This window comes from Colletotrichum costaricense (assembly GCF_030867565.1).
Source record: "Colletotrichum costaricense strain IMI 309622 chromosome Unknown Scaffold_29.1, whole genome shotgun sequence".
Classification (NCBI taxonomy): domain Eukaryota; kingdom Fungi; phylum Ascomycota; class Sordariomycetes; order Glomerellales; family Glomerellaceae; genus Colletotrichum; species Colletotrichum costaricense.
The window spans coordinates 301564-419697 of NW_026848258.1; the positions used below are offsets into that span (position 1 = coordinate 301564).

Below are 118134 nucleotides of genomic sequence, written 5' to 3' on the forward strand. Positions count from 1 at the left end.
GGAAAACATATCCTCGAGCTCCATACCCGTCACATCGGTCCAGCACTAGCCTGGTTCTGTCGAGCTGCCGACGCGAGGAGCTACGGCCGGCAAGTGAGGCGCGAAGTTGGAAATGCTTCTTGATCCTTGGAGAATGGGTCGGGGAGCTGTTTGGCTCGTTCGTCATGCAAACCAGGGATACTACATAGGTTGTGCGGGGTTTCCTGTTTGTTTCTCTCCTACCTACCGACATGGACATCCGACATTGCCGTAATTCAAGAAAAAAAAAAGCTGGCTTGGAATTGGACCAGACCCGTGGTGTTGGCGTGCTCGTCTGTATTCAGGCTGAATGCAGGCGATGGCAGTTGACCCGCGACCCCGGGCCAGGAGCGGGGCATAAGTCCGGGTTGGTCAGTGGTAAGATCAAGATGCATGCTCAATCTAGTGACATTGGCCCCCAAAGACGAATTGGATCGAAATGCTAAGACTCGGCTGTGTAAGTCTGGTGAAGATCACAGAATGCCGCCCGTTGAAAACGAGGATGAAGCTGACTTGGGAATCCGAATAAGCTTTTGAGTTAGCCTGAGAGCATACTTGAGCATGCATTCATTCAACTGCATAATTGCGTGGGGAGGGGAACCTAAGTGCTTATTCTCTATGCAGTCCATTTGATATCAGAATTGCGGCTCTATGGAAAGCCTGGAACGATAAGAAGCAGAACGAATCAGTACTCACTTAAGGTCGTCTGCGAACATTGACTTGCGGCTTGAAATCATCAATCGGCTTCATCACTTCAGACTTTGCTCCATGTGCCGCGTTGGAATCGAGCCGATGCCGAGCTAGACGGCTTCGGAGTGCCTGTTTTAAGCCGAGATTACAACGGATCACGATCAGGATTCCTACAGTTTCTACGCGCAAGTGTTGCCCCGATCTGCGCTGAGCCCTGTGGGCATCTCAGAAATCGATTTTTTTCGGATGAATGACAGAGGCAACATATCGAACCTCATTGGCCAATTGCCATTCCCTGATGACCCGCTTTGGCCCGGGCAGGTGCCGACGTATGGCTCCGGGGTCGGCGGGCCCAGCTGTCGGAACCCAGTTACAGTAGCCGAGAGTTGACTCAACCCGACGTCGATTATCGTACTCAAGTGAGAGCGAAACTGGTGATATAAGGATTCACTCCGCTTCAGTATCCTCACAGCATCTGACCAGAATAGACTCTCCAGATACCCAAGCCACAATGTCGCCTTTTAACCTCGAAACGTGTGCGCGCCCGAATATTCTAGCCCTCGAGCCTTATCGCTGCGCAAGAGAGTAAGTTTCTCTCACTCGCCAAAAAAGCTCACTCACAAGACTCTCATAAACATTGCCCATCTCTGACATCACTCTCCAGCGACTACAAAGATGACGGCACAAACGTCCTCCTCGACGCAAACGAAAACGCCTACGGGCCCTCGCTGCAGTCCGACTTCGAGGCCGGCAACCTAGGCATCGACTTCAAAGGCCTGAACCGCTACCCGGACCCTCACCAACCGGAACTCAAGCAGCTCCTCTGCCGCCTGCGCAACACCCACACCCACACGGCAAAGGACCTCGCCCCCGCGAACCTCTTTGTCGGCGTCGGCAGCGACGAGGCCATCGACGCCCTGCTGCGCTGCTTCTGCGCCCCCGGCAAGGACCGCATCCTGACGTGCCCGCCCACCTACGGCATGTACTCCGTCTCGGCGCAGATCAACGACGTGAGCATCGTCAAGGTCCCGCTGAAGGCCGCCCCCGAATTCGGCATGGACACGGACGGCATCCTCGCCGCGCTGAGCGAGCCGGACAACAACATCAAGCTCGTGTACCTCTGCACCCCCGGGAACCCGACGGGATCCGTGCTAGCGAAGGAGGACGTCCAGCGCGTGCTGGAGCACCCGACGTGGAACGGCATCGTCGTCCTCGACGAGGCCTACATCGACTTCGCGCCCGAGGGCAGCTCCATGGCCGAGTGGGTGCTCGAGTGGCCCAACCTCGTCGTGATGCAGACCCTCTCCAAGGCGTTCGGCATGGCGGGCATCCGCCTCGGCGCCGCGTTCGCTTCCCCGCCCGTCGCGCGCCTGCTCAACGCCATGAAAGCGCCGTATAACATCTCCACGCCGACCAGCGCGCTCGCGCAGTACGCCGTCTCCGACAAGGGGTTGGCCGTCATGCGGGATAACCGCGCCAAGATCCTGACGCAGCGGGACCGTATTATTGCCGAGCTTCCCCGGGTACCTGGCGTCGGCAGGTTGCGCGGCGGCACGGAGAGTAACTTTTTGTTGTACGAGATGCTGGACGCGGCGGGCCAGCCGGACAACGTCACGGCGTTGGCCGTGTACGAGCGCCTCGCGGAGAACAAGGGCGTCGTGGTGCGGTTCCGCGGTAAGGAGCACGGCTGTCTTGGGTGTTTGAGAATCACGATTGGTACCGAGGACGAGGTCACGAGGTTCCTTGCCTCCATTGCCAAGGTTCTGGCCGAGGTGCGCGGAGCTGCGCGGCAGCCGGACGAGGAGAAGAAGGAGGCGGCGGCGAACGGGGTGGTCGCATAGATGGGACTGGTTTATAACGAGGCATTGATAGATGATGGGACGACGGCCAAATAAAAGTGTTTTATATAGCATTGAACGTATTCGGTCGGGGCGATGGGACGGTGGGAAATCATATGGAGGCATAAAGATTAGACATTTATGCCTTAACCCAAGTTTTCTCTCTCTGATGAATTCGTAATCAAACGCCTAGGGCTGGCGTCTGTTTCTGTATCTTGAGCACATGATCGAGAATCTCCTCGGCTGCCTCTTCCGGCGTCTTCCTCGAGACATCAACGTCCACTACTACAACCTCATCACCTGCCTTAAAGCGATGACGAATCAGTAGGTGGGCGTGTGGAAGTTGCCTCTTAGTTGAGGATGGCTGTTTTATCTTAATGACTATCATGTATCTATATTGTCAGTTGACATAAAGGATCAATGAGTCGCTGATAGAGACCGGAGTGAGTCACCATGAGATACATGTAGAAAGGAATCACCACCACCAGGATCGGTATCCCTGACTGCGCAAGCTTTCTTTGCTTCAGGTTGAAGATGACTGCACTCTAATTTGGGCTGTTTCATATCATGAGCAGCAAAGATTAAAGTGCTATTCGGACGTATGTATCAGTCTTGTGTGCCCCATGACAATCTTGTTGAAGATGGGTTCGCAGCATATTCCCAGAGTAAACACGGAGAATCAATGCCCCAGACGTTTCCTATGTATCTCCAGCTAATTCTTACCATGTGCGTACGAAATGTCTCGTAAGTGGGAGAAGTCAGGTCTCGTTCACTAGGGGTGGTGGGAAACTCACCCCTACTCCTTGCCGTACAAGAAGTACTAAACTATTATTTCGGGGAAAATGCCTGTAGGTAGGCATTGATGAGGTCTCTTTAGTGTCAAGATAATAGGGAATTTGCTAGTGTTTAGCTGGGCACCCTGCATGTATGTGAGCGGCATCAATCTGCAACCTCAGACGACAGGCCGAAGGGGGGATATAGAGAACCATTCTTGTTACTAGCCCAACAAAAGGGGCGGCCGCCTACGTGGCCGAGGGGAGAAGGTCGTGAAGTCTTAATTAGTCCGTGATGCGCCGGCTTTGGAACCTCCATTGACCATTCTTTTTTGTTTTACGTTTTGTTTGATTACTCTTCAATTTGAAATGTATAGTGCTCGTCATTATAGATTTCCAATAGCAGAGTGATGGCTTCCTTATCTTAGAAATAATTATGTACTACTGCGTACGGCCCCCAGCTCTCATATCTTAAACGCCTGTGAGATGATCGTGATGGCTTCAAACATTCGGCCCCACCATGATCACGTGATTTTGAGCAACTGCGCCGGGCAAGACAATCAATCAATCGCAACCGTTGGACAAGAGCTATATGCTATCACACCGGGTTTCTTCGAAATGTCGACAGCCATGAGGACTTGATAATCTGCCTTATTGGTTCTGATCCAGTTGAGTCGTCGCCTTTGCCCATTGACCCTGCCAGTGCTTGCCTGGCTTTCAGTCGACCTAAGTAGATTTGAGAAATGAACCGCCAGCAACGCGCCATCGAGAACCAATCCATTACCTTTTCCATATTGTTTACGAGACCCGGCATTCGGCACGGCGCCACCACAGAAGAGGGAAAAAAACAACCGCCGTTTTGTCAACCATTTCCAGAAATCATGGTTGCCGATAGGCACCCCCAGGCCCCCGCCATTCTCCATTAGGCAAGGGCTAAAATTGGATGCCGTCGCTGTTTCATGTGTCGAGCTGGAGGTAACGGTAACCCGAGCTAGCGGCTCTCAAGTAGATCATCCCGTCCAAGGGTTTCTCACCACTCCTCCAAACAAGCGCCCAATCACTGACCCAATCGTCGACATCCTGCCTGGTTATTGCTGGCCTTGCAACATGTCTGGACAGCAGTACTCCAAAAGAGCCAGAGGTCTTCTATGATCCCATCCTCTTTCGATCTGCCATGGGTTGTCCCGGTACAACGCTGGCCCGTCAATCACAATTCGAAATACCCTTTCTTCATGCAAGTTTGTCCATTGTAAGCTTGCATTGAGAACCACACAAACCGCCCACACCCCGCTCTCCCGCATCCCCCTCCCCCCCTTTTCGGCGGCTCTGGTCCCGTTGGAACTTCCCCTTTCGACCAGTCAACCACCCCTCCTCCTCAGCTCTTCAGCCCAGTAACAGCGAAGCGTCTCCAGACTACAAGTATATACATCCGTATGTGCGTACCTGACTAAAGGCCGCCGCCGCGCTTCTCAAAACATGGGGAGATGACCCAGTCGAAGCCCCTGTCTACACCCAAGCTGACAACCGCCCGCCCCAAGAGTCAGGGGGGAGACCGGCGGGATTCATGTGGGCAAGGAGACTTTTTTGTACGAGCAGCTGTCAAGAAGTCTAAAAGAGATGGAACATGGGATGAAAGGTGGGCTGAGTCGAACCAAAAGTTCAGCGAGTGGCCTCCCCCCCCCCCCCCATTGGCCGGAGCTGCCGTCTATTCCTTGAACTTCACCCCTCAACGCTCCTAGTGCCACCTCACGAACCGCGCGCCGGGACCTGAATAGCGAACTGCCCTCTTCGCCCCCCTGGTTGCGACGTTCCTTTTCACTCATTCAGAGGAACGCCTCGGTTGCCCTGTATGTAGATCGGATACTTTCTTGCCTGTTTATTACCTAAACTATGCGCTGCCACTTTCGCTTCTCAACCTCCTCTCGTTTCTCGTGAACTGTTTCGCTGCTTGTTTCTCGCCCTCTTTCACCCAAAAAAGCCATTCCTTTAGGAGATACTGTTTTCTCTCACCCTACGTCCCTCTTTGACGGAGTATTCCCTACTTTGCTATATCCGAAATATTCCTTTGTGAAAGGCGCTGGATAAGTAGTTGGTCTCTTGAAGACACTGTCCTATCGTCAGAACGGTGACAACCCACCGCGCCCAAAGTCTGTAGACCAGCTCCTGGTATCACCACCATGGTCCTCATTAAGCCCGCTCTCATCGCCTCCGTGGCTATTACGGCGGTCTCCGCCTTCACATCGCCCAAGACGCTCGATGTAAATAACGCAGGTTGGTGCCGCCCAAATTCCCAACCATGTAAAGCTTTTGCTAACAGAGCCCCAAGACTCCGTCAAGGCTATTGCCGGCAGTCTGGCTTTCGGTGCCATGTCTTACTACAACGGAAACGTCTCCAGCGATCCCAAGGTATGTCAACCTAGAACAGACAATTCAGGTCTCCACGAACGAGAAGGATAGTCTCAACATTGAGTACAAGAACTGACAAGACAATCTCCATAGATGGTTGGCGACCTCCCGGAACCATACTACTGGTGGCAAGCCGGCGCCCTCTGGGGCATAATGATGGACTACTTCCACTACACAGGCGACGCAACCTACAACGCAGTCCTGACCCAAGCCCTGACCGCAAAAGTAAACACGGGGCCCAACTATGACTTCATGCCCCCCGAGCACGAACTCGAAGAAGGAAACGACGACCTCGGCTTCTGGGGCTTCGCCGTCATGTCCGCCGCCGAGCGCAACTTCCCCGACCCCGATCCCTCGACGGGGGCCCCCGCCTGGCTCCAAATGGGCCGCAACATCTTCAACTCCCTCGCGGGCCGCTGGAACATGACGCACTGCGGCGGCGGGCTCCTCTGGCAAATCTACGAGTCCAACCCCAACGGCCTCAACTACAAAAACAGCGTCAGCAACGGCGGCTTCTTCCAGCTCGGCGCCCGCCTCGCCGCCGCGACGAACGACTCCCGCTACGCAGACTGGGCCTCGTACGTCTGGGACTGGTCCGCCGCCGTCGGCTTCCTCGACGCCGACCTCAAAGTCTACGACGGCGCCGACGCGCGCGACAACTGCACAAAGACGAACTACGTCTCCTTCACCTACTCCACGGGCATCTACCTCTACGGCGCGGCCGTCATGGCCAACCACACGGGCGACGTCCTCTGGGCGGACCGCGCGACGAAGATGCTCGCCACGGCGCGCAAGAGCTTCTTCTCCCTCAACGAGAACAGCACAAACATCATGTACGAGCCCGCGTGCGAGACGGTCGGCACCTGCAACACGGACATGAAGACGTTCAAGGGCTACCTCTCGCGCTTCATGTGGCAGTCCGCCGTCGTCATGCCCGCCCTGCTGCCCGAGGTCAAGGAGATCCTGATCCCGAGCGCGCTCGCGGCGGCCAAAGCCTGCGAGGCCACGGCGGGCAACGTGACGTGCGGGCAAAAGTGGTACGTCGACGGCGACGACGGCAGCTACGGCCTGGGCCAGACCATGAGCGCGCTCGAGATCATCCAGGGTCTCGTCGTCAGCCAGTAGGTTTTTTTGCGACAACCTCCGTTGCGGAAACCAACCCTCTTTGCGTCCTTCCGTGTCCTGCGCTGTGCATTCAGTGGACAATGAGCCAACGGGGGATCAACCGCTGACGGGCATTGCGCCAGCCTCACGAATGCAACCGACAACTCGACGAGTAATTCGACGACTGACCCGCCTCCCGCCACCGTCCCGAGCCAAAGTGGCGCAGTAAACATCTTATTCAAATGTACATACACAAGCGTCTTGGGCGCCATGTTGCTATTTTGGCATTTGCCTCTTGTGTAGAAAGGAATCTAGGGAAAATAGGCGTAACTGGCGTTGGGTAAACGCATTATTTCTGAACATATGAAAGACTATACATACCCCTGAAAGTTTCTAATGTTCAAGACCTCAAATTAACACATCATGCTTGTCGCCCTGCTGCTTAGTGAAGAATCGATCGTCCAAGAGGCGAGTATAATAGCTGTCCGCGTTCCACGCACATGTTGTCTTGCGTGGAGCGTAACGCAGGACTGCCGACCAACCTGGCGGGGATCCTGTCAAATGTGTGACTGCTCGAAGGATCCGTTCATTCTAAGATGATGAGATGAGTGACAGATTGTTTTGACGGGCATGTTCTCGGTGGATAAACGACACGAATTTTCGATGAAACTGGTTGCACAAAGAATCATAGGACTAGGAATCATCTCCTCCTGTCCTTTCCATGTTTATATTTGCCGTTGATCCCTTGATCGTAAATAAATTCAACGCCGATACGGGGTATAACTCCAAAAAGGAGCACATTGCGAGAAATGACAAAGCTCTGTGGGTAGAAAAGACAATGGGCTCGCCAACGACACTCCACTTGCTTCCCCCTTTATGCTGACACGTGGGCAAAACTCCAATAATGTGTCACCCTCTCCAAATCGTTGTCCCGAGATCCAGTTTCCTAGTTTTGATCTGCTTCGTATGCTGCCTTTCCATGATGATGATGCCGCTCTCTATTTCGTTTTCTTTCGGATTCCGAGTAGCAGATCATTTGTGATCGCCATTGTGGGTATAGTGTGCCGTAGGTAGGTAGTCTGAGAGCGTAGAAACGTCGCCGGTCATGCCACCAACGCGACAACTGCCATGCTGCATACTGATGCAATGAGAGCCCAGCCGCGACCAAGACGAGGGGCAGCGCTCGGGTTGGTTTCGGCAGGTAATGAAGGCGACAGGCTATCCGTGTACAAGAAGTCGTCAAAGTTCGAGTTGTCGGCAGTCGTTGTCGTCGCTGGGGTTGCTGTAGCCGCGGGCTCCTCGGCCATAGTGAGAATACCCCATTCCACCTCAGAGCCGGTCATGGTCGATGTCCATGACACCTCGGTCGGGCCCGTCAATTTGCCGTTAATGTATCCGCTCTTTAGACTCGAGTATCCTGAACATGTCGCAGCTGTCGTCCCGCTCAATGTGCAGCCCAGATCGGCGATGCTGTCCGCCCACGTCAAAATTAGCTGTCCCACTCCTTCCCAAGCGACGCACGTGTTGCGGGAGGCGAGAACCTACAGAGTTGATGTCTTGGTGCCGTGGAACTGAAGCGTGCTCTCGCCCTCGGAGAAGACGAAGGGGAACTCGATGGCTAGGTCGCAGTTGGGGCTTGTTTGTGGCGGGCAGAAGACGGTATATGTTGTTTCTTTGGCATTCTACGATGGCGCAAATAGTTAGATCACAGCAATCGCATTCGATAGGAAGCTCTGGCAGCATTGGGAGTCTCATACACTTGAAATTACACTCCCCCGCAGCTGCGACCAGCTATTCGCATCATAGTGCGGCAGGTAGATCGGAACAGTGGTCGTATCATCGGCGAGGACGGCATTCGAGAAAAGGAAACACAGTGACAGCAGAGCGGCGGAAGGCTGGGAGCACCTCATCGTGGCGACGTAGAATGTGGATTGGTCGAGTCTCGAGCCGGTCGAAAGGTGCAGCAGTGCTTGACGTCAACGAGCTAGCCACCGGAGGCGGTTCATGGGTCGGACAGCTACCGATACTGGCAAGGCAAGGTTATGCAATGCAGCGGACCAGGTTGACAGGGCGGGTGTTGAAGCTGGGGGAGCCAGACAGATACTCGGTGACACGCCGTTGATTTCCCTATCAAAGTAGGAGAAAGGTCGGAGGAAAGGCCGTTGGCCGTTCTTTGGGGCGGAGAGTGGGTTTGTTCGTATGCGGCGGTGGTGAGCGACCCTGGTTATAGCATGGGACGGTCGTAGCGGGTGTTTCGCGGTTGTAGCGATGGCATAAGGTACGACGAATACAGCAAAGCGGAAGCTGTCAGCAAGCAGGGAAAGGTTGCGTCTTGGTCGGAGGAGTCCGTTTCCTTAAAAGAGCAAGCTAGGAACGGAGCCGAGAGAATGAGGAGGGGTTTCCGGTGAAGGAGATTTACTGTCGTGACAGCAGTATTGCGAGCAAAGGGGAGCGGCTCAACTTTCAGGTGAGTAGAAAGACGTGTCGGAGAGAGATTGAGGACTTTGCAGCCTTTGCCAATGCGCCGTCCTTGCCGGCCAAGGCTGGGCGGGAGAGTAGGTGAGCGATTGGCATTCTTTTGGCAAAATGGGACGAAAGCCAAGACTTTTGGACAAGATGGTACGGCGCCCTTTGGAGACTCGGCGAATGTGTGAGAGGGTCAAAGGTCCACGACCCACGGGAGACGAAGGTGGCTTGCCCTTGTCTCGGCAGACCTCATGCTCACTGTATGCGTAAGGTGTGCTCCGTAGGCTGGCTTCCTCGTAACAACGGCGCTTCCCGTCAGTTCAGTCAGGTTGAGACTTCAACCGTCAACGGCCTTCCCAAAAGGCAACCCAGCAGCAGACCTGCTGCTGCATTGCAGGCAGTGGGTGTAATGCGAGCTGAGCACCTCCATCTTGGGGGCGATTCAATGCGTGCGATAATAGCTGGGTAACCGTAGCGTGCGTACGGAGTAGGTATCTGCAGTGTGTGCGTGTACCACTGTATCCGTAGCATCCACCACAGCTCGCCTGATGGCCAAGGGCCGACGGCTGCTGGATCATCCAATGCTAGTGGTGAACATTGGCAGCTGGGCGAGGGAAACAAAACGGGCGACGATGAGAGGATGGAAGGGAAGAAGGCCAAGAAATGCCAAGACCGCGAATTTCGAAAAAAATAATAATATGAGCTGGGTGGGCACGGGCGCCCGGACTGGAGACGGTCCTCTTGTCACTGGCCATCTGACTGGCCGGACGTTGCCAGCCAGGCAGGAACCGGCAGGGGTTGGCTGTCCCCCCCGTGGCCCCCCCGTGCCCCCGTCATGCCCGTTCGTCCCCGCTCCGCTGCGCTACTGAGGAAGTCGCAACTCACAACAGTGACTCTTGCGGTCTTGCCTTTCCAGAGGAGGCTTAGGTAACTTGCATCCCATGAGGAAACCTCGACCAAAACACCAGCACCTTCCCATCCCGTCGTTAATGCTGGGCATCACTCCGGGACTTCATGCCCACAACCCGGCCTGACCAGAAAATCCCTCTTCAGAAACATCACGGTCTCGGTCTCACCTCCCCGCCACCCAACGGTTCCTTTTGTCGGATCTTTCTTGGATACCTTTCGATCGCAGCTGATCAGAATGGACCATGCCCTCGTCAACGTGGAACATACGATATCTGGACCCCGAGTGGAAGTGAAGTCCAAGTGGGAGCCGATTCCGCCTCGATTTGCTGTTTGATAGGCTCCGACTGCGAGTCTCGGGGCCCTCTTTCCGCTCGCTGCAACTCCCTCATCCGTGTTAGGCAGGACCCAATGTGTGGTCATTATCCACCGCTGCAGATGCATCTACTTTCTACCCACGCGCGATAGACGATTATCTCGGCTCTCGCCGGTGACCACGCCTTCGTCTTTGTGACCATCTCAACGTTGGAGTCAGTCGCACTGCTAAAGTCAGTCTCGATCTGTACTGTGAGCGTCTCTGTGCACTGGCCACAAGATTATTCTGAGCGACTGTTCCAACGAGTTCGTTCCATCTTTCATCCCATCACTCACGCCGAGCTCAACCAGCAAGGGCTTTCGATGTTGCCATTTCATCCGACCCGTCCTGCTCCCAGCCGGGGCATCCTGCAATTGAAGCGTCCTAGTAAACTCACCGCTACAGTTCGGCGAATCTAGGCCCGCAGAGTCGCAGACCGGAAGATGTCAAAATAAACTCAGCTCCAACTTGCACAACTACCACGCCCATGCCATAGTGCCCAATCGCTAACGTCTGTCTACAGCATGCCGATGCTAGACGAGTTTTAACCTGCGTATTAGTTAACAGCAATAAATGCCTTTTTCCAATGCAGGATACACGATGCACTCCACCAAAACGAGCATCTCTAGGGGACGAGTATATCATATTGCTAGCTACCTCACATTTCGTACAAACAATTGCGTGGTGCACAGAGGTCACAGTCCGATTTTTCAGAAATCATATTGTGCGAAGCTATTCAAGTGTGCCAGCGAGCCTCAATCATTCGGGTTCGCAATAAGTCGTTTTATGGCATCACTTGCATAACACAAAACGTTTGATTTTCTTCATCAGAATGACAGCCAACGTTGTTGCGCGGCGTCCAATCGGAGTATTGCTTGCCAACAGCAGCCTGGACTGACGTTTTGGAGCTTTGGTTTATTCCTTCTTTTTTTCTCGCTACCAACACACGATGACACGAGCGCTTGACCAGAAATGGCCATGGACTCTCGGGCCCAGTTCCTCCAGTAAGCCTGCGGCACAGCTTTGCCGGGAAATTAACCACCATGGCCAGCCAAGAAAAACATTGCCTCGCCGCGATATTCACGAGGGCAACTTTCTTTGCCCTCTTAATCACATACTGACCACAAGATGAAGCACTGCACGACAGCCTTGTTAGCCTTCGTGGGCATCGCCGCGGCGCAAACCACGTCCGTGATCAGCGTCCTCAACCCCTATTTCGGGGACAACCCCTACGACGCGTCCATCAAGGACGCTAATCCCACCGCGACAACGTACATCGTGAGCTGCCAGACCAACAGCACGAATTATCAATGTCGCGCCGACCCCTCCGCCTTGATGACCCTCGTGGGAGGGCCGTCGACCATGGAACTTCACATTGACCATACCGCCAGCGGAGTGTAAGTCGTCCCCACACTCTAATCTACTCGTCATTCCATCACCCAGGCGCATCCGATAGTGGGCGGTTGAAAATCTTGACCATGGTCGCTGAATCTTCTTTTTTCCAGATCAATCGAGTACATTGGTACCGTTTCAGGTGATGGCCTGGACTACCAGCAGATTGTCACAAAGAGCGGAAACACCGCCATGATGGCCAACATGAGACTTTCGCCTCTGACGGCTACAAGCCTCTACGTTCCCCTCACCGTCACCGCTGGCCTGGAGAAATTGCAGCAAGCTCAGACCGGCGCTACTGCGACTGCGACTGCAACGGCCACGGCGTCCTCCTCGGGATCGGCGCAGAGCGGGTCCGGGTCCGGGTCCGGGTCCGCTGCATCGGCCACGAGTGCGCAGGCCTCTTCGACGTCAACGCCTAACGCCGCTGCACCCCGTGTCGCCCGGGACGGTCTTCTTGCTGGCGCAATTGCTGCAGTTGGGTTCATGATGTTCTAAGTATGCTGGTGGCAGAGCCAGGTCTTTGAAGATGTTGTTTCGGTCGAGGCATCGAGCATTGGGTATATTATGGGAACAGCAACAGGCAGCCTCGCGAATAATTTTGCGGCCTTTCTTGACGCATAATGACTGTCAAAACTGTAACAACATGCTTGTTTCTCATTCATTGTCAAGAATGACCTTTTGTTGCCTGTTGTGGCGATGATTTCCCTTCACCTCGTTGACTTTGTGTGAGTCAAAGGCGAGGTGTTTTCTTCTTCTTTGGCTGTCATACCGACGACAACCAAAGCATTGTTTGTTGAACCAGTCTCAGCACAGCTGGGCAACGAATCGCGATAGTTCTTGTACATGAGGAGCAGCATGTTGTATAGATACAATCCTATTGAAGCATAATTTATTTCCCACCTCTTACTTCCCCAGCGTCCACCACTTAGCCAGATGAAAGATTGCAAACTGCCCGCGTCTCGCCTTTCCCACAGTCTCAAACCAGGAATTGAATTCATACTTGCAAGCCAAGGGACAACAATCTCTTTCTTTTTCGGCCCCTGCTCTCTCTCTCTCTCTCTCTCTCTCACCTCGCAGAATTACAGAAGCAAGTTAAGCAATGGAACCCAGCGTGCAGGCCGGTATCGCGTTAGCGTGCGTTGGTGGCGTCTTCGTCCTCTGTTGTGCGGCGTTTATAACATTCCGCCACATCATGTCGCCGCGCGCGCAAAAGGAGTATTTCAGGCGGAACGGGGGCGTTGCAGAAGAAACGATGCCTGGTGTTTGATGAAGCGGTAAAGGGAAAAAAAAAAAAAGCGTGCGTATAACGGTGCGAGATGGGATCCTTGGGAAAGTACAGTGTTGGTAAGTAGAGTGAAGGGGCATTGTAGAACGTGATGTAGCCGCATCTCATCAAGTAGTGAGAGCGTTTGGATTAACACGGATATGAATACGTGGTAAAGTAGATTCAGTCACTTCATTGAAGAAAGAATATGGACTTGGGTTTCAATGATGATGCTGTGAATACTTTATAAATCACGAAACGGCACTGAACTCTGTCAACTCCAGACCCTGCTATGCTGGAATAATACTCATGGACACACCGACACCCAACACCCGACTTTCATGATGCTGCCCTGCCAAACCCACTCCTGACATGCTTGAATACCAGTTTGAGAAAGAAAAGCAAAACCCCTCGAGCACGATCCCATCAACATTATAAAGAAGAACTGGAGGAGGGCCTCATTACTGATGAGCCCGGTCCTCACGTCCGTCCTGCCAGCTGGTGCAGTTGACGCAGCGTTGTGCCTACGCTCGATACATTAGCTTCAACGGGCTCTCTTCTCCCGTCATCTCAGGGGTGCCTGAGACCCGAGGAAAGGGGGAATGGAAGAAAGGGCTTACCTTATTGCTGATCCGCTTGCGGCAATACTTGCACTTAACGGTATGCTTAATAATCGGCTCCCGGGAGAAGAACTGGAAAACGTGTGCCAGTCCGTAGAGCGAGATGCCGACGCAGAGGAAGGAGACGAGTTGGTTGAGGAATGAGCTATGTGGGGGTTAGAGACGGTTGAGCGAGTTTCTTTGGGTGTGTAATCCCTCAGAGTCACAAAGGCGAATGTTTCCGGACGAGGGCGAACCCGATACCACATGAAGTCTTTCCGTGGTGATGATCAAGCAGAATTAAGGTGCGTGAACTAAAGGAGAATCTTACCCGTAAGCTAAGACGACGGCGCCATCATCCTTGGCGCGCTCGAGGGTCGTGTACTTGTTGTCGTGGGTGTAGTTCGGGCCGCCCTTTAGGACGGCGAACTTTTCTTCCATGTTGCGGTTGAGTGGGAAGATGACGGAGATGGGCGGCATGATGATGTTCTGCACAAAGTTGTTGACGAGGGTCGTGAAGGCGGCCGCGATGCTATCAAGCAGTATGTGTCAATCTACCAGGATCCCCGTTCATATTGGCAAAAGTCCAACATGAAGCTGGCTGACACTCTCAAACAACATTATTGCATGTAAGCGTTGTTGATATAAGAGGGACCTGCTCTTGAGTCGTCTCCTCATACTTAAGGATGGCATGCTTGTCGAGCATAATTAGGGGAATGGGTGCTTACATCAAACCAAAGGCGATCTCGAGAATGTTACCCTGCAGGGCAAAGTCGATGAAGCCATCCCAGAAACGCCGCACCTTTTGCTGGCCCCGTCCAAGGAGGGATTCCTCTTCGCCGTTGTCGTTGCGGCCTTGCATGTTCGCCGCGGAGGAGATGCGGTCTGAGAACGGGAGGGAGGGCATCTTGACGGTGCTCTACCGACAGGGGGGAGGAGACGCACTATACTTGGAGGTAAAAAGGAGAACGAGGAGATACGGAACTTCACAGCCGTGAAAGCGTAGTATGCAACGGTGCGACGGCGGTGAAGTATGAGAGTTGAAGAGCCCTTGAGGTGAGGTGTAGTTGAAGTGTGGCGCGCCTAAGGCGACGGTCAAGGTTGGGTCCGTTTGACCAAGGTTGAGACATGGTGGTTGTTGCCTGTTTGGGGAGGAATGACGTACCCCACATTCCGGGGTGCGTGACGCCGGAGCCGGGGTGGGTCTCCTCCGAAGGCAGATTCCGATGTTGAAGAGCGTGAACAAAGTTCGACAGCTCATCATACCTCATTCGTGGGTTCTCATATTGAAGTTGAACTTGACTCATATTCACTTATACAGAGGAAGTTACAATCACAGCTATAGTCTCACCAACGATGGACTGAGAGTGTCAACAGCCGGGACTGGGTTTCCTTGAATGATGGCATCTTTATTCATGTGGTTCTAGAAGTAATGCTATGAAATGGTGTACTTTGGCTTTATATATCGCGACAATGGTATCTTGAACAAGGTTTAAAAAAGGATCGTGACGTCGGGAATAGCCATGATATGCCAGCTATCGGGGCAAACACGACAAGGGTATCGTTTCAAATACATCGCTTCCGTACTGCGGTTTCTCAATCTGAGAGAAGTGAAGGCGCACTTATGGTTTGACGACTCTTAACGAGTCAAACCGGCGAGAATCCTGCTTCGAATTTTAGAAGCTGCCCTTCTTATGGCGCTTCTCGGTATAACCGCGCGGCGCTCTGCGCGACCGCCTCTCAGCGCAGAACTGTGTGACCCAGTATACGGACGCCGCAAACATGACGGCGAAGGCCACCCAGGAGATAATCATAAACTTCTGCCCGACCTTTGCCGAGATGCCGACGTCCTCGCCAATGTCGGTGATCTGCTTCGCGCCCTCCTTCGCGCCGATAGTCGTGACGAGACTGCCGGCAAAGAGCACGAGAGCCGCCAGAAAGGCGAAGGCAAAGTTGGTGAGCGTCATGCGCTTCTTGAAGCCGAGGAAGAAAGCGGCCAGCGAGCCGAGGATGGCGAGCCCAGAGAAGCCGATGCCCATGACGTAGAGGACAAAGATGGCGAGGAGGGCCTTGTTGACTTTGTCCATGGCGTCCTCGATGGTGTCGGGCCAGTTGAGGTCAGACAGGCTCAGGCTGAGAGGGCCTATTTCGAGTTCTTGGTCCAGCATCTTGGTGAGGTTCACGTTTGCTAGTGTTTCCATGTTAGCTTCCATGACAGACGATAGGGCAAGGTACTAGCGGGAGTTTACTTACGACCAGGGGACGGCTGGGTGCAGTTCGTGACGTTCAGCCAGACGTTGGGCGCCGTGACGTTGGGCGAAAATTGGCCGTGGCACACGTCCATCAGGTGCAGGGAGTACCACTCGGAGATTCCCAACTCGTCGGCGAGGCGGTCAGCGACATCATTGCCGATATCGTTGAGGACGTCGGACACCTTGTCGCCTACGCCGTCGATGAATTTGTCGAGGAAGCTGCCGGTGGTAGCAGCGGGATCAGCCTCCGAGGTTGCGGAGGGGATGAGGTTGTGGCCCAGGGTCGAGGTATTGAGGCGGACGACGTCGTAGTCCTCCATGAATCCCTCCTTGTGCCCGGCGAAGAGGGCGAGGAAGGAGAGGACGAATGCCACGATGGACAGTACCAACGGTACTATCACGGTGAAATGCATGTTGTCGGTATTGGCTGATTTTTCTCGCGTTGAACAAATGAAAGAATGGTTGAATGGAGACGGGGTTTGGTTGTAGATTGTTTGGGTACACAGCGGGACTTTGTGACCGCGGACCAGAGGTTTGTCGAGAGACTTATGGTAGGTGCCTGTCACTTGGAAACGTGGTGTTTAAAATCGAAAGACCCCACGACTGAAAGACTTTAAAGGTAGCAAAGGGGTCCAGGCCTTTTTGAGGAAGACCAAGTAGCCTAGGATCAATGGGTGAATCATATCGAACCAGCCATCCAAGACCCTGGACCGGCAATGATGCAACCGAGGGGACCCTGACTGGAGGTGAAAGAATGCTGTGATGGAGACGATGGACAGGAACAAGGCCCGCGGCCCCATCAGCGTCACTCGCCTGTACTGGGGGCAAAACCATGATTAGAGTAGGCGCATATGCTACGGGGGGTGGAAGGTAGGGCGGGTAGTTGGAACTTGGGCGTCTTAGCACAACGTGGGTGCCACGAACAAGTGCAAGAATCCACAGGCAGGGAGACATCATCTTTTGCTTGGTGAGGCGTTGAACAACACAGCAGGTCTAAGTCGAGCCTGACGTGGCCAAGATCTTTAGTCATGGAAGAAGGGTGTGTGGTTGGTTTGACTTGTTGTTCGGGTTGTGGATGTGCAGGTACTGTGTAGGACAATATCCAAGTTTACGTCATCGGTCTTTCTACGGCTACTGAGCCACAGCATTTCTTTCCCGATTGGTGGCTACGCTTAGACCTACCTACACTATTGGGTGTATACGTACCCTTTCAACAAGGGTGGCAGGGCCCCGTCACCAGCTGGCCATCGGATGACACCCGTGAAACCTGTTTGGACGAGAACAACAAGAACAGGAGACCAACAAGGATGCGACAGCAAGTTTTGAAGCCTCCATGACCAGTCAAGACTCTTCAGGGTCTTGCTTCTGAGGTCGTTTGCCGCCTGTGGAGGCTCAAGGTATGTTCTATTCTTTGTCTCCTGGTGCAGTCACCGTACCCGTAGCCCCAGGGGACCATGAGTCCCCCAGCTTGGCCAGCGCTAAACTCTGATTTGACCCTTGACTCTCTGGAAGCATTCGTTCCAGGCTAGATCGTCACTCCACCGGGAGCAAAGAGGAACTGACTCTGTCCATTTTTGGCACCGTTATCCAAAGCAGAAGACCACAGTCGAGATAGCTGCAGTATGTGGTGTTGCGGATAGCTTCACTATTCTGTCCAACTCTTGCGTGCTGTTAGTTTCATTCATCTCTTCTGCTGTCACCTGATGAATACCGCTAGCCAACTTAGTCTTCCTGCTTATCTACCTTCCTCAAACAGACTTGTCTCAGGGGAACACTCTTTGGCTGACTGTGCCGCAACGTGTAGCTTAATTTCCCGTTCCTTAAAACGAGCCATTCCCCTCATGCCCTTTCAATTTCTTTCGTTTGCTTCTCCAAAACTACTCCTGACTATTTCTACCATCATTGAATACCACACTCATCATGGCCAACTCAACCTCTGACGGCTGTTCCCTCACTGCCGACGATGCTTTTGGACCAATCGTCCAGCACTGTCGCGACGGTTTCGACTTTACTCTGACGTTTGAACAATGTCTCTTCACCATACTTCCCGCCTCGCTCCTCATTCTCATCGCGCCCCTCCGGTTCCGCCACCTCGGCAAACTCCCCTACGCCGTCAACGGCACCACGCTCTGTCTAACCAAACAGGCCGCCATCGCCCTCCTCGCCATCCTGCAACTGGTTCTCATAGGTTTGTGGGTAACGCACCACCGCGGCGACATCGTCGTCGTCGGGGGCGGGGAAGGGGCCAGCAGCAGCAGCGGAAGCCGCCTGCGCGCCGTCTCCATCGCCGCCTCGTGCGCGTCTTTCGCGGCCACCGTCATGTTTGCCGGACTCTCGTACATAGAACACGCGAAGAGCCTTAAGCCTTCGTCCATCCTGAATACATATATCCTCGTGTCCCTGGTGCTGGACGGAGCCATCCTCCGCACCATGTGGCTGTCGCACCTAAGCGTCGCCATCAGCGCCGTCTTCGCCGCGTCCTTCGCGTGCAAGGCGGTCATCGTGATCCTCGAAGCCCAGGAGAAGACGCGATATCTCGTGCCGTCGCCATCGTCGTCGTACAGCCCCGAGGAGACCAGCGGCATCTACAGCCGCGGTCTCTTTTGGTGGCTTACGCCGCTGCTGCTGACGGGATTCCGTCGTCTCCTGAAGCCGCTGGACCTGTTCGTCCTGGACGGGTCCATGTCGGCTGTCGCGCTGAATGAGAGGTTCTGGCTTCACTGGAACAAGTCGCCCCCGTCGAGCGTCTCGACGGCCGATGACGACCAGCCTAGTGAAGCATCACGATCGTCGTCAAGGTACCGTCTCATCAGGACGTGCATCGTCACGCTGAGATGGCAGTTGCTGGCAGTGGTCCTCCCCAGGCTCTTTCTGCTCGGCTTCACCATTTGCCAGCCCCTGATCCTGAATCGGTTCCTCGACTTTTTGCAGAACCCGTCCGAGACGGCCAACTACGGCTACGGCCTCGTTGGTGCCTATGGGCTCGTGTACCTGGGCATTTCCATCTCGTCGAGCTTCTACTGGCACGCCGCTTTCCGGTGCCTGACCATGCTCCGGGGCGTCTTGGTCGCTGCCATTTATACCAAGACGACGGAGCTGCGTGTCGCTCCGGGAGACGACTCTGCGGCTGTGACTCTCATGTCGACCGATGTAAGTCATGGCAGTTTCTTTCACCTCCCATCACCGACATCAGTACTGACTTTCGTCACCAAGGTTGAAGCTATCATTCGTGCTTGGCGCGAAATTCACGAGTTCTGGGCCAACACCATTCAAATCGCCCTCGCCACATGGATTCTCAGCACTCACCTCGGCTATGCGGCCTCTGGTCCGATCATCGTGTCGGTCTTCGCGCTGGGTGCCACCGTATTCCTCGCCCCCTCTGCTCAAAAGTACCAGATCATCTGGGTTGAAAAGGTTCAGAAGCGCATCGGTCTGTATCATCCTCTCTCCTGAGGAAGACAAAAGCCAAGCTGACCACCTTCAAAGGCATCACCTCGGCCATGATAGGCCACATCAAAAGCATCAAAATGTCGGGCCTGACTCAGAAACTCTCCCAGACTCTGGCCGATCTCCGGCTCGCCGAGATGCGAGCGGCGACTCCCTTCCGCGTGATCGGCGCCGTCACGTCCGCCGTCGCCCAAGTGCCCCTGATGATCGCCCCCGTCGTGGCCTTTGCCATGTACACGACGATTGCCTCCAAAAATGGGCAAGGTCTCGACGCCACGAAGCTCTTCGCCGCGTTGTCGTTGATCATCCTGCTGGCCCAGCCGCTTTTTTGGATGTTCGAGGTTGTGCTCGACATGAGTGCAGCTCTGGGGTGCTTCAACCGGATCGAAAAGTACTTGTGTGAACCGCCGCGGACAGAGTATCGAGATTTTCCGTCGAACTCACCCGCTAGATACTTCGAAGGTACGAGCTCCGACGCTCAAGATGTGCAACTCCAGAATCTGGAGAGCCGCAAAGGGCAGGTATCAACAAATACCAAGTCCGCAGGCACGATTGCTATTCGCGTGAAAGACGTGACGTTGGCGTGGAAGCCCGAAACAGTTCCCCCCGTTGAATTAATGGATTTCGACATATCAAAGGGCCAACTCGTCATGCTCGTGGGACCTGTTGCATCCGGGAAAAGTACACTTCTCAAAGGTCTCCTCGGTGAGCTACCACACGTTACTGGAACAGTTGCCCTGTCCAGCGATCGCATCTCTTGGTGTGAGCAGAGCCCCTGGCTCATTGTGAGTGAACTTCCGGTCTAGGATATAACAGCATCACTAACTGGATATTTAGAACGACACCATTAGAAAGAACATCATCTGCTTCTCTGACTTTGATCAGAAACTTTATCAGCAAGTTCTCCAGGCGTGTGATCTTGAGAAGGACCTCGCTCAGCTCCCGGATGGAGACGAGACATTGATCGGAAGCAAGGGGATTGCTTTAAGTGGTGGTCAAAAGCAGCGTGTCGTATGTAAATTCATTAGCTGGATTCACCTCCTTCGACTAACTAGGCATAGGCACTTGCCAGAGCCATCTATTCACGCCCTCGAATCGCTCTATTTGACGACATCTTCAGCGGGCTTGATAACCATACGGCCAGAGCAGTGTTCCAGCGCGTCTTCAGTGCCAAGAATGGAATTCTCCGATGTTGGGGAACCACGATTGTGCTTGCGACTCAGTCAGGTATCAACTTCTCAATACTCATCACCCTTTATGATACATAATGCTGATAAGCAGGTGTAGTGAGCTTTCTATCCCAGTCAGATATGATCATCGCCCTCGAGAGCGGCAAAGTAGTAGAGAAAGGAAATTTTGAGGATTGTCGAAAGGCTGGGGGCTACGTCTCAAGTCTCATCTCCACCAATACCGAGGAACAGGACGAGAGCATCCCCGAGTCAGAAGAGCTTGCAGACGGGACTGTTCGTGACGCCCCGGTAGAGAAGAGCGCCAAGGTATTGAAAGACCAGGATGACAAGAGACGACAGCTAGGCGACTGGAGTGTCTACGGCTATTACTTTGGTAGCGTTGGCGCCGCTCTCGTGGCCGTCCTGATGGTCTTGGAGGTGACGTGGGCATTCTTTTCTACGTTTCCGAGTAAGTCTCAACAACCCATTAATAGGACCTCCTCGACAAAAGCATGTCTAATATATGAGACCAGCCGTATGGTTGAAGTTCTGGACGGACTCTCAAGCAGAAAGTCCAGCGAGCCATAATGCCTACTACCTCGGGGTGTATGCCGCTTTCCAAATCAGTGGTGTGTTGTGTTTTGCCGTACTCATCTGGTAAGATAGAGGCTTTCTCTCTTTGAGTTGAGAGGCACCCCAAGTTGACGACTTCGTTCTTTCAGGTTTGTTCTTGTTCCTGTCGCTTCAAAGTCGGGCATCAGTCTACACCAGCGTCTACTCAAAGCCGTCATGCAGTGAGTACCGTCCGTAAACCTCTCCTACGATAGAGCATGAATTCTAATGTTTCGTCAAGCGCGCCCCTATCTCTGTTCACGAAAACAGATACTGGATCCATCACCACCCGGTAAGCTTGCGTTCACGCCGCCCTCATTCCCATGGTATTAACACATCCTAGATTTTCACAAGACGTAGGTCTGATAGACAGGAGCCTTCCCCTGGCTCTTGTGATTTCGCTCGCAAGTAAGCCATACTCACCCTTTTCTCTGGTCTGAAAAACATGGCGGCAGCATCTAACCCGAGCATCATCAACAGGCTTCTTCACCTGCATCGGCAAAGCATTTCTCATAGCTTCCGCCTCATGGTACATCGCCATCAGCTTCCCCTTCCTAATCCTCATCTTCTACTACATCCAACGCGCATACCTCCGCACCTCCCGCCAACTCCGCCTCTTAGACCTCGAAGAAAAAGCCCCCGTCTAGTAAGTCTCCATTTCCCTCTCTCTCCTCCCCAACACCAAACCCCTAGATCCTCATCTTCCAAGTCTAGGCAATGAAATAGAAAAAGCTAACCAGAGCCTCTCCAAAAGCACCCACTTCCTCGAAACCCTCTCAGGCCTACCCACAATCCGCGCCCAAGCCCTCACACACCCCTCCGTAACCCGCGCCCACGCCCTCATAGACCGCTCCCAACGCCCCTTTTACATCCTCCTCCTCACCCAGCAGTGGCTCACCCTCGTCCTCGACCTCACCACCACGGCGCTCGCCCTCCTCGTCGTCGGCCTCGCCGTCCACCTCCGCGACACCGTCTCGGTCGCCCTCACGGGCGTCTCCCTCGTCCAGCTCATCTCCTTCACGGAAACGCTCAAGCTGCTCATCCAGTTCTGGACCTCGCTCGAGACCTCCATCGGCGCGGTCGCCCGTATTAAGAACTTTGCCGAGGAGACGCCGGACGAGACCGAGGCGGATGCGCTCAGGAGGGAGGCACTGATGATTCGGTCTGCCGCCGGAGGGCAGCAGAGCCCAGAGGCCACAATCGTCCACGGCTGGCCCTCCCGCGGCGCCATCGAGATAAACAACATCGTAGCTTCGTACGAGCCGCAGCAGTTACACCCAGAGCCCAAACCTAACAATGAAGACACCCACCCCGGGAGAACCACCACAAAAGCCCTGGACGGCATATCCCTCTCCATCCCCGCCGGCTCCAAAGTCGGCATCGTAGGCCGCACAGGAAGCGGCAAATCCTCCCTCCTCCTCGCCCTCCTGCGCCTCCTCCCCCTCTCCTCCGGCAACATCTCCATCGACGGGGTCCCCCTCGACGCCCTGCCCCTCCTGCCCTTACGATCGGCCCTCGTCGCCATCACCCAGGACCAATTCGTCTTGCCGGGCACGGTCCGCCAGAACCTCGATCCGCTGGGTTTCGTATCCGATGCTGATGCCGATGCCGCCGCCGCCGCCGAAAACATCCTCGTCTCCGCCCTGACCCGCGTCGGTCTGTGGGACACCATCCGCGAAAACGGCGGACTCGAGGCCCAGTTCGCGGAAGAGGCGCTGAGTTACGGACAGAGACAGCTCTTCTTCCTCGCGCGGGCGGTGCTCAGAAAAGACGTCGGACGGGTCCTCCTCTTAGATGAGGCGACGAGCGGGTAAAGCACATTTCCGTTTCCTTTTCCTTTCCCCTTCATGCTAACCCCCTCCTCCCGTATACTATTACTCATCGTTACCCATCCGCCCCTATTCTATTCCAACTCTGAGAGCCGGAAAACTGACAACTACCTACCTACGCAGCGTCGACGCTCACACGGAGCGCATGGTCAAGGACCTCATCCGCGACGAATTCAAACACCACACAATCATCGCCATCGCCCACAGGCTAGACACGGTCGTCGACTTTGACCGCGTCGTGGTCCTCGACAAGGGCCGCGTCGTCGAGGTCGGGAACCCCCGGGACCTGTTGAGCCAGGGACGGGGCAAGTTCAGGGAGCTGTGGGATGCAAGTCGGCGGCAGGCTGGTGGACAAGATGAATGAGGAAACCTATGGTACACGGTGTTGAATGCACTTTGAATTGGGAGAGGACTGAATACTCGAGAATTTGTGTTGGGAATAATTTGTAACTTGATTTCCTATCTCTTCAAAATATAAACGGCATCAACGGCGTTTGCGCATCCTCTATCGGATCACTATCCACGTTGATAAATCTCCCCTTTCCAGCTCTTTGCGCTACAATGTACTTCTCAATCGCCTTTGCCATGTGCGCCGCCTCACGGAACCTCTCGTGGTCCGCAATCGGTGTGTCTACGCCGATCTCATACCCATACCTCAACTTCAGCTTTGTTACTTTGCCCCATGGCCCGGTCCAGTCGATGTGATCCCCGTCAACGTTGGCCATGAGCGCCTTGAACCATGCCCCACAGCCTGTGAGGTCGAGATACTCGAGCCCGTAGAGGGACTTGCTCAGCTTCCTCAGCAGAATGACGGCTTCGGACCAGTCATCGTCCAGGGTATGCGCGTACGCACCCGTGCCTGAATAACTCTCGGCGCGGCCGTCAGATGAGACAATCTTGGAGAACTTTGCGTTGGGCGTCAGCGACGGCTCGGGCCAGTACGCTAGGCTCAAGTGCGTGAGCGTGGGCAGCTTCGCCGCGAGCGAGAGGAGCTGCTTCCACGATACGCCGGGCATCCCGCCGCCTTGCTGTGCGCTAGGGGCGACGGTGAGGCAGAGATGCGTGATATTGGGGAGAAGCTTCGGCGGGAGCGAGGGCGCCTCTGCTGTGTCCCAGGAATCCTGCACGGCCTCGGCGGCGCTCGCCAGCTGCTGTGGGAACAGCACGTCGGCCAACTCCCTGACGGACATGGAGTGGCCCACCGAGCCAGTCAGGTCGAGGGAGTAGACGTCGTTGTTCAGGGACACCAGGCCATCGACGTCAAGTGGCTGCTGGCCGTCGTGCGTCGCAGGAGGAATCAGAATGTTGTGCAGGTCTGTAGCGGATGCGCCGCCCTCGTACCATACGCCAACATACTTTGCCAACGAGGCCCTGACGCGGCTGGGCAGTGTGTGCAAGTAGTACTGATCGTAATCCTTATGGAGCTCCCAGTTCAGGGCCATCCTTCGGAGGACGAGATCCATCAGGCTGCCCTTGTCCGGCTCGTATGTGCCAGGCAGGCCCTCCATGGCCTGGGCGCCGCGGTGGGCGGCGGTCGCGTGTGCGCGCTGGACATGGCTGGATGGTGATAACCAGCTGCGTGGAGGTGGCGGGCCTGGTGGTACTCGTCTGCCTGTGGCGTCGAATCTTGGGACACGCCTGGGGGCCGGCGGAGGGGTCTCTGGGATCTGGAGGATCTGTCGGAGAGCGGGCGGGACGGTGGGCGTGGTCGCTGCCGATGCTGCTGCTGATGCTGTCGGGGTAGCACGGGAGGATGATCGGCGAAGATCAGCCAAAAGTTCGTTGACGCCCCTACGTTGGGTCTCTGTGTTGCAACATTGTCAGTGGCCGAAGCGACGTCACGGAAAGGAGCTCGGTGAGAGAGGAAAGGTAAGGATGGGATAGAGAGAAGAGAGGAGAGGAGGAAGAGGAGGGGCCGCGGCCCGGGGGGTGTGCGCGATGGGCGTGGGGTTGTAGTTGGACTTACGAGTAGAAGAAGAGGCTGAAGCTGAGGCACCCAATGAAGACGGTGCAGTTGACTGCGGCTTCGAGTATAACGCTTGATGCCTTTTCTTAGTCATGCCCGGGTGAGAGATGAATGTAAGGTAAGGAAGGGGGAAGCTGTGTGAGGAGGCTTCCGGATGGGAGGTGTAGGCGGGGGTGGAGAAGCCAGGTACGGTAGGTTTCTCTTCGTTGTCGTCGATGGTGGTTGTTGTTGCAGAGCAGAGCAGAGCAAACAAGCTTCTAGCGGGCGCGGCTTTGTCTGCTATGTACTCCCTGTACTCTGGAATGTTGTTTCCGCCTTTTGCATCCGCCTTGGGGCAAGCGTCAGCAACAACGAGATGAGTCGCCAGTTGCTCAGGTCTTGTTTTCTGCTGTGAGTCACAAGGCAATCTGGTCAGTCAGTCAGTCAGTCAGTCAGCAAGCATACACAGTAAGCTGCAGAGCGAGGTGAGAACGGCAGAGTCATTGCATCGCTTTCCCCGGTGCCAGGTGTTGCTCACCAAAGAATTAATTGATGCCCTAATTAGGTAGTAGCTTTTTTAGGATCGAATAAGGGCCGTAGCGTGGCTTGGAAGGGGGGGAAACGTTACAAACGTCATGCTGCAAATGGGAGAGAAGCAGCACCTAAGCACCCCTCATGCGCCTCGTTTTCGTTGTTTGTCAGCTTCCGCCAGTTGCCAACTGGATCCGCCCACGAGCGCTAATACGCTGCTTTCCCCTCCACTCCAGGCGTCCAGCGACTCTCAGCCTGAGGTGAGTCCCGGTTTTACACGGACTTCCAAATCCCAGACTCCCAAGTGCCCTTGCTCAGTGCGCGCTGAATCACTGAATGAGTCGGGCGGCAAGGGCAGAGCACGCCAGAGCAGGACCTTTCCCCCTTGGGGCAAACGCATGGTCTGAGCGTTCGGATGTGCGAAGAAGGTGCCCCGGCCCGGACACGGGCATGACCCGCTCTGCCGGTCGACGGCTCGGCAGGTCCTGAACAATTGACAATCCACGACCTTGTGGTTTGACCCACTTCCAATACCTCAGACCTAAAGTAAGGTACTACCTTGACTTAGAGGAATGAAATTGACTCGGGCCCCCTTCCACAAAACAACAACAACCTCTACGGCCCGACTGACGGGCTTCTGGGCCCCCCCTTCGTCTCCCAATCAACTTTTATTGTCTCTGTCCATCACTTTTTACTATAGAGTAATGTGAGGAAAAGGTCCTCTCCTGGCAAACTCGACTGCCGCTAGACCTAACAGCACCTTAGAGTTTAAGACTGCGTCCGCCAGCTTTGTGTCACCCCTATTTCGTGTAATGTTTCAACAGAGAATTCCAAGAGGAGAGATTATTGCCTAGCATCTGTCCATGGAGCATTCACTCTAATGCGGGGCGTGACTGGTGAGCAATGCATGTCATGGACGCCACCAGCACCGACGGATGGATGGCGATACCTAGAACCATTGAACCTCGAACCATCCTCTTATCTGGGACTGGCTCGTTATGGCAGTCTCGATGCAAGAAGCCGCCATATCACAACTCATCATATTCGCCAAATCCGCCCTCGTGGCTAGATAGTGTTTGTGTGACCTTCTTGGGCCTATCCAGGGCTTGAAATAGGCTGCCTGTCTTGTCTTTTCAGCTGTTGCTGTCAACGACTGTCTCGAATCAGTGATGGGTCCCTATTAGGAACATCGTGGTAGCCGGGCAAAGTGGTCTCTCTTTTTGCTACGCGCCTTGAAGATCGGGTAGCCGCACAGCTGGCTCTATCGATTGACTTTCCTCACGTCATCCTATTGGGCTATCACAATCACGAGTCAGCAGCCCGTTGAAGATATCGCATCATTTTGACCTCATCGAGGGCTAGGCCTTCCCTTAGACCCAGATGTTGGCGTACGAAGCCAGAGTTGTTATGATACCCCAGCCAGGTAAGCCACGTCAAAAGCGTGGCAGAGCTTGCTTCGACATCCAAAGGGCCCGGTAGCCGATGGATCCATGGATCTATCATTAAGGGCCCGTCCAACGTTGCATCCACAAAAGCCCTTGGCAGGCTCCTGACAGGCGGGCCTGAAACTGGCCTGCTGAACAACGTGCGTCTCGGATGCACACGGTGTTCGTCGTTGACTTTTGCCAATGGCGCGACATATTAGACTCTGGTACTCTTGTACGCTTAAGACGTCAGGCAGGTCAGGAGCATGCTGCTAGCCCGCAGATGGAGATTTGCGGATAGTCTGGGACGGTCTTCAGGGATGCCCGAGGGCAACCGGGGCGGGTAACCTGGGTGATCGACCGCTCCTGATCCTTTACCAATCACCCTTTTGTGTTGTGAAGGAGGCCTTCAGCGGGGAGGTAAGAAGCCTTACACAACATGGTCAGGGGCCCGGTCATGGAGACGAAACATGAGGTGGCGCTTGGTGGCAAAAAGGCTTGCTGACGGGGTCTTATACGTTTGACAATTCGAGATTGACAGTCCCAATCTGGAAGGAGAAAGCGAACAAATTCGGAAATCTGTGTTCCAACATTGGCCAGATTCGACGTCAAAGGCAACATGATGAAAACCCTGTCCGTAAGGGGGTCATCGAGGAGGGGCTTTTCGGTAGATGCGCAGTTACAGCCCATGATGTCGTGACGATCCCGAGGCAATGGCTCCAAGGTGAATGCTCATGTGCCCCTTGTAGCCTCGTAACAACCACTATCCGATCTGCGACATGTGAGTTATCGGCCCCCAAAGATTCGCCTATGCCACCTACGACTCAACCAAATCTGGTGTCTTGAGCGATACGCTGGCGCTTTTCGGAACGAGCCTGGCACTCGAGACCGAAAGACAGCGATCGGATCCTGAGTGTGTTATTCTGGGTATCTTCCCTAAGACTGCCAGTTCCTTTTCTCTTTTCGACTGCCATATTGTCATGATGTGGAAGCCCTTTCGGCTAAAGCCCTCTTGTGTCACCTGGAATGAATTTTGCTGCCTCGAGGGGTACAGTCCTGCAACGGCAGGGGGTATGGCATGCTCGGTAGTCACGAGGCCTAGGCTCCAGGTCACAGAGCATTTCCTGTCGTTGGAATGGCGCAAAGAAACCCAGGCCGGTAGTCTCACGGCGCCTTGGCCAACCCGCTCTTTCAACTAGGAGCTTACGCTTGCCGGGTTGACCTTGCGCGAGAGACGAGTTCCGCAAAGACAGCGAGAACATCGGAAAGTGAGCATCGAGGGGTTGGAGCTGACGAGATTGCCCGTCGTAGAACAAGAGCTGGAAATTTCTTTCTTGACCGCCTTTTTGATAATTTCGCGAGGCAACCAGCATACCGGGTCCTTCTGTCGCAATCCGTAGAGAGACGGGGGTGGCTCATTATAAGCCAAGTCAAGACCCTAGATGCCCGCGTCGAATGAGACGAGAAGTGATAGGCCGCTGTCACGTAGTCACTCCTTTCAGGTTTTGTTCCACCTTGTCTTCTCCCGCCTCTGTACAGGTCTCGTACATATCCAGGCAAGAAAGCCTGCTGATAGAAGCCTCATTGGAAATGCACACCCTGTCGAGTCTGCGGTGCGTACGCCACATATAGCGGGAGATTTCTGCGGGACCGGGGAGCAGAGCCATAACCTTTTGATAGCTCTCTCTGCATACTTGCTTCTTTGTTACCGAGTGTCCGATGATGAAAAGGACCCGGTCCCTCACAGTCGCCGTAGCTGCTGTCACATTGTCGAAGTGGTCCGTGTATACTTATTGCTTTGCAAGGGTTGATGGCCGGATATGTAAGAGAGACGATCCGTTTGGCTCTCCTGTTGTCCTGTAGGCGGCCCTGCGAGACATTCCTGGGATGTTGGGCCGGGAAGAAGTAGGGTTGATACCAGCAGCAGGACGCCTGACCCGAATAGTCAGCGATAGATTGTGATCCGGAGGCATAGCTTATCCCAAGATAACTTGGCAATAATGACACCGAAAGAGAGAACATGTGGCAAGCCGTCGTATGGTACCAGAAAGGCCCTAGAGGTACAAAGTAGTACATGGGGCGGGTTCGGGACACGGTCCGGTTAATAATCATGCTGTATGGCCATGGCCATGGCCATGACCCGGACTCTCAATAGACATGCTGTATGGGTAGCTGCTCTTGTCGAAAGTATGAAAACATAGTCCTCGTTTTGAGATATCTGCTGGCTGGTGAGTCACATAGCTGTGATATCTGTATGTTGGAGTTGATGGCCGGCTTAGGCTACGAAAGTGTTGGAAAATGGAGCGACACCAGTCGCATTGATTCAACTTGTCTGAAATCTGACGAAGACATGGTACCAGACCTGTTCTAGGTTCTGAACGGCACAGTTGCCATGGTTTGCGTTTTTGCGGCCTCCAAGGGGTGGGTGTTTGTCCAGCAAAAACAATGTTTCCGGACAAGTATCAGTGCAGAAGGAGGCTTGAGAGATTCGTGCACAAGGTACTCAGACTGGTGTAGCAAGGCAAGAGCCAGAAAAAGGCCAGAAACACGAAACGAAGGGAGAAGAGAGGGCCGATGGCGGCGCGATGCCGCATGGCTAAGGAGTAAATGTGCCTTTCAAGAGTCGGTGAAAGAGCCTCGGGGAGGTAGTGCCAGCGAGAGATGCAGCGAGGCAAAGGAGAGCCAAGGGATCGGATGAGGCTTAGAAACAGATTCAGCGGTAGCCACGGCAAGCAGATATCTCGTTGAGCTTTTTTGTCAGGTGAGGTGAAGAAGATGATGTCTGAGAGCTTGAGGGAACTTGCAAGTTAAGGAGCAGAGTTTAGATGTATGTACCAAGGGCGTGGGTGTGAGTACCTACCTGCCTTTACCTCATAGGGCCGGAGGCACAGGAAGGCACAGTGTGCGAGCAGTATAGTACTTTAAGGTAAGTAGGTAGGAAGCAGCTCGTTCCGGCAGGCAGCCTGCGTCAGGTCTACCGGGCTTAGTCAATGTTGGTCGGCGACTCGGCGTACCGGAGATCAAAGAGTAAGGTACGGGTAGAGGTCGTAGACAATGGAAGCCCAATGCCACCTCAGCATTGTGTCGTACCACATATCATATTACCTTACATATTGCAGTTGTGAAGATGAAGACTAGGTAGGTAGGTATGGGGTACCTTAGGTAAGGTAGGCGTGTGTAGGTCGATGATATGCAGGCTGGGCCGTGTAAATGAGGCACTCTCCCGCTAGCCAATTGGAAGACCCACTTGACTATCGGTACATTCACCTGAGTGCTCCACTTCTACACCGTACCGTGTGAGAGCCTTCCTTTCCAGTACTGTCAGCTCCATCCCAATTCCCGCCATCATTTCTCACCTCATCACCAACCCCAGACAGTGCAAGCTCTCTTGACCACCTTGGTCAACGACTGGTCCTCGACCACGCCCGCCGGCCACACCACACCGCATGTACCTACATGTTTGTTTCCTCCTTTGCTCGAGGGGCTTGAAATGCATGGCTCCTTGCTGACCACTGTACAGCATTTCATTGATTGCTCGAGCTATGGCGCTCATCATCTCCAACAAGGCACCTAGGAGCAAGTCAACGTCGTCCCCCTGAACGAGGAAAGCATTCATAATACTCCGTACCGACAGCTGCTTTGTGCATACGTATCGGTACCTAGGTATCTGGGCCTGCTCGTCAAGCCGAAAGCAAGAAACCTATGGATAGACGACAATGCAATATTTATGCCGCCCTCAGCTCGTTCCACTCGCCTCTCAGACGATGGATCGCTCGCCAGCCCTGTATTCGATTCATTCCAACCCCCAAATGTTCAACTTGTGCGTTTGTTGTAGCCTCTAGATACGGGGTCTGATCCTATCCAGGTCGAATGCTTGACAAAGTTGCGACATAGCCTGGATGCCCCAAAGGCGCATCGCATCAATCCGCAGACGCACACCAACGACGTCTAGACACCATTCTTGGAACAGAGTCTTGCATCCCGCCTAGCCTCTAATTGCAGTATATTCTATTCCCGCGATTCTCCAAATTTTCCGGCACTTCCTTGTGTCACCACCCTCGCCGAAACCCCTGTTATGGCCTTGTACATGCCAGACCATTAGCAACAACAACAGCAACATCTTTCTTTACTGCAACAAGTCCGCCGTCAAATCTTCTGCTACTCAGCCGGTGTCTGCCCATCACTGAGAGGACCCTGGTGTCCGTGATACGTCACATCACACAAGATCTGATCTCTGGAAGCAGGCAAAGGAAGAAACATGGGGAAATGGTGCCTTTCATACTTCCATCTCGCAGGCGACGACGAAGAATCCGGCACATGCTGCTGGAGAATTAAGCTACACTCAATTCGGGGGGGGGGGGGGGCTGCATTATGATTTACATGTCGATGACATGCTGCTGGACACGACAGAGCAATCGTCAGCGCCCCCTCACACATCTGCCGTCCCGTCGGTAGTAGCAACAGCAGTAGCAGTAGAAGCGGCAGCAGCGGCGACGGCGTTGAAACGAGCCAAAGAAACGGCCACACTCAAATTCGAGCGGCCCGATCCGACGTGACTGGATCATCCTCGACCAGCTACTTACTAATTAGCCTCGACCATCAGCTTTCGTTTGGTCAAGCTTCGTCTCACGAGTGCTGGCCGTGGCTCTGGCCGTGTACAGCAAAGTGTCCAACATACAAACCCTGCCCTGCTGGACTGATTCTCCCTCCAGCGGATATCAGGCCATAAGTCAACCGGCCAGTCCGGTGGCCCAAAAAGACCCGGAAATCAGACTTCTGAAACAATGAAGTTGGTTCCATGCCTCATGTATGGTGGCGCGCGCATCAGGTACAATTGTCTAGATCTTTCTGGACTAGTCAGCGGGAACCTGCACAAACGACTTGGTCAGCTAACGCATTGGCCTAAATTGAGTCTGCACTTTTGAACACGAGGTGCAGAGCCTATCTTCCCGACACTAGCATTGACGACCTCAGGCAAAAGATTGGCCGGTCCGTACCATCTTTGGGTCAGTTTGGAATTAGCATTGCCTGCTTTTCTCCCATTCTCGGGTATTGCGACATCCCATTGGATCCTTACGAAGAGGCACGGCTCAAGTTTGTTCTAATCCTGCATTGTCATGCTTCGGCTCCATGGATGATGAGTTCGGTCTTGCCAGCCTCGGAGAGGCGTTCAGTATTCGTACGGTCACTCAAGCCGCTAGTCAAAGTAAGCGCGGACAACCTAAGAACACAGCGCCGTGGAGAGAAATGGTCCGATGGCAAGCTGTCAACCAGGTTAAGGCGAAACCCTATTCTCATCGCACGTGTCATGTGGCGAGCCTGTCTCTGCCGGCCGAGACACGTCTCTACAAGTCGAGTCTGATCATGGTTCATCAGGACCGATTCTGCGGCAGCTCGAGCGTTGTGCTCATAGACAAGCCACCAAAGGATGCTGGGTCGCATGGGCGGCTTTAGGGCCGAAAGCTACGTGGTGGATCTTCAACAAGACCACGACTTTTGCCAAACGTGTCTTTGGTGTGGCTGTAGAAGACGTGAGGCTGCCTCCACCATCGTCGTCAGCCTAGACTTGAAGTTCTCTGGCTGCATACAATTGTTCCGATGACACGAGGTCAGAGCTCCTCCGCAACGAATTCGCTACTATCAACTTGTTTCAACCAATCCAACGGCACTTAACGCAGGGTGTCGGTCAACTCTGGACGTCATCCCAACACCTGGATCTCAATGGCCGGGATTGTCCGCTAAACGCCCATCTCCTTTCACGACGACTGCAAGCTGCCGCTGATAGCCCTCCTCGTCGCCAAGGGCAAATCCTTTCCCTATCTGAAGGGGTTGTTTGTGGCGTTTCATCCAGGCCCTTGATCAACGGGTAGGTGCAGAATTGCTGCATGGAAGGAAAGCTCAGCGAGGCTTGGAAGGCGTCGTCTTCCGCTCACCAACCGAACGACCTCGACTGACCCGGCTACACGCCGATGCAGGTCAGTAGATCCTCCGCTCCTTGGTTCGAAGAAGGCGCCTTGATCTAAGCCTGAATCCATCTGTTGTATCATGTACAGGCAGACTATGGCGATGGAAACGTTGCTTGTGCTAAGAGTCTCTAGCCATCAGGCTTGAGCGCTTGTCAGCTCGCGGATTGATGAGCGGTATAGCATCATTCCACCTTGATTGCACCCTTAGACACGGCCACAAAGACTTGCTTGCCTGAATAGCCCCACGGACCTGGGCCATTGAGAAGCTTGGCCAGCAGCAAAGTCGAGTTGTACAGACTCCCACCCCCCTGACCAAAATACCTCGACTTTGGCCCTAGCCGGCTCCCGTTACCTTTGCTTGACGGCTTGGCGATGGGAAGTTTTCCTACCCTGCGCATTCGGTTCACACACCTGTAATCGTATTCTAGCAAAGGAAGCACCAAAGGCAGGAAAAGCACGTCTTTTCGAAAAGTCGACCGGGGCTTCTGGGAGCTCTCCGCAGTGCCGCACGACTGAATGTCTCTTTTTGCCGTTGTCTCAGAGACTGCACAACCCATTTGCTGCTCGCGCGCGGAGGCCCCCGCCCTACCTCTCCCCGATATTGTATATTGTATCCATTACACCTTGAGCTTCTAGGACAGTAGCCGGACCTCTGCTTGCGAAATCCAGCTGTCTGCTGCTTCTTGGTTTGTGCAACTGTGTCCAGCAGTCAGTCGCAGTTGGAGCCTCCAACCCATCTCTGTCTCTGTGCGATCTTGAGCCAGCCACATCTGGGGTTTCTCGGGAGGGTATATAGATACCTTGCTTCCACGATCCTGCACTTTTTTGGGCCTCTCGTAGACTCTTCGACTTAGACAACTACATCTCCAGGACAGAGACTCCTTCGATATCTGTTTAGAACGAATAGAAGCTACTGGTTTCGACTGCTCGAGTTACTGCACCTTCCTCGCATTACGGCCTACAACAATTCACTTCGAAAGCCTATCCGATACTCGGAGAGACAAGACATTAGCCAACAACAGTCTAACATCTGATCAACACGAAAAGTTGAAACACGAGAGAATCGTCATATAGTAAGTGGAAACCGCAACTCTTCCTCCTTTCCCCCTCGTGGACTATCACTAGGTCTCTTTGGCGCGATGCTCCCTCTTCGTAAGTTGTGGGTTGCCACTCAGGGCGATTTGCACCGGGGTTCGTTGGCTAGGACCCATCTTGCCGGTTCCCCCGCGTCAGAACCTGATTCGCGTTGATTGAGGACGGGGTCAATCGCTGGCTTGCTGACCATTGTTGATGAGGCAGCTGCACAATCTGTCGCTGAAAGATAAATGAGAACTAACTCCATTTCAGGTACCTATAGCAATCTGTCGTGCTCTTCTTCCTGCGAGTAAGTGAGACCGCGCTCTCCGTTGATCACCTAGTGTGGAGGAGGACGACCCAGCCAGACCATCTCCAAATGGGAATGCGCAACCAGATAGGCGGGAAAGACAGCAGCTTGATGTGCGCTGCATAAGGCAGTCTTGGAATCCGCGCAGAGGATTTGTCAATGTTTACGGCACAGCTGTAACGGCGCGATGCTGTTCTTGCCCTACCCGTGGATCCACGGCGGTGTCTCTAACACGATCGATCGATCATGTTGGAGCAGTGGGAGATGCGCTCATGGGTCAAAAAGAAACGGCCACGTTTGTTTCTGACAGAAACGCAAGTTGGGTCCGTTGCTGACGGCAGATTCGAATTGGCTAGGTCAAGCAGGATAAAGAGCTGCACGCAAACCCTTGGCATGACAGGGGCACTCTTGGAGAGTCAACCGGTGAGTATTGAAGACCCGTGAGCCCGCGTGGAGTGTTGGGAAGAGTATCTTTCGAGTCGATTCTTGGAGCCGAGCGAAGAGGCAGAACAGTCTACAAGACGAGCATCGCGGCAAATCAAGCCAGTACCTGCCGAATATCTGAGAGGGAAAGGCAACAGAAGCAAGTCAGTGGAAGAGGATTGGACGAGTTTGTCGGGTGTGTTGGTGGGATGGTTGGGTTGGGTTGGTTGGAAAAGGAGCCAGGATGTTTGTTATGGGAGCATTGTGTGCTGACAGTTGCGGTATCGAAACAGAGGATCGAGGAACTGGGGCGACGAGAGCGCTGTTCCAGCGCCAGCACTAGCACCAGCGCCAGCATCAGTACCAGATCACCGCCCCTCTACTACGGCACGACACCCCTCGTGGCCGGCACGGACGACCGTCGTATGAATCCTCAACAGCTACCAAAGGTACCGTGTTATCCGTCATCCTATTTCTGCCCCCTTCTTCCCTTCGGAATCCCTCCCTTTTTCGCGGCTCGCTTGCTTCCCTTCAGGCTTATCCAAGAGGGGGGGGAACTCGTTATGGATACAATGTTCCTATCCTGGTTGGCCTGCCTTACCTGATCGAACAACCATAACAACCCCCTGCAATGTCACTTTTACGCTTCGTTCCCGAGCCCTCTTCCCTTCCGTTCCCTTCTTTCCCTTCCCATTTCCTTTACATCGGATCGTAACGGACGCTGTGCCCTACGGATACTCCGGACCCGGAAATCGAAAAAAACCAACTGGAGCAACAATTGCGGCGGATGTTGCAACATACCAACAACAATAACAACAATGGACCGGCATGTTCATCAACTTTGATTGATTAAATCGGCCAGGAACCCGTCCATCGGTCGGCGGATGGGGTCGGATCTGCTGCACAGCTACTTAGCTCATCAGCAGCACATTTACGATTACGATCCGGCACAAATTAGCATTATCGGCAAGACGAGACATTGCAAGACAAGACATTTTACGCACAGGACAAGACGAGCGAGACAGACGCGCAGAAACCAACAACGCCTTCAACGGGTGGCGCAGGCAAGGAAGGGCGGGCGAGTCGAGGGCTGGTCTACGCCCAGATCCACGTTCCTAGCCACGTCCCGACGGCCTGAACCTGTCCCGAAGTACGGACAGGCAAGGAAGCGGGCCGAGTGAGGCTTTGCGAAAAGGTGCGTACGCGATTTGGCTCTCATTGCTTTTTCCAATGTCTCTCCTGCCTTGCACACATTCGTCGACGGCACTTTGAGTTCGTCTTGTTTCTCATTTTTCTTCCCTCTCGCCATCTCAAATCACCTGCCTCCCCTTGGAATTGCATTCGGACCAGACAGAGCAAGAGGAGGAAGAAGAAAAAAGCAAGAAAAAAAAGAACAAGGTTGAGGGAAGAGAGCAGAGCAATGCAGCAGAACAGAGCACATTTGGGCCCCCATTCGAGGACAACCAACATGCATGCAATTGCTCCAGTCGCATGCTTTTGTGCTTTATTCGTTTCTTTGCTCTCTCTCTCTCTCACTCTGTCGCTCTCCTTTGGGGCCTTGAACTTCCATAGGCCCATCTGATGGGACGAGGAACATAAGACTCGGAGACGATTGGTACTACCACCACCACCATCAATGCCTTGTCCCCCGACACTCAAAAGGCGCGCTGCTGGGGAGGGCGCATCGATGTGCCTCGCACTCATTGAATCACTCACTCGCTCACTCCCGGGTTGATGTGAGGTGTGCCAGCCGGGCGTGTGAGCTTGAGAGGGAGATGTGAGCATGCAGATAAGTGTGTGTATGAGTGTGTGTCTGCTCTGCAAGACTTATCACTCTGGCCTGTCGGCAGGCTCGCTCATCTGCAAGTCATGCAAGCAAGTACACTGTGGTGCCTGATGGTATTGGATTGTACCGTGTCTTTCCCATGTTGCCTCTTCTCCTCTCTCTTTCTCTCTTACGCTCTCTCACTCTCACTCTCACTCTCACTCGCCCACACACATACACACACCACACGCACCTGTACACACACACACGCACACACCGTCCCTCTCACTCTCTTTCCCTCTGTCTCTGTCTGTCTCTGTGTCTCTTAGCCTCTCTTTCTTTCACTCAGTCTCTCTCTCTATCTCTCTCCCTTCCCCTACTGCTGTCTCCCTCTTCCCCCTCCGCTGCTGCTGCTGCTCCCGCTGCTGTTGTTCTTCTGCCGCCGCTGCATCCACCGTGGCTCCTCATCGGTCGGGCTCAACGAGACCGACCAGGCCCAGACCGGTCAACCCCAATACCAGCACCCACCCCCTCCCTCTTCTACCTCATTCTCAAACTAGTTTATCGCATGTTACCTCCTTGTGGGAAGATGTCTCTCTTTGGCACGCCCAGCTAACTATCGCCCATGATTGCGCCGCAGGTCACTCACTTGTCCCCTCTGTCCGCTTGTCTGTGGCGGATCACGCCTGAGGCGTCTCGCCCCCGCAACACCCACACAGCTTCCCCCCCGGCTACTACTCCAGCAACGGCACAGCATCCAGATCACTTTGCGAGATCTCATTCTTATTCCCATCATCTTCATTCTTCCAAGAAAGAAGAAAAGGCTATGATCTAACAAGTGCTGCCATCCAAACAGGAGTTCGAACCGTCGACAGGCTATGATTACCTTGACATGCAGGCAGCTTCGGGCAATGACATGCGGTATGTAAACTTCTCCTTGATTTTGATCTCGACTCCTGCCCGGTCCTTGCCAGGACATGGCTTCTGCTTCTTTCTCGGGACTGCAGGATCGTGGTGCTGCGGTGTGCAGGCCTGGTCGGTCATGGCTTTCTTCAGGGTATCCAGTCACTTGGAGCCCTGGTCAGAATTCCACCACCGACTTGGCAATCGTACTCCTCGCTCTGCGAGCCCTACTAAAGATCCAGACTTCTTTGGCTCGAATTCTTCTCTTCTGATCGGTTCTCGGCTCAGCGTCCTAGTTTGGCGTGCCTTGGACGCGGAAAAGACGTATGCAGAGACAAGGGCATCTGATCTTTGCAGCGGCGAAGGATGGACAGGCGTGGGTAGCTGCCTTCTGGCAACCAACGTGCGACTAGAAATCCGCAGGCGTTCCCGCCTATCGCAGCGAGATGGTTGTGCGTCCTCGCATGACCCGATCCTGTATCCGCTGGCCGTTGTGCAACACGCTGCTGGCAGTACGACGAGTTGGTAGCACTGACACTGTGTCTCGCATGCGGATGCGGTACAGCAGTTGTCGTGCCAGGCTCCAACCCTTTTGCTTTGTACAAGCCTCTTCTTTCGGGGAGCCACTCGGGCTGACGAGAACATCAGATACGAACACAACGCCAATGCTTCTCTGTCGACGATCGAAGGCCCGCCACAACAGTCGACACTCTTAAACCTATTCAATCCACCTATAAGCAACACCACTCCGTACTCCGCTGACGGCGGCTTCTACCATCCAGCCACCTCTCACGTCTACCCCAGCCTGGACGTCGTCAGGCCTCGCCTGGGTTCAAAGTAGGTTGCACACTGTTGCCCCTCTCCGACACGCTACCAGATGGAATCGATCCTATGCTGTCAAGATAGAAAGACATGGTCAAACTCACAGACTTACTTGACAGTAGCACCTCTTCAACGGGTATGGCACATGCCCACCGCTCCACAGCATTACCCCATCCTGGCACACACATCAGCACTCGAGACCAGTACTCTCCAGCGACGCCATCCTTCAGGAGGGTGTCGGAGCACCAGCCCAGATCTCCATCGTACCCAACTGCTCTACGCCGTCACCCCATCTCGCCAACGTCTAGTCCCATTACCGGTTTCACGGCGCCCACGGCTCTGAGGATGGACTCCGGTCACTACCCTTCGTCCTCCTCGAGGGCACAGGCGAGCGTGCCTCCACTAGGCAGCATCAACCCCCTCGGCATTCTCCAATACACTGACGGAAACATGGGGCAAGTCAAGATTGACATACAAGGCAATATCGACAAGGGCTTCTTCCAGTCTGAAGGAGACTGGACCTGCTACAGGAGGAACTACTTTTCTTGCATCTGCTCCTTCGGCCTGACCCCGCACTATCCTGGTCAGGGTCTACAATTCACACCGCAAGGCTCGACACAACCGTACTCAGTTCTCGGTTTCGCCATGTCCATCTCTGCTGTTGTTGCTGAGAACGATACCCACGTTATCGACCTCGTACAGCATACGCCTAAAAGAGACAAAGGTCCCGTCGAGAAACCGGGCAAAGTGCGCCTCCACCCGAAACATCCTCAGATGTCGCATCCTCTCGGCCTCTACTCCCACGATACCGGGATAGGAGGTTCGTCAAGACTCGGGGGGTATGACGCCCCAGGTGGATTCATTGGTCAACAAGGTGGCGGTGACTCGTACCAGACAGAACACACATTTGAGCGCATCCAGTTCAAGCAGGCTACAGCAAACAATGGGAAGAGGCGAGCTGCCCAACAGTACTATCACCTTCTGATTGAGTTGTGGGCCGATGTAGGATCGCAAGGCCCGGACAACTATGTACGGGTCGCCTATCGAAAGTCGGCCAAGATGATTGTGCGTGGCCGGTCGCCAGGGCACTATCAGAGCGAGAGGCGCGCCAGCACAAGCAGCGGGCCAGGAGGCTCGGGCGGGAGCTTCACCGGATACCCAACTAACTCGATCATCGGTCCCGACTTTGGGTCCGCAGGTGCGATGGTCGGAAGCGGATACGGGGGAGGCTTCGACTCCCGGGGAAGCGCCCATTACGGGTCGACACGACACCATCCAGAACTCGAAACCATGCTGCCGCCAGAAGACGCCAAAGCCATCGAGACGACGAAGGAATACCAATATTATCCGGGTCATATTTACGACACGAGCGATTCCAGGGGTGGCGTGGAAATGTTCACCCACAGCCGCCACGCGCAGGACAACTTGGTACCGCACATGACGCCAACCTACGACCCTCTCCACGACAGAGTCAAGCGGGATCCTGAGGGGGCGATGTTGCCAAGCATTTTCCAACCTGGGGCACTCATGTCGAACCAAAGGTGCGGTCCTTTTGAGGGCAAGCCGACGTCGGGTGGGTACTACCCAACAATGGTGCCCCCGTCCGGTGTCAATGTCTCCAACATGACATGAAGAGACATGAACACAAGTAATTCTTGCGAACACCAAGGCCGCCATGGTGGATCGCGGTCTGTACAATGAGGAACCCTGCAGCGGTTGGGCCCACCAGCAGAAGCGGGCAAACCGTTTATCAGCAAACCGTTTATCAGCAAACAGCTGTTTTTCCTTGGGGTCCTCTTCTTCTGGTTTCGTTTTTCGAGGAAATAATGAAAATTTGGCATAAACACGAAGGCGAGATTCTGGCGTATGGGAGCAACACAGGCATCAGGAACACCACTCGATACCCGAATGAGACTGAATGCATCGTTGACATTGAGTAAGCACAACATGGGTGGGGGGAAAACAAAACGAAGGGATCACGGCGAATTGGCGCGCGGAAAAGAGAAAGATAATTGTTGGTTTGAAATGGGATGGAGGGAAATTTGCCCCCAGCACACCCCGACGTTGAAACATCTTGGGAAGGAAAAGTTTGGGAAAAACGAAAAGGACATTGTCGGCCAGGTGGCCAGAGGGAGGGGGGGGGGGGGAAGGCGGGACACGGTGAACGACAGACATTGTTAGGGATACCCGCCGCGCATTGTTGTTTGGGATCTTATTCTCTGTTTTGTTTCCCGTTCATGTTTGGGGTTTCCTTCGTTCACGGCTCCTCCTCCTCTGTTGTAACCCCACCCCCTCCCCTCTTTCTCGAAAGGCCATGCGGTGTAGTAATAATGTGAGGATAAGGAACATTCGCTTCAACAAAGACAAAGTTTTTATTTTCCTATCGAGTCGGATACTCAGGAGAGAAAGATACCACGACATGAGGGGATAACGGATGGAGACGAAGTGCTCGAACGTATGGACGGGGAAGGTGGGGAGGATGACGGCGTACGAAGTTTCGAAGCGGAACGGACTGAGTGTGGTTTCTTCTGGAGGGCCAGGTACTGGGGAAGCAGCGGCGGGTGCCGATGCCAGGTACTTGGTTTGTTTATTTTATTTTTTGAGGGGGGGTGTATCAATTGTGGCAACTTTAAGCTTGAGCTCTTGACCCTTTCCCACATACTCTTGTCCTTTGCGGCGAAAATTTCGACATTGTTATCCCACCCCCCAAAACATGATGCCCTACATGATGCCTTGACATGCTCCATGTGTCTCTATGTATCTATGGGAGTTGTGCCGCATTTTGAATGAGCTCTGGATCTATTGTCCGCTACGGCAGTCTGACTGGACAGAGTGCGAAAACGTCTCTTTGGTCGTCTTTGAAGAAATCCCGACGACGGGTATGGCTGAAATGCGACAGGATGCGCAGCCGCGCAGAAGGGAAAGGAAAGGCCGGCTTGGGCTGGGCACAGCCCGAAGGGGGATGACAGTGGGAAGGGTGCGGCGAGGATGAGCATCCCGCCCGTTTGTTTTTTCCTTCTTCCCCCTCGCAAGCTACGAGAAAAGTGCCAGAGAGAATTAGGAAAATGCAGGGTAGAAAAATAAAAAAGGCAAGCAAACTTGGAATTTTTGCGACATGCCTTCCCTTTCTCCTTACCGGTATCCCTACCCCTGCACGAGCTGCACGAGCTGCCTCTGTCGGCTTGGCCCGGAGATCATAGCCAGCCCTTGCTAATTTCCACCCAATATGAGCCCTTCACCTACCCGATGGCTGGAAGGCAGGTCTGGTCTACTGTGGTAGAAGGGGGGGTGTGGTGGGTTTCACGAGGGGGGCAGGGCAGGGGGTGATTGGGAAGTGGGAAGGGGGGGGGGGGGGATGAAAAAGGGCCTTGTTTGGGGTCAAGACTGTCGTGAGGTCCCGCAGATTGCAGAATTGTCTCTTTTCTCTCGTTCAAGGGGGGGAGGGGATGGTTCCATTGGGCTTTCTGTCACATACCCTATGCGAACCAGTTAGAAGAGGACGAGGGACTGAGGAGAAGGATACGGAGAGATGAAGTCGACGAGAAGGGGGAAAGGGTGTAAAGAGGGTACGGGAGGGTATGGAAAGAGAGAGTTGCAGAAAGAGTATGGTCCTTTGTGCAAAAAGCAAAGCAAGGGAAATCAGTCGCTGAAAAAGGAAAAGTTGAATTCCCGCCGATATGGTTCTATACGAACCTTGTCGGAACACAGCATGAACGACGGGAAGACGGTCAGAAGAGAGTTGTTCAGGTGCTCTGCTATTTTGGAGAGGGTGGGCAGACGGGATCGCGAACTTTCCAAACTTATCAGCTGTAAGTGAGAAGGGGAAAGGGGGGGGGGGGGGGGGTGGGAGGGGGGGGGGGGGAGGGGGGGGGGTGGGGGGGGGGGGGGTGGGGGGGGGGGGGGGGGGGGGGGGGGGGGGGCGAGTACAATAGGGGGGGGGGGAGGGGGGGGGGGGGGGGGGGGGGGGGGGGGGGGCTTGAGAGGGATGGGGGAATGATGAGAGAATTTCAGCGATGGTGATGTAGGAAGCCGTTGGTTCATGCGCGTGAGCGGGAGACGCCGACGGGTGCATGCGGATCGAGTTAGGTATCTGATTACCTCACTTTTCAAGGAGTTGGGAACAATTTGTTTTGGGGGTAAAGTGTGTGGGAGATGAGGTTTTCTTTTCTTGGCTCTGTTAGTCCCCGTTCTGCTGGATTGGCTTCTTGGGCTGTGCAAAAGACGCGGCGACCCGTTTGATGTTGGGGGGGTATGTATGTGTGCGTATCTTGAGTGACGGAAAGAGGCTTGTTTCCACCGGATGGTTGGTTGGGTGGACTTGTCGCACGGCGTCAGTTGCGTTCTTGGGCGCCTACCCTGTGATCATCTTTTTTGTGATCTAAGGGGGGCTGTGTCGTTGTGATCGGATGAGGGCCCCAAGGTCCCAGTCGTATGGGTGCATGTAGATGCCAGAATTTGGATGAATGGTTATTGTAGTTCTTTTCGGTGCGATGATGTGATGGGATTGATAAAGTGGGATGGAAGGGAAAAGCAATTTTACCTCCTGTCCATACCTACCTTGAGGCATGCAGTAATAATAGAGCCCGGATTAAGAGATACAAGTCCGGTACAGAGTACGTACCCACCTAGTATTTTTAAGATGGAGAAGGTGGAGTAGGGAGTAGAGTGGTTGAGAGGAAGGCAGGGGATACGGGTGACGGGCTTAGGTAAGGGAAGAAACGGTCGGAATGGCCCGTGGTTGGCAGTTGTAGGAACCGAAAGGACACACAGATGACGGTATGCACGACCCGAATCGCCGGAAAGTGGCAATCTCGGCTGATGCCTCTCGTTACCAGAATCGAAAATTGCGACGAGATTGGCTTTGTCCATTGTTCGATAAATGGGCAAATAGCAGCGGGTGTAAAATGGTAAGATGAGAAGGCTGGAAAAGAGGAGGGTTGAGATTCGACGTCCTGTACTCTATACCCTAGCCACTGGGGGGGGGGGGTTGCAGAACCCGCCATCGCAAGGTTGTGAGTCTGCCCAGGCTTGAAAGGCGACAGGATGAAAGGATACGCTCGAACACGGAGGTCAGGTCCGAAAATGCATAACTCGTCTTATTCGTCGTCTCCTCGGATCTTCGGAGCCTGCTTCTCGCCGGTGCTTATCTTTGTGAATGCTCGCTTACCAATGATCCCCTGTAATTTCCTTCCATAAGCTCATCGTTGCTTCCCAGCCTCACCCAAGGTAGCTGTTACCTTACCTAAGATCAGATCATGGGTGCAGGTGAGGCAGGCACGTTTGGTGGTTGGTGTTTTGTGAGCAAATTCTTGGGGAAAGAACTCCACAACTTTTTTTTTTTGGATTGATGTCCAATTAAGGTTTTTGAGTGACATTCTGTGGAGAGAGGGGAGGAAGGAGCTTAGCTAGGAAACTTCGAATTACTTTTTTTGGTTTTGGTCTAGGGGGGATGGGAAAGGCAGCTTCCGCGGGCGGGCAGAAAAGAAGAAAGGATAAACTAAGAGGCGCGCACGAGTGGCAGACGGGGAACGGAATGGAGTGCGAAATGGGCTTGGCTTACCTACTTAGTCTTGCATCTCCGAGACCACTGGGCCTTATTAGCCTTGTCCCTGTTGGACTTAGCACCATGGGCCTGACTATGGTGGGGGGGGAGACCAGGAGAGCACCTCCAGAAAAAGATGGGAGGGATAAGGTAGCCTAGAGGTACGGTGTGCGGCCGAAGAGGGGCCTCCGGAGGTATCTCCGCTAAGAGATTTGAGAGGCAGAAATGTCTGAGATTCTTTATCATTGCGGGCTTTCAATCCCCGCGTGCCATATTTTTGTCTCTCATTTTCCACTTGTCTCACGGTTCCCCCCTCGACAGATTTCCGAGTCTACGCGGACGAGTCAGAGGTTTTGTATGGAGAAAAAAAAAAAAACAGGTAACAGTGGGGAAAGAGACTGCACGAGAGAAAGCATCGATAGCATGTCCACTACCTATGTGCTTTGCAACTTGCTCCGTTCCTGGGCATGAGGGGGCTAGTAACTATCTTACCTTAGCTTGCTTAGCACTGCTTAGGTAGGAGCTTACCACCTTGGCTGGGTCCAGGCCCTGCGCGCGCCTAGCTACAGCGACGGCGTCCCGTGGCGGGGATCAACCTTCTCAGCCCGGCATATCTTATAAGTGCGGCCGCTTGCAGCCAGATTAGCTTTTGTTGAAAATGCCACGGCTTATTCCGTCTTTGGTCTGCGCTGAGATAGCTCGACTAACGACCAGCCTTGGCTTATAAGAATTCCAGAAAAGACACGTCGTCGAGTATCGGTGAAATCTGGATGGGAAAGTGGATGGGACGAACGGTGCGCTAGGATGCTGGACAGGGTGCACAGTGCACAGTGCACAGGGCGCGACCCGGTGATGGTCAGCGTCCATCAGACGGGAAGGTTGTGGTCGGCCCGGGTGCGGGGTACCCTTCACCGAACACCGAAGGGATGATCCGATGACAAAGATGGCACCTCACCTCACTTACCTTAGCTTACCTTAAGGTACCTAAGGTACTCTTGTCACTTGCTGCGTTCAATGGGCCCAGGCTCTCTCTCGGACTCTGACACCTTGCCTGCCTGACCTGGTCCATCTGCACTACCTCACGCCAGCCTTCCAATCTCTTTCTTCCCTGACCATGCGCCATCCTTCTCAATATCAGCCACCATATCACACTTTTGCATCCAGAATTGGACTTGAACGTGGTTGTGGACAGAATGTCGGCTTCGATCTCAGACCCTTTCAGAGCGTCATCGATTTCGTACCCTTGCTCCATGGCAGGTCACCTCCCTTTCCCCGAGTCTTACTTCCAGCCTTGCCCTTGTCTCGGCAATATCATCCTGCTCCTACGTTATTCGTCCGCTCCTGGCTAACGGTCTCAGGGCCGCGTTCCATCATCTACTTACTCAATGTAATTTCACCGCTGAATACATCGCCAAATTCCCCAATTCATCAGGGCATTCCAGCTCCAGCTGGCAACCAGAACAACACTTACACAGCCTGTCTCTCGTCGGCGTCTAGTGCTAGTAGTAAGCAACTCAATTCGCCCCTCTCCACATGTAACTGGACCCAGTGCTGGCGTTGTACTAAAACTTTCAATCCTCCTCAGCCTTACCGATATCCTTAGAGATCCTCACATCTGACCCCTCTAAGCTGGCACATTCGCGCTCCAGCGCTCCTGGAAGGAATGCGACGCCATCCCCCCTACGTCTTACCACATGCAGATCACAGCCTCTGGATTCCTTCACCACGCCGTCATCCGCTGACATGGTGACATGGTACCGACGACACAATGGTCACCATTCCTTCTTCTCAGCTGGCATTGCCCACCGTGTCACCCTCTTTGCTCTAGTCTTTCACCAAATCCACAAAGTCCGGCCACGCGTCTTTCAGCCAGCGGTAAAGCTGCCGCAAACGAGCTGGGAAGACCCTGAAATGCCGCCACACTGTGTCTAGGGCGATTCCCCTTGCCAAGCTACCCCCCGTTCCGTTCCTTGGTCGTCGTTAGCTCGTGGTGGTCATTCGAGTCCCGGCGCTTTCTAGCCGCCTTTCGTTCCTCAAATGTCACGATCATTCTTGGCAAGAGTTATAGCTCCAGCTTCAAGGACTTGCCGCATAATCCCTGAGAAACTCAGGGCCAGATCCCTGCAGCACGCAGTTGCACTGAATCTGCGGATGATGCTCCTTTCTGAGCAACAGAGTACACAGGACGTTCCTACTGGGTGCCTCGTTCGGTGATCTGCCAGATGTATTCAATCACCGCTCGATATGCCGTCCTTCCCAGGAACCCCCAACGATACGATGCCTCTCGTGACATTTTTTACTCAATCGAGAGCCGCTACGTATTGTTGAAGCCGAGTGGCTTCACGCGCGAAATACGAACATTCAAGGGGACAGCCACTCTTACGATCTAGGCATGTTCAAATGGGGCGGCAGGGGTGGTGGCTGATTACGATCTCGTCGGGCCGAGGGGTGCACAACAGCGGGCATTTACGGCCTGCGTCATGAATTACTCACTCGGGTTTGCTGCCCTACTGGCAATAGCCGTGTTCCTCTTTTCTTTTTCCATGCCCTCCACGGGCTTACCTAGGGCCGAGAACGGAAAACGTCTTCCCAACTTGTTTTCGTTCCCGGTCCTTATCCCTCTTGCCGAAGAATGCAACGTCTCTGTGGCTGGGTCACGGCTGGGAGTGAAGTGGTGACCAAGGAAAACAAGCGCCATGTGGCTTGCGGGTTGCCGGCTCCCTGTTTTGAGGGTGGGGGGAGGACTTCGGGTCCGGCTGTATGTGAATCGGAACCTTCCCCCCCCCCCCCTTCCCTCATCATAAATTTCGTGACGCCATGAGGGTCTTACTTTCATTTGCGCGAATGTGGGTCTTCAAACGCGGTGTCTCAGTCCCTTATCCCTTGTCCCTGGCAATGGGAAGGAAGACAAGACTCACTCTCTGCTCTGGTGTCTTAGGGAGAATCAGGGGATCCAAAAGGGGGTAGTTCATCACCTGTCTTTCCAGTCCATCATGGAAATGTGGTCAGGTGCCTCGAAACACCCAAACATCGGCTACCGTGTTTCCGCAAGAGGGGGCTACTATCGTATACTGCTTATTGATGAGCAGCTATGGTATCTAGAGTCAAGGCTGAACGGAGGGGGGGCGCGACTACTTACTTTTGTTGCTAAAGTGCGTACGCGGAGACGCCATGCTTCTTGGGGGGGGGGGGGTTCAGTTCAATCTCCTCTTGTCATTTTTAGTGGGATGTCTGGGCTCCGAGGGTACCGGATTTCTATTGATATGTCACTGAGGCTGCCTCAAGGCTTTCATGCGTCTTTGGAGGTGGCAGAAGCTTCTTTCAAACTCTCTTCTGTCGTAAATGACCCGCTTGCGTAGATGAGATTGAGCTCCACATTGTTTAATTCGATTAAATCTTTTTTCGAGGAACTGTATTCATCGTCATTTTGTATTTTGGAGGGGGTTTCTTTGCAGAAAGATATGAGGACCAAATAAAGTGAGAGGCATTTGAACAGCGCAGAAGCCCCAATGACATGGTCAAAGCTCATACGTATAGCTTTTGAGCCTGCGAAGGATGAGGTATCTAGGTCAAGGGAAGTGTTGGCTTGCCTTGCTTTCAGGATTTTCTCTTTGCATCTTCTCTTTCTTCATAGGGAACAATTTTAGATACAGGCCGGTAGAGTACTCGAAGAACGACATGGCCTGTCGAAGAGCAGGCAAGAGAATACCCTGAGAATACCCTCAGAATACCCTCAGAATACCCTCAGAATACGTAATTCAATCCGTAGATACATCAAGGAATACACGTGTAAGGGGACCCTTGATGTGATCACGCTATATTTCAAAGTCTCCAGGAAAACCTATAGATGTACAGGTATCTCAACATCCATGTATGGGTTCCGTCCCCCCCACGCCATCGAGTTAGATATCGCAGTAACATGTGCTTGCCTGATCCGGCCGGGAGGCTTGACGGCTACTTATCTTCCTCGATATCGATTGACAGAATGGAAAAGCCAGGCAATTGCCAAATCTTCTCCTAGGAAGACGTCTCATCACGGCTCACGCGATCGAGAGATTGTCACGGCCCTCAATAACTCTCTCGTCACTGCAACCCCAGGAAGATCACGGCCAATGCATGTCAGCTGGACGATCAAAACACATTTGTGGATTGGGCGACACATACGTTTATGACGCCGCCACGGCGAAAAGAAAGGAAAAGTATCAGCACATTGCATGATGTTCTCGAATCTTGTGTCTCAACTCAGCAAGAACTTTGTTTGACACTCCAGCGATTCTTACTAAGAGGCTAGACGAGATTTGGAAAGGGAAATGGTACAGACACGATTCGTCGAGGCATCCACGATGGTACCTAGTTGACAAAGGGAGGGGAGCAACTTGACTAGTGTTTGATTTCTTACTGCTGCTGCTGCTGCTGCTGCCTCATTGAGTGCAGAGCATCAATCTGGGAAGACGAGAGATCAGAGCCCAAGCCGAGATCTTTACAAGGACTGAGAGCTCTGCGTATGATCAGGAACCTCAAGGAAGTAGACCTTCTTGAGCAAGATATGCACGATGACCGGCTGTCGATGCTTAACAGAGCCTGCTATACGACAGTTGATAATCTGTTTAGCACTAGGGGCGTTGAGGAGACTGATCAAGTCTCGGCGAGCTGCAATTTGGACTACATCCGCACATTCACGGGTCTTTTAGTCCAGAAATCGCTGTAGCTGATGTTCCTCATGCCCTCTGACTGGATGTGTGAGAATGTCTCGAGCTCAGTATTGTTGACCACATGAACCGAAAAGCCTAGGCACAACTTAGAGAGAAGATCCTTCATCAATTGACGTCTACGAATTGCTGGTGATGATGTACCACGGGTGTTGAGATTGGTCTTACTGACACTGGGACCTCTAAAGTCTCTCACCTCGTTGCCTTGATATGACTACACAGTATTACTTAATGGCATGATAAACGTGGGATGAAAGTATCCATTTCCGTCGGCGTTTGTGTTCCTGGTCTTTCCTGTGAGCCAGTCCGAGGGGGGAGTAGAGACTTGCTATTCACAAACGCCCCTTGACTATATCCTGCAGGATAGTCTACAATCGTCTTTGGTGCAACCTCGTAATCGATTTAGAGAGCTTTAGAGATCAAGCAAATACGCTGTGAGTTTGTTGGGACACCGGCGCTTGTAATTTGCTCATCATATTCGTGTAATTCTAACGTCACGGAGCTGGTGCCGACTCACCTGTGGCTTGTCTGCTCAAACATGAGAGGATCTCTCATACGAATCATGATCTGAAAAAAGGTATTACTATGCAAGAAGTTTGTAATCTCTACTTGCTAGGTACCTCGATTTAGGAACCTGGCCGCATTTAACTACATATTGCTCGAGTCCTACTCAGCGACCAATGTAACTGGGTTCCAGGTTCTTGTGCCATGACTGAGAACTTACAGCAGTCTCATACTCTGAAGTCTTTACGGACTTATTTCACTTCTAGATGTTGAGAAGTGCTGCCATGTGTGTATCCAACGCTCGAGCATGAATACATATTGTCATACGTTGATGTCCCTTTCAAGATACATATACCTCAGCGTGAACAATGAACGAACCCCTTACAAAGACAACTGTAAATTGAGGTCGTTCGTTTTGCTTTTGAGGACTGATCCTCGTCCCCTTTCGCCCTTTGTGTCGAGACGGCCGCAAAACTCGCCTCAGTTGCCCGTGCCGGCGTGTAGAACGACACATCCTCCCACGCTTTCTCAAGGATTTGTCAACCGAGACAGTTCTTCAGCGCCGGTCTGGTTTTCAGTTCTCCGGGGGAAATCAACCTTTGTACACTACATTGTCTTGAAACCGGGGGGTTTTCAAGAGCAGAAGCGGCGTTGGTATTCGAACATATATTGCTGTACCAAAATCCGAGTCTCCTGGCTTGTCAGCGTGTAAGCAAGCCATTGCAGCCTGCGCAGTAGGCGTCCCCCCTTCCCGCAGAGCATGGGCCGAGTGGGAGGGAGGAGAAGTTGCTTACCTTGTTGAGAGTTGTGAATTCGTGTGCAGGTTCTAGAACATCAGCTCTATAGCTTGTTCGTATTCGGGATGTGACCAATATCAGCCGGCGCATTTCAGGTGCAGGCATTGATAGCATGTCAAAGGACCAGCGATAGGGAGATCAAGATGCTCCAAAGGCCTCTCCAGATTGGAAGAATTGCTGTCATTAACAAAAAGTCTCAATAGCTTGAAGACTACCGAAAGCTAGTCCATCTATCGTCTTGTATAATTCGTAAGGAAACGCCGAGTCATTATCACCACAGATATCTTGCCCCGTCACCACATCAGTCACATCAAACACTCTCTCAAACGTGTCCCTTCCTCATCTACCAGCCTACCTACACCACTGACCGATCTGCAAGAATCCCAAAAAGCGGCCTCCCCAGCGTCTCAACAGCCATCCACCCGCCCTCAGGAATCTCAACAATCGTCCCGTCAACACACACCTTCCGCCACCGCGGATCCGACTCCCCAATCGTAACCCGAACCTCCTCCGCGTCCTCGTACCCGAGATAATCCTCCCTCCCCTCCGCATCCGTCCACTTCATACCCACGTGGGCACCCTCCTTATACGCAGCCATCATGATCTCCATCGTCTTCTCCCCGCCCACGGCCCCGAAATGCACCAACTTCAGCCTGCCCCGCAACGGCCCGCTATCCGGCGCGATCGTGAACGTCTTTTCCAGGTTCGACACCATGGCCGCGAGGGCGTACCCGAACCTCTCGCGCTCCACGCGCCTCCACCTCTGCTCTCCCCTCGCCGCCCCCGGGGACCGCACCTCGACTGTGGCGACGTACGCGTGGCTTTCCTTGAGCAGCTCCTGCGCCACCATGCCGAAGCGCTTGTCACCGTGTTTGCGGTACTCGGGCGTGTCGCTCTCCCAGACCAGCTGGGCGTGGAAACCGTAGCTGGCGACGATGGCGCCGAAGAGATGGTCGACGCTCGTGTCGTGGCGGGAGAGCGCCGTCTCTTCGTCACCGTGACCATCGCTACCGCCCTCGCTCTCGCTTGGGGGCGCGTGCGGGCCCGGGTCGGCCGTGTAAGAGATGAGACGGGCGCCGGGGGAGAAGGAGGCGCGGAAACTAGGTAGTGGGCGCGAGGTGCCGAAGAAGAGGGTGCGGAGGCCGAGAACCATGTGTGATGGCCCCTTCTCGACGTAGAGGGGCTTGTGGAGGGAGTGGAAGCAGGCGTTGCCCGTGCCGAGGGGTAGAAGGGCGAGAGTCGGTAGTGTCGTGGTGGCGGTGGATGATCCTGCTTCCTTCTTCCCCTCCTCTTCCTCCTCCTCCTCCTCGCACCCGTTCAAGAGGTCGACGACGCCGCCGTCGCCGCTGAGGAGAACGATGGTCTCGGCCCGGGGTGAGGAGGCGGAGCTCGAGGTGGCCTGTCTGGCGGCCCACCTCTCCTTTGCGAATTTGCGAACGCTGTCGGCGTCTTCCGTTATCAGGACATTGAAGCTGGAAGGCAGGCCATGGGCGGCCGATAGTCCGTCTGGAGAGAGAGTAGATGCCAAATCTCCAGACGTCGTGTTTTGGCCGGCAAGCAGGATCAGAGGCCGAACGACGCCGTCCCAGAACTTTGGCGCGTGACCCAAACCAGACTTAGTCGAGACGACAAAGTGTACGTCGTGGCTTTCCGGCCTGGGCGTGAGATGATCCGGAAGCTGTGGGAGCAGGAGGCCGCGGCTGGTGAGCTCGGCAGGCAGTTGGCTCTCCACGAGCAGGATGATGTCGAGCTGATAAGGGGATTCCTTGGCCTCGGGGTCTTCTTTGAGAAAGCAGATGATAGGACCCGAGCCCGGATCGCTTCTCGCGGGAATGATGAAGACTATCTCCTCCGGGCGAGCGGACTCACTGCCGCTTTGCGTGGTGAAGGTGAGTTTGCCGTCGGTGAAGGCGGCATCGCGGGCGTGGCGGGGCACGAAACCGTGAGCGCGGGGCACGCCCAAAGGCTCGGCGCCGTCCACGTTGCTCATGTTGGTCCTCGATCTCGAAAGAAAAGAGTTGATTCGAAAATCTTGGGCTAGAAAGTGTGTAGGTCTGTCACCTCGAAACCCCTTTGCCAGCTGTTTGAATATAGCGATATACGGGTGACGTTGATGCGAGGTTTATCAACACTTGAAGGTGCAAGCAGGCAGCTAGCCACCAGGGACTGAGGAAAGCACTGATGGACCAAAAAACGAGACGAATCCTCTTCAGGCAGGTGGCCGTAAGAGTACCTCCTCCTCTACAACGCAGTGAGATGCGTAGGTTATTTAGTACCTTGGGAGTAAGCCCGGATGCACTGGCACCGCAAGCGTGGGCAATCCTATCCCAAAACCCCGGTTAGCGATGAATAGTAAGCGTGCGTGTTGCCCTCCTACCTGGCGTTGAGACACACACCTCACTTACAAATCGCCTCTTGCAAACCTGTGGCTGGTGCTGTGGATGAGTTTGTGGGAGATATGCCATAGACCCAGCGATTGCGTTATTTCTGCAAGTGATACCAGACGCACCTCATCAAGCTACCTAAGGTAGTCACCCCGGCGAAAGGGAGGGCGGCGGGGTACCAAAAGCACCCAGAAAACAGCGCCTGTGGTAGCGAGTCCAGCAGCCAAGCCAGCCGGGGCCGGGTGGCTGCCCGAACCGCTGCCACCATCCGGAAGACCGACCAATCGACCCCCGAAACGCCGCCCGCACCATGTTGCACAGGCCGGCTTTTTACCTTTCCTGACCTTAAGTTACTGATAACACAGCCAATTCGGCCCAGTCACCCAATTGCGCACTTATTTAATGCACAAAAACAATCGCCAACACCCCGCAAATTCAAACACATGTCACAAAAAGACAAAATGATGGGAGCGGGGTTCGAACCCGCGCACTCTCACGAGTAACAGAGTTGCTGACTAAGCTTAAATCTGTCGCCTTAGACCACTCGGCCATCCCACCGCAAGGATTGCAACTTGAGGTTTAGAGGGCGCGATTTGGCGCCTATGCTTGGTCGCGGTGTTGGCGGTTTGCGCGACCGCCACCTCGATGCGAAGAAGCCCGTCCGAGAAGGGACGAATGAGACCACGGACAGGAAGAAATGCCCGGGAGATGACATCGTTGCATTGATTGTCCAAGCAGGTGCAAATGAAAGGCGCATAACTACCAAAGGCGAGGAGGCTGGGTCAGGTTGCAGACATACAGATATCTAGGACGAAGTCGCGTCAGTCTGCAGCCTCTCGAACAGACGAAAAAAATGGTGACCGTTTACCTCACATTGTACGGCTTCAAGTGTTGATAAAACTTTGGTAATGCTTCATCTCGGCTAAAGTCGACTTTGCTTTTCTTCTTCCTGCTGTGTACCGTCCGATCACGCGCCCTTCGCCCTCGTCATGGGCCCCCAGTTCTCCCGCGGGTTCATCTGGTATCTGACCAACTTTCTCTGCTCCCTGCGCTTGCCGAGCTTGGCGAGGTTCTCGTCGAACACGAGCGTCTTGCGCAGCGCCTCCTCGGACAGCTTCTCTTCGGCCTTGTCTTCCGGTCCGTCCTTCATCTCGACATCCGCCGTCTTTTCCTCCTCCTTGTTAGTAACCTCCTCCTCCTTCTCCTCCACCTCGACCACCTCTACCGGGGCATCAGCCTCCTTGACCTCCGTGGCGTTCCCGTTGGCTGCCATATCCGTCTTGTCCAGGCCCAGTAGCTTATACGCCGGCATCTGCGAGTTGATCTTTTCCGTGCGCACCGGCGCCTTTCGGCGAACCCACTCCTGCATAACGAACCAAATCGTATCCCACGGCGCATCCGTCTTGACACTTCCGGGCCGGCAATGGCTTCGGGTGACGCGGTAGCCGAGGTGCTTGAGAGCACCCCTGAACATGTCGTCCGGCGGCTGCTGCGTGCTCAAGGTACCGGCCAACCGCGAGGGCATGACGAAGAAAGGGTAGTGGTCCACCCTCGCCAGCTCCTTATCCTTGGGGTCGAGATCTTCTGCAGGCTCCGGGCCCGGGAGATACTCTTCGAGGGCTGTCTGGAGCATGCCCTCGATTCTGGACGTCGTCTGGTACACGTTCTTGTCGACCGTCGGTAAGACGTCGAGAATACGCTGGATGAACTCGGCATTGTGCAAGGGGCCGCTGTACATGGGTCCTGCGATGTGCATCTTTGAGCCGCAGTGTCTGCAGTGCGAGTCGGTAGGAGGTCCCTGGGACAGCCCGTGCTTGTAAAAGTAACCCTCCTTCTTCTTGGGCGCGGCGCGCGTCCGGACCATGGGCTGCGTCTCCCAAGCCGAGCACCCGGGGCAGTTGTACATGATCATCGTCTTGCCGCCCTGGTAGTTGACCGCGTCCTTGGACTTGCGGACCTTGACAAAGACTCGGCAGTAAAAGTCAATGGAGAGGGACAACTGCGGCTCAATGGTGAGACCATACTTTGATCCGGCGCTCGCCAAGGCGTGAAGAATCAGGCGGATGCCAACTTCGTGCGAGTGAAGGCCCTTGACGGGTGCGCCTCCGTACAAGGAGAAGCACTTCTCGGCGTAGCAGTGGCCTGCCCAGTGACTGCCGTCGGTGCAGGTGACGGCAAGCAGACCACCATCGTCTCTGACGGCCTGCACGGCGGCATCCAGGAAGGGCGCGGCCGTTCCGTACGGGTCCAGGTCGATGGCGTCGTACTTGTTCTCTTTGCTGGGGTTACCGAACCGGTCCCTGTTCGACAAGTCGTCTGCGATGCGCCGGTACATGTGAGCAATCGCATCGTCGTGGCTCGTCACAATCTTGTCCTCCAGACCGTTGTGCTTCATGTTCAATTTGATTGACTCAATCGCACTCTTGGTCAGGTCGTTGGCGGTCACTGACGTCACAAAAGGCAGCTCGTGAGAGTAACGCAACGCGCGAAGACCGGAGGCAGACAGGGCGTCCAGGATGGTAAAGCGAGGCGGCGCCGACTCCTTCTCTGGCACGGCCTTTGCGTCTTCACCCTCGGCCTGGCCCTCCTTGGCTTCCGTGACTGTTGCGGGCACCTCGGCCTCGGCGCCAGTGCCATTGACGCCATTCTCGGGTTGCGGCTCCCCGCCGTTGGTGACCTCAGCGGCCTTACCGTCGTCCGTAACCTGCACCTTGGCCGGCCGGTTCCCGCCCTCGTCCGCAGCCGCGCGCCGTCTCTTCTTGTCCCTGCGCTTGGCAGCGGCCTCGGCTGCCTTGGCGGCCTGCGCAGCCTTCCTCTCGACGACCTCCTCGCCGTACACTCTGATGGCCAGCGCGGACAGGTCTCGGTTGAACTGCTGGATGGGGTTGTAGAACACCTGCTGGCCCTTCTTGTCGTTGACCTCCGCGGGGACCAGGATCGTGGCCTTGCCCTCGGTCACGCCCTTGTAGTCCTTGCCATCGTAGGTGAAGATCTGCTCGTCTCCGCTCATTTTGACGGTAATTTCACCGCTTTTGGTAGTTGGACAGCTGCTGCAGAATCTGATGAGTGGCGGCGCACTGCCTCTGTACGCTGCGCGAGTGAGAGAGGCGGCTGATGAAGGTTCCGTCAATCGAAGTGATTGGAGGCGTAAAGCCAAGGGTAGTGTACAGAATTGGCGGCTCGCAGCGCGTGTGCCTTGGCGTGTAGCTCGTTGAAGAAATGAGTTCAACATGCAGTCATATGAGATGGTTCAAAATTTTGGGTCTGCCTTTGTCGATTCGGCTCATTCAAGTCGCACGCCGTCGCTGGTCGGCGAGAGAAATTTCAGTGGGTCCAATCATTCTGCCAAAGGCGGTGAGTCATCGGCGACAAGCTTAACCTTGCTTGCTCTCTCCCATGGCTCCATGAATGTTGGCTTGAAGAATTGAAAGTCAACCAGAAGCTGTGTAATGTACTATTGTCGATCAACGACTGTTTGTGAATTATTCATTCCGAGCATGACCGGGTTATATTTTGTTCTGTAGCTTTTGACTCGGTTGGCATTGTACGTTTTATGCAGTGCTCGGCTCTTCTCAGACCGAGCTCTGCCGAGCCCTCAAGTTGGAAATGCCAATAGGTGCCGTCGAGACATCTCAATACATTACCCTTTGCTGAGAGACTGGCCCAATTCAACTCGAATAGTGCTTCTTACGCTTTGTCGTAGCTTTCTCCAAGTTTGATGAGTTCAACTTAGTAGTACCTTTAGCAGATGCCTAGTTGTAAGCCTACACCAATTCTCGTGTCATCGGTTGCCAGATGTCTCTGAATACCTCACTCAGGATTGCGTTGTGAGAAGTGCAGGCGTATAGGAGCTTTAGATCATTGAATCATAAACATTGCCATGATCGTGTATCAATCTCAAAAGATGTGTCTGTTAGCTCTTTCGTCAATCATTCTTGGATGACTTTCATGGACACTTTCCTCAGAGTCTGTAGGACTACTTCTAGCCCAAGTATTCATTACGAGTTGATTGAGTGACATTTTGATGCCATATTGTGAGATTTTATGGCCAGGAGTTGATTGAGTTGTCTACTCGCTCTCTTGCTCCGCCGTTTACTCTCGTCTAACGGTGAAGTTAAGTACTGTCCGGATAATCTCCAAAAACAAAAGTCCACCTCAGTGAAACCAGAAGAATCCTTGGTCTTATTTTTGCTGTGATAAACTTTGCTTGTTCTCACTTCTACTCGGCCATACTTTACTTCCCAGCCGCATTTCAGACACGATCAGGAACGAGACCATCAGAGAGCTTCTATCCAGCCTAGGTAGTACTGCCCTTGCAGCTACGCCATGCCTCATAGAATGGAGGCAGATAAGGATCATGTGCGCAAGAGCATCAAACCCTCCAAGGAGAACACGCCACAAGTATAATCTCTGACGAGGGGCGGACCAGAGTTTCATAGGCAAAGCAAATTACCTGAAGAGAGAGCATGTCTAGAGCGACTGAATCCGGAAAACATACGGAGCGGAAAGGCACCGGCAGACGATCGTCATGGATATTTCAAAGACGTATTCATGGTTCATACAGTGCCGTTGATAGTCTGTAGTTTAGTGCGTCGAGGACCATTCCCCAGCTTTCGGCTGGGCCTTCAGGGTCATGTGTGATGAGCAGAAAGTGGTCTTTGATAGCTGCCAGTATTGGGAGGGCAAATGCGTATATGCTTCTCCATGACCGTGGTAGCAGTCGATTGAAAATGCATGTGGGATAGCTGGTCATGCATGACCCAAACAGTGAGTGAACTGGAGTTAGATTCAAGGCATAAAATGTCTAGACATATCTGCATCTTTAGATATTGAGCCTTATCCCTTACTTTCTTACACTACTCCTTGAGGCCTCAATCGCCAATCAGTCAAATCTCCACGCCACCACACTATTTACTGAGCAAGGTAAATCGGCAACCGTTCTTGAGAGTGTGTTCTGCATGGTTACATGGTCGGTCCCGCCCCAAGCCACCGATTAGCCGGTTATATCGAAGACTTATGTTTCGGTGACGAGGTTTCCTCACACTCGGTGAAGCCAAACACATCCACCGACGGGCTTCTTAGCCGGTATCAAGACCAACGCTTTCCTCGGGCCGTAATTCCATGTAAATAATGTACCTGCACGACATGATATTGGGGAAAAGAGGCGCAGACTAGCCCCCCGCACGAAAGAGTAGCCGGATTCCGGACCGGCATCCGGAGAAGACAGATCCCAAGATCGTGGAGAAGACCGATGATACCCAACGTACAGCGGCGGATGAGGCTCCTTTGGCCGGACTTGTAGTTGGCTGGTTTGAAGATTGCTCGGGGTGGAGGGGTCGGTGAGAGAATATGGGAACCGGCGGGCAAATCTGGATGAACTATATGAAGGATATACTTTTGTTGTATAATACTATCGGCTCAAATGTAGCGAGAGATGCTTGGCTTGCGGGGAAGATCACGACGGCAATGCAGGCGATCGATGGTAGGAAGCTGGATCTTGCCGTGCATTGTGACTACACGAAACTGTAAGCATAGCATCACCATGGTATCTATCAAACTATACCCGGCAGACATTGTTCGCTGATACAGACGGGCCGCATTGCCAAGCTGATGTCTCCAGAGAGCGGTGCGTACACACGCAAGGCACCACCATTGTATGGCCTGGACAGTCTGTCAAGCGCATCAACGCATGTCGGGTACCCCGTGTGAATCTCTATGAGGATATCAAAGCCCCCGAGAGCGAGCAAACGAACTTCTACGGCACGAGATGCGAACCAAATTGGGCAGGGTGACATGCCATGCACTCTGGATTGGCCCTCGCATCGAGGGCATGGTACCCACGCATCTCGGCTCGTATCGACGCAGGTCAGGGACCGGATGGGACGGTGAGTAGTAGCGGCTGAAGGCACACCGAGGCGCCGGTGGGGGGCACAAGTTCTGATTGAGGCGGCAAAAGTGTCCATGGAGGAAGGCATTAAAGGCCAGGGGAGGGAGTTTCAACCGCCATCCAGGGCCCAGGCACTTGAAAGCTGTTTTGCGGTGATAAGCACAGGTGCTGCTGTTCCATTGGCGCGCTCTCCATCTGGGCGATGGGAGGCCCTTTTTTCGGCTGAATTCATTTGAGTCTTGATGTGCGAATGCAAATCCAGAGTAGTCTACTCCATAGACTGCATTTGCGATAGCCAAGCCATTCGGCGATGGCGACAGCGATTTGCAGGGTCTTTTCTAGCGGTAGTGCGGGCTTTCTGTAGTGCTACGGGGCTCTTGGAACGAATGTACTGTGTAATGTCAAGTAAGGCCGAGAAGAGTGAGAGAATCTAGGTCGGATTAGGCAAGAGGAAGCACCGAGAGGAAGAAGAGGAAGTGGAGTGAATCGGCGGGTATTCCCATCAAGAGTCCCCTACCAGTTTCGCCATCTTGGATACCCATGCCGCAAGCCGAAAATCATTGACAGAAAGCTGGGGCGCGGGAGATAGGCCTGAAGGGGTTTGGCGATTGCTCGGAAGGGGATCGAGGGGTGTGAATCGTGATACCAGGAATGAAGAGAGAAGCTTGGAAGTCGAGGTGACAATCCGGAGGTCAATGGGACCAGGAGCCGGGATTCGGCCCACAGATGCAAACCGGGCAGGAATGGGAAAATGGAAGGAAAGAAGCCATTGCCTCCCTCTGGGCGCATCAATGATCGGGGCAGTCACCACCTCACCGGCTCACCCTCAGGCCAGGACCCGCCCTGGCCCGCTTGGGGAGCATCTTTCGATGTTTCCCCACAGATAAGGTCAGACCCGTCCGGCGTCAGAGGAGGCTCCCAGATCCTGCCGCGCCTGCTACCTCTTCCAACAGCTGCACCTTCCCCCCATCCTCCACACGCCCCTCCCCTTGTCAATCCCGTCGTGCCTTCCTCCCCCCTCCAGGTCTCCCCCTCTGCTCCCTGCTTTCCCCAGCCCATTCCCCCAGAACGGACCGGGGCTGCCGTAAAAAGACGGTACCACAGGCCTGGCGCCTTTCGCCGTTGCTGATTGACGGAAATTGCCCTCCGTTTCTCCTGATTCGGCTTCCACCGAACCACCGCGGTATCGCCAGTCTCCAGACCGAGGAGATATTCGGGAGCTCCTTGCCTATCTCTGCTCATTCATCAAGGGCCCATAGCCTCATGGAAGGCTCTCCCCCACCTGATTCGGATTGCCCAAAGCGGAAACACAGTCCAGCCATGGTGTTTCTCTGGGGTCCGGGCCTCGACGTTGCATCGTCTTCTTCTCGACTCCATTCAGGGTCTCAACACTCTCGCCCGCAATCCCTACTGTGTAGATATCCGGCGACGGAATCATGCACGCACGGGAAGCAAGCAAACCGCCCCTGAGCACAATGAAACACAAACTGCTTGTGCATCTCGGCAGCCTTGACGGCCTGCAAGGGGTTGAATCTGAGAATGCCAGAAATCGACTATTCGGATACTGTTCCGCTTCTCCCCCCGTGTCTCGCCATTTCATCTATTCCTGGCCTCTCGTCTGTCACGGTCTGTGTCCCTTCTAACTTTGTTCTCGATCAAGAATCAGTCCCCATCTCCCTACAGGCTACGTACACCAAAGCACACTTTTCTCAATCCTTCTCAGCCGGCATCGAACCAACTCTTCGTCCCGCTTCTCCGCTCGCTGCACATTTACCCGCCTACCACGTTTGGCTGAGAGAACTAGCACCCAATTGTTCGTACACTACCGAGTACCAGCACCTCGTCGCATGAGGCTTGTCAATGGTATCGCCGGGGTAATTAGAACCTGGCTCGCGCGACTGAGCAGGATGCGGGGGGGTTCCTTGGCCTGGAACGGCCGATTTGCCCTTTGCTTTGCCAAAGTTTAGATACAGCGGCCGCCAATCCGAGGACCAAACCACCTCAACGCGCCGCCTGTCACTACCCGTTGCCAAACTGGCGCTCCAATCACATCGTCTCCTGCTGGCTCCCCATATCTACAGGTTGAGCTGCCTAGTGTCTGATGTCAGCAACTCTTCGAGACATGGCCAATTGATGCGTCGCAACAACCAACTCCTTGTTGCATAGCTCTTATCTGGGGGTTTCTGAATGACTGATGACGATAGACAGGAGACCTCTTGCGTCAACTCCCCATGGCGGAGGATTACGTCCCTTGGCCCAACGACGCCTGGACAGCTGATATGCGCAGACCACACATCCTCCAAGGTGTCTCAATGGGGGTCTTAAGTCTTCGGACCCGTGGTCCGTCTCGGAGGATCAACCCTCCGCTACGTTCTCGTTGGAGAGACCATTCCGCGACCTTCAACGCTTGCTTTACACCATGGTAGTGCTTGGCCGTCGCTGGCCGTCGTTATCTGCAACCGCCTTGGGCAACGGTGAAATATTCGCCATAGTCCTAGTCGCTAATTAGGCGTCAAACCTAGAATCGTCAAAAGACTATGCGTTGCGCCAAATTGGCATCATTAGGGACTTCAGAAGGTTGTCAAATCCCCGATTCCCCAGACGTTTCTTGGGCAATCAATCTCAAACATGCCACGACTCTCCCCCACACTCAGCTAGGCAATTTGCACCTCGCCCGCAGGATTGAAGTTATTGAGCAGGTTGGAATCCACGATGGGGTATGCTGATCTATCAATCTTGCGGCAGCAACACAACGCCAAAACAATAGGCAATGGGCTCTAGGGCGTTGGGTGGTATTTAGAGCGTGCGAGTGACAACTTGACATATCTACGGAAAACCGGTACACTGCAGAGCACAAAAGCGCCAGTTCATCCTGCCGATCCGTCGCACCATAACTTCAGCCGGAGCGTGCGTCTACGTCGAGCTCCCGAAGCACAGCGGATGCATGGTGCCCGAGAGAGATGCCGAGATACAACCCGATTTTGCGTTGTCAATAGTCATGGCGTGCTGATAGACTCGTAGCTACGCCAACAGCGGGAAAAAGTCATCATACTAACCAGTCACGGCTGGTCGGACAGGGAAACAGGTCCGACAAATTACTAGATGAAGCGGGAGTTGCGGGCGAAACCTTCACCAAGGCACCGTGGCACCAAGCATCCCAAGTCCCAAAGACTATCCGTACGCTTGTTTGGTGCGAGGATATCAACTATGTTGGTTTCCAATCCCGCGGATTGACGGCACGGATATTGATCGGATGGGACGGGACAGGCTTCAGCTTCGCCTCAATCCAGGGATGGTCCTGATTTTACTGTCAGCCTGTCATCGGCATACCGAAGCCCTGGCTCGCTGACACACAGCGGGAGAGTCTGATTGACACGGGGCATGCTGGCCTGTCAGCAAACAGGGCCGAGGCCACGGTACGAAACTACGGTTAAGCCTGTGGGAGAGGCCAAGAGGACAAGAGCTGGGCGTACGGATACATATGATATTCTTCAGAGAAGTCTTGACTCCGTGTTATCCTCTGGGATAACTTGGATGGGGCGGCTGCGTCATTGAAGAGATCCATGGATGGATCTGGTTGCTTATCGCCCATTCTGGCGCAAGATTCCGGCTGTCCCAACAAGGTTGCATGAGAGCACGCCTTTTCCCCCACAACTCCATAAAACGACGTCAAAACGCGCTTTAGATACCGGGGTAAATTTCGTGGGGCATCTCGTGGGGGGCTCACACAAACCCGACACACCAGCCTGCCCGCGCCGCTTGAAGAGGGTGTGGTGTGCCATACGATGATGGCTAATGCCGAAGAAAGCGAGATGAGGCCCAGCCACGTCCTTCGGAGTTACGATAAGAACAACTTCGGGCGCAATCGGAATGTAGTCTTCAGCAACCCCCGGAAACCGGAGAGAGCACGACGTTTGCTTGCGGGAACAGGCGTGAGCGGCGCCTACATCACTAGCGATGACATATCGAAGTAAAGAGGGAACCAAGTCATGCGCTCCTTGGAGGTCATCGGACAGGCGCAGCATCTCCTATCTTCTTTGCTTCGTTTACACGCCTCATCGACGAGATTCGAACCAGATCCCCCCACACTTTGGTCAGCCTGGCTTGCGTCTCCCTGCAACCGCGACAAATTGCGACACCCTCTTCTCATAACCCGGGAGGCTTTGCCAAGTCAAGAACCAGACAACTTCCCATCTCAGCTGGCCTTCTTGTCCAGGAAGTTAGCGCATGTGGTCTGTTGGAAGCGCAGATTAGCGCCATCACACCATAACCCCAGTCCTTGGTTCAGCGTCAGGCGGAACGATCAAGAGGAAAGAGTATCTGTCCTTTTGTCTAAGCGCCCCGCGAGGGTGTCTCAACTCCGAGATCATGTTTCGACGAGCTCATCGAGCAAAGGACCTGGCTCCTGAAGTCAAACAAACAGATACCGGTGTACCACCGAGCAGTGCTCACTCTCTTTGACTTTCTCATCCTTCTCGGGGGCGCAATATGAGCGTCGGGCCGTCACTTAGAAAGCAAACTATCTAGCCAGCATTGTCACAAGCCAAGCAACCCAGGTTTATTCCCAACGACTGGACACATCTCATTTACTCGATTGTTCAAATGTCAGCATTCACCTGGATATCCGCGTCATGTCTCGTCTCTTCTCTCCCGCACCAGCCAATCTTCCGCCCTTCCCCGGGAGCATTGGCCGCTTGAACTTACACGGCAGGCGACAGTGCACAATCCTTTGAAGGGCGGCCTCGCCCGCATGCGCTGTCTCGAAAAGCAATTCCATCTCAGGGCTCTTCGAATCGGAACGCCTTCCAAGTAGGCCAAAGACGCCATGCCGCTCTCCCCCAGACTCCCCCGGTCTCCACTTCTCTTGCAACTTGCTTCGTGGCTTTGGCGATCGATTTTTCAGAAATTACCACGCCCATTCTCATAGGCTGTACGTACCGTATAGTCTATCCTCTCACCCTCTGTGGGAGAAGCCTGCATCTACCACACCATCTCGTGTGCCAGTGTGTGTCCAGATCGACCTATCGCTTCATAATGTTATGGCGGTGAGGAAATAGGCAGGTAAACCACGCATGCGTGGCCTTGATTTTCTGTTTAGAGAAACAGGCACAGACAAGAGTCGTGCGCATCGAGGCAGCCATTTGGAGGCGCTCAGAAGAGACACAACAGAAACGCGTTGCCTTGGATAGGTTTCCAGTAGCTGATACCGAAGATAACACCATTGAGCTGCAGCGGACGGACTACCGCTATTGCGGCCCTCATCGCAATGCCGCCCTGCGCTCGGTGGACGCCTCCTCGAGGCCGCTCTACAGGACACATCGCGACGGCTAAACGCCAACGTTGCACCGCGTCCGAAACCATACTTACAGGACTGCTTTACGGCGTCGGAAGTGGTGATGCGCCAGGACTTGCGAATAAGGGCTGGTATGCCAATACCCGGTGAGCAAGCCATGGCTGACGCTCTCACATGTGACGAGTCTTCTCGTAAATGCGACCTACACAGTACACCGGACCTGGCTCAAAGACTCTAGCTGGCGAGGTGGTTCGCGCGCCGCCTCAGCTGCGACAGGGAGAAAAGGACTGGCAGTTTGCATGTGCCTTGACTCACTCGTGAATCCGACAACAAGTGGGCGGCATTCAACGATTCAGCCCAAAACCTTGTGGCATGATAATCAGGCCGGAGTTGTCATCGTGCGAGGAAGGGGACGGCAAGGAACCGCAACGCAATCTGGCAGTCCGACTTGTGCAAGAAACATTGTTTGGTGGCTTTTGCTGCTGCTGCTGCTCTCGGCGCACAAACCAAAGAAGCTGAATTTCGATGAGTCGGAAGAGTTTACGAGTTGCGTTCCTGGCCCAACAGCATCTCGCCACCCAACTACCGAGCCCACCACCCCTTGGTGGCCGAAAATGGGATACGGCAAGGGCAAAAAGCAACCATCCCCAGAAAGCTAACCCACACCATCCCCCCGCCATAGTACGGGGAAAATGACAGTGACATTTCCTGAGTCATCATTCACCGACCTCCGTTTGAAACTGGGGAACACTCAGGGAATTTTTGAATGTCACTGTCTTGGCCGCGCCCCCTTTTAGCCCCTCCGTTGCACAGAACAGCATCCGCAGGCTCCGGATGATGCTATTCTTGGCCGACAACATTTTGCTTGTGTCGTCGCAATGATCTGATATACACAGGGCGCTAGTCGGGGAGGGGGGAGGAAACAAAAAAAAAAACTCCATCCTTCCGGCCACGAAGATCCTATGGAGTTGTCAAACAATTTTCTTCTGGCTTTTCTTCTTTCCCCACGGAAACGAGGCAAAGTGTCAGAGTTGGTGCCAACGCAACGCCTTCATGCCAGGGACAGTGGGGCCGGGTGTGATATCATCCCCCAGAGAAATACGTAATGCCGTCCGTTCCAGACCTTTTTTCACTCTCCTGAATCCCTGGCGAGGAGGGACAGAATGGTAGGGAAGAGAGCTCGAGAGCCGGAGGAGGGGTGCGGCATGAGAAAGGGTTGTTGACTTTTGCTGGAGGGGTCCTTGGGCCTTCAGGGGAACTGACTCTTGCACCTGCCCCGAAACTCCACACCAGCGCATCATTCCATCAGGTTTATCGAAATGTTCGTGCAAGTTGGCATGGGGGGGATTTGGCCGAGATATGGCACGACACAAGCAGAGAAAGTGGTTCTTGCTTCCTACCCTTTTCCCTTCCTTCCAACCCATCTTGACGTAGGTGACTGGCAGGATGGGGTCTCGCGTGCCCCGTTCTCTCAAGTCAAGTCACGTCTTGGTCGAGATTTCTATAACGCCCCCATATTGCCCTATCTTTTTAATCTCCACGGGTCTCGGTCGATCAGGATCTACTAGCGTTCATGAGTCGGGGGGAAAGGCGGACCACCTAGGCATTGTCACTATTGATGACGATGTCGAACGATTGAGCAGTACAATCCTAGGCCCTTTTTTTTTTTTTTTTTTTTTTTTTTTTTTTGTGGTGGCTCAGAGTCCGGGGAAAACGCGCGCTTGGAGTGAATCCGGCAGGCAGAAAGATGGGAAAATGCTGGATGCAGCCAGCCTGCAGGTTAACAAACTGCAGATTGCGGATACGATTTGATCAATGTATCCGTGTCTATCCGCTTCAAAGTGACAAGCCCCCCGTTCAGTGCAGACGACGATCCAAAGGGGTAGGTAGGTATGGAAAGTTGACTGGTGTCTCCTACCTCGACGGGGGCGTGTGTATGCATGTGTCAGTTAACCGCCCAAGAGCCCACCAACCCCAGCCATGGAACGACATGGTGCCAAGGAAAATGGGTGAAAGATAGGGCCTGAATGGGACAAATAACACCAACTAAAACGTTGAAAAATACACATCCCCTACAGTTTTTTTCTTGTGTTCTTACGAATGGAGTTGGAAAGCTGGGGCTGGAATTGTAGATGGGGCTGGGGGGCTGGAAGATCCCATCTGTGCCTTGGTTTTTTTTTTTATGAAGGGTTCTGCCTCACAGGGCTTAATGTTGGTTAGCAAGGGCGGGGGGGGGGGGGGGGGGGGGTTGGGGGGGGAAGATGGTTTGGCTTTTGGCGTGGTGTCACGGGGTGGTGTGGTTGTGTGGTGGGAGGGGGGGGGGGGGGGGGGGGGAGTGAGTATCCGTACGTAAAGTTGTTACCTGTTTACGCCATCTATACTCGCTTTAGGTCAGGTAATGACAAGTTTGACAAGAGAACAGAAAGTTGTGTTGTTGCGTTGGCCCTTTCGATGACACCCACCCGCGCATACCCGCGCAGAGATACAGGCACGTACGCAACACCCTGGGGAAACAAACACAACCGAGCCCTGCGGAATAGGCGGGATCAAGATTAAATAGTATTCAGACTTAGTACCCGAACTTCCTGCCTTGTGAAAAGGGTGTGAGTGTACCGAAAGCTGTACTTGAATAAACCAGAAGAAGGGGGGAGGTTATCCCCCCCCCCCCCCCCATCGTTTCTTTGCAACTCGCCTGTCTCACGCAGTTGCTGTTCAAAGTCTAGCCGAGAGAAAATTCCCATCAAAAGTGTTCCACAAACTCCGGTGGGGGAAGGCATGTAGATGTACGGATCTGGGCAAACAAAAGATCTTGAGAGGAGTTGAGAGAGAGAGAGAGAGAAGGGAGAGAGGGTTTTGGTTTGTCTTTTTTTTTTTTCCAATTCCCCCAGAACCATGCCGCCAGTTTGAGGTAACCTTGGTCAAAAGAGGCGCCTCATCTTCCCCAGAAATGATTCCCCAGTCCGCCACCGTAACCCCAGAAAAAAAAACCCCCTTTGAATTATCCCCCCCCCCCCCCCCCAAAAGGGTCGAATCTCTTGTGTGGCTTGAGGCCCCTCCATGATTATTCGATGTATCATTCTCGTGGTTTGGCAGCTGTTTGTGGGGGAAAAGACGATGCTTAGCGACTTTGACTCTGAACTTGCCATTTCTGTAAAGTCCCGTCTGGGCAAAGTTGCGCGGATTACGTACGGCGTCATACCCCTTAGCACCTACCTTCTCTCTAAAGTGTGTGGGGTGGGGGGGGGGGGGGACCCGGGGGGAAAAGTAAGAGAGGGATGGGATGGTGGAGGGAAACGCCCGCGCAGCAGCCCGCGAACCCCGGACACCACCAAAAACCGTCCACCACACCCTCCCTTTCCCCCCCCTTTCCAACCCATCATAAGGAAAAGAGAGAGAGAGAGAGAGAGGGAAACAAACGGCCGCCTGGGCACGGGTTCCGATCATCGGTGGTGGTGGGTGTTTCTTGGTCACACCCCAGATGCACCCTCGCACACATCACAATTGCAAACACGAGGGGGGGGGGGGGGACAAATCAGTCCACTGTTTGAGACACACACACACACACAAGCAGATAGAGTCCCGTTTTAGGTCACTAGATTCATCACATCAAACGGCGAGGAGTTGGAACGCTGTTGAAAGTGTGGGGGGGAAGATCTGTTTGGATTTCTCCTCCTCGAGTTTGTCGAGGGTTTATCGAGTAAATCTCTTTCTAAGAACAGTTGTCAAGGAAAACAAGCTTTCGTCCAGCCAGCCTAGGCGGCGACGTTCGTCGTAAAGAAAATCCAGACATAAAAAAAAACCAGTAGACCAGAGTGTTAGCGCTGTCTCTGCGCTTTAAAAAAACAAAAAACCCGCCCAGAGAGGAAGAAAATCCTCTCGCGTGCACCGCCCAAAGTTGTTCCCGCCGTCTATAGGTTGATATCTTGGTTTGTCTCCGTCCCATCGCCGATACAAGCAAATCCGTGACACAGATGAGAAAGGACGGGTTTTGTAACGACCCGTTGACGTTCTCATACACACACACACACTCACAAAATCCCTATATCCATCACACACAAGAAAGAGAGGAGAAAAAAAGACACAAGAGAAATGAGTTTTGCTTTTCGTTGTTGTTGAGGGGTGAGGGTGCAGTCGTATTTCCGATCTCTGGTTGTTCGTCCATCGAGGTAGGAGTGAGTCTATAAGATTGAGTGTAGCCGCCACTGCAAAAGAGGAGCCCATCGAATTCTTTGGTTTGTTTGTTGTTTGGTGATTAGATAAAGAAGTCGTGGTCGGCCAACTCTGCCAATTCGAAAATACCCGGAAACGCCATTGTTCTTCTATCCCGTCTATTGCCCAGGTCGTCAGGTCATGCCACTTTAAGGTTGTCGTTCCCGTTACATCCGATCCATGAGGTCACCGCCGGCAACGCTGCCAGTGGTGGAACTCCTGCCGCTCTGGAAACCGTCGTTTCCGTCCAGAAGCTGGTGAACACCAATCTTGGGGACTGGCAGTTTTCTGCCGGCGTCAGGCCGGCTGATAATGTCTGCCAGAGAAGCACCGTTCCGAGTGGGGGTTCCGGCGCTGGTAGGCGCGGGAGGGGGAGGCAAGTAAGGAGTCTCCAGGTGAGGCTCGAGAGGAGCCAAAGCAGGAGGTGCCGCGTGCTGCAGGGAAAGATTACGGAGAGAAGGCAGCTCGTAGCCCATGGGACGAAGTCTCGGGGAGTGAGCGGGTGTAGCGATAGGGGTGTGGTCGGGAGTAGGCGACAAGGAGTCGTGGGAGAAGGTAGGGGAGGATGGTGCCGTGGAGTTGGGCGAGTTGGGGCGAGATCGCTTTGCGTGGCGAGAGCCAGCGTAGTGGTCATCGTTGTGCTCATCGTTGGAGTGCGATCTCGACATGTGGTAAGCCGAAAGAGAGGGGAGGTGGCCGCGCGAGTTGTGCAGGCTGTGAGAGTAGTAAGGGTGATGTCTGGCAGAAGAGCCGTGGAAAGGCGGTGCGGTGAGCGTCTCACGCTCAACCTGGTTCGCAGCCTTTGCCAGGATAGAGATGTCCATGTTGGACTGGCCCTGCATCTGGCGGCCAAAGGGGCTGCCGTGTCCCGGGTGAGCGGGCAAGACGTACTGAGAAAACGAATGCGGCGGCGAGACGTTGGGCGAGGACAAGCTCGAAGTAGGCGCAGAACGAATCGTCTTGGGTGCGGGAGGAGGAGCCATCATGCCATCCTGGGGCAAATGGGGCTGAGGACCAGAGTTGTACTGGTTCTTGCCTCTCCTTGAGTTAGGGTTGCTGTGTATTCTTGAGTGGCGGGTGAGCTCGTCTGAGCGAGAGAACTTCTTGCTGCAGCCAGGGTACTGGCAAGCGTGAGGCTTCTCTCCAGTATGAGTGCGGATGTGTCTCGTCTGGTGCTCAAGGCGGTGGAAGGCCTTGTCGCACAAGGGGCACTTGTAGGGACGCGGAAGCTCGTTCGGGTTCTCGGCGGTCTGGCCGGGGAGAGGACCCTTGGGCTTCAGCTCGTTGAGAGGACCAAGCCTCGTAGTTTCCATGGCATCACCGGACATCATTGTGTCGTTTTTGTCGGGGTTGAGTAAACTTGAAAAGTTGAAAGGAGATGGTTGTGTCTGCTGCATGTGATCGCCCATTTGCCCTGATAATCCAGAGCTGGGCCGCTTTGCGGGAGTAGTCGAACCCTTTCTCCTATTCTGTCCTTTCCAACGGTAGTCGACGATGATAGTCGTCGATATGTATTGTATAACCGGACTCGAGTATCGTGAGTGCGGTTCCGAGTTGGTGTATGTTGCTTGTGGTGTGGTAAGTGGGCGTGGATGAGGGAGTCGAGAGAGTGCGGATGAGATGGGTGTGGGAGGTCGGCTGGATATATAAGTTATGCGAGGTTGAGTGGCAGTGGTGGTGGGTGGGTGTGTGAAAAAAAAAAAGCTTTGGCGGCTTTTGGGGGGGGGGGGGGGGGGGGGGGGGGGGTGGGGGTGAGGGGGGGTGGGTGGGGGGGGGGAGGGGGGGGGGGGGGAAAAAAGACTAAGGTTGGGTGGGGGGGGGGGGGGGGGGGGGGATTGTGGGGGGGCCCGGGGTAAGTTGGCTGGTCCTGGGAGAGATGACAATGACAGTAGGTTGGCGTAATAATTTTCTTCCAAAAAGAGGAACAGAGTAAAAGTTGGGGAAGGAGGGAGGGACGGGGCAATAGGTTTAAAAGAGACAGGAGAGGAAGATGCGTGGAGGTAGACAGGCACAGGGTGCTACGGTATTCCCAAGATAGAGAGAGAGGGAAAGCAGGTAATGAAGGAAGAGAGAGAGAGAAGAAAAAAGAGAGAGAGAAAGAGACGTGGGGAGTGAGGTGTGTGTGCAAGTCACCTCCAGTCCAAGTTACGAGGTGGGAGAGAGACGGCGAGGAGGGTGTGGATTGTGTGGACGGTGTGGATGACGGGATGGGGTGTGGGCGGTCCCAATCGCAGTCCCAATCCCAGACCAGACAAAATGGGGAGGAAGAAGGGCAAGGGAAGGAACCTCAGAGCAGGGCGTGGGCAGTTTCTCGGACGCTCTTTCTCACTCTCATTCTCACCTACTTCCTCGGCCTGGCCTTGTTGGAAACTGGTCGTCCCTGTACGAAGACTTCCTGGACCCGGTCCCGACCCTGACTGGCTTCCCATGGACGGTACACCGCACAAGTACTCCCTAAGTTGTGCTTGGCTCCTGAATAACCCGTACTGAAATGTGTAGATACACTCTGCAATCTACCATGTGTGAGTTTCGACCTCAGCCAGCCAAGGTTTGCTAAGGAAGTCTACTCTTTACTGAATTCGCACCATTGTCTTTTGGAATCTTCCCCCCCGGTCTTCTTTGCTCGTGCTCATGCTTGGCCATACTTGTAACCGTGTCTCTACGCCCTTCTGGGGCTCCCCAAGAGAAGAAAACGGGGCTCTTGATACAAACTTGTCTCCCCCAGTTACCTAACGAATAGTCAGAGAAGGGCACCAGAAGAAGCCCGGGAGCCACCAACTACGACGCAAAATACGGATCCAATACCGGCGCAGAGGGAAGGTACACCAAAAAGTGGGCGGTACTTTGTGGAAAGGATGACGGGGTTCGATTTTGGGTGCGGGTGCGAATGCGGGCCCCCATGGCTTCCTCTCACCCCATAATCCCATTTCAGCGTCAAACCCGCCAGCATCAGAGAGAGCAAGCGCACTTGCGCGGCGGGGCCCAGCTATACCTTGTGGGCGCATCGGCGGCAGTACGGTACTTCTCTACGGTAGGTATGGAGGTGTACAGTATGGGGTACCTACCGGCTGGATATTCGTTAGTCGACACTCGACACAGAATCCCAGACTGTCAGATTCACACCGGCCGCGGCAGCCGTGGAGTAATCGGACAGGGCTGGAAGAGGCTCGGTATGTAAGGTACGGGGACGAAGTACGGAGTACTGGTTGCTTCGCAGAAGGACGAGCGTAAAAGACGGGGGAAAAGGCTTGGCTAAACCGCCATGGACTGGATGAGGTACGTCGTAGACGGAAGATATCCGTGATGAAGTGACAACGGGGGGAGGAACAGGCCAGTCATGACTGCCAGGTAGGGATAGATGTTTTACCGTGGTAGGAGGCGGCAGCGAGCACCTGTGAAAGAAAATAGACCGGGTGTGAGACTTGTGTGGATGAGGGCTACCTCACAGACAGGAGCCAAGAGAGAGGCAGAGAAAGATACCGCGAGAGCGCGCTGGTGTGTGTGAAACTGCGAGTGTGTGTCGTCAACCACAAGCCACGCCGCTACAACCTCAGCAAGAAGTCAACGATGATGACCAGCAGGGAGTCCAGCATGTGGGTGGGAAGAAGGGGGGGGCGTGAGGTAAACCAATACTGACTCTCTTCCCATACGTTATTTACGCGGGTGAAAGGGGAGAGAGGAAGAGCCCGAGAGAGGACGGGGAGTGAAGAGGCGTGTACTTTGGAAAGAGAAAGGGCGTGTCGCAGCCGGGGGTTTGGACCCCACTCTCCACAATTCCAACCCCACTCTAGGAAAAAGCCAAGAGCGACGTGCTCTGCTCTCCCGGAGAGATCGGTACGTATCGGCCCTGTTAGAGATGGATCCAATGCTCTTTTTTTTCCCGCCTCGGACGAGGAAGTACCCGAGTACCTCTATCCAAGCTCAAGACCTGAAGCACATCAGGTATCTCCGCACCAGAGCGAGAGGTACTCCGTAAGGTAAGGTACGCGCACCATCAGATACCGACGTGGTTTTGCGACAGGTCGGGGGAAACTGGGGATCAGTACGTACCCTCTCTCTTCAGCTCTTCCCCTTCACCCACACTTTTCTTTCTCTTCCTTCGCCTCGTTGTATTCCGGTCCATAATTTTCACCTGTCAATCTATACAGATTCTGTATGGAGTACGGATTGCGTTCCGTACAGTTGTGCTCATCATTAGCTTTTTACCTTGTGCTATGCCCGGCTCTGTTGGCACCATCCGACAAGGCAAGCACCTCTGCTGTAGTACCCAAAGGCAAATCGTGGTGGCATCATCACCGCCATCATTGCCAACACCACCACCACCATCACCATTATCTCCGCAGTAGTCAGCACAGGCAGACAAGAAGAAGGGAACGGAACCATACCGCCGTGTCGGTCAGCAAAGTGCGCAATCAGGCAGGCAGACAGGATTTTTTTTTTTTCTTTCCGTTGGTGCCCATCGTGTGTTCCGACTCTTCACACCCTCATCCTTCACCGTTCCCGCCCAAGGCCCAAATCATGGTGCACTATTACACCATCGTTCCATGCCAGAGGCATAGGGACCCTTATCCTCAGCAGAAGTAGGTGCTCCGTAATAGTCGTAGGACTGTGAGGAAAGAAAAAAATCTTCTCTCTTCCTTTTTGTCATGCCGGGTCTGCGTAGTCCGTCTTGGTATGGCGGCCGTGGTGGGAATGCTCAAACGGTGCCCTGCGGCCTGCCTGACTTGCTAGCTTGGCCGTGGTGAATCCTCGGCCTCATTCGCAATATTGCCTATCCACCCAATGTATCCGTCCGCCCCCTTCGTGGTTCAGCACTTCAGTCGTGGTCCCCCGTATTGGCATCGCCGCCGCTATCCCGCCGCTCGAGAATCCCCACACCACTTTGACCTCCAGGACCCAGCACCAATTTTCTAAAGACATCGTGAACCACATCTCGGTCTATTGCCGACACGTGCTTAGTTCTCCGCGGTCACTATCTGCTCAGGACGGAGTATCGATGGGGCGAGCATCGTGAATAATACGACATGGCCCTTGTGCAACGTGGGCAGCACAATCGTCAGTAATCTTAAAGAGACTTTTTTTTTTTTTTCCCTCCACGCCTCGCCCATCTCATCCCATGGCCCTTGGCCATCCCGCTTTCCTTTCCCCAGGCCACCGAGATTAGCATCCCCCAGCCTGGTCCCGGCTTGTCCTCACCAACGACCCTGACTTGCAATTTCTGTGTGGGCGGACGCGGGGGGGCGGTGAGGCAACGGAAGTGAGTGGTGGCTTGGTTCTTGATAAACCCCAAGCTTGTGCCACCATCCTCGTGTCTGATTGGTCCGCCACGTTCTTGGGAAGCTATTCAGGGAAGTAAAGAAAAAAAAGGAAACGACGAAGGCAGACGAAGGAGAAGAAAAATGCAGGGGGAAAAGAGACCCCTCGTCACGCAATGTGCCGCCCAAGTCACCTCGCCCATGGCACAATTGTCCCGGCTCTCCGCTCATCGCCAGTTTTTACCCCGTGGGAATGAAGGCACAACCTTGACCCGCGGGCGCCTGCATTTATTGGCAAGAAGGAAATCTGGGGGAAGATGTCGGCCCAAACAGAGACAATATTTCGTTTTCTTCTCCACGGGGAATCCCCAATCATGCCCTCAACTCACGAGTATCAGCTGAGGAGAGAGGATGCCGGCTTTCAATTCGCCTCAATCCCGACCGGGGGATCGTCCATGCCCCTTGCCGCGGTGCCAATCCAGGCCGCATCGTGGCATGGCCGCCATTGTCAGTCAGGCCTAAGCAAGGCGAAGCGCATACAGACAAGAGACAGAGCCCAATAAGCTTGTTCGATGCTGTTCTTCCTCGCCCAAGCCGCAGTCCTCGTGTATCGTTGCTCGGAGCCTGCGGCAGGTCCTCAGGCGTCTATAGGTAGACCTATCTTTGTGCAGGTCGTATCACAGGGCGCAGGACAGCCTGTCCGAGCTGGCACGGTGCCGCGATTCGACTTCCTCAGCTCACCATGAGATGATGTCGGGACTGTAACCCCGCGGTGTGGGGGGCTCCTCGCTTCATTGCGCTTGCACTGGTAAGACGATGAGAACTGTTGGCCAGCGGATGAGAGGCAGCCAGCAAATGGTGACTGTACCAACTCACAAGCGCCGCTTTGAGATGTAACTTTGCGGCCCAAGTCGAGATATCTGCTTTCTTGCCCATCGCCTCGTCGCCCTACTTTGCTCTTGCCTTGTCACTCAGAGGGCCGAGCAAAGCCCAGCGAGAGCGGCTCGTTTGAATCGCAATGTGTTGGCCCGTCTTTACGAGCGTCCTTGGATCGCAATTCCGAGCCCTTACCTCAACACCGGGGTCCCGGCGGGGGTGTGGGGGCCGCTGCTTCTTAGCTTCCCTCCTTCGAGATAAGAGTCTGGAGCGGTACCGGATCCCCAGTAGCCATTGCGCACATTGTCTCTCTTCACCATGAAAGCCACCAGGCGTCCAAATCACCAGACACCCTACAAGAGAATTACCTCCACACAAGTTGATCTGCCTCACCGCAATACAACAATGTGAATGGGGCCTTGGTCATCCGGGCCGCCCAAGATGAGTCTCAAATCTCAAACCTCTCAGCCGACCCAGTCAAAGAATGAGGCCAACAAGAGAATCAGCATTCGTTGGTGCGATTCTCGACCTTGCAACCTTGTGTGTCTCGGTTGTCTCCTGTCACGACTCCGCAGCGCGTTAAGCGCGAGAAAAGAGCCTTGTCGCAGATGAGTCAAATTTCCGCATCGCATCGTGACTTCTTCAGCGCTCGTCAGCGCGAGACGTGATCTTCAATAGATAAGACGCATAGTATCCGTAATCGCTGGGGCTCTCTGGACTCTCTTCGGCTTGGTTGTTGTTCCTCCACCCTGTGCATATGTTCACCGAGCACTAGGCTTGACACAGGGTAGGCGCTTCTGCGGTTCGGCAGCCCTCGGTAGTCACTGGCCGAGGACAACAGGCTCCGCTGGCCCTCGGCTCGCCTCTCGGTCTGCGAAAACGCAATGGCGTATGAAATTCCGCAATCCCTTGGCTGTTGCGTAGTGAAGCCGCGCTCACCGAGTCACCAGCTATCGCCGCCGAGCTTCGGACCTTCGTCGGAATCAGAACATTTGACTCTTTCCTTCTCAGGAGCAAGATTCAGAAAGACTCTAGTCCCGCCTATGTTGTACCGTTGTTCCATGAGCCGCTATGTAGCACTGGTTATGTTCCCAGCCTCGGGTTTCCGTTTTTGTCTTCGACGGATAAGCGGGAATGCATCCTCTCTAGCGACAGGAGAGGCGTCGCTCCTCCAGGATCCAGCATCGGAGAAGGGTGCCCTCGTTGCGGTAATTGCAAGACCAAGGACCCCTCATTTAGCCAGAAAAGAGCCTCCCCCATAATCCAAATGGGACAGAACGTGGGGGCGTCGTGTCACCACAACCATCCGAAGCTCTGGTCCTAGGATATCGCCATCAAGCCACCAGGTCTCCCATTGGCGTCGCAAGACCTGTGATCTTCGAGCGGCGCCACATCCTCTATTGCCTCCCTGCGCAGTAGCGCCAGGTCCGTAATTGCATGCGATAACCCCAGGTGCCACGGGCGCCCAGCTGGCCAGATTGTCGGCCGGGCGTTGAACTGCCTTTCCAGTTCAAACTTCCTTCTATCCAGGTGCCTACTCCGTACCGTCCCTCGGGCTGCGAGGTGCGCTAAGCTCGATTCGGGAATTCCGGGGGAGACCCTTTTGACCATGTTCCCAAGATTTGGGGTACCCAGTGCTGTGAGATCTCTCATCCCCAGATTCTTTCTCCTCACCGGTGGATTGCTTGATTTTCGTCGGACGAGAGGCTCCGAGCCCGTGAGCCATGGCGTAAAGCATGCTCCGGTACGCCAAACATGGCATTGCTATCGCGATGTAGCCGTGTGTAAACCGAGTCAGGCTGTTGATTCTCGGGGCGCCTAGGCACTCTGTGATGGCATGGGTCGACAGAGTGAGGTGATTCGTTTGATGGAAACAAATGTGTTTGGCAAGGGAAAACTGCCATGGAGACGACACCTCCACTATTGGATTTGTCAAACAGTTCCAACGCCCCATTGCTCTAGAAGTCCAGACTCCAGAGTCCAGAAATCTGTCGAATTTCTTCTCCCGCTACACACACCTCTATCCCGCCCCCGGACTTCTCCACGTCTAGATCTGGCTGGCCGGTACGTCTGATTGCTGCGCTACTCGTATTTCCAGGGATGGCAAGATATCTAGGTATTCGCAGACATGCCCACGGACGCCAAACCAAGCCCTCTCTGGCTGATTGGTTAGTCGTGCAGAATCCCGAATGTCGTGTATTGTTCCGTTCATTTTGACGAGCATTGATAGCGGACTAGCGAATGGAAGTTGTCCAATCTACAAGCCAGGGTGCTCTGTCGAGTCGTGACTTTCTCAGGGGTATCAAAAAACGGGAAGGCGCCAATCTCGAGTCGGGTATCAGCTAGCTGGACGTCGACTCTGCCTGCGGCTCTTTGCTTCGTCCCCTTCCCCAGCATACCCAGCAAAGAGATAAAGCTTATGCAGTGGACAGATAGCTTTCACGGCTATCCTTGTTGATGTCGAGACCACAATTAAATTGATATGGTTTGCTCGTGAGTTCTCTCTGAACATGTCGCCGAGGCTCGCCCGCAACTTAACATGGACTCCCGTCTTTATCCTAGAAAAAGCTTTCATATCTCGACCGCCATTGGAAAATGACCACTCCAATTTGCACATGTATCTGCATAGCTTGCGTCGCCCTCCGGCCGGATTGGGACGCAATTGTGACATGCGAAGAATCATACGCTCATCGCATGATTGTGGAGGCTTCCACCAAATATGTTCGAAATTTCCGATGGATCTCGCGGGGCTGCAACGACGAACTTGCATACCACGCATGTACCGCATGCGCGGGGGTTGCGAGACCTCTACATTTTTAACAGCGGCAACAATAGCAATAATGCATAGTCCTGGGGCTTGAGTTGCATCTTGCTTTGTATCGTGCTGTTGTGTGAGACAGGCCCGTTGTTGTTCGCGCGGGGAGAACCCCGCTGGCTGGTTCGCTGTTTCCACCGCGGGCGGACGCCCTCACTTGGGCGTTTCTGTTGTTGCTTTACAAACCTCCGTGTCTCGCTTGGACCGGGTTCATGACGGCTGAAAGATAAGACCTGCAAGTCCAGAGTCCGGGGCTATGAACTCAAAGAGTGCACTGGTTAAAACTCTGGACAAGCGTCGGAATGACTGGCTCTTGTAAGACTTCGCAATGCCGCCAGCGGGCGCATTATCGCTCAATTTTCTCGGGGGAACTGTGGGCTTCCGCAGTTGTCCTCAGAATCGATTGCGAGACTCGCCCAGCATGAGTCAGTTGTTGCTTCCTGCGTTCGACGGTCGAGCGGAAATGAACCGAGCTCTTCAGAGACAGATTGGATCTGCCCATGCTTCCCCAGACTCCCCTTCACTTTGAACATCCCCGCAAAGTACTTGGAGAGGCCAAGGCGGTAGCTCTTGAAGCTAGAATCCAAGGGCCAAGGGTCGTACCGGTATCATGTGCTTTCTGCCTTGGGTGAAGATTGACCCGAGTTTCTTTGCCGGGACACGCCCGTGTTTGAAACCAGCTTCCTGAAAAGGGCAATATCTGAAGGCGTGGGAATGAGCCGGGGATGGCGCTTCACTAGGGGGTTGATATACAGGGTATGTAGATAAGTGTGGGGAGAGAAGGGAGCACGCCCAGAGGTGTGAAAGTTGAACGTGGTGTGTTGATTTGGTTCCGAGTCCCAGTTTTCTGAGGGAGGTCGAGATCCCGAGATTCCCCGAAAGCACAAGCAAACAATTAAGCCAACTGCTCATCCCATGAAGCAGAGGTTTGGTTTGGTAATAGCTGGCGGCATGTGAGTGGCGCTTATGAAATCTCTGTTGTATCCTAGATGCCTTAGGTGAGATGCAAACAGACGAATTGACGGCACTGAGAGTTGTCCCTCAACGGAACATCGCCCAGGAGATTTTGAACCCTGGATTGCCCCTCGTTCCTATCACATGTGAAAGATAAGCAGATAGAGAGGGGGGTACCCCAGAAGCAATCTGTCCCCTTTCGCGAGAGAACAAACCTTAGCATGATGTCAGCGGTAAAGCTTGGAACCGCATTCAGCAAGTTGGAGAAACGGTAACATTCTTCCACATGTAAATTCTGGAGAAGCGCGTACCTTGCATCGCACATGCAGAGGTGAAAGGGTCTGGCCAGAATTGCCGTTCGAAAACGAGAGTTTGTTGGTGGCTGTTAGCCGCACCTGTAAGCGGGCGACTCCAGGCAATCTGAAGCGCCGTAGACTTGTAGCCCGAGCCCCAATATCGTCTCTCCACAAAATCTGTGGAATGAAAACCGCGGATGAGAGAAACTCCGCCTACCCGCCACGATCGACCCCAGGTCTCTTCACCTCGTGACGAGTGACCCCAGCAGCCACCAAGGGTCCTCATCAGCAATTTACCCCAGCCTGCAAGATGAACGACATGTGTGCGGTGTCAATGCCAGCGAAGGAATGAGGATTCGTTGCCTCTGGGTCCTGGAATATAACGTGATCCGTCGACCCGAGCTCGGATATCGGGAAAGAGGAAGAGGTAAAGGTATTGTGGCTTACACTTCCACCTATGGCCCTTAGGCTGTGGGCATTGGCAGCTAAGGCGGTATGCTCTCCTAGTACGGAATACCATCATGCTTGACAGTTGGCAGCACCGTCGCCAGGTAGACCCTTGAAGTCTATTGCATTGAGAAGTGTTGAGGCTCGGGCTTTAGGGCAATATTTAGCCGTGACTGTACGCATACATGTAAGGCACCTCGGGCCCTCGCTGTCGGGTATGTAGGACACATCTCTGATCTCCGCAAGGATCCTGCTGTGCATTCGTGAGAAGCCCGGCTTTTCTGTGGTTAGCCGTTCCGATTTCCGACCCGAGCAATGCCTATTCAACCGGTCAGTACGTAGTACGGAGTCAGATTCCGGGTATCCGTACAAATACGAAGACTAGCTTTCCACTTCGCGGCCCGACTTACACGTAGTTGCGTTCACCTGAATACTTGGGGGTGGCCTCAAGTCGGAAATTTCCTCAGCCTGAGCATGTCAAACCCCGCAAACCCCAGGTTGGATCATGCCGTGATAGATGAAGGTTAATCCGAATTATTGAGCATAATTGAGCCAAAGCGATTGGGGGCTCTTTCCGGGGCATTTTCCCCGAACGAGTGCTACCATCAGCAGCGTTCTAGTCAACCCTTCTCATATTCAGGCACAGTGCCTGCCGGCAGTAGTAAGTGTCGATACCAGGATCGAATATGGTCCGGTAGGTGAAACCACGAGTGAAGAGAATCGAGCGCTAGGGTTACAGGCAATAACGAGTCTGAGGTAATACCAGACCAGAGAGCCCAAGCTCGCTAGACTTATCGGTCTGGAAAGATGTGAAACCGTAGGGGTCCTTGAACGTTCCGAGTCGCTGTGAAAATAGACTCGCGAAGCCGTCGATGAGGAATCGAGGGAAATGCATACGCAAAACGGCACACTCGAGCAATGAACCCTGGCGGCCACGTTCCACCCGTTTGGCCCGGAAACACTGCCGTCAGTGCTGGCGATTCTTGTCGTCCGAAACTTGGCCAAGGCCCCGGAAAGGTCCTGAACGTTCCGGATGGTCGGTACCAGAAGGCTGCAAAAGCTGAGGCGGCTCGAATTAGACGTCTTGTCTTACTGAGTAGCATCGACGGACTCAGGCGGCAACTAAGGATTCCCAATGGAAGATATCTTGTGCCAATCGTTCTCATGACAGGTACATGTTTCAGAAAAAAAGAGGTGCAGAAACCACGATAATTCTGGAGGTGTCGGTGCTTGATTGAAGCCGCTGGTCTGGCGGTCAAAGTCATGAGGTTGGATGCGACTCGGCACGTCTACTCGACTGTGGTTTGAGGATCGCAGCGCAGCTCCTCATCGGAATGATGAAGGCTGGTGTTTTGTTCTTTGGGATTTAGTTTGGGCTGAAGTTGGGAAAATACCAAAAGATGATGTAAGATATCTTGAAATAACGCAGGTAGACCTCGAGGTAGGCAACCTGCAAGAAGGTGAGCAGATTCCCTCAGCCACATGTCTGCCTGCCACGGGTGTGGCTGATGACCTCATGTCGAACACGTGTGAGGTTCACAGACTCGTACTGTGCGACTTTTTCAACCTCACGCCTTCAATCGGGACATATCAAACCCCGTCAGGCAAGATTTGAGGTCCTAGCAATGGAGAAATACCACTCCATACATCAGGAGGATATCTCTAGCTTCGACCTCCCTTCCACACGCATGTATGACCCCGTCCTCTAAACATCACAGCTCCTAACAGAGTGCAGATCGATTGCCTACAGTGTCCGCCGCTGACGCACTGGAAGAATTAGATGGCGGTGTCGCTAGATATGTCTCTACAGGTATTGGACGACTAGATGAGGCTCTCATATCTTCTTCTTCTCTTCAGGCACCAGATCCGACAAGCGGGGGAGGCCTCCAGAGAGGACAGGTTACGGAGATTTGGGGACCACCAGGCTCAGGCAAGACTGCCCTAGGGTGAGTTGCCATTATGCTGTCCTGCAGACGACGCCATGTAGTCATGACTGACCCATCAGCAAAGTATTCAACTGGTCGCCAATGCGCTATGCGAGAGGCATGGCGCTGTGTGGGTAGGTCGGTTCATCTAATACTACCATGCACGGGAAGACGACGACGAGACTGACACACATATCAAAGATTGTGCGTATTCAGTTTGCGGCCATCGACTGAACGCGGTGATCGAGGCAGTGGAATCAACTCGGCCATCCAAAGACCCCGAAGCGGTGAAATCGGCCACGAATCACTTTGCACACTATAGCTGCCCCAGCCTGCCTCACCTGATAGCACTTCTCTGCCGTCCTACGGCGGCGACGGTGCCAGCGAATTCGGCTGTGGTTGTGATAGACTCCTTATCAGCTTTGGTGAATCACGTTTTTCCTAAAGCGCCCGACGGTAGAAAAGATCAGTCGCGCGGTAAAGGTCAGTTGTCCTGGACCAGATCGAAGTTGTCTACTCATATTATGCAGGTCCAGGTCTATCAGCGAAGCGGCTGCAAGCTTTGCAGTATATTACCAGTGCCCTACAGAAACTAGCAGCAACACGCGACTGCGCAGTGGTGGTCCTGTCACAATGTGCAACCAAGATGCAGTTGGAACGGAGCGCGACATTGATTCCATCCATTAATGCTGGGGTATGGGAACAGGGCATGTCGACGCGGGTAGTGCTGTTCAGAGACTGGGTATGGAAGGAAGAGCGACCGTGGTCTGTATGCTTCGCCGGTGTGCAGAAGCTAGACGGCAAGGCTGGGCCGGACATGATGCAGAGCGCAGCGGCGTTTAGAGTTGAGGCGGTCAGTATTTTCGTTGGGCAGTCACGATTCCGGCATAATTTCGCAAAAGCGGAGTTTCCAAGGCAAGAGGTTATGTGGTTTGCTGACATGGCTCGTTATCGTGACAGACGGGCTTGGTTGGCGTGCAGTACGACACTAGCCAACCATCGGTGTTCCTTCCAACGGCTCCACGAGCGAAACGCAAGCTGGCAGAGGCTGGCCTCGAGGTGCCCGATAGCGAGGAAGATGACGAAGAATACGGATGGGCACGAGAAGACGAGTCGGCGCTTCCCGGCCCGCCGCCGCAGTGGCAAGGCAGCGAAGACATCCTTCTGGGGACCCAGGCGGCCGAAAGCGAGGATGACCGGGGTAGCAACGGAGACGGCCACGGCGATGGCGGCGACGGTGATGACGAAGACGACGAGGCAGAAGATGTGGGTGAGGCAGCGACTAGCGGCCGAGATGACCAGGTTTTGGCCGAGCAGTAAAGAGAGATGGCGGAGAAGGGACCATGGTGGAAAATTTCCGGGTGAAGGACCGGAGCTTGGCCGACAGATAGGACGAGCATGAATCGATAATACGGTACGGAATGTGGTCCCTTGACGGCCTTCCCCTTGGCGGCCCTGGCAAAATCTCAGCCTAGGCTGCCCAGCCCCAGACTTTGACGAATTTGGAGACTGGTCATGAAAAAAATGAACCCAACCAGGAGCCAATTCCGAGACTGACGGAGTGTGTCATGTTACGAATACTCAAGCTTCACAGTTGAGGGTGAGGCGAGAGAAAAAAGACAGAGGAAGGAAAAACTAGTGCAACTCCACCAAATATGACGGACGACCCGCCACAGGTAGAGATTCAGCGGTTAAGGACCGATAAGAAGCAATGGTCGGTCAAGAGCCGGGTCCACCGAGAGCATGAAAAGTCCATCGTCACCATCGGCCAAATGTCGGCTTGACGCGGACCGCTTGGAAGCACCAGCTCAGAGACACTTCCAGGGCTCAGGGGCAGAGATGGGGATAATAGGCCGTGGCTCGTCCGGGGCCCCGACCCCGACCTGGGCATCGTGGGGCCCACATGTGTGGTTGAGCCGCAGTGGCTGCGGTGCGGTAGCGCCCTTTGGGAAGTCGCAAGGAGACCCAGAGTGAGTCTGGGAGTGCGGAATGAGATAGAGCTGGCCGGCTAGGGAGTAGTGTGTGAGATCTGAGTGAGTGGGTGAGTGAGTTTAGTGAGTGAGCGAGCGAATGAGTCTAGATGAGTGTGTTGTCATGGTGCTCCGGGCAAGTCCGGATGCAGCTGGCTCATCAAGGGGGAAGAGGAAAAAAAAAAAAAAAAAAAAAAGAGGACCATAATGGCTGAGGTGAGAAGGTGAGGTGGAGGGAGCCATTGGCTTACTCATCGGGGAGCGCGACTTTCCACTCTGAGATTCAGGATACTTATTTTTGCTGGGGAGGAGTGACGGGTTTTCGTGGGGGAATCTTTTTCTCCCGCCCCTTGAGAGCCCCGTTTCTTCTCGAAGGAAAAAATGGCGTCAGATCGAGGGCCCCACACGCTCTGCAGCGCCGGGCTCTGCAGTCCGCGGACACACTGGTCTCTCAAAGCTCGTCGAGGTAATTTTGTACCCTGTGCACATTGGTCACAGAGGAGGGTGCCAAGGTGTGCGCGCTGTTTGCTTGCGCTGGCTAAGCACCTCTGCAGGGCTCAGCTGCGCGCTAAGCGCTGCCAGGTTCCCATGAGCGCTGGCCTTCAGGGGGAGGTTACGGTGCCTATCCGCCGTATCATTGATATTCAGGGTCAATAGAGATGCACACAGGCTGGAGAGCTGGATTTCTACGGGTCTCCTATCGGCCCTTGGACTCGGTGCTATTGGAAAGGTAAAGTATTTGCAGCAGAACTGTCACACAGGGTAGATTCCACATCGCTCGCTCTCGTCCCTTGCGTGGGTGTGCAGTATTGACGAGATGCCAAGCAAAACGGCCCTCAGCGGGCATGGTGGCAGGGCCAGGCACAGAGCCTACACAAGTATTTCTGGAGAAGAAGTGACTTTTGAGATTTTGTGGTAAACTCGAGTAAGGTGTTTTCCCCCGGTCGCATTCCACTCTCGCGACCATCTCGCGCTCCGTCAGAGCCTCTGGAGTAAAGTGTCCAGTAGGTAGGTATCTGAGGCGCCCCAGATCTTCCGAGCACGTTTTGCTACGTCCACGCCCCCTTTCCTGGTCCCTCCCGTCCACGGCATAAGGTACCTACCCTGCTTCCTGGTCCCTACAATGAACAAGTCACAGCCCTGCGACGGGTGATCCCCTGTCTCCCCTACTTCTTTTTTTTTCCCTCTCGCGCTGGCAGGTGAAAATTCCCTCTATGGAGACTGGAGCTCTGGAGTCTGAGGTACCTCATTTTCAACCCTCTGGTCTGGTTTTCAGCCTCTTGATTTTTTTAATGCCGCTGCGGATCCGCACCTAGTGTACCTTGCTTATCGACTCCAGACCGAAGTAGCCTCCTTCTCCACCCAATTAGGGTGACATAAGCCAGTGGATCTCTTCCCCGTCTGGAACCACTGGCATCGAGCATTGGGCATTGGCATTGGTAGGTATTAGACCTGGCTTTTGTGAAGTTATTCCCACATGGCCCGGGCTGCAACTCACGTATATTGTACGTACATCTTTCATTTATTATTCTCCGGCAGGCGCAGCAGGGTTCACCTTCATTATCGAGCCCGCACCGAGAATCTGCAATGGTTTGTTAGGTGTTTGTTATTCAACCCTGCAACGTACGGACCAAGTGAGATTTTTTTTGTACTTGTCTCTAGGTAATGATGCCATTTCTACCCTTGGCTCTCACGCAATTATTGGCATCAATTCGCTCTACAAGCCAAACGCGGTAATCCACAGCAAGTAAGCGGTCGAGCAATTAGATAATTCTGGAGGGTAGGTACAAGTTGCGTAAAGACCTGTCGCAATTGTGTATTGCACTTATGGCATCCATGGCATCGCTCCAATGCAAGGTGGCATACATACATACCATGGGCCCTCTGCGGTTGCATCACTGCTGGATTCAGTTACAAACTTGAACCGAAGCAAGAACCTGGCGTCGATGGGACGTTGAAGTTTGAACAGACGTCCAAATTGCACCTCGCGAGCCGCAAGTAATTCCCGCGTTCCCCGCCCTTTTGCCCCAGCCAGTCTTCCCTTCTCCGCTTGTTTTCTTTGCTCGTACGAATACAACATTGGAGTCCTAAGGCCATATTCCATCTTACGATCTTGCCGAAAATCGAGACATCAAACGCCAGGTAGCCCATCCAGATCCTAGGCCAACACCCACAGCCCCCAAATGCAGCGAGGTTCCAGCTTCAAGGTAAAATAGTAGGTGCGCCTATTCGTACAGAGGAGCAAATCCCAACCAAACTACTGCACAATGCCGTCCTTCCCCTTCCGCCGCCGCCGCAGCACCCCCCCTTCCCCGGTCGGCTGAGCCAGGCCGAGGTCCTATCGGCTGACGCCGGAGAGAAGGAAACAGGAGAAATCTCAAGTTGCGGCCCGCCTGAGACTATGTTTCTACCCATCATCAGCCGATGTTTCCTTATCTGTGTGTGATGTATGATGTATCTTCTAACCGCACCAGACAGCGGAACCGCTCTGTAGTATGTCACAAACAAGGCAAGCGGCGGCATTATCTAAGGGGAAAAAAGAGGGAGGTCTAGATTGGGTGATCTGGTCTGGGGGAGCAGATCGACCGTGCCACTGGTGTCCTTTCCCCTCCGTTCTTCTTTCTCCGCATCGAGGAAGTCACATATTTGATATGACATCGTCGATGGCAACCACCACCATCATGACCTCCATCGTAACTACCGTCTACAACCGATCACGGCCAAAAATCACGTAGTGTCCTTTTGTCTCTGCAGCCATAGGCTCACGTCGTCACAAGTAATGATTAAATCAAGATACAATTACAGACCTTCTGCTCCGGCGGAGGAAATCGGTGGCACAGCACTCTTGCGTGTACAAAATGCAACGCGAAGCAGGTACTTGCGCCTCTTCAAACAAGCAGAACGCGTATCTCAGCCTCTCTGAGCTTCTAACGAAACTGCAGTCACAGCTGGGCGAGCGACCTTCAGCGGGAGAAGCTACTGCACAGATCGCCCATTCGCCGCGGGTCGCATACACCGATGCAACCGCGGGGGCAGATGGTGGCAAAGGCCTCTCTCTTTCTCTCTCTGCATAGCTATTCGTGCCTATCAGAGCCTGCGGACGGGGACGGGCTTGTATGCGCGGTCCCAGATTTTCGTGGTCCTGCAGAAACGGCCTCTTTACCAGCCCACTTGGAGACCTAACTCCATACGAATATAGCGCGCAGCAAGCAATCAAGACTCGAGGAGCGGAGGGTGACATCAGGGACTTGAGACGATTCCTGCTGCAGGACTGTAGGCGCCTCCCGCTCCTTGGTCAGCCCACAACGCCGCTTAATCGTGCGGACGTCGTCTAACACTGGCTCCATGTTTCCCGGCTTTCCGCCGCGGCGGCGGCAGCGGCGAAGACGAACAACTACCACCGACCACAGCCCAAGATAGTAGCCCCCAAAGAGCGAGAGCCGCGAGTTTCAGACTCGAGGGACAACCTAATGACATAGCAAAGGCAAGACTAAGCACCAAGTTCGACTGTAGTAACCCCGGGTTCTGATCTTCATTGGCGGGAGCCGCAATGTGACAACGCACGCAACTCTGCTACAGAACCTCGTTCTAGACCCTCCCATGTTGCTATGCATCGATGGGCAGCATTACTTGACTCGACTTAACCTATAAGGTCGGCTCGTTCCTTGTCTTTCCATCACACGATTTAGGCTGTTTAGGTACCGATATACGCGTTGCGCCTCTGCTTGATGCCCGCGAAGTCTTTGACAACATTGCCTTCTCGTTCGTTGTTGTCTCCGCAGTTGTCTCTCCGCAGTTTGGCTCTGTGGCACCCCCGCCTGGAGTCGTTCGATGGCCCCAGTGCCACCCACCTCCCCCACACCGCTGCTCCCGCTGGCCCGCGTTGCCGCGACCACTGCCGAGATCTTCATGTGCGGGTTATCTTTCTAGATTGGGTGCATGTTTGTTATTTTACACATACTCTGAGCACTCAGCAGTGGTTTGATCTAAGAGAAAGGTAGAGTTCAAGGACTACCTAGACCTATGAGAGTATGTGGTGTAAGTATATGATGAATATAGCACACGCACGACAAGAAAGAGAAGAAGAGAAACAGAAACTCGTATTTAGGATAAATGGACAGACTTGCTTGCGTAACAGTAGGATGAGTAGAGTTGCAAACCTTGCAGCGGATGACTTGCAGCGATCATGCACACATCCCGCTTCCCCCGCCCGCCCGTCAACACACCCTCAGGTTACTCTCTCCCCTACTCCCAAGAGTCCCTTCCTCCTATCGCCGCCGGAGCAGCTCGCTAAGTGCTCGGCGAGACGGGAGGAGAGAGAGGGAGAGAGACGTCTTCTCTTACCGAAACTGGATTCCAATGCTGCGTACGTTTGCTCATTTGCACATCTTGGCTGCTTGTGGCTTGAGTTTCCCCCTTGTCTCTCGGATTATCGTCCTGCATATACGGGGAGGACAATGAGATTCTAGACCGCTGTTTCCCGTGATACTGAAAGGAGGCAAATATACAATAGCAACGGTTATAGCTGAAGTCGCAATTACAACATTCTTTCCGGCCCGAAAGGCATTGGTCCAGTTGCAGGTGAAACCGTGGACTGCTCTTACAACGGGGATCACGACAAACGTCGGAATGGGAAGATGGTCGACCGTTTCCTTGATCATTTGGGTTTCTCGGAAGCTTTCGTACAGAGTACGAACACACAGGGCTCAATCTGTCTTTCGCACATATTGCCCAGAAGGAATTCCGTTCGACATTTCAAACGCAGAAGTAACCGAGGGTATTCAGAAAGTTAAGCCTATTTTTCTGAATGGCCACGGCAGGTATGCTCGGCTTCTCTATCCCTTCTTTGACAACTCATAGAGGGAAGGGGAGGGAAGGGGCGTGCGCGTATTGAAACCAACGGATTTTTGCTTTCTTCCAGTTTGGATCGAAAACTTTCAGAGAGTTCGTCGGGACACAGTTTGTCATGTTTCGCCTCGGGAAGTCTACGGTAAGTCGGGAAGAGAGAGGGCTGGGCGGTGCCGGTGTGGTGGTTGCGGCTCTCTATTCCTCCGCACTTCCAACGGAGGAAACCTTACGTCAGTGCCCTTTTTTGCTAGGGTGAAATGTGTCTATCAACACCTTCACATGTCAATTGAACAGCATTTTCTTCTGCTGATTGCTGTCTCTAACCCCTCCCTTCCCCTTCACCCATCCGTTTGCCCCGCAATAATAGAGCTGGCTCATGCTCATGCTCATGCTTCCTTGAAGTGTGCTCATGCTGCATGAAGAACAAAATAACAGACTTCCCGGCGAAGGAAAGGTCGACACCTTTTTCCCGGAATCCCTCGTGGCAGGTGCTCGATTCTCGGCAAGTCAATTGCATGATTGATGGCTTCGCTAGCAATCGGAATAATTGCCATGTGTTGAGGAGAAGCTTTCCTGCTAAGGATATGACGGCATTCCCTCGTTTCGGCCTCGGCGTTGAGATTGGAATTTGGAGAGCATTCATGTGAGGAAGCTAAGATACGGGTACGGACATGGGCTTTTATCAAAAGTCAACTGTACCCATTCTGTTGTCTCTCAAGCACATGTCGACGCCATGTACGCAGTAGTGGCCAGTATGGCATGAATCCTTTTACATCGCAATAGAGACTGTGGGCTGATGATTGCTAAGTCCCTTTCGAGACGCAAGGGTGATATATCATTTTCCTAGCGGGATAACCCAAGCATCACAGCTTCACATTGGCTCCGGAAGCACATTCCGGATTGTTCAGGCCAACATAGCGCCGTATCGGAAAGGCAGTCAGGAAGTTCCTCTCTCTGTAAGACGGAAGTATCACGTGCTCTCAACCAAGACCGGGGAGGGGCTCTGAACTCTACATCAGAATCGAACGTTGACGTGATTAGCTTATCAGCCGATGATGTGTTCTGCATGTGAAATGTTTCTCGAGACAGTTTCGTTTTGTAGATTTAATGTACCCAAAATAGGACGACTACGATTGGTCGAACCCTCCCAAAAACCCAAATCGCTCCCAATCCTTGCCAGGGAAGAAGAAACATAGGCCAGATAACCAAAAGACGCCGTTGATACGCAGTAAGAAAAACGCCATTGCACCGATTACAGCCTCATTCAACGATTTTAACAGACACCACACTTCTCAACCCCACGCTAATGCAAAGAGACAGAGACCAAAAGCTCCCAACAATACGGACCATAGTTCTGAAACCACGGGGGCGTCATGCCGAGTAACTCGGCGGATTCGGGTCCGCGTACACCATGGTGGCCTTGAGAAAGATGAGCACCTCGTACGCCGCCTTTGCAATGTCGAGCCCCTTCTTCTTCCACTCGGACTCGTACCACAGGTTCTGCAGCATGTTGTCCGCGACGAGCGTGACGATGAAGCGCACGTGGTGGTCCTCGGCCGTCCACGCGCTCTTGTCCGGGCGGTAGACGCAGAACTTGGCCTTGCGGCCGTTGAGCGCCTCCCGCGCCGCCTGGGCCGTGCGGGTTTTGTCCGGCTCCGGCACGGCGCTGGGACCGGGCGGTAGGCCGCCGGTGGGGCCCGCGGCGGCGACGTCGGCGATGGCGCGGGAGAGGAAGTCTGCGTTGAACTCGTTCCAGGGTCCGCGGACAAAGTTGCTGTCGAGCCAGTCGTGGAACTTTGTGGCGTCTTTGAAGGGGAGCAGCTCGAGGAGGAGGCGCTCGTGCTGGAGGGATACGCGGGAGGAGGAGGCTGGCGGGTTGGCGAGAGCCGGTGTCCGGGCCGGCGATGTGGGCATGGCGGCGACGGTTCCGATGGCGCTGGGTTTGGGGACCATGCGGGGCGTTGGGGGAGGGGAATCGAGGCGTTGGTAGGGGAGTTTTGTGATGGGTGAGGTGGATTGCGTTGTGTGTCTGCGTGGACGTGGGATGCACATTGGAAGAAGACGAAATGCGACTGGCGGGCACCAAGGAACACGAAGTTAAAGAGGCAGGCAAGTGGGATGGGAAACTTCCAAGCGATTTAGTAGACTGTGGCTGTACAGAGAGTCTGCCTGACCAAGCACGGGATGGACATCATCACATATATGTATCTCTTCCAGCCCTACCATTTCTGGGCAACTACCCACCGAATATGCCTCGCACCAAGGGTCTTTTGTTTTGACGTCAATGTACCTGTAAACCCCTGCCGTTCCTTCTTACAAGTTGCTGCCTGAGGGAGTTTCCTTTGATATGGACGCATGTTGCATCGGAAGCGTGCTGGAGGGATGGCAGAGGGGAATTTGTGAAGTTGTTTCTTTGGGCTTTTGGAGGGGCCTGCCTCTAGGCAACAGAGCTGAAGTGCAGCGCCAGCAAATCAGGAGTGTCTGTGTCAGCCGCGCTGCTCACGGCGCTTACGCGGCCGTGAGGGAGCCAAGCAGTGAGATGCGCAGCACTCGTCTGACCATTTGCATCAGATCAAGCCTGAATTGGAAGGGATGGTTCCGAGCGTTGGATTTATGGTGAAGCATGCGCGTCGGATTCTGGTGCAAGTGCATCGAAGTTTGTGATGGGATTTTAGGCTACAGTAAGTCTTTGACTGTTTGGTCAGAGTCTTAGCACCGAGACACCAAGGTAGACCTTCGTATAAAATTATGAGAAAAGCTATAGAACACTAGTCATTTTGAGCGAAATGATGTATAACTGGTGTAAAGTTTTCTTGGAACTGCTATTAGTAGATCTACTCAACTATTGCATTCGGCTGGAAGAAGCACATGGGAACATCTTCCGTCAACGAAACTGATCATACCATGCATACCTAGTCTTCTCGAAGACCAGCCCCTTCGAATGAAGGATCATGTTTGCAACTACAAACTTCTTTCGAGTGACGATGCTCACTGTCAGGCTCGGTGCCCTATCCAACTGAGCAACGACTTTACTACTGTCTAGGACCCGAAGACAGCAAATTCATAGTGTAAGCCAGATTTCATATTAATCATCTTAAAATAATAGTGTTTACCCATGAAATATTCACCTTTAGATTATGAAATACTTTTAACTCGTTCCTAACAATAACCTGTTGCTCTAGGTAGGCAGTCTTCATTCATTATCTGAGAAAGATGAATACTTTTATCATACTGCCTAGTCAAGTTGATCACAAACTAATACGTCCTAGAGAAGCTAGAGACCCTCTTGCTCAATTCAATATGCTCGCCATGCCTTAGATCAATGATCGGCGGGTTCACAGGGAGATATAGTCATCAAAAAGGGGCCGATCCGCGGTTCGAACGCGGGACTCTTGCAGATAATTCATTGAATCCAAAGCAAGGATCTTACCACTTGACCAATCGGCCTGTCTGTTGATGTCTTCTTGATGGAATAGCTTCAATTGCAATCGGAATAAGGGTGAGTGATTTGTGTTCGGGGTGAGGTTGAAGATGTGAGGTGAAAGGCTGGGTGTGGGCGGTGTGTTGAGTCACCCGGCAAGCGAGCGTGAAAGGGCCTCACCTGAACCCACGACAGGGAAAGACGGTTACGAGATATCCTAGGTGCCTCAGGTATGCAACTGACAGGTCTCGAGGCAGTTTTCTGGCAAAAAATCACAATTTCTTCATGTCCTTCCGTGAAAGTAAGGCTAGCAAGTCAATTGATGGAAAGAGAAGACGTTCCTGCTACGCAGACAACCATTCCAATTTCTAACTATCCCTTAGGAGGTGTCGCAAAGACGCAGTTGAGACCCTTTCCGGTTATGATCATGCTTATTTCCGTCTCGTGAACGAGCCGCAATCGGCAAGAACCCAGTCGGTTGAGGGAAGGTGATGTTGAGTTGTTCTTGCCGATGAACGTTGACATACGAGGGCAGCTGGAAGGAACGCCGGCCAACACCTTCCCAAATATGGAACCTGCTGTTTTTAACGTTCCCACGGTGAAGATGTTCCATACCATTCCATTCCAACTTGTCCTCCTCCATCATCCTAGGTTCCCCTTGTCGAGTCGCGGCTGTGTCTCTAGACCGTTGCCTCGCAATCCAGCTTTCTCTGCGAAGGCGTCCTGTAAGTATTTCTAATCAATGATGATCTGTAACAGAGCTAGACTGACTCTTTTGAGAGACCAGTAGCTGCATCAGATCCTCTTCGATTCTCCACTCACCTCTTCTTCGCACCACCTAGACTACAGTCATGCGAGAACTCCCTCCTCTGCAGCTCGACGGCATTGAAGCCGAGATGGATAATGACAACACACGGCCTGACACTTCGAAGAGCTCAGACGAGCCTAACCAGTCTTCGTTTCGGCCTCGCTTGAAGAAGCAGAAGCAACATCGGGTTAGATATCGTTTTCTCACTCCCTCTGAATGGGCTATCGTTGCTCATGGAATCGGCGGTGTCAATGATACCGAGGGCCACATTGCCCTTCATCCTTCCTGTTGGTATTATCCACCCAAAGGAATCCCGAATGGACTGTACAGAGATGTCATCTGGCATCGGACCAAGTATTTCTACATGTACCATGGCATGAGCTCCATTCGATGGGTTGCCTACATTCTTCAGATCATTCTCGGAGCGATCCTTACCGCAATCGGTTCCATGTCTTTCAAGAACGGCACTCCCATCACCATAATTGCGGCTACGAACACTATCAATGCTGGAATACTCGCACTTTTGCACAATAGCGGACTGCCCGACCGTTACCGCTCTGACCAGGCGGAGTTCGACGAGGTCGAAGACCACCTCAAACAGATCCTCGACACTGGCATTGTCCCAGAGAACATGTCTGTTGACCAGGCTCTCATTCATTGCTTCAGTCTCTACCACGAGGCTAAAAAGACCGTAGCGGCAAACATTCCGGCAACGTACACCCCCAGCTCGGTTCTCGGAGCTGGTCAGCAGGTTGGTGAGCCTCAGAAATCTAGCGCCACAGGTCCAACAACATCCAACGCTGCTAGTGGCGTCATTGCAACCCGACTTTCAGTGGCATTACCAAAGACAAGTGAGGCACAGGCCATTGAAGAGAGATGATAAGGCCTCATTGCATGGCGAGAGAATGGGATGATGTGAAGTTTGTGTTACCTAACCCTGAATTATCGTGGTAAGAAAGGAGATTAAGGTGTACGGTGCCTGTTACAGTTTTGGCATGACCTTGGCAGTAGTAGATGATAGGCAACTTGTGTTTGATCGGAACGGTAACGGGATGAACAAAGACAAACGTGCATTCTTAGACTAAGTCACATTTGCATCTAATCGCGTTGCCTGAAGGTGGCGAGAGCAAGATTCTTGGGGCAAATTCATGGATAACGGTATAACGATGCCAAGCTGAAAGCACTCGAATAGATCAATACGTATGCTACACGCCCTCCAAGCTTTGGCAAGGATGCTGATATCTTACACTACAAGGAAATGCTTCTCGTACATGCTCTCATTTCAACCTAGTGCCCTTTTGCATATCGGGATCATCCCCAGTTGATGCCGAGGAACCTGACGCCTTTCTTTCCAGAACCGGTCGCCGTATCTGCGTTCTCAAGGTAATGTCGCTGGTGCCCTCTCACATCAACGTAGAGGTACTTGTATTCGAATTCGCCGGAGATGGGCGTCTTGATCATGTGGAGGTAAACCACACCCCTGTTGAGGGGCCCTTCGACATGGAAATGCATGAGCATATGCTCGTGGCCTCTCGAATCCGTGTTGATAGTAGAGCTAATCAAGTCAGACTTATATGATCCTTGTCATGGGAGAAGCGACATACGCAATCGGACGTGCTCGTCGCCACTTGTTATACGTTTCCTCGCCATGGCAAACAATCTTCTTCGAATCTCCCAGCATTTCGATGCACTTCTGATCAGCCTTGATCTTGTCAACGACTCGGTTGAAGACAGCAGTTTTGCTGTCCGGAGAGAAGACATCTGTCCACAAAACATATGCAACTCCGCCCTGTTAGACCACCCTCATCGTTAGCTACTAGTTGCCGCGGGGTAGAAGTCATTTGACTTGCCGTCACTGCGATACCAGCCAAAATCAGCCCAAAGTTGAAGGTCTGCTGAGTCGCCCTGGCTGCCTTTTCTCCCCCAGAAAGCTGCGACCAAGGTACCGACCCATTGTCGTTGAATGGTGTGACTTTCTTTCGTTTTGAGCTAGTTGTCGAGGCGGTGGTTCCGAGACCGTACTGCGTCGCATAGCTTCGCTGGAGTAGTAGAGGTTGTAGTCGGGGCGCAAGACCTAATCTCGCAGTTGCGCGGATCGCATTCGAACAGGTAGTCGTCTTCATCATGGTGGTTCGACGTCAGCCATCGTACAACCGCAGCAAGCAGGGTACGGTAGTGGTCGAAAAGAGCTCGGCAGTCGAAAGTTGGAGCTCCCCATGTAGCTGGTCTGGGCGAGCTCTGCAAAAGCCTCTTGACCGCCCTTGGCAGAATCCCAATTGCCAGCCCACTGTGGGGGAATTGATCTAGCCTTTTTAGGTCTAGCGCTTTGGCTACATGCCACTTCACCCAAGGGCGGCGACTGCCTCCTGAACTTTTGGACACGAAATTCAGATAACTCCGCTCCCTGCTTCGCTCTCGGTTGCGCATCATTTCTGTACCCGCAACCTGCACCCTCTTTCGCTCCCTTTGACATCACGGCCTTCGCAACAGGTTGCGCTTTCAGCTCCAGGACTAGAAGCACACAACTGATTTTTTGCCAATACCGTCACGATGGCTGCACTCGCTTCCAAGCAGCAGTCGCTCAAGATCTTTGAGAAATTGAAGACTAAGCCTGCGAACAAGGTATGCCCAATACCCTGTACCCCTTTATGCCCAAAGTTTGCTATGTTGCGCAGTGTTGATTGACTTGCGCACACCACAGATCTGCTTCGATTGCGGCGCCAAGTACCCGACATGGACCTCAGTTCCCTTTGGCATCTACCTCTGCCTCGACTGCTCGTCTAACCACCGAAACCTCGGTGTCCATATCTCCTTCGTCCGATCCACCAACCTCGACCGTACGTGTACTCGGAAGACCGTCTTACTTTCCCTCCCTTGACTGACCTTTACGACAGAATGGCAGTGGGATCAGCTGCGTGTGATGAAGGTTGGCGGCAATGAGTCAGCTACCAAGTTCTTCCAGCAGAATGGAGGTACTGCTGCCCTCAACAGCAAGGACCCCAAGACCAAGTACCAATCCAGCGCTGCCACCAAGTACAAGGACGAGCTGAAGCGCCGCGCGGCAAGAGACGCTCAAGAGTACGTATACAAATTGTCATTCTTGAGTGCCAGATAAGCTGACGAGACAGATACCCCGGCGAGGTTGTCATCACCGACGCTACCGACGCCGATACCTCTACTCCCGCTGGCGAGCCTGACGATGACTTCTTCTCTTCCTGGGATAAGCCCTCTATCAAGAAGCCTACGCCCCCGATTTCTCGCACTTCCACTCCTCCGACCGTCGGCCGAACCGCCTCTCCCTTCCTCAACGCCAACAACGGTGCCGGCAAGGATATTGCACGATCCTCCTCGCCCCTGTCCAAAACGGAAGGCGATAACAAGCCCACTACCGGCCGCGTAACCACCTCTGCTGCCCTGCGCAAGACTACGACCTCCACGGGACCCCGTAAGGCCAACATCTTGGGAGCCAAGAAGGCCCCCAAGCTTGGAGTCAAGAAGGTCACGGCTGATATCATCGACTTCGACGAGGCTGAGAAGAAGGCCAAGGAAGAGGCGGAGCGCATCGAGAAGCTGGGCTATGACCCTGAGGCTGAGGAGGAGAAGAAAGCCGCCAAGGTGGATGCTGTCGCGGCTCCTACCCCTGCTGCTCCCTCGGGTGGATACGGATCATCCAGCCATACCCGTCAAAAGTCTGACGCCGAGATGGAGCGTTTGGGCATGGGTGTTCGCAAGTTGGGCTTCGGCATGGTTGGTGGAGCCAAGGGTGCCGCCGCAGCGCCCAAGAAGGCCGGAACTGGTGGATTCGGCTCCGTTGGCCCCATCAAGGCTAAGACTGAGGGTAAGAAGACCGCTTTCCTAAATCACGAATGCGCAACTAACAGCGATGCAGATGAGAGCGAGAACTACGCACGCAGCAAGTTTGGCGCCCAGAAGGGAATCTCCTCTGATGAGTTCTTCGGCAAGGGCTCCTTCGACCCCAACCAACAGGCCGAGGCGAAGACTCGTCTGCAAGGTTTCGAGGGCGCTACCTCCATCTCGTCCAACGCATACTTTGGCCGCCCCGAGGATGAGCCGCAAGAGGAATACGGCGACCTCGAGGGCGCCGCCAAGGACTTCATTCGTAGATTCGGTATTACCGCAGGCGACGATTTGGAGAACCTTGGTCAGCTGGCCGGCGAGGCCAGCCAGAAGCTGCAGGGTGCCATCCGCGCCTACCTCGGAAGCTGAGCGGTTCGACATGACGTCACTGGAAACGACAGAATTGAAATTGGAATTTCACTTTGCCATTGAGATATAGAAAGCGGCCATATCCCAAGGTCCCCCCCTCGCACCGTTTAGAGGGACGAATGCCTTACGCCAGGGGAGTCGGAAGGTAACGAAAGCAGAACGTTGGACAACAGCAGGCGGACGCGAAAAAAGGATACCTTGTGTGCTTTTTCACAACGGACTGCTTATCAAGTGAGCCTGGAGGGTCATCGTGGGGATCTCGAGGTCGGGAAGGGAGGAAAAGATGCATGCTGAGGGCTTTTGAGATTTGAATTGCATCCCGGCACATGAGGCGTACAGACAGAAGCCGGCGACGGGGGAGTGGATTGACACTTGCTTGGTTTGGGTCTAATACATAACTATGAATGAATAGAATTGAGCTTCATCACCATGTTCTTGTCTGTTGTCTAGCGTGTTCTGTCTTGGCGCTGAGGAGTTGATCTGCGGCCGAGAACATGTGTGGAGAGACGGGGAGAGAGGTTATAGCATGTGAAGTATCCACTTGGCGCTTAGCCTTCCAAGGGTCCGTCGTGTTCATGTGTGACTTGGCAGCGGAAACTCTACAAAAAACTTGAGCGCAAGAGAGTGCGAGAACACGTTGCGACTTTTGGGGGTCAGCCGTTCCAGTCACGTCCCATTTCCTTACTGGCCACTTGTCGGAGAAAAAATTCAATCAGACCTCGAGCACAGACGGAAGTTCTCTGGAATTTGGAACTGGAGAATTGTTCGTCTTTTCGGCTTCCCCAGATTGGGGATGCCGCAATGGCGTCACAGGAAAATAGTGTCAACTTATATGAAGAGAAGTTTGTAGTTCATTTCATGGTATGCTAGCAATCATCCATCTCAGTTCATCTCAAATATACAAAACAAGAGCCTCATAACTCCAGGCCCTGGGGAGGCGCCAGGCATAGGCTTCTCCTGGCGCACACCCAAATATGCGACCAACTAAAAAAAGAACATTACGCTTTTTAACAATTTACAACTTGGCAATCATCTTGTTGCCCTTCTGAAGCCATGCGACGGCGTCGTTTACAAATTCGTCCATGACTGCCTTGGCGGGCTTCTTGTCATTACACACAGCGGCGGCCTTACCCATGAGGAAGGGGCGGAACTGGTCGAGGGCATCGTCAATGTCGACCTCTGCGGCGTTATCGTCGCTGCCGCTCTCGCCGCTGCCCTCACCGTCGCCTGAGTTCATGAGCTTCTCAAGGTCGGCCTCGTAGGGAATGACACCCTTGGCGGTGAGCTCCTTGATCTCCTGCTGGCGCTCGGTCTCCCAGTTCTCAATGTACGGGTTCTTGCGTACACGAAGGGGACGGCCGGTGAAGATGAGGGTCTTGATGTTGTCGTCGTGGCCGGCGGTGCGGACAGCTTCCTTGTGTGCCTCGGGGGCACCGGCCTCATCAGTGAGAATGAATCGGGTTCCAACCCAAACGGCACCGGCACCCATCATGAGGGCGGCGGCCAGAAGCTGGCCGTTGTGGATGCCACCGGCGGCGATGACCTGAACGGGGCCCTTCAGGAGAGGGCTCTTGGTGTTCTTGCAGAGGTCGACAACGGCGGGGATGAGGACAGTGGTGGGGACGTCACCGGTGTGGCCACCACCCTCACCACCCTGGGCGCAGATGATATCGACGCCGAGGTCGAGGCACTTCTGGACGTGCTTGGGGTGTCCGATCATGTTCATGTAGACGATGCCGGCAGCGTGAAGTCTATCAACGACGTGCTTAGGAGGGACACCGACAGCAGAGACGAAGAGCTTGGCGCCCGACTCGATGATGATGTCAACAAGCTGGTCAAGCTTTCCCTTTGTGTAGTCGTAGCTAAAGAACAAGGAATTAGCCTCGGTTAAAGGCTGTAGATGCGGCACATGCCCGCGCGCCCTTCACTCCAGAAGACGTGTGGAGTTGAGTGGTTCGATGCTTACTTGGTCTTTCTCGCGCTGCCACCGACCTGGGGAAGAAGCAGATCAACACCGAAGGGGGCGTTCTTGTCAACCAGGTACTCCTTGAGCTCTGCGATCTGCTCCTTCAACATGTCCGGTGTGTATCCGACACCACCAATGACACCGAGACCGCCGGCGTTGGTGACAGCAGCAGCCAACTTGGGGCCGGCAGCGACGTTCATGCCGGCAAGCAGGATCGGGTGCTTGATCTTGAAAAGATCGGTGATGGGAGTGCGGATTTGCTCTGTTATCGCGGGAACGTGTCAGCAGTAGCCCTGAGGCGGACCATCTTGTCCCATGTGACAGGCAAGGTCCGGATAGCGAGATAGGTTACTTACGAGGTGACGCCATTGTGCCTGTGTTACTGGATGTGATAAATGCTAAAAAGACCTGGGTATATCGGGTCGTGAAGCTGTACAGACGAAGAAATTTGGCCTGGGAAGAAGAGTAGTAGATGAGAGGAAGAGCAAATAAATCTTGGGGGAAGAGGTGAGATCTGGCAATCGGCGGTTTAAAGGGTTCCGGTGGTAGTAGCGCTCGGCATCAAAGGCACTTTTGGTTTCTGGGGAAGAAGGGGCGGAGTAGCGTTGCCATGCGCCCCTGCTGGGAGTCCTGGGCCGAGGTTCGCCTGTGACCTCAGCAACTAATCCTGTTTGGGCAAGGCGGGTCAGTCCAGCGGGGTGGATCTGGGGAACCTGAGAGATGCCGAGGGTCACTTACCAGCCTCCAGCCCAGAAGCGGGACAATTTCACAAGGGCCACAGGAGCACAAGATACAGTACAGTTTGGTGTACCTTACATAAGCAGGGCAAAGCATAATTCGTTTATGCATCCCTCCCTCCACCCCAAAAGTGATTGATTCATCGATCGGACTCGGACCGGTGACCTCGGTCTGAGCTTTCCGTGTTCACATTTACTGTGAAATTGGAGTCGTTTTGCAAAGCCTCGTGGGGACCAAAGTAGGAGACGTGTTTGACGTTTACCCCCTTTCTCTCTCTTACTCACTTTCGGACACGGTCGTTTTTTCCCATCTTGACATCGCACGGCGAATGCGACGGGTGAATTGAACAGTTGTGCTCTCTACTGAGTCTGACAGCGGGCCTGAGCACCGAGTCAACCAGGCGCTTTTATCCGTTCCAGAACGTTTGGAAATGAGCCCGCAAACTCTCTCTCGGCTCGAATCATGTCATGATCTAACCATCTTCCAACCTCGTTGCAACCACAAGCGGGCACTTCGGACTTTGGTTCTCTGGAAACACAGACGAGCGTCTGCACCTCTTTGTCAATCTGGTATCCTAGACGACGACCCCCGTCTTCCTTACCAGCCTTGGAATAGCTTACTTCGCCTCAGGTCAGCCCATTCTACGGATACCTCACTTCGTACACTGATTTCCAGTCGAACCCCTCCAAAGCCACTTTACGCGCTTTTCCACGTCTTACCTAATCACTGGATTGTAAAGGGACCACCACGGTGCACACCCGACCCTCATTGGCTGCAAGAAAAGATTCTCTCCTTCTTAGTGACCCTCAACACACAAGACACACAAACCCATTGGATATTACCTTACTGGACTGTGGGCTTTTTGCCGTTGGCCTCCTTTTCTCCCTTCCGTCGTGATGAAACCCCCAAACCCCCTCCGTCACCAACCCTCCCTCTTTCCACGAGCTTGCGCCCTAGCACGGAGCAACAATGCGCGTCGCCAGTCCCTAACGCCGCGACTTGTCCGGTTCCAGCTCACGACGGCATCACCAGCAGCTGCAACATCCTGCATAGCCTCTTCCTCCTCGCGCACGTTCTGCACTTCTTCGTCACGGGGTAGTCCCTCCTCCTCCACCAACCCTGTCACCGCACTCCTCACCCGCTCCCGCCCCCGGTCAGCAGCAACCATGCCCTCCCGCCGGACCCCGTCGCCGGTCATGTCCGCCGGCGCCGCCCAGACCCGGTCGGCCTGTGGATGCGCCTGCAGCGGCGGCGGTGGATGCGGCAGCGGCGCCGCCAAACCTAAAGGTCCGAGCACGGCTTACATCGCGCTCGGCAGCAACCTCGGCGACCGCGTTGCCTGGATCGAGCAGGCCTGCGCCGAGATGGATCGCCGCGGCATCAAGGTGAAGCGCACCAGCAGCTTGTGGGAGACGGAGCCCATGTATGTGTTAGATCAGGATAGGTTCGTCAATGGAGTCTGTGAGGTTAGTGACACTCATTCTTTGAAATCTCTCCTTCACTCTGTCTCCGTTCATGAGCTCAGGGTTTTATGTGTGATATTCATGCACTTCTTGGAAGTGTAGCTATGTCAATTAACTTTTGACTGATCGGATGACATACAGGTCGAGACTGAACTCGAACCTTTGGCTCTTCTCGATGAACTCCAGGACATTGAGCGCACCCTGGGCCGTAAGAAGCTGATAGACAAGGGCCCCCGAAACATTGACCTCGACATTCTCATGTATGGTGATGAAAAGATTGAGCATCCTCGTCTCAACGTGCCTCACATCGGCATACCCGAGAGAGAATTCGTCCTGCGACCTCTGGCTGAGTCCGTCCTCTCTCAAACGTCCTCTCACATGACATGGCGACTAACACACTCCATCTCAGACTCATCCCAGAAAAGCCTCTCTACGCATCCAACCCCTGGAAACTCACCCTGGACTACCTCAACGAGCTTCCCCCCTCAGCGGCGCCCCTCTCACCACTCACCCCCATCTCCGCCTCTCACCCTCCCCTCGCCGCCCTCACCTCCAGCCGCCAAACCTACGTCATGGCCATCATCAACGCCACTCCCGACTCCTTCTCCGACGGCGGCGTCCACAACGCCCAAAACCTCGTCGCGACCCTCAAATCCTTCGCCGCCGCCGGCGTCACCATCGTCGACGTGGGCGGCTGCTCCACGGCCCCGGGACGCCCCGAAGTCCCCGCCGACGAGGAACTCGCCCGGGTCCTCCCCGTCATCAAGCTCGTCCGCGCCCTCCCCGAACTCGCCCACCTCGCCGTCAGCATCGACACCTACCGCGCCTCCGTCGCCGAGGCCGCCGTCGCTGCGGGTGCCGACATCATCAACGACGTGTCCGCGGGCCAGCTCGACCCGTCCATGATCCCCTACATGGCGCGCAGCAACCGCACCGTCTGCCTCATGCACATGCGCGGCACCCCCGCGACCATGAACTCGCTGACGGACTACCCCGACGGCCTGATCCCCACCATCGCCCGCGAGCTTCTCGAGCGCGTCGCCGAGGCCGAGGCCGCGGGCGTGCGCCGGTGGCGCATCGTTCTCGACCCCGGGTTGGGCTTCGCCAAGACGGGGCCGCAGAACCTCGAGATTTTGCGCCACATGGACGAGTTGCGTTCCTGGCCGGGCCTGGAGGGGTTCCCCTGGCTGGTTGGGTCTAGCCGGAAGAGCTTCGTCGGCAAGTTCACTGGTGTGTCGAAGCCGCAGGAGCGGATTTGGGGCACGGCGGCCACGGTCGTCTCGGCTGTCCAGGGCGGCGCGGACATTGTCAGAGTTCACGATGCCGTTGAGATGTGCCAGATTGTCAAGATGGCGGACGCCATTTACAGACACTGAGCGACTTGATTTGCTTGGCAATACAAGGATAATAAAATAGAATATGTACAACAAATGGGAATCAGCGATGGGTATAGACTTCCTGTATGATAAGATGGCAACAAAAGCTTTGGTTTCACGAGCCAACTTCTTCGACTTCATCTTCAGCTGAGCTTTGACTAAACAAACCACCTTGATTCACAGAGAAGGCCACGAATTCTTCCTGTACTATCTCGACCATCGTTGCAATAACAGTCAACATCCGCGCTCTACTTAAACCGGTTCCGAAGATTGGCAGATACGCCCAAAATAGCTTGGCTACTCACCAGTACTCCTCTCTCGTACCAAGCTCACTGCTCCTATAGATAGCATTCAACATACGATGCCTAATCAAAGCAACGTCAAAATCCGGCGCCTCCCCAGAACCCCTGGCGAACGCCTCCCACGCCTTGCCCGTGTTATTCGAAAACCCCTTGACCTCATCCACTTCAACAACCTCCAGCACGGGACTCGGCTCAGCCTTGACGAACTTGATCGTCGGCGGGAATCCCTGGATATTCCCCATCAAACCCTCAATCAAAAGCGTCCCCTTTGTCCCCGTAATCTCCCAAAAGAAATTCTTGTCAACCTGGCTCATACCGTCCTAGCAAACCGCAGTCGCAACCCAACCGCCGAAAAACCTCCCCACCACAAAGGTATAATCATGCACCGTCTTCTCAACCTCACCTTTCAACTTCCCCTCGCTGTCAATGGTAACCACCCATAGCCAATTATTCACCAACGTAGCCTGAACTCCTCTCAACTCCCCAACACAAAACACATCGCGTCCGGCGCGTGGCCCGCCGAGATGGACACTAGATTAGCGCCATTCTCGATATGGGCGCCGTACCCCACCGCCTCGGGCATCGTAGGCCCGAACCAAGGGCTCGTGAACAACATCGTGGTCTGCAGCATATCCCCCAATGCCCCGCGTTCCACGAGTTCCTTGGCTTAAAGGTTAGCAGGGTCCTGACGCCCTTTTCTCTAGCTAGGGACATCAGGCGCTCTGCCTCGATGCTGTTCCGCGCCAGGGGCCACTCGCAGAAGACGGCGCTTTTCCCGGCGCGGATGGCGGCTTCGACGGCTGCGGCGTGGAGGTGGACTTTTATGGTTACGGCTATGAGGTCGACGTCTGGGTCGGAGACGAGGGCGTTGATGTCGCCGTAGGCTTTGGTGTCTTGCGCAAGATTGTGGAGGCGGATTGCTTTTTGGGCTGTTTCTCTGGAGCTGTTTTGGAGGGCTGCGAAGTTGTAGTGTTTGGAGTTGATGAAGTAGGGGAGGTGAGCGGCGACGGCCCAGGACCATTCGCTATCCTCGTTGTTAGTATCTGTGAGTTTCAAAGGAATGAGAAGCGTGGCTGCTAAGGTACGTACGGTCGGGAGGATAGGCCGATGAAGCCGACGTTGGTCACTTTAGGGGACATTTTGGAAGATGGGATGTCGCTGTTGGAGTGATTGAGATGCTAGAATGTAATGTTGGACGGATTGAATGAACTACAGAGAGAAGTGTCTAAGAGCGATTCGTCTTGATATATGCACTACATCTTGAGATATTTGCCACGATTTTTTTATTCATCGCGAGAATCCCCATTCTCGTCTTCGCGGATTTCGTCAGATAACAAACACTGATCAACCTTACCATTATGCAGTATGTGTTCGTGGGTAAATTTGTCATCTTAAATTGTTGGTTTAGACCGCAGACCATCCGCCGGGCTTAGTCAAAAGCTTGTATAAAAGTCCGCCAACTCATCCGCTATCTCGAATTTGGTTCAAAACAGAGTCGGTTCGATTGCCGTTGTATCCCAGAAGCGCAAAGTCAGCCAAGATGATATCAAAATTGCCATTGCGTTATAGAAAGTTTACATACCCGGAAGTGGGCATCACGGTTCCGTGCGACATGTTTATCTCAATCCGATTAGTCACTTGTTGTTCAAAACTTGAGAGATCATAACGTATTACTTGCCCCTAACTTGGGAAATTTCAGCTCCAGATCGGAAACAGGTGTTCTCTGTGCGATAAATCCGAAGTGAGGAGCAGGGCCCTTCTGATGCAAGGCAAGTCAACCCAGCTGCTAGACCAAGATCCAGAGCAGGTGCGATGGATCCCATCACGTTAGCCGTCGACGGGCAAACAAGAGAAGGTTTCCAATCGGTGCTTCAGGAGACTGAAAAGGGCAATCATGTCTCGCAGAATACCCACCTATTCCAGGTATTTTGAAGCCCCTGATCGAGCCTTTGATAATCGAAATATCCAGTGTCATCCCTTGAAAGGTGGAGGCATCTTGTTCCCAAGCTTTGGGAGAGGAGAGATATAGAGTCGTGCGTGACTTGTTGCTGTGGGAGATAGTCGTTGTCACTACGAATAAGCTGGTACACAGAATTCGAGTAAGCATAATTCCTCAACAGCCCAGGCAAAAGAGTTCACCCCCCCGGTGCTGAACTGGGGGTTACATCTCTGGCGCTCATACTGGGAAATTTCTGGTGCTCATGCTGGGATTCGAACTCGGGTACTCGCTAAGCCTGTCGTCGAGTAGGCTGGTTGGCGTATAAATTAATTGTTGACCATGAACCATTCCACCACCCACGCCACAGTTTGACCTGACCCCCGACCTAGAGGGCGCCTGCTGTGCTGGTGACGGAAACGGGGTCGAGGGGGTATATAAGGCCTTGTGCGTGGGTGTTCTGGCTGAGTATTCCGTGAGTATTCTACATGAGTATTTGACACGAGTATGCTTTCCTTCAATCAGAAATTTGCCCATAGGGCGCTTTGAGTGCTATTGCCAGATGCGTTGCAGTGACGAAAGACCTTCCGCACTCGCCCAACCCTTTGACCCAGCCTGTGTAAGTATGAGATGCAGTATCATGCCGATCTGTCAGACTATTTTCCGGGTGGTCAATGTCAGAGATTATTCGTGTCATAGCAATAACGACCACTATTCAACTCGAATATTTTGTATGAGTGTAGTGTATTGGGACTAATGTGGTTGTTCTACACTACTCCAGTATTGTCTGTCCCAAGTATCGCATCGAACTGTTTTTGTCGACGCCGCAGACTGTTTGTTTGCCTACCTACAAGAATGAGATACTAGCCATACACGATCTCATTCTGCTGAAACCGAACTGATGTGGATGCTATCGCCCACCAAGGCCCGAAGGCTCAAGGACATCCTATTACTGTCCCCCACAAAGTAGAGAGACTACCCATACACATTTCCACAACGCCGAAAGCCTAAGCCAGTACGCCAGGGTATCTTAACTCCCAAGGTCCTTAGACCTCAATGTCCTTTTCACATCACCCAAGTCTCCGAAGGCATCAAGAGTCATGTGCTCCATTGTCAGTCGGAGAAGGCGCCAGCCCGCCAAGGTTCCTTTCCCATAACCCAACACCTCTCCCAGGCTGCAAGAGACACGAGCTCTACCGTTCAGCCTGAGATGTGTGTGTGCGTGCCCCTTAGCGAAAGCCCAACTGCTCCACATCCTTGCACTCAGCGGCGCCATATTTGTTATGGGTAGCCTCGTACCAGGCGGCTTCGACCATGCCGACGTTGCAGAAGGTGGAGGCGACGAAGTGCCAGATCAGTTCGCCCTTGTCGGTGCCCGCGCGGCAGGAAGCGTCCGAGGCGGCGAAGCAGCCACTGAAGCGTCTGAGGTTGCGCCAGAGATCGCCGCAGACCTTGGGGGCGTCGTCGACTCCCGAGTAGGCCTTGAGCGAGTAGGCGTGGAGGACGCGGCGTTTCATCTCCTGGTGCTGACAGAGTGCGCCCCCGTGCTGGACGAAGTCGTCGACTGAGGAGTCGGGGGCTTCGGGGGTTGCGATGTCTGTGTTGTTGACCTTGCCGTCGCCCTCTTTGATGGTGGGGACGCCTGCGTCGGTCTTGTCGTCGCCATCTTTGGTGGTGGGGACGTTTGTGTCGACCTTGCCGTCGCCCTCTCTTGTGATGGGGGGGACTGGTTTGGCCTTGGGGACATACTGTAGAGGGACGACCTTGTCTGTGTTGATCACACCGGCACCCTCTGGGATGAAGGCCTTGTCTTTTTCGCCAGCTCCAACATACTTGACGAGGTTGGGGATGCCTTCACTGACGACAGGTTTGTCTCGGCGGACGTTGCCAGCAGGAGCAGCGTCAGCGCCGAAGAAGACGGCGGCAGCGAGAACGATGAGGGTAGCAGAGAACTGCATCTTGACGATTGAAGTTGGGTTGCTTGTGTATGTGTAATTGGGTTGTAAGTTGGTTGGGTAGTTGTATGTAAGTGGTTGAGTTGACTTCTTGACAAGATGCAGTGATGAGAGTGGTATGTAAGATGGATGGAGGATGAATAGAAAAGAGAAATTGTAAGAGGAAAAAGGCGAGAACTTATAGGTTTCTGGGAGATCGAGGCCGTCACGGTGTCTGCATTCACGAGTCTTTTCTGACTCTTCGTGCCCTAACGTGCTCAACCTAAGGCTCAACCTGGTGGGATTGATGGATGCCAAAGGAGGTTTGTTTCACCGTGTGAGCATGATCCAAGGCGGCCCGTTGTACAAAAACTTCGGCATCAAGGTTGAGAGCCATGGCCTCCGTTTGTAATAAACACGGCTGTTAGAAACCTTGACGGGAGGTTAGCCAGCGGTGCGGGTATGCTTGTCAACCTTGAGGATGTAAGGCCAAGGGCCCTTTCTCCGCTCTATTGAAACCTATCGGAGTCAGGCGTATAGTTTCAACGGAGATTGCCCCAAGACTGAAGAGGCATCTGGTCCAGATTTCTGGCTAGCCTGAAAAGGCCTCGCTGAGCATAGAGGTATGAGCAGCAGAAAAGCTTGAGCCATAGCAGTTGAGGGTATAGGTTTCATGGAAATAGAGAGAACGAACGTTGGCTATCTCCTCGTGCAAATAAACTCTCTGGCAGCGTTCTGTAACGAGCCACGCCGTTATCCATAAACTCCTCCCTGCTGCTCAGAATATACTAGGTAGAGCGAGTAACCAGGTAGATTGATACATCGCAGCTCCAGACTTGCAGAACCAATGGCTTCATTTGTTACTTGGCCTGGAAGGTTTACCACGATATACTTGAAAGCAGTGGGTTCGAGATAGGGCGTACAATGGATAGAACTTCAAAAATCACTACACCACCGGACATCATTTTCAGTAGAACAACTACGGCAGTTTCAACGACGTAGGAGACATCCCGTAGGTGGTTGTGCAGCCATTCGCTGGCCACTACACATGATAATGTTAAAGCCTCAAATTCCTACGTTTGACCGATAACATCAAAAGCAGTGTCCAACTCAGGAGCTCTATCTATAATACTAAGGAGACGATTCCACGTATGATTCTCCCATTGCTCACAGGTAAGTCGTTCTCGTCACTCTATGTAGCCCTGTTTCACACTGTGGTTCCCGAACTAGGTATCTTATGAGAGCCAGAACTCTTTGCCAAGCTTGAGGGGTATAAGACGAGCCCTGATATCGGTCGATCAATTTCCACATCTTTTCCAATTACGCCTACTTTATCTTCGTAAGAAATAACGATACCCGATGAAGAAAGAGGTTCGGTGAAGGGTGTTGGTGAAGAACGACACGCCAGTGTGCACAATCATTATCAAGGAAATGGAGCTTGCTCTTATCGGAGAATATAATATCATACAGAAACATGGCGACCCTCTTGGGTAAGCGTCAGGCCTCTCGACGCATGGTCTGTGGCGGACGCACCTCTAGCCCTGGCGGTCACGATTGCGGCTCCGGATTCTGGGGAGTGGGGTTTGCCCGGCGCCGGGAAAGGCGCCGGAGGAGACCGGCCCCGCCTTCTCGGGAGCTTGCAGGATGTTCGACCCGAGTCGCATACTTAGACAACCGAATCTGAACCCCTGATTGCATCATGTGTAAGTGCAATAACTTGAGGAGCGCTTGTCCCTTCTATTCACATGCCTTTCGGTGATATCACAGGGTCTCGCGACCAGTGAAAGAACTGCTACGACGTTACTTCAGTTCACGCCCGCCGTCTATCTGCAAAGGCGCGACGAGGCTTTACAAGAATGAGTGGCTAGCATACAACTTTATTTCCCGACTTCATATCGCTGAGCTCGTATCGCTGAGGTAAGGACAGAAGGAGTTTAGAAGTCAGAACCCCCCCTCCCCTTAATCCTGGCCTGACAAGTGAAACAACTGATGCCCCTGACAGACGTCCCCTCAACCACAAGGCTGGGATGGCCTTTTTTTTTTTTTTTTTTTTTTTTTTTTTTTTTTAAAAAAAAAATTTATAACATTTTTTTTTTTTTTTATTAAAAAAAAAAAATCAAAAATAAAAAAAAAAAATTTTTCAAGATACATCTTTTATTTTCTCTTTTTTTTTTTTTTTTTTTTTTTTTTTTTTTTTTTTAAAAAAAAACATCTAGAACTCGATTCCATTCCATTATCAAACGACAAAAGCTCACAATTGAAATGAGAATGGATTCGGCAATATCCGATAGCATATTCTGCATTTTCATTTTATCCTGCTATCGAAGAGACAGAGGGGGGTGGGGGACCGGAATTATTCAGCCAACGCTGCTCGTTTCAGCAACGGCCCCTTGAACGCCACGAACCTGGTATTGACACGATCCTGCGACGGCAGATCCGTTTCGACTTCTCTGCTCTTGTCTCTGTAACGCCAACCCCCAATTGAAGGGGACAGGAAACGTCAGACGCACAGCACGGCGCGGATTGGCCGTGAGTACAGATGACTGCTCCATACTGAGAAAAAAAGGGGCCAAAACACCAAAACACCACGAAATACAATCATCTACACATTCAAGTCCCTTTCATCTGAACTTCGGCGTGGCGTGCGCGTGTTCATCCCCTCCCTCACCGAAGCACAACCTTTCGAAGAAATTCAAATCAACAGTCCCACGTCATGAGATCATCCAATATCGCCGTGTGGCTATCAATCGTAGCCGGCGCACTCGCATGCGACGGCGGACACGGCGACATCCGCGCCCTTGACACCAGCCTGGCAGCGATAGACAGCAATGACGCGCAGCAGCAGCAGCAGCAGCAGCAGCAGCAACAGCAGCTTCGGGATCGCATATGCGCCTCGAACCCGTTGACTTTTGCATCGTTGCAGAGCACCATTAAGAAGAACGACACATCACCGTACGGCGTCCTTGACACGGCAGACGAACCCTTTGTTGATGAGGGCGTACCTGAGGGACTTGGTGACTCGGAAGAAGCGCGGATCCGTTATGGAACGAGTAGGTCCTTCTTTACATATCACATCACCGTTCACCTGACCTCACTCATAACCTCACCTCGCCCATGACCTCACCTCACTTCACTTCATCTCACAACATAACCTCACTCATAAACTCACCTCACCTCACTCACCCTCACACCGGCTCACTCACTAACTCAACCACCAGATCTCAAATCACCATCCGGCCTCTGGCAAGTCCGCCCCTCCCCAGGAAAAGGCCTCGGCATCTTCGCCCTCGCCCCCATCCCCCGCGGCACCGTAATCATAGACGAAACTCCCCTCTTCGCAATCAACCCCGGCGCCCTCACCCCGGGCCAAGGCTTCGCCTTCGCCGCCATCGCAGCCCTTGTCGACGAAGCTTTCGCCCAACTCAACGCCTCCAGCCGCACAGCCTACCTCTCCTGCCCAGCGCATCGCGACCCGGGGGGCGCAGACGACGGCATCAGCAGGGAAGCCCTCATCTTCCGCACAAACGGCTTCACCATGTCCTCTGGCGAGATCGGCATCTTCCCGCACATTGCGAAACTCAACCACGCGTGCCGCCCCAACGCGGGGTCCGCCTCGGTCGGCGGGCGGAGGGTGATTTGGGCGGGTAGGGATATCGCGCCGGGCGAGGAGGTGACGATCACGTACGCGCCGCTGGTGCAGGATACGGACAGCCGGCGGGCGAGGCTCGCGCAGTGGGGGTTCACGTGTGATTGCCAGGCGTGCGAGGCGCGGGACGACGACGGCAAGAGGATCGAGATGAAGAGGTTGATGGGGCTTATCGAGCGGGAACTCGGGAGCGATGCGTTTGGCGGAGACGTGTTGCCCGACGCGGAGCGGCTCGTGAGGCTTGTTGGGGAGGTCGGGTTGGTGGATTACCTGGGTAAAGCGTACAAGTATGCTTCGTACGCGGCGTCGAGGTCGGGTAAGTTTGGGGCGGCGAGGAAGTGGGCGAGGAAGGAGTTGAAGATTCACGAGATTGCTGATGAGGAGTCGGAGTATGCGAGGGAGACGAGGGCGTTTTTGGCGTCGCTTCCGTTGTTGTGAAGGGGCGACTGTGTGGGACAGTTGACGAAGATTTTCATCAGTGGTTGCCGGCTCACCTCTCTCGGAACCGAGTCAAAGTCGGCATAGAAAAGGGGGTTGCGAGTCGGTCCAGTCCCCGCGGTTGAGTCACCCCGGCCGGTCGTGACGCGGCCGAAAACCGTAACCGGGGGATGGAAGGGAGGGGGGCGGACCACTCCGCAGACTTGGCTATCCGTACGGATACCGCTCCCCCCTCCTTTTAGGGGGAGTGGATCCCCCGCAGATCCGACCGGGCGTCTCAAAAGGGCTCCGTCCAGTGTTCGGCGTGAGTCACTCTGTGCGGAGGGGTGGTTGAGAACACACCAACGCAAGCTGAGAAGCCAGACCAACTCACCTGAACCGCGACTCCAAGTCACTTCGAGGTGAAGGCGAGAGGGGTACGTACCGCGCAGCTCCTTCAGGTTTGCAGGGAAAAGGTACAACGCCACCAAGCTAGACGAGCTTATCCTCCAGCGCCATGATATTTCAATCTGTGAGATGCTTGGGAAGCAGATGCGGGCACCGATAGGATAAGCACCTTAGTTAGGTATTCTTGGCGTAGGCCAGAGAACCGAACGAGAATCAAAATATAATGTGAAGAATGCCCCAAACACCTCAAATTCGAGGCACGGCATCGAATTCAATCATCCTTGTTCGGCGGTTTTCGCTTTGATTATCCATCCCTTCGCGATCAATCCTTTCTTTATTTGAGTTCAATCAACTGTCCGACCCGAGGAAGAGGGGGGGAAAAAAAAAGGTCACAGCAATGACGTCGATGGCGTCCGAGTCCGTGGCCACGATCCTCTGCACCAGCAAACAGACGCGCTTCAACATCCAGACAGCAGATTATCGAGAAGTAATTTTTCCTTCATAACTTACCTAAAGTAAGCGTACAGACTGGCTGACAAAAAGTCTCGTATAGCTAGAAATTGATGGTCTCAACATCACCGTCACCTCGGCACGTAAACCCGGTGGTAGTGGTAGTGGTGGTGCCAAGGGCAAGTCCAAAGCTCGGAGCGAGGGGACCGAGATCCTGGTCGACGCCAAGCTGCGTCTGAAGGCCGGCCAACGATACGCCCTCGTCGGAAGAAATGGTTCAGGCAAATCGAGTAAGTACATACCGACAGAGGCCGCGAGACCAAACTTTCGAACTCGAAATGATTGACGCGACGTTCAAGCGCTTCTCAAAGCCATTGCTGAGAAGTTAATCCCCGGCATACCCGAGGCAACTCGGATATCTCTTCTCCAGCAAACGAGCATCAGTGATACCGACTCGGACGTGCGCCCCGAAGACAACGACTCGACTTCTCCAGTAGATGGCCCCGCTGGAAGCAGCCGTACTGTGTTGGAGCACGTTATCGAACAGGCGACTGCGCGGTCAGATGTCGAACAGGAAATCAGAGGTGTGCCTGACATAGCCGTTGTATCTTCCTCATCGACCCAGAACTGACATTCGTAGCTCTGTCCGATGGCATCAATAGCGCAGACTCCCTCGGCCCCGTGCGCGCCATTCGCGCTCTTCGTCATGAAAGAAACCAAAAGCATCTCTTCCAAGTCGACAAGAATGCAAGGCTGCGCAGCGGAGACCGCGGCCTGGCAGCACGCAAGGCTTTGAAGGCCTTTGAGAAAAAGGTCGCCGAGTCTCAGTCACTGTACGTTTTTTTGGGTTTTCTTCTGCTCCTTTCCCATCCAATTCCGTGCGTGGATGATACTGACCCAAAAGCCAGGGTCGATCAGCCGCAAGATGAGATATCGGCCGAAACCATGAAGAGCGAGACGCAAGAGGCATTAGAGATGCTCGCAGATCTCCAACTACAAGTTGAGCCGTCGAAAGTTGCCGAGACGGAGTCCAAAGCCAAGCGCATCCTGACCGGCCTGGGGTTCTCCGAGGCATACATGTCAAAACCCGTCACCAGCTTATCTGGCGGGTGGCGGATGCGCACGGCGCTCTGCATATCGCTGCTCCAGGAGACCGACATCCTCATCTTGGACGAGCCGACAAACTTCCTTGACCTACTTGGCATCATCTGGCTTCAGCGGTATCTGGGGTCCCTCCAAGACATGGATGATGCCCCTACGCTCATCCTCGTGTCGCACGACAGAGACTTCATCACCATTTGCAGTGATCTTCTCATCCTGAAGGAAAAGGGGTTGACGTACTTCCACGGCGACCTTCCGACATACGAGGCATCGCAGTCGGAGCGGAAACTCTGGTTGACAAAGATGAAGGATGCTCAAGACAAGCAAAAGGCTCATATCCAGCAAAGCATATCCAACAACATCAAGGCAGGCAAAGCCAATGATGACCAGAACAAGCTGCGGCAGGCCAAGTCCCGCCAAAAGAAGCTCGACGATCGATGGGGCCTTACAGTCAGTGCCAAAGGCGGCCGCTTCAAGCTGAATCGCGACCTTGTTGGCTATCACTTGACAGCCCGCGAGGATATAGACGTCTTCCAAGATGAACGGCCCGTAAGCTTCGTCTTGCCGGAACCTCTAGATCTCCGATTCCCGGGGCCTCTCATATCGGTAGAGAATGCGACATTCCGTTATCCGACTAGGGTCAAGACGAAGCTAGCGGCGCCAACAGTGTTGCAGGATATAAACCTGTCTGTTCACATGGGTGATCGAATTGGCATCCTCGGGTTGAACGGTGCCGGGAAGTCGACTTTGGTCAAACTTCTAGTCGACGAGACGAAGCCCACGTCAGGGACAGTGACAACGCACCCACGGCTGAAGCTGGGATACTATTCGCAGCATGCCGTCGATGTTCTGCAAGAGAAGGGCCAAGGCGACCCCACATTGACGGCGTTGTCGATGCTCATGGAGGAAGTAGCCGGGGAATTGGATGAGGGGCAAGTCCGTGGCGTTCTGGGCAGCCTCGGTCTGCCTGGTCGCATTGCTTCCGATGTACCTCTTGGGAAGCTATCAGGAGGGCAGCTTGTGCGATGCGAGCTCGCACGTCTCTTATGGCGGAGACCACACTGTCTCATCCTCGATGAAGTTACCACTCACCTCGACTACGAGACTGTAACTGCTATGCGTGGAGCACTCAGAGACTGGGAGGGCGCAGTGGTGCTCGTCAGTCACGATCGGTGGTTCATGCGCGGAGCAGTTGAGGGTCTCGCCGAGGACTCTGACAGCGAAGAGGATGAAGATGAAAAGGGGGTACCTAGACGACGGCTTGTGTACAAGTTAAGACAAGGGAACATGACGCGCCTACAGAGCGGCGTGACCGAATTCGAGGAGAGCGTTGCGAAGAGGGTGACGAAACTGCTCAGTCTGTAGAGGGTAACAAACTGCCTAGGCCCACCATGGCTCGGCCAAAATCTAGGACGGTGCCCAAAGTCCCAGCTATTCAGGAAATTGCAATGAAATATGATTGCGTAGGAAGATGGCGCATTGGTACCGAATACCAATACACTAGAAACCGGTGTCCAAGGCAGAAGAATACTGGACCAGTCAATTGGACTGGCGAGTCAGGCTTGATCCGCCCGGTATACGTGTAGTTCGTCGTACATGTGGGGGTTCCGGAATCCGCGCGTCGAGTAGGTACAATTGCCTAGTGTCTCGATCCAGCTCAAGTTTCTTTAGCTTCATTCGCATGAAGTATCTGGCTTTCCAATCTGACGATGCTGAAAGCCGAAGACTCGACGAGTCTGAAAAACAGTCCGACCGCAATAGAACACCTGTGAAGACTTTTAGAGAGTGTTCAAAGATGAGGCCGTTGCGTATTCACAGCGTGAAACGCATAGGCCAGTAAAGGTACAAAGTTTTTGCTAGAGAGCCAATACAGAACAGCGCTATTTTCGGACATGTTGGTCGATTGATTGCCGCTGCGCCGGCCCGTCCAGTCGGATCGGGATAGCGGCCGCGGCGAAATTGGCGCGTTGCCTCAACGTCAACCCTCGACTATTTTTTATTTTGTTTTTGGAAGTAGGTCTGCCCCGCTGCCTAGGCTGTCAAAAGGATTTGAGGTGAGGCACGTCCTCACTCTCGACTGTCGAAGACGGCTAGTTTCAGCAGGACAAGCCAAGCCGGCCAATGGCTTTGCTGGGAAACTTGACATGAATGCGAGTTCGTCAGAAAAAGCGTGGACGAAAGCCGATCGGTGTCGCGTCGATGGCTGGTTAATGCCGCCTGGTTGTTCGGCAGACTGGAGACAAGGGTTAGGTGGTATGGAGAGAAGGTATTGTGGTTGTATGACAAGGAAATGTCATGACACTTGCCGGCTACCTGTGCCAGGCTGCAGCATTTTTCTTCTTCTTACTGGACAGGATCAGTAGCTCGGAGGCCCCATGAAGGAGAAAAGCTGCTTGCAATCCTCTGCAAAAACTTCCAGCTGCAACCTCGGGAGATTGTGGGCGGGAGGATCGGCACCATCAGCCGTGGTCGATCCCGGAAAGAAGTCAAATGTATATACTGCGGTATAACATTGAACAGGAGGGTGCATTGTTGACGCACTGCTGCATTGGCGGAGAGAGAACTCCAGGTTTGGCCCTTGCGAAGAGGCACAGACGGACGGAAACAATTGTGTTTGACTGGACCAGTGCCTCTTGGTGATCCGATGTTTGATTGAGTTGAGTTTGTATGCGCAGCGTGTCTGAGACATCGTCGCGCATCTTGTTTGCGGATGTGTCAAGAGCACGAGCGAAACAGCTGAGAGATTCTTACGCAGTATACTCGGTACTGCCGTAGCCCGTGGTAGCCGTAATTACTGCATATACTAAATTGTAATGGCACTGTCCAAACTCCAAATTAACATTGTACCTTTCCGGGGGCCGATGCGTGTCTTAGGGGCTTGGCCGGGCGATGCTGCCGCTAGACCGGGCGACTCCAGAAAGCAGGGTAAGCCACAATGAGCTGGTTAGCTTTCCTGGTTGGCTAACTTTGGTCATCTGGGGTTACACTGGGGGGTTTTGCACCTCAGAGACGGGGGTTCTAACTTCTGGAACAGTGGCCATGATGATGTTGTCTTCAGAACCAATTTGGAGATCACAACACCCCGTCATGAATGCCGTCGATTGTTCTCATTGTTTGTTTGATGAGGTATCCGGACCAAGGTAAACTGTAAGGTACTTAGGCTGCGAACAAGAGAGAGGCAGAGGGTGAAACAAGCCGTGACGGGGCGTGGAACTCTCACTCAGGAACCGTGTGTACGGAGTACTCGCCATGCCTCAACAGAGAACGCATTCCTGCCACATAACTCCGGCCTCGGAACAACGACCGTGGCAAGGCACAGCGCAGCATGCGTGTCGCAGAGTACCAACAAGGCATTGCCATACTCCATACGTTGCGGTGAGACCGAATGAGCAGAATTACACGGATAGGAAAGAAGAAACAAAAGAAAAAAGATGAAGTGGGCAGAGTATCCGTACCTGGCATGGTGCCATTGAAGGATTCGCATGTGGGCACTTGACAGGTTATTATCAAATTGCAACGACGGAACTGGGTCCGTTCCCTCCTTACCCGCCCTGGCTCGTGGAGATCTTTTCGAGGGTCACATAGTGCGATGTGCATCCGGGTAGGGCGAGCCCAGTCTGAGTTTCCCATTATTGCCTTGGGATGTACCCTTTTGGCTACAGATGCCCCGAGACGGTACGGGTATCCGCAGCTACGTGTGCAGTGTGAGGCGCATCCTGCCAATTTGACACATACCGGACACAGCCAGGAACACCACTTGGCCCGCCCCAAGGAGGAGCCAGGAGTCTCTCTTCCTTCCTGGTTATTAAGTTTCCAGAGTCAAGACTCCGCCTTCTTTCTCTGTGCGTGCGTAAGGTAAGGAAGGTAGCTATCTTACCTTAAGGGCCAACGAGTGCGTGCTGCCCAACATAAACTAAAGCAGATGCTCCCCCGTCCCATCAGCATCAAGGTATTCACGTTACTTTTGACCTCCATCTCACCTATTCTCTCTCCTTACCGCTCGATGCCTTTTGCGTTCCCCCTTTCCCAACCAAGATCCTAGTTGATCCCGACTCTTGGATCGCTGCGCCTCGCATCGCTCGGGCTCCGTCTCTTCTCCTAAACACCTTTTATAACGGAGCTCGGTGGGAACTGCTGGTCTCTCACAGGCTTCAGCTGCACTCGCCATTCCCGGCCATGTGAGCTGTCTTGCTCTTGGGTCACGACCACGCCGAACTCTATAATCCCAACAGTAGTCCTTTCTGTTTTTTTTTTTTTTTTGGCCCTCATGCCATAACCTTTTCTTCTTCCTGCAGGGTCGCCGAGAGTTCCGATCAAGAAACAGAAAGAAACGAACTGTCGGGAGGTTTCGAGTTCGACTCGCCTTCCAGATCGCCTTTGCTTTAGCTTTCGTCAGTGCTCCTGCCCACCGGGACCTGATATGAACTATTAGCCACCCTCCTCCCACCCTCATCCATTTCTCAGGTTACCGATCTTGGCATCTTCTCTTTTACTGCATTAGAGTCATCAACCTGCATATTCGCTCGATCCAGTCTCGTTGGCGTACGCTCATGGTTCCCTTGGCATCGTTCGCCAAAACTGCTATTGCTGCTATATTCGAAGAAGACCCGCATGCCATCGCCGCACGTCAGGCAGCCAAACTTGATTCAGCACATTGTGACTTCGTCGAGCGACCACTGTACATACACACGATGATTGCGAACTTTCATAACCCTAGGCGGCTTCGGACGCCCTTCATCGCCATCATCGTTTTCATTCTCATCACCGGATTCTTCTTGCTCTTCCACCAGCCGCTAGTCCAATACTTTGTAATTCCTTGGACAGCAGAACGTAAGTCTAACCTATGGCCCTTTTGCCACCCCGGTGTACTGATTTGGGTTCAGAATATGGCGGCAGTTGGATGAACGACTCATCGCCAAACTGGGTTCAGCCAGCTCTCTACGAAGGTCGACCAGACAAGTTTGGCGAAGCAAGTCAATACGTGCAGGCAATTCTAGACCCCAAAAATGGTGGCTTTCCCATTGTCAACTGCCCTGCGACAAATGTTACTCGCTACGAAGTTCTGCGGCCTACCATGAACATGGATAAGAGGCACTACTTCTTTGCTCTCGATTTGCGACAGGTTAGAGATCTCCTGCCCCAGTTGATAGGAGCTGTTCTGGAAGCCATGAACGTCATTGGGCCGGAGAACTGCGCCCTTTCCATTGTTGAGGGTATCTCCACCGATGGTACATACGAGACGCTATACCGCCTTAAATCACACCTCGACCAGATGGGAGTTTCTTATCACCTACAGACAAGCAGCATTGATTCCCACAGTGGCGATCGTATCGGCAAGCTCGCCAAGCTGAGGAATCTGGCGTTGGAACCCATGATGGCAGATGCGGATGCCTACGACCCGAAGGCGACGATTATCTTCCTCAACGACGTTGCTGCATGCACCGAGGATATTTTAGAGTTGGCGTACCAGAAGCAAACGCAGGGAGCCGATATGACTTGCGCGATGGACTACCACTTCCTCCGATTTGCGCCGCATAATGGAGAACCCTCGTTCTACGATTCGTGGATCTCTCGCGCCATCAACGGCGACACCTTTTTGCCGATTCCCGACAGAACACCCAAGGGAGAACAATGGAGCGATGTGGCGAACATGTTTTGGAACCACCCGTACTCCCAGGATCGATACCTCAGCCGTAAGCCACTGCAGGTGTTTGCGTGCTGGAATGGAGGCGTTGCGGTGACTGGAGAGCCCTTCCTGAAGAAGCAGATTGATTTCCGGAGGTCATATCAAGGGGAGTGCCATACCGGCGAGCCAACACTGCTGTGCAAGGATTTGTGGAAGCTGGGTCACGGCAAAATCGCCGTCGTGCCGAGCGTCAGCTTGGCATATAATGTGAAAGACGGACGACAAATCAAAGAAGAGAGGGGATTTGCTTCGGCTTGGACCATTAATGAGAACAACGGGGAGCCTCCAAAGATCAACTGGCAAGAGGAGCCGCCAGCGATGGTCAAGTGTATGCCGACGTTCAGGAACCAGTTCTGGCGGCCCTGGAATGAAGGACTTTGAAGGAACCCAGCTCGAGGCGCTATAGGAGGAGAAGTGGTGGAATTTTCATTGTAGAGAGCATCAACCATGATACCCGGTAGCATAGTGTTTTGGGATAGCAGGCGCTAATATCAACTATTTTTGAACTTTGCATCTCCGTATCCGACGACACCTCTGAATATTGATGTGATAGGTTTCCAAGCATTTTTCTCATGGTATATATGACACGGTTGCTCATTTGCGTAGAGTCTAGTCCAAAGTCGTCAAAGGGCGGCGACCGTTGATCGGAAAGCCACAACAAATAGTAGCGACCAAGCCGTGGTCCCATCGGTCCCATCGGTTCCGTCCCCCCCTTGCGTCGGGACGCCGTTGCGTGCTGCATGCGAACCACATCTCAAGGTCCCAAAGGCCGAACACAAGCGCCAACCACACACGACGGATCCGGGGGAACGGGGGGCGGGGGGGGGCGGGGGAGCGCGTATTTGTAAAGTAATGTAGGTAGGGACATATAAGCCGGCACTCCACATCCCCCCCCCCCCCCCCCCCCCCCCCCCCCCCCCCCCCCCCCCCCCCGCCGAGCAATATACTCCCCCCCCCCCCCCCCCCCCCCGCCCCCCCACCCCCCCCCCCCCCCCCCCCCCCCCCCCCCCGTTATTTCAACTCCCGGGGTCCGACCGATTGAGAAATTTCAATTCACCTCCCGCCGGCTCCGGTACCGAAACCTCGGGCCCGGCCCCCTACCAGCCCGGCCGGCCGGCCGGCGGCGTTGACCTCAACTTTCAACCGGGCCTCGCTATCGGGAAGTGGCACAACCAGGCTCTGTGTTGCTAGGTACCTAATGGTATCGGAACGGGAAATCGAGCGAATAACGCAAACAGCGCCGCCGCCGCCGGCACCG

General features: G+C 53.8%; 29 protein-coding genes across 29 annotated transcripts; 15 read left to right on the forward strand and 14 right to left on the reverse strand.

The window, feature by feature from the left end:
• Positions 1–1219: 1219 nt before the first annotated feature.
• Positions 1220–2549, forward strand: CCOS01_16372 (histidinol-phosphate aminotransferase; the record flags this gene model as incomplete). The annotated part of the gene is made up of 2 exons (XM_060464508.1): positions 1220–1293; positions 1373–2549. The coding sequence occupies 2 exons, from the start codon at positions 1220–1222 to the stop codon at positions 2547–2549; spliced, it is 1251 nt and encodes a 416-aa protein (XP_060305004.1).
• A 2947-nt stretch (positions 2550–5496) lies between these two features.
• Positions 5497–6850, forward strand: CCOS01_16373 (glycosyl hydrolase family 76; the record flags this gene model as incomplete). The annotated part of the gene is made up of 3 exons (XM_060464509.1): positions 5497–5590; positions 5646–5725; positions 5819–6850. 3 exons carry the CDS (start codon positions 5497–5499, stop codon positions 6848–6850), a joined length of 1206 nt encoding a protein of 401 aa, XP_060305005.1.
• A 1082-nt stretch (positions 6851–7932) lies between these two features.
• Positions 7933–8739, reverse strand: CCOS01_16374 (uncharacterized protein; the record flags this gene model as incomplete). Its single annotated transcript, XM_060464510.1, has 3 exons — positions 7933–8299; positions 8375–8511; positions 8587–8739. 3 exons carry the CDS (start codon positions 8737–8739, stop codon positions 7933–7935), a joined length of 657 nt encoding a protein of 218 aa, XP_060305006.1.
• A 2945-nt stretch (positions 8740–11684) lies between these two features.
• On the forward strand, positions 11685–12446 carry CCOS01_16375 (uncharacterized protein; the record flags this gene model as incomplete). The annotated part of the gene is made up of 2 exons (XM_060464511.1): positions 11685–11953; positions 12062–12446. 2 exons carry the CDS (start codon positions 11685–11687, stop codon positions 12444–12446), a joined length of 654 nt encoding a protein of 217 aa, XP_060305007.1.
• A 1230-nt stretch (positions 12447–13676) lies between these two features.
• Positions 13677–14721, reverse strand: CCOS01_16376 (large conductance mechanosensitive channel protein; the record flags this gene model as incomplete). The annotated part of the gene is made up of 4 exons (XM_060464512.1): positions 13677–13739; positions 13836–13980; positions 14146–14346; positions 14543–14721. The coding sequence occupies 4 exons, from the start codon at positions 14719–14721 to the stop codon at positions 13677–13679; spliced, it is 588 nt and encodes a 195-aa protein (XP_060305008.1).
• A 769-nt stretch (positions 14722–15490) lies between these two features.
• CCOS01_16377 (SUR7 protein) lies at positions 15491–16479 on the reverse strand (the record flags this gene model as incomplete). The annotated part of the gene is made up of 2 exons (XM_060464513.1): positions 15491–16002; positions 16068–16479. The coding sequence occupies 2 exons, from the start codon at positions 16477–16479 to the stop codon at positions 15491–15493; spliced, it is 924 nt and encodes a 307-aa protein (XP_060305009.1).
• A 1507-nt stretch (positions 16480–17986) lies between these two features.
• Positions 17987–23487, forward strand: CCOS01_16378 (uncharacterized protein; the record flags this gene model as incomplete). Its single annotated transcript, XM_060464514.1, has 13 exons — positions 17987–19216; positions 19280–19496; positions 19553–20298; positions 20351–20524; positions 20575–20740; positions 20795–21151; positions 21216–21339; positions 21405–21476; positions 21536–21586; positions 21638–21702; positions 21775–21940; positions 22049–23104; positions 23247–23487. The coding sequence occupies 13 exons, from the start codon at positions 17987–17989 to the stop codon at positions 23485–23487; spliced, it is 4665 nt and encodes a 1554-aa protein (XP_060305010.1).
• Positions 23488–23590: 103 nt separating this feature from the next.
• Positions 23591–25705, reverse strand: CCOS01_16379 (tafazzin; the record flags this gene model as incomplete). Its single annotated transcript, XM_060464515.1, has 3 exons — positions 23591–24927; positions 25090–25496; positions 25701–25705. 3 exons carry the CDS (start codon positions 25703–25705, stop codon positions 23591–23593), a joined length of 1749 nt encoding a protein of 582 aa, XP_060305011.1.
• Positions 25706–28226: 2521 nt separating this feature from the next.
• On the reverse strand, positions 28227–28690 carry CCOS01_16380 (uncharacterized protein; the record flags this gene model as incomplete). Its single annotated transcript, XM_060464516.1, has 2 exons — positions 28227–28460; positions 28517–28690. The coding sequence occupies 2 exons, from the start codon at positions 28688–28690 to the stop codon at positions 28227–28229; spliced, it is 408 nt and encodes a 135-aa protein (XP_060305012.1).
• A 6076-nt stretch (positions 28691–34766) lies between these two features.
• CCOS01_16381 (uncharacterized protein) lies at positions 34767–35934 on the forward strand (the record flags this gene model as incomplete). Its single annotated transcript, XM_060464517.1, has 3 exons — positions 34767–34796; positions 35090–35245; positions 35803–35934. The coding sequence occupies 3 exons, from the start codon at positions 34767–34769 to the stop codon at positions 35932–35934; spliced, it is 318 nt and encodes a 105-aa protein (XP_060305013.1).
• A 787-nt stretch (positions 35935–36721) lies between these two features.
• On the forward strand, positions 36722–37177 carry CCOS01_16382 (uncharacterized protein; the record flags this gene model as incomplete). Its single annotated transcript, XM_060464518.1, has 1 exon — positions 36722–37177. One exon carries the CDS (start codon positions 36722–36724, stop codon positions 37175–37177), a length of 456 nt encoding a protein of 151 aa, XP_060305014.1.
• Positions 37178–38376: 1199 nt separating this feature from the next.
• CCOS01_16383 (NDT80/PhoG like DNA-binding family protein) lies at positions 38377–39918 on the forward strand (the record flags this gene model as incomplete). The annotated part of the gene is made up of 1 exon (XM_060464519.1): positions 38377–39918. One exon carries the CDS (start codon positions 38377–38379, stop codon positions 39916–39918), a length of 1542 nt encoding a protein of 513 aa, XP_060305015.1.
• A 10275-nt stretch (positions 39919–50193) lies between these two features.
• Positions 50194–51828, reverse strand: CCOS01_16384 (diacylglycerol kinase catalytic domain-containing protein; the record flags this gene model as incomplete). Its single annotated transcript, XM_060464520.1, has 1 exon — positions 50194–51828. The coding sequence occupies one exon, from the start codon at positions 51826–51828 to the stop codon at positions 50194–50196; it is 1635 nt and encodes a 544-aa protein (XP_060305016.1).
• Positions 51829–53189: 1361 nt separating this feature from the next.
• On the reverse strand, positions 53190–55232 carry CCOS01_16385 (N2,N2-dimethylguanosine tRNA methyltransferase; the record flags this gene model as incomplete). Its single annotated transcript, XM_060464521.1, has 1 exon — positions 53190–55232. One exon carries the CDS (start codon positions 55230–55232, stop codon positions 53190–53192), a length of 2043 nt encoding a protein of 680 aa, XP_060305017.1.
• Positions 55233–63375: 8143 nt separating this feature from the next.
• Positions 63376–64061, forward strand: CCOS01_16386 (uncharacterized protein; the record flags this gene model as incomplete). The annotated part of the gene is made up of 2 exons (XM_060464522.1): positions 63376–63533; positions 63587–64061. 2 exons carry the CDS (start codon positions 63376–63378, stop codon positions 64059–64061), a joined length of 633 nt encoding a protein of 210 aa, XP_060305018.1.
• A 3717-nt stretch (positions 64062–67778) lies between these two features.
• Positions 67779–68942, reverse strand: CCOS01_16387 (uncharacterized protein; the record flags this gene model as incomplete). The annotated part of the gene is made up of 1 exon (XM_060464523.1): positions 67779–68942. One exon carries the CDS (start codon positions 68940–68942, stop codon positions 67779–67781), a length of 1164 nt encoding a protein of 387 aa, XP_060305019.1.
• A 10230-nt stretch (positions 68943–79172) lies between these two features.
• CCOS01_16388 (uncharacterized protein) lies at positions 79173–81499 on the forward strand (the record flags this gene model as incomplete). The annotated part of the gene is made up of 6 exons (XM_060464524.1): positions 79173–79403; positions 79684–79800; positions 79983–80200; positions 80265–80313; positions 80769–81032; positions 81140–81499. The coding sequence occupies 6 exons, from the start codon at positions 79173–79175 to the stop codon at positions 81497–81499; spliced, it is 1239 nt and encodes a 412-aa protein (XP_060305020.1).
• Positions 81500–88368: 6869 nt separating this feature from the next.
• CCOS01_16389 (uncharacterized protein) lies at positions 88369–88950 on the reverse strand (the record flags this gene model as incomplete). The annotated part of the gene is made up of 1 exon (XM_060464525.1): positions 88369–88950. One exon carries the CDS (start codon positions 88948–88950, stop codon positions 88369–88371), a length of 582 nt encoding a protein of 193 aa, XP_060305021.1.
• A 2319-nt stretch (positions 88951–91269) lies between these two features.
• CCOS01_16390 (uncharacterized protein) lies at positions 91270–92106 on the forward strand (the record flags this gene model as incomplete). Its single annotated transcript, XM_060464526.1, has 1 exon — positions 91270–92106. One exon carries the CDS (start codon positions 91270–91272, stop codon positions 92104–92106), a length of 837 nt encoding a protein of 278 aa, XP_060305022.1.
• Positions 92107–92537: 431 nt separating this feature from the next.
• CCOS01_16391 (uncharacterized protein) lies at positions 92538–93352 on the reverse strand (the record flags this gene model as incomplete). The annotated part of the gene is made up of 3 exons (XM_060464527.1): positions 92538–92781; positions 92831–93015; positions 93083–93352. 3 exons carry the CDS (start codon positions 93350–93352, stop codon positions 92538–92540), a joined length of 699 nt encoding a protein of 232 aa, XP_060305023.1.
• A 424-nt stretch (positions 93353–93776) lies between these two features.
• Positions 93777–95453, forward strand: CCOS01_16392 (uncharacterized protein; the record flags this gene model as incomplete). Its single annotated transcript, XM_060464528.1, has 5 exons — positions 93777–93848; positions 93928–94063; positions 94121–94304; positions 94355–95064; positions 95116–95453. 5 exons carry the CDS (start codon positions 93777–93779, stop codon positions 95451–95453), a joined length of 1440 nt encoding a protein of 479 aa, XP_060305024.1.
• A 1015-nt stretch (positions 95454–96468) lies between these two features.
• CCOS01_16393 (2-nitropropane dioxygenase) lies at positions 96469–97788 on the reverse strand (the record flags this gene model as incomplete). Its single annotated transcript, XM_060464529.1, has 3 exons — positions 96469–97315; positions 97420–97681; positions 97776–97788. 3 exons carry the CDS (start codon positions 97786–97788, stop codon positions 96469–96471), a joined length of 1122 nt encoding a protein of 373 aa, XP_060305025.1.
• Positions 97789–99076: 1288 nt separating this feature from the next.
• CCOS01_16394 (uncharacterized protein) lies at positions 99077–99208 on the reverse strand (the record flags this gene model as incomplete). Its single annotated transcript, XM_060464530.1, has 1 exon — positions 99077–99208. The coding sequence occupies one exon, from the start codon at positions 99206–99208 to the stop codon at positions 99077–99079; it is 132 nt and encodes a 43-aa protein (XP_060305026.1).
• A 115-nt stretch (positions 99209–99323) lies between these two features.
• CCOS01_16395 (dihydropteroate synthase) lies at positions 99324–100996 on the forward strand (the record flags this gene model as incomplete). The annotated part of the gene is made up of 3 exons (XM_060464531.1): positions 99324–99623; positions 99762–99970; positions 100030–100996. The coding sequence occupies 3 exons, from the start codon at positions 99324–99326 to the stop codon at positions 100994–100996; spliced, it is 1476 nt and encodes a 491-aa protein (XP_060305027.1).
• A 301-nt stretch (positions 100997–101297) lies between these two features.
• CCOS01_16396 (oxidoreductase family protein) lies at positions 101298–102437 on the reverse strand (the record flags this gene model as incomplete). The annotated part of the gene is made up of 3 exons (XM_060464532.1): positions 101298–101607; positions 101954–102322; positions 102388–102437. The coding sequence occupies 3 exons, from the start codon at positions 102435–102437 to the stop codon at positions 101298–101300; spliced, it is 729 nt and encodes a 242-aa protein (XP_060305028.1).
• Positions 102438–104463: 2026 nt separating this feature from the next.
• On the reverse strand, positions 104464–105192 carry CCOS01_16397 (uncharacterized protein; the record flags this gene model as incomplete). Its single annotated transcript, XM_060464533.1, has 1 exon — positions 104464–105192. The coding sequence occupies one exon, from the start codon at positions 105190–105192 to the stop codon at positions 104464–104466; it is 729 nt and encodes a 242-aa protein (XP_060305029.1).
• Positions 105193–107881: 2689 nt separating this feature from the next.
• CCOS01_16398 (SET domain-containing protein 5) lies at positions 107882–109252 on the forward strand (the record flags this gene model as incomplete). Its single annotated transcript, XM_060464534.1, has 2 exons — positions 107882–108218; positions 108387–109252. 2 exons carry the CDS (start codon positions 107882–107884, stop codon positions 109250–109252), a joined length of 1203 nt encoding a protein of 400 aa, XP_060305030.1.
• A 784-nt stretch (positions 109253–110036) lies between these two features.
• CCOS01_16399 (ABC transporter) lies at positions 110037–112555 on the forward strand (the record flags this gene model as incomplete). The annotated part of the gene is made up of 5 exons (XM_060464535.1): positions 110037–110126; positions 110193–110379; positions 110449–110673; positions 110730–110922; positions 110998–112555. The coding sequence occupies 5 exons, from the start codon at positions 110037–110039 to the stop codon at positions 112553–112555; spliced, it is 2253 nt and encodes a 750-aa protein (XP_060305031.1).
• A 3326-nt stretch (positions 112556–115881) lies between these two features.
• On the forward strand, positions 115882–117257 carry CCOS01_16400 (alpha-1,3-mannosyltransferase CMT1; the record flags this gene model as incomplete). The annotated part of the gene is made up of 2 exons (XM_060464536.1): positions 115882–116020; positions 116074–117257. 2 exons carry the CDS (start codon positions 115882–115884, stop codon positions 117255–117257), a joined length of 1323 nt encoding a protein of 440 aa, XP_060305032.1.
• Positions 117258–118134: the final 877 nt, after the last annotated feature.